At 40.5% G+C, this 140,775-nt stretch overlaps 10 protein-coding genes and 1 long non-coding RNA gene across 16 annotated transcripts in view; 4 read left to right on the forward strand and 7 right to left on the reverse strand.

Annotated features, from left to right (window-relative positions):
* Positions 1–4,728: 4,728 nt before the first annotated feature.
* On the reverse strand, positions 4,729–24,155 carry tmem74b (transmembrane protein 74B). 4 transcript variants are annotated; one of them, XR_013098717.1, is made up of 5 exons: positions 23,927–24,155; positions 21,411–21,501; positions 19,532–19,804; positions 17,579–18,445; positions 4,729–13,991 (listed from the first exon to the last, which is right to left on the reverse strand). XR_013098717.1 is itself a non-coding variant. In XM_004559050.3 (4 exons), the coding sequence occupies exons 3-4, from the start codon at positions 19,754–19,756 to the stop codon at positions 17,801–17,803; spliced, it is 870 nt and encodes a 289-aa protein (XP_004559107.1). In that variant the 5' UTR covers positions 19,757–19,804; positions 21,411–21,501; positions 23,927–24,155; the 3' UTR covers positions 4,729–17,800. The 4 variants fall into 4 exon arrangements, 2 of the variants coding, with proteins under 2 accessions (XP_004559107.1, XP_076740445.1); XR_013098718.1 differs by having other exon boundaries at positions 4,729–5,811; positions 13,903–18,445; XM_004559050.3 differs by having other exon boundaries at positions 4,729–18,445.
* A 3,050-nt stretch (positions 24,156–27,205) lies between these two features.
* Positions 27,206–44,575, reverse strand: rbl1 (retinoblastoma-like 1 (p107)). Its single transcript, XM_004559049.5, has 22 exons — positions 44,299–44,575; positions 42,044–42,177; positions 41,475–41,678; positions 40,691–40,755; positions 40,387–40,515; positions 39,752–39,915; positions 39,537–39,601; positions 39,288–39,447; positions 38,590–38,756; positions 37,317–37,429; positions 36,990–37,093; positions 36,435–36,572; positions 36,008–36,172; positions 35,156–35,306; positions 34,846–35,073; positions 34,281–34,471; positions 33,512–33,688; positions 32,847–32,918; positions 32,659–32,746; positions 31,358–31,509; positions 31,099–31,263; positions 27,206–30,114 (listed from the first exon to the last, which is right to left on the reverse strand). Exons 1-22 carry the CDS (start codon positions 44,458–44,460, stop codon positions 29,920–29,922), a joined length of 3,189 nt encoding a protein of 1,062 aa, XP_004559106.3. The 5' UTR covers positions 44,461–44,575; the 3' UTR covers positions 27,206–29,919.
* A 2,242-nt stretch (positions 44,576–46,817) lies between these two features.
* Positions 46,818–81,484, reverse strand: LOC101487185 (intermediate filament protein ON3-like). Of its 2 annotated transcripts, none has more exons than XM_004559047.3 (11): positions 81,130–81,484; positions 54,909–55,274; positions 51,247–51,455; positions 51,063–51,123; positions 50,502–50,597; positions 49,832–49,996; positions 49,114–49,239; positions 48,887–49,030; positions 48,683–48,759; positions 47,540–47,586; positions 46,818–47,382 (listed from the first exon to the last, which is right to left on the reverse strand). In XM_004559047.3, the coding sequence occupies exons 2-11, from the start codon at positions 55,218–55,220 to the stop codon at positions 47,264–47,266; spliced, it is 1,356 nt and encodes a 451-aa protein (XP_004559104.1). In that variant the 5' UTR covers positions 55,221–55,274; positions 81,130–81,484; the 3' UTR covers positions 46,818–47,263. The 2 variants fall into 2 exon arrangements, with proteins under 2 accessions (XP_004559104.1, XP_076740447.1); XM_076884332.1 differs by lacking the exon at positions 81,130–81,484 and adding an exon at positions 78,717–78,819.
* Positions 60,563–62,014, forward strand: LOC101486904 (mast cell protease 1A). Its single transcript, XM_004559046.3, has 5 exons — positions 60,563–60,745; positions 60,819–60,966; positions 61,046–61,181; positions 61,358–61,621; positions 61,710–62,014. The coding sequence occupies exons 1-5, from the start codon at positions 60,685–60,687 to the stop codon at positions 61,869–61,871; spliced, it is 771 nt and encodes a 256-aa protein (XP_004559103.3). The 5' UTR covers positions 60,563–60,684; the 3' UTR covers positions 61,872–62,014.
* LOC101472666 (granzyme B) lies at positions 77,664–79,233 on the forward strand. Its single transcript, XM_014411125.3, has 5 exons — positions 77,664–77,732; positions 77,811–77,958; positions 78,261–78,393; positions 78,597–78,869; positions 78,984–79,233. The coding sequence occupies exons 1-5, from the start codon at positions 77,675–77,677 to the stop codon at positions 79,161–79,163; spliced, it is 792 nt and encodes a 263-aa protein (XP_014266611.3). The 5' UTR covers positions 77,664–77,674; the 3' UTR covers positions 79,164–79,233.
* Positions 81,485–82,766: 1,282 nt separating the features above from the next.
* LOC101486631 (granzyme B) lies at positions 82,767–84,546 on the forward strand. The gene is made up of 5 exons (XM_004559045.3): positions 82,767–82,850; positions 82,938–83,085; positions 83,534–83,663; positions 83,884–84,156; positions 84,272–84,546. The coding sequence occupies exons 1-5, from the start codon at positions 82,793–82,795 to the stop codon at positions 84,473–84,475; spliced, it is 813 nt and encodes a 270-aa protein (XP_004559102.3). The 5' UTR covers positions 82,767–82,792; the 3' UTR covers positions 84,476–84,546.
* A 1-nt stretch (position 84,547) lies between these two features.
* On the reverse strand, positions 84,548–94,189 carry LOC101486342 (deoxyribonuclease-1). Of its 2 annotated transcripts, none has more exons than XM_076884333.1 (10): positions 94,074–94,189; positions 90,444–90,536; positions 90,260–90,354; positions 90,074–90,151; positions 89,845–89,957; positions 87,605–87,717; positions 86,431–86,585; positions 85,534–85,630; positions 85,295–85,421; positions 84,548–85,032 (listed from the first exon to the last, which is right to left on the reverse strand). In XM_076884333.1, the coding sequence occupies exons 2-10, from the start codon at positions 90,522–90,524 to the stop codon at positions 84,851–84,853; spliced, it is 1,041 nt and encodes a 346-aa protein (XP_076740448.1). In that variant the 5' UTR covers positions 90,525–90,536; positions 94,074–94,189; the 3' UTR covers positions 84,548–84,850. The 2 variants fall into 2 exon arrangements, with proteins under 2 accessions (XP_076740448.1, XP_024658352.2); XM_024802584.2 differs by having other exon boundaries at positions 84,551–85,032; positions 90,074–90,160.
* A 1,263-nt stretch (positions 94,190–95,452) lies between these two features.
* On the reverse strand, positions 95,453–104,588 carry LOC101472954 (deoxyribonuclease-1). Its single transcript, XM_023154053.2, has 10 exons — positions 104,475–104,588; positions 103,171–103,256; positions 102,674–102,768; positions 102,170–102,256; positions 101,674–101,777; positions 100,480–100,592; positions 98,193–98,344; positions 97,069–97,165; positions 96,866–96,961; positions 95,453–95,525 (listed from the first exon to the last, which is right to left on the reverse strand). The coding sequence occupies exons 2-9, from the start codon at positions 103,249–103,251 to the stop codon at positions 96,908–96,910; spliced, it is 783 nt and encodes a 260-aa protein (XP_023009821.2). The 5' UTR covers positions 103,252–103,256; positions 104,475–104,588; the 3' UTR covers positions 95,453–95,525; positions 96,866–96,907.
* Positions 104,589–106,599: 2,011 nt separating this feature from the next.
* Positions 106,600–110,998, reverse strand: LOC101485654 (deoxyribonuclease-1). Its single transcript, XM_076884331.1, has 9 exons — positions 110,923–110,998; positions 110,087–110,172; positions 109,690–109,785; positions 109,448–109,533; positions 108,441–108,559; positions 108,153–108,265; positions 107,547–107,701; positions 107,090–107,186; positions 106,600–106,991 (listed from the first exon to the last, which is right to left on the reverse strand). Exons 2-9 carry the CDS (start codon positions 110,165–110,167, stop codon positions 106,938–106,940), a joined length of 801 nt encoding a protein of 266 aa, XP_076740446.1. The 5' UTR covers positions 110,168–110,172; positions 110,923–110,998; the 3' UTR covers positions 106,600–106,937.
* Positions 110,999–123,939: 12,941 nt separating this feature from the next.
* Positions 123,940–125,706, forward strand: LOC143418677 (granzyme B-like). The gene is made up of 5 exons (XM_076884335.1): positions 123,940–124,019; positions 124,108–124,255; positions 124,578–124,710; positions 124,921–125,175; positions 125,290–125,706. Exons 1-5 carry the CDS (start codon positions 123,962–123,964, stop codon positions 125,467–125,469), a joined length of 774 nt encoding a protein of 257 aa, XP_076740450.1. The 5' UTR covers positions 123,940–123,961; the 3' UTR covers positions 125,470–125,706.
* Positions 125,707–140,676: 14,970 nt separating this feature from the next.
* Positions 140,677–140,775, reverse strand: part of LOC143418765 (uncharacterized) — a 3,209-nt gene continuing 3,110 nt past the window's right edge. Inside the window, exon 2 of the long non-coding RNA XR_013098781.1 lies at positions 140,677–140,775. This exon is cut by the window's right edge and continues 689 nt beyond it. This is a non-coding gene — a long non-coding RNA (uncharacterized LOC143418765).

Genomic DNA, 140,775 nt, shown 5'->3' on the forward strand with positions numbered 1-140,775 from the left:
CACAATCTGACTCATAGTGTAAAATTACTCACCAAAACTGGATCACAGGTACCTTGGACAGGCTGTAGTACAACTAACACAAATCATATTATTGGTAATAAAATGTTCTCAGAGGGCCAACAGCACAATCGGGATCTTAAGGTCGAGATCCATGTCTGTCGACTCGACCAAAGCAGCCATAGCCTAAATTTAAATGGTAAATGGCCTGTATTTATATAGCGCTTTACACATCCAGTCATTCACCCATTCACACACTGGTGATGGCAGCTACATTGTAGCCACAGCCACCCTGGGGCGCACTGACAGAGGCGAGGCTGCCGGACACTGGTGCCACCGGGCCCTCTGACCACCACCAGTAGGCAACGGGTGAAGTGTCTTGCCCAAGGACACAACGACCGAGACTGCTGGGCAACCTTCCGATTACAAGGCGAACTCCCAACTCTTGAGCCACGATCGCCCACAGTTTTAATAATTTTAATAATAACGAGTTCACATCTCAAAGTTTTTAAGAAGGTAAACCGCATTCATGGAGTCTAAAACAGTTTCAACGTCAGGCTGTAAAATAGTTTATTTTAGTTGTAAGGTTGGATACTTTCCACGTGGGAGACAGTGGATGCTGACTCACTGTTGGAAGCAGCCTCAAGTGGCCAGCAGAGGAACTGCAGTTGTGGCACTGACTTCCTCGGAGCTGTTAAACATCAGTATTAGCATACTGACATTAGCATTCAGTTTAACAGAGGCTCTGTCACCATGGTTGCAGACTGAGATGACGTTTCTCTTCAGCATCAGATCGTGGAGTTTAAACAGCTTGTTATAAACTCTGTGTTTTCAGGCCTTTTCTGTCTCACACTGTGTGCCTTTTTTTTTTAATCTTCTAACAAGCACCTGAGAGAGCGCTGCTGTGACCAGAGCATCAGTTTCCTGTGCTATATTTACCTCTCAGCACTCCCTGGGCAGAGGACTGGAGATGGCTGTTTGTCGCCTGCCTGCAGGGGAAATAACAGCTTGTTGAGCTGAAACTAATGAACAATACAGAGCTAAAGAGGAAGTTTGTGGACCAACTTTTTCTTACAGTGCTGGTTTCTTGAAGAGAAAAAAGGCCTGTAAAGAAAATGATTCATGGCAAACATGTAAGGTGAAAAGCTGATGAAGACCAGTGGCTCTAGAACCACACAAGGCTCATTTCTCATCACCCGTGGCTCCCTGTGTCTCTATGTGATAGTCAGGTCACCTGTGCATGGTGTACCCTGCCAGCCCTGGATGAACTGATTAATATTTTGGATATTTTTTTATTCTAAAGAACCCTGGCAGTAAGGAATATTTTTTATTCAATTCTGGAAACAAACACAGGGAGCAGAGAATCACAGTGATGTCACTCCTGGTTTTCCTTAAAATTCTTGTAGCAGTATTTTGAACTAACTAACTATCCAATGGTCGTGTTTTTTAAATAAATAAAGGCATGAATAAGCTTCCTGCTGGGATCGCACTGGATAAGTGGGAAATTTGTTTTGTTTTGTAACAGCAGAAAGTGGAAAGTGCAAAGTTATATAGAAAAATTAGAAGAAAAAACACTGGAATAAGATAAGAATAAGATACTGTACACAACTGTACACAATATAATGAAATAGAATACAAATGCTATATACAATTGAGTATCATACAACGATGCCAGAAAGAGTAAAATGACTTGATTACAGCCTTAGTATGGTCAGTGAAACTTTGATCACACTAACATTTATCACATGGATTCAGGCTGTAGATTCAAGTTGCAACTCTGCATCTTTGTTTTAAACATGTCTCTCTTTAATTGAAGCAAACTGTGTTGCATCCAGACTTCCAGTTTTTCAGGGCAGGATCAAAGTCGTTTGTGAGACAGCCAAATGAATCTGGGTGTTGTTAGCATAGCTATGATAAGTGACCTTGTATTCTTGAAGGATTTTCCTTTAAAGAAAGCATGTAAAGACAACAGAGGCTCAAGGACTGATCTTTGGGGGACTCCATACAGTATTAGGGTTTTCTCTTATTCATAAGTAGAGAACATAATAATCATTATGAGGCCCAAATATGTTTCTAGCTTCATGCAGATTTTTTGTGGACCAAAACTTGCTCAAATAAACTGCAGCTCCTCTAACGACCACGTGAGGCTGTCACTAAAAGTGAGTCATACCCATGTTTAAATATCCAAAATCACAGCAGCAGCCCTTTTTGTTGTTGTTGTTGTTGTTTACAGCCGCCAGCTACAAAAATAATTTTGAAATCAAATGATTGTTTCTCTCTTCAAAACAAATGTGAGGTGTATTATATTTTATTTAGATTTAAAATTAGGGGTCTGTGTGTCCTCACACTTGGAGTCCCTGAACTGGATTTCGTTTGATGTGTTTGTGCATTTGGGGCATTTTTAAAGAAATTCTCTGATGCTTTCTGAGGTAAATGTTCTCACACATCAAGAAGAAGTTTGTGCTCGAGTACTGATGAGTATTTGTGTGTGTGTTTGTGCAGCACTCATTCAGCACTAGTTAGCAGCTCTTGTGTGTGCATTGTATCTATGTTGTTTGTGGAAACAGCAAGCTAACCAAGCTAGCTAAGCACTCAACTGACTTGGAAAAGCCAACACAGGAATGGCTGCATGGTGTTCTTTTAAAATATAAAACTGAGTTTACCCATTTGAGCTCATTAGAGTTTGGACTGTGAGGTATGTTGCTCTGAGATGTTGTCAGCACACAGTTTCCTCCATGCTTTGACTTCCTCCTCTTTAAAATTCATAAAAAGAACAGTCTGTTTCCATTTATTTCAGGATATTTTAAAAGTTATAGTTTTAGTTTAACACCACATAAACAGCCTTTATGTTTTGCTTTGTTAGGATGTAAATGGCAGCCAGAAGAGGACAGTAAAAAAAGAGTGAGTGGGAGTGACAGGGACATAAATCAGTGTCTGAAAATCAAAACACAGCTCAGTCAGATTCATCTGATGTTTCTCCTATTAAATTTAATGAGAGGTTCTGTGTGAGGCATACTTACCTTTAGATCGTCAGGGGGTCTTTACTAATGCTCCTGTGTGGGTAGAAAGATAGGCAAGGTTCTCATTTTGTCTTGTGGAAAACAGTAATCTGTGACATTTATGAGTCATGCTGACTGGGGATCTATCTGACTCAAGAGCATAAATAAAAGGGACAAGAAACAAAAACAAGAGGAGACATAAAAAGACGTCATGCAGCTTTAAGAAAAAAGAACTCAGTTTAAAGACTGACAGTAATAACAATGAGACAGAGTCCTGGAGACAGACTAGAACATAGAATTTAATGCTAAAGAGCAAAGTCAGTTTTTAAAAATCTAAAAATAAGCCACAACCAGCTCAGCCGGGACACTCGGACACTTGAAGGGCGGAGTTTAAATATAAAATCCACTGCAGTGGTTAGATCTGCAGGCGTTTCAGTTAAGCTCCTATTGCTTACTTACCGTACAGTGTAGATGTTGATTGCATAGCTTTACAGCAATAACACAATTCAAGTTTATACTGGTTCCCTTAAGGCCTTCTATTTTGTTTTTTATATAGCCAGGGTTTATCTGCATGATGTCATATCCTTTTGTGAGATGAGTAACGATTAACAAAAAATATTTTTTGCAGCTTTTCCCAGAGAGCTGATATGAAGCCTCCACCATTTGTGATACTGTTTATACTATGATGATGATGATGATGATGATGATGTGTGGGTCTTTAAAAAGCTGCAACCTTCAAAGGTGTAAAGTTAAGCCAAGACAGAGAAACAGAAACTGCAGAGGAGGCCACTGGAGGCTGGCTGTAAAAGCAGGTCAGTCCCAGCAAACTCCCATATTAAAACATCGAACCCTACAGCAGAAATAATCAGGTTCATAAAAGTGCTTCAGTGTCTATAACTATTTTCTAACAACCTGACAACTGTATGAGTCACAATTATTTTATTTTGACATTCTTAACAAGTCAGCCACCCATTTGAATTTTATAAGGACTTGAACGTTTGCACTGCACATGCTCACACAGGCAGCTAGCTGATAGCTGTCTGCCAGGCTTCACCTCAGCTCATTCATCTCATACCTCAGTTTTAGTCAGTAAAATTTGGGGATTTTATTAATCCGTGACTATTAAACAGCATGCTGGTGCCTTGGCCACAGCTTCCAGGTTAGAAAAGTGAAGCTGGTGCATAGCTGCCTTAAACTGAGATTCTTTCTGATGGTCAGCAGGGGGCTTTTCAGATTTTCCTATCGTTTCTTCTGTCCTATCCTATTGAATGCAATCATGCAAATTTAGCAAATCATGGTCTTAAAGTAAAAAACGAGTAGAAAGCGGGGTTTACTCTTACTCAGGGACAGCTCAAGCCCTCATCAGGTCTGATTTCAGAACTATGTGATAGTAACTGACAAAACATCCAAGACAGGATTTCACAAACCGTGTGGATGCGTCATGGTGTCTTCATCCATCTTTCACATACAGTCTATATCTGATACTCACCAGTGTGTAAGGTTGTTGTTATGTTTGATTTAAATAAGTTGAATTGAAGTTGGAAAAAGTTTTCTAAGTTTAACCCGGAGACAGAGGAAGCCTCCCTCTGATTGTGCAGTAACACCAGGTTGCACTGCTGCCACAGCGTGGGAGCTTAATCTGCAGGATGTTTGTCTCACCTCTGAACCTGATGAAATGCAAATAAGGTCCAGCAGAAGTTGAACTGCTAAATAAACACAGAGAGCAGCAGCCTGCATTAAAAACAACAGCAATTTTATTGGTCACGTTAACAAAATCAGACTTAAAAACCAGCATCGTCGTTACATACAGGACATGGCTCTTCAGTATGTACAGGAACAAGGCATCGGACCTTTAGAGCGTCACACATTAATAACATGCAGATTCACTGGCCTCCTGAAGCGCACAACGCAGCGTCTTTTAAAACCAAGTGAAGAGCAAAAACAGGAGATGGCAGATATATTTGTAGTTATCGCTGGAGTGAGAATATATTTGCTGAAATCAGTTACATTTGAAACTGTTACATTCAAACGCATTCACAGAAAGTCGTGAATCAGGATTTCAGAATTTTTAAGATTTATAAAATGGTAATGAACAACTCTCACTAATAAACACTGGTCATGGTAGAGCTTTAACAACACAACTCGGTTTGAGACTGTACAAAATCCTCTGTGCTCTTCATTCAATACATCAGTGAGCAAAACAGGTGTCTGTGCCGCTCGAGCAATTTAGATTGTTCTTAGGCGGGACGATAATATCAGCAAATATGCAATCTAATATTTATTATTGGATGAAATTAAAAAAAAAAAACAAAGGTAAGAAAATCCTCTTCACTCTTTGTGGGACTGAGGTTTGGTTTCTTGTAAAAATCATACAAAGTCCTTAAAACTTCCTCTTTAGACAGAAAGAAGCTGATGTATATTTTAAAGAGCATCTGAATCCTCTACAGTAATTACCTGCAGTAACGATCCTTTGCAAGGATTCAAACTTGGAAAAACATACAACAGTTAGCAGCATTTTATGTAGGACTAAAGTTAAAAAGGAAACACTGAGAAACATTTGTGAGACACCAGGTTCACACAGAATACATCACATGAATGCTGTTACAAATAAAACCAGCCTTTAATTATCCTGATCTGGTTGAAGATGGTTGCTTTATCAGGAGCTCAGGCCTGTTTTGGGGGCAACTAAAGCATCATAACTACCCTGTAATTCGAATGGCTCCCTCTTAATGACCGCTGGTTGAAGTTAAAGGGAAAACAAGCATCATAAAAGGATGATTTCCTGCTGTTTCTGAATTTCCACAAACTGGAGAAACTAGAGAAAAGGAAAACAGCAAACAGATTCCTGAGCCACATTCATAAAAGTCTGTGACAAAATCTGTGTCTGTACACAGCTTATAAAGCTCTGTGCATGCACGGTCCCGCTCTCTAAAGTCTTAATTACTGTGAAATTTCATGCATGTACACAAGCATAATTTGCACTCTGGTCTTTAACTGTAGGCGCTTCCGTAATTCAACCTTTGCATTTAAATTCTCTGTAAATTCTCGAGTTATTTTGGCAGGTAAGTAAACACCAATGAAGAACAGCAATTTGTTGATCTCACTGAGAAACATCTAATGAAAACTGTAATGAGACCATCAACTCTGAAAGATAAGAGAAAAGAAATGGTGGTGCTGCAAAGTTTGCTCAATCCACAACAGTCTGATTGTGCAACTTTTATGCGTCTGGCCTTCTGATAAGTAAAGTTCACAGAAAATACAGGAGGAGCTACTGAGTCGAGTAATATCGAGATTTATTTGACCAGGTTTTCATGAAGACAGAGCTCTGTTCTTCTTTTGTAACAAGTAAACGACTTTAAGATGATTTTTACACAGATATTTGCAACTTAGCACCAAGAGTGAAGAGATAAATGTAGTTCTCTTAAATTCATGAATATAACAATAAATGTGACTATTTTATACTTGGAGTAATAAACCAGCATTATCTCACACACCGCCTGCTCTGTAACAGTCTCTGTAACCCTGGTTTTCGCTCAGGTTAAAGGGCTATGTCACCTTTCTCAAGTAATACAATCATTATAAGACTCAAATATCAACAGAGAGTTTATTTATTTTACTTTCTGCTATTTATAATAATCTGTAATCTATAAACGTTTCCATTAATTTATAATATAACATAACTAAAATTCCACCTTAAAATCAAAGTGATATATCCCTTTAAATTCTTTTTTTTTTTTTTTTTGCTATATTTTGTACTAAACTTTACTTTCATTGTCATATATTCATTGCAAAAGACTCACAGACAAACACAAAACTTCTTTCTCAGGCCACATAATATTTTTCATAGTTTTTGTACACTTCTTAGACCTTAATATGCATCCCTTCATTCTGCTTTCATAAAGCGATATTTCACTTGGACAGAAATGTTTATTTTTTTAATCTAAATTACTGAACAGTCAGCTGTAAACAGAGGCCGCCTCGGGGGCATCGCTCACTCTTTTATTTCTACTTTTTATGTAACGTCTGAAAATGTTGCTGCTGACACGATTCGAGGCAACGTGACCTCAGATGGTTTCCATGTTTACTTCTTTTAAAGCAGGAACGTCAAACTCATTTGAATGTAATAAACTCAGAGAAAAGTGCAGTGATAACTCAAAGAATCCCATCAGCATGTCCACTCAGGCTTTAATCCACACTATAAGAAATGGATCCATAAAATCACAAAAAAGTACTGACATTAGCCAGACTTTGTTTCCTGATTTAAGAAAAGAGAAATTTTCTGTTATATCACAGATAATTTCTGATTTCTCTTTAATGGAGACAAATGATATTTGATATGGTTCATCTATAAAGAAAAAACAAACTTTTCTGTTATTTAATGCTTTTTCTGTTACTTTTATTGGGATGTGGCAGCCTGAGGTTCAAGCCTTTGTCAGTAGGACCTCAGGCTCAGGAGACAATAACAGTTTGGAGTCTTGTGATTCTTACTTAATGAAAAGTTAAATTTGAGCCCTTCTTCTCTGCAAAGCACGCCGGGCTGGACCTTTGACGGGCCAGTTCTGGCTCTTGTTGTTTGGTACGTTTGACATCCCTGTTTTAAGGCTCCAAAATTAAACTCTCTTAAAACGTTTTTATTCTCATGGTTTGGTCATGATAGGAACTTTCTTTAGATTAAACATGACCATGCTGTGAGCATAAAGGCATTTCATTTGTTATTTAGAGGACAATGCCTTGGAGTTATCTGACTTTAAAGCCTATGTGTATATATCTCAATCAAAGACCCATCAAATCAGGCAAAAACAACATGAATCCTTTATCATTTCAGCTTCGTGGAAGCTGACTGACACTGAAGATCGTCCAAAAAACTTTCCACCGGTGTGAAATATCACTTTATCTAATCAAATATACATCTATTACCTCTGCATGTTTCAGAGAAGAAGAAAAAAAAAGTACTTTATACTGAAGTCATGTGACTGTTTACACCAAACTGGCTCGCGTGTGAACGACAGAGATCGTGAGATTGGGCGACTCTGCCGCGATGCACCAGCTCCAGCGTTACAGTATTAGTTTGTACATTCATTGAGTCTCAGAGTGAAATGCTACTGTTGTTTGTCACATTTGTACATAAAGGGAAACATCGAGCCGCAGCCTGCAGAAGGAAGGACCTTTCAGAACGCTTACATTTCTGTTTTAACCAGGAGCTTGTTGTCACAGCGACCTGCGGTGGATTTTTTCTGAGGCGCCGGGACGTGTTGTGATTAATGAGAATCAAATCAGGGTCACAACCCTGTGTGCTGCTGAAGTGTCCTTGAGCATCGTTCTGAATCCCAAACAGCTGTGAGAATGCTGTGCTGTGTCTGAACTTTGACCTCTGACCACTCAGTGTGGAGAAATGAGGGAGGGTGAGGACGTTTTTTTCTCTTTTTGTGCAACCAGATTGTTTTTGTTCGTTTTAGCTCTGATATTTCTGCTTTAAACTAGGAAGGAAGGAAAATAAAGATATGCACTAGATGAAGTGGGGGGTGCAGGTGCATGCAGATATTTTTAAAAACATAGAGCAGAGCGAAGTCAAATTGTGCCTGATAACTGTCCGCTAGCATTCACCTCGTCATATTTAAGCTGATACCAGGGCCGTTATCAAAGAGAAACACCCGGCACCAAAGACTCCTGAGCTCTCTGAGAGAACTCTGATGGTAGAAATTCAACTTCCAGGGAAAGTTTTAACCTGTTTTGTGTCCCATAGAGCACTGAAATTACACCTATTTTAGGAATTCCCCCAAAAATAAGTCCCGAAGCATTTCATGATGACTGCAGAGTGGCGACTTTAATTTGGAATTGATTTGAAGAGCAAATTAGCAAATCACAGAAAGGGCGGGTTGTTCAGGCTGCTTTAACCTTCCCATACCTGAAATGCTACTGTAAGCTGCTTTGCAACCCACCTCCTCCCACTTGTTTTTCTCTTTCTGACTTAATCGGTGTAAAACTCTACCGCCAATGATGCCTTCTCTGTTCTGTGTCTGTGTGGAACAGAGCCATGCTGATAAATATAGCGACTGACCCTGACTGAACAAGGTTCATTTACATTTCCTGATTCAAGCCTATAAAAGGTGAGATTAGAAAATACATTTAACACCTTGTTTTGGTTAAAAAACAAAGTGGGTCGATTGGCAGCGACTTCTAAAAACACACATGAATGTTTCTGTACATAATCACCTTGATTTCCAATCAAGCGGCTGAAAAATGAAACCAATGCAAATGTGTAAACAAACAAACAACCTGCCGTTCTTCTGAATGTCCATTTGAGGCTGACTATGAACGTGAGTCAGTCCCCACAGACTCTGTTAAAATCTCCGACTTTACAGCAGAAATAAAATGTTTACAGCCTGATGCTAAAATTGTTTTGGCCTCTGTGGACGTTTGTCTTCATTCATAATGTGGCTGCTTTGACTGACTCGCGTGCTTACACCTGCAGCTGTTAGCTGTGCTGGCTCCACCTTCTCAAATTCAAGTCACTGAACTGGACCTCAACGCCTTGTTGGAGCATTTTAGTGCAATTATCAGACAAATATTATGATGCAGGTTACAGGTCGTCCAACCTTTGCTTCGGAAAGATCAACATGGTGACGGCCAAAACGCTCACGCTCGATTTTCAAAACCTAAAATCCAGAAACAAGCTGGTAAACCCTTCTCTTCCATGAAATGAAATTAGGGTATCATTTCTACAGTGGCACGTTTATCCAGTACTTGTCTTTACATCAATGAGAACAAAGCAAAAAACTTAAAGCTCACAGGTTATTCTGCAAATATTTCTTGGTGCTGGTTTGCCAAGTTGCACTCAGTGAATCAGGGAAACATTAAACCTTCTGTTTATATCCCATAAAACCAGATAAAGAGACTTAATATCATCATATTTTCTCTGTTGTGCAAGGAGTATTACATTTTTATTCATTTTTTAGAATCTACTGAGTATGTCTCAGATGCCAATAAAAGGAAATTTAAGAAAGTCTAGCTGCTAATATTTTATTCATTCAGCCCAGCAGAGTTTTTTGTCGGTTTTATCCTCATGCATTTAAAGTTCTGACTACTCAGCTAAACTCTCCTCTTAGCCTGGAGTGAATTAACGCTCTGATTCTTGGAAAATGTGTAATTTATTTATTCCCACAAAGGCTGAGTGTGCATCTCGTCCTAGCCAGAGGTTTCAGGAGACTCTGAGACACTGTCTCCTCTATCATGTCCTCACAAGGACTTTTCATGACATCCGAGAGCTGCTCTACCAACAGTCCTTTGATATAAATAGACTATTTCCATGGCAACCGAGTCATGGCGGTGCCCGCGGAATAAAGATTGATTTTCTCTCGTGTCTTCGGTCAAAGTTCTTGACATTCAAGGATGTCACAGAGGAAGTGAAACACAGAAACATAGTTTCACACTTTTCAGACGCTAACATCCTCCATCTGTTTACATCTGCTTAATTATAAAATCCATTTGTGCATTTAACTGTGACCTCACTCTTCACCCTTTGTGAGTGCAGCGGCGCTGTAGTAATGCCGTCAGGGCAGGAGTGCAGCTAATAAATATATGCAGACCTATGAGTCACTTTAGCAAACGAAGACAGTGAGTGTTTCTCACTCGTGACTCTTCTTTCCTGATTCCATCTGCATATTCACAAACAGCTCACCTACGTCCTCATTGCAGACTTCATAATGCCCGCCTTCAGGTCTGAATAATGAAGCTGGTGTGGAAGAGCCTCAAAGCTGTATTCCTGCTAATGACCAGCAGGGGCAACGCCCTCTATACTTTGATTGCACCTGTGAGGAAAATGACCCTACTTCTCAATTGATCTTAAACCAGTGCAGACAGTTTCCTGATGAGCTCACAACTTTGGCTGTCAAAAGAAAGCGACAACAGCACAAACAAATTTAGCCAGCATTAAAGGATGTGAGGAGAAGCTCAAGCGTTCGTTTGGTTTCTACAAATCTGTTTTAAACTTGGCATTTTTCAAAGCTTCCAGCAGCTCAGATATTTATTTTTATTTGCAAAACCAAAATCTGGCAGAACAAAAATCCACAGCAGTCTTTTCTTTGTCTCATGTATGAAACATGTTATTTGGACTCTGAATTCTGTGCAACCTGCGACTGACATTACAAACACACTCAGAATGCAGCTCAGTGATGATTACATTTCTGAATTTCTGCTGGTTTTCTACCATTTTCACACATTTTCACATGTAGTTGATCAAATTCAAACCAATATGAGCTCTAAGACTGAAGTTTTGAAAAAATACTCTCATGCGTGCCCCCCTCCTCCCATCTGAATGAGCTTTTCGAAGTGTAATCCTCATTCTTTCTGTGTCCTCCTCACCTGACTGCATCCATCCACATAACTGAACTAAAGACCCTTTCAAGCCCTTTTCTTCCAGCTCTGTGCATCCAACCTGTGTGAAGTGACCGAGCACCAACAATCGTTCCTTCTGTGATGTTGTTTCTCCCCACTAACATGGACCTGCAGGGTCCACAGGCCTAATCTGTTTCTCCCCCAAAGAGAACCAGGTTCAGACTTGTTTTTTTCCAACCTTATTAAAACCTTAAGCCTTGTCTTTTTATTTCTGGCTGCCCAGAGGCCAGCGGGGAAACATCAATGTGTCATTCAAAGTATTCATGCAGAGTCACTCCTCGTCTTCCCCGCTAAGCTGAAAATCCGCCTCTTCAAGAATCACCTCACGTCACCCGGCGACTCGGCTGCATCCCACCGCCTCGCCCACATCTCCTCCCCTCCTTCACTCCTCTCTACTTCATCCACACATGAATAGGAAAGCTTCAGCCTGTTTCCAAAGCAACACGATGACAATGAAGTGACACTTTGACCTTTGCAATCCTCACTTCTACTAGCATGACGCTAAAGCATCTCAGCCTGAAACTTTATCTCCATGTTGGCGTTTCTACTGTTTCTGAATCCAGTGCAACAGGAAAGAGTCTGAAAACCTGGAACGACTTTGACATTTTTGCACTTCTGCTTCTTCTGTCTTTTTTTAAGGTTTTATTTTAAATTCATGTCTCTTGTTAATGTCGATGAGGCTAAACAGGATTCAGAACCTGTGGAAAGGAGTGCTGGGGATGCTGCAGCGCTCCGTGGATGATTGCAGAAGAACTTGAGAAGAAGTTTGATTTGTCATTTCATTTTCATGTTTTATTTTATTGCAGTAAGTAAGTGATCAAACTATCATGAACTTATATATCCCACAGAGCGTCTCCAATATTCCAAAACCTGCTTTTGGCTGAGGGAAAAGTTCAGGACTTCTGGAGTGTGATGTAAAAGTAGCAGATGCTGAAAATGTGCCCGAGAAAGGTGTTTCTGACTTTTACAGTTACTGGAACATATTTTTCAGCGCTATGTCAGCCTTTTGTGTGTCTTTGGTTGTGCTCGCAGCCAACATGTTTGCAGCTTGGGAAAGTGAGAAAATTACTGTTGAAGGAGAAGCTTTTTAATGGACTACTGCTCTCAACACCAGACAGCATCAGCTGTGTCGGTCGGATCAGTGCATCATGACTCAGATTTGTTCTGAACCTCCATCACAGCCAGCGTGACTAATCCAGCAGAGACACGTTTGGCTAAAAGCGTGCCTGTAAAGTTTGAGTGAACCTCCAGTTCTCCTCCTCTGTCACAGTGAGCTTGGTGTGATCACACACTGACTGCGGAGGTGAGAAGGAAGCAGGGCAGCTTTCAGCAGCAGCGAAGGACGACAGCTGCTGAAAACATGGGACTCGTTCCCTCACGTGTGTCCCGATGTTAGCCATGAAGCCCCCTCACATGAAGGCGGCAAAGATCTCAGGTTTTGTTTTACTCAAGGACACTTCAGCGGGGGGGGGGTGGGGGGGGGGGGGTGGCAAGGACCAAATCTGTGACCCTCTGTTTATAAATGTTAACCTGCAGCGAATGAGGTTACACGCTGCACACCGTTAGCCTGGTCTCTACCTGGATGCAGCTCCTGGTAAAATAACAATAACACTATAAATAAATAAAAACCTTTAACAGGTTTGAATATTTGTGTCATCAAACATTTGCTGTTTGTAATTAATAAATATAATAATTCATGTAAAGTTAAAATATTTCTTTATGTCTTTGTTTTACTTTTTAATCATTGCTTACACTATCAATGTTTATAATTACATTAGTGTTGATAGATTCAATATATTTGAAGCTCATGCTTTTGTATATTTATTGGCCTTTTTTTTCTTATGTTAAATGTTTTATTACTAAAATAATCAGAAGACTCATTGAAAGCAGAAATATTTTATCGTTAGTTAAATAACAATAAAGTTATGGTCATTGTTGATGTCCTCAAATTCTTTGTTTCCAAAGTGTGATCATAGTAGGGATATTTAAAAGTGATAAATATATGTCTAGAACATTTTTTTATTGTCAGTGGGAGAAAAAAAAATCAATTTTAGTTTTTTCTGACATTTTAAGGCTCAAACGACCTTCACACCAGCTGATCGGCCGTAAGACCGTTTGTCTGTGACGTTAAAGCCATCATCACTAATAATTACCCCTAAGTCTGTGCCATCAACAATGGGACTTTCACTTTAAAATCGTTCTCTGATATCTTCACAGTCGAATGAAAAGTTTAATAATTCTGCTAACACACTTTGCGAACTAGTCACATTTCCATTTCAATTTTATTTTTATCGCGACCAATCACAACAATAATTGCCTCAAGGCGCTTTATGTTATGAGACCTAACAATAACAGAGGACCCAAAAGTCATTTTTTCTGTTAGGATTCGACCAAACCTCTGATCCTGTGATGGTTTAGGCCTCGCAGGGTTACTCAGCAGTTTGTGTGATGTTTATGAAAGAAAGAACTTGGTTCGCTGTGACTCGTTGTTTTTTTTTATACTTTTGCATACCTGCGTCGTGTTTCTGGAGCAGAAGTTTCTGAAGGTCCTCCACATCCTGCATGTCTGCAGGTTATATTTACAGTATTTGTGAAAGAAAACTGTAAAACGTCAAAAAACAGCTGAGATTAGTATCAGTGTGTGCGCCACTGCAAGCTGGACTCAATAATGTGTGCATGTGTGTGTGTGTGTGTGTGTGTGTGTGTGGCTACATTACCCTTGGCTAACTGGCTCACTATACAGACCGTAATACGTTAGCATAATAATATCAGTGTATACACAATGTACAGTGCCGGTGTTTACTTGTTAAGGCATATCGTATCCTTACATGACATAAATAACATCAGTGTACATATTATACAAATAAGTGATGTCATTAAAGGTTCAATCCACTCAAAAACATCCACAAGTCACTTTAATGTTTCTTCTTTAAGATGAAATCAGCTTTTTACCCATTTTAGGCTTTTGACTCTTTCATAGACGTTCGGATTATAATCAGTGGTGGAGTGTAACTAAATACATAGGCTCCGGCTTCCCTGTGCCCCTGAATTGGATAAGGGGATGGATGGAAGTTGTGTAGGCACAAGTAATTAATTCTGGGAACCCACTGGGATGTCTGATAACTTAGCCACTGGGTATAATGGCTAATTTTGTGGTACCAGCCAGGCCACGATTTCCATTTGTAATTTTTTTATAATTAATAAAAAACTGTCATAAGATACTACACAATGGTTATCTAATATACTTTGACAAATGTAATCCTGCATTTCCTCTCTACATGAACTGTTTACCCGCATCTATCCAAAGCCTGGAGTACAAACAGAAACCAAAAGGCTTCCTGTCCCAAAAATGTCTTCATACTCATACAGAATCTGCTTTTTGGGATCATTATAAATTAAACACAAGTAGAGCTCAAACATTAAGTTATAGAAGTTAATTATTTTTGCCCCATGTTCTTTAAATTGTTTTATTAGCATTTTTTCTCCTACAGTTTTTACTCGATAAAGTAAACACTCACTCTCTTTAACACCAACATTACTCTCGGTTGTCTAAATGTCCAAATGAAACAATGGATCTGTGCTTTGTAATCAGCGTGAAGTTTGCAAAATGTGCACAATTACTATCAAGGGAGCCAATTCTGCTCACATCCTGCTTCATATTTTTGTTCTCTGCCAAAATAGCTTTGCATGATTTAAAGTTCAAAATAATCCTTACTTATTTTAAACTGGATGTTGCCTTGAAAATAGAATATATTTAAAGGCAGGTGGGCGGGGCTTCTGTGCTCTCTGAATGAAAAGACCATATGAAGGATTTCCTTTCTTTGTGACTTCATACAAACCAAAGCTGAGTATTGTGACTTTCCATCACTGTAACAGGATATATGACAGAAAATAAGGATTTACAACAGGTCCCCTTCGAGTTAACGCAGGACTTCTTTCTTGTGTTTAGTACTTTTTCTTAAGTAAAGATCTGAAGTGTTTGTCCACCACTGATCATAAAAACTGCTCAGTCGAAAAAAGTTCATGCGCACTTTCAAATGATACAAACCATAAAGTCTATGTAAGTCTAGCGTGTAGCACAGGGTAGTTTTATATAAATATGACTTCAAGTTCTGGAGAAGCAGCTGCTGCTTATAGATGAAGTTTCCCTCTCTGATGGAGTCTCTGCTGTGGAAGCTGATGCTCACAGAAAATGCTGATCAGTAACCATGAGGCAACAGTTTTGGATGATGCAGCACGAGACACCAGATATGTGACACAATACTTATTGTTGATGCTGCATTCACTGACACTTTTTATGTAAAACAGGCTTGTTGGAGAAGTCGATTTTTACACACTTTCTTTTTTGGTTCTGTCGCTTGCAAAAATGAATGTGACCCCTGTTAAATTACTCATTGTTGTGGCTTAAAATTTTGATTTTGAAATGCTTCTGTGATAAAACAAAACAAACAAAAACAAAACAACAACAAACAAACTGTGTTCTTCATCTAGTGTCTGCTGTGATAAAACAGCCGTGATTTCCAACCAAGATCTGCTCAGAAACTGTTTGTCAAAGAGAAAAATAAGAAAATAAAAGAAATCATTACAGACAACTATGCTCTTTGACGCCTGGAGCAATGCTTTCTGGGTAACGTGTATCACTTCTGCACCTGCCAGGCTAACACCTCTCATCGTTACCTCCTAGCTCTCGCTGCAGCCAGCCAAACGTTAAAGCTGCATTAAGCAATTTCTGACCACAAGGGGGCATAATCAGCTTTTAAGCTGGTGAGTTAAAGACAGACCATGCACAGAGGAGTATTTCTCACTGGGCTGCCATTTTCTGTACTTACAGTGAGAGAAAGCAGCAGCAGCATGTGCTGTGTGGTTATAGACAGATGGATTCTGGACGTTTGAGGCCAATAAGAGAATCAATATTTGATGGCTTAAAAGTTCCCCGTGGAGGTTTTTTCCTGCCTCTGCTAAAAATCTGCTGGCAGAATATCAACAAAGACACAAACAGCTGTGAGGAATCTGTGATTTTAAGAAAAACTTTCTTTTTATCATCTGAACATGAGCATTTCACCCGACACCTTTACAACAAATTAACTGAAAATTTAAGAAAGCTTGCAGCGTCAGATCCATTATTAGCTAAATCTGCAGCTCCTCTTAGATTTTCTGAGCTTTGTAAAAGATTTCTTCTTGTTTAGGTGTTTGTCAAAACCCTGATAGACAAAGCCAGAGGTGAGCTGGCGACCACAGGGCAGTGACGAGCAGCAAAAGAACAAGGTACTAAGATAAAGAGAGGGAATAATGGAGGAAAAAATAATCACAAACACAAGCAGAAATGAATCATAATGCTACTCTACAACTCTGATCAGCCCCAGCAGGCTGGCATTATAGAGAAAAAAAGGCAAACATCAAACGGGATGAAGTGGGAACACAGTGGAGCTTTTAGCAACTAAAAAAGATCAAAAACAAACTCCAACAAGGTCCCATTAATCATGTGGGCACAAAAATCAGCAATTATATGATAATAAATTTATATTACAAGTAAGCAAAGACAGTTTTACTACAAAAAAGTCACAGAAATATCAGATGGAACAAATTGAGACCTTTTCCAGCTTGAATCCACCTCCCAACATTAAACCACATCTGTCTGTGCGACCAGAAAAACAAAACAAGCAGCTAAAAGGAGCCAAGCGAGCTCTGTTCCATCTTTTTAATCAGTCACTTATTTTGCTTAATGCAGGTTTAAACTGAACATTTTAAGCTTTTTTTTAGGGTTTTCTGCAGTTAACCTTCTGCATTAATGGCTGGAGGTGAACGTCGCCAAGCTTTCAAAACTGTTGCCTCTGTTTTTTGTATGACTGCGAGTTGCTCTTTCTTTTACAGTAATTTACTGTGAAGTCTGTTATAGTGCTATTCACAGCAGCGTTGCAAGCCGAGTATTTAGTGTGAGTGTGTTAAGGTGAACCTGCTGGTTAGGGCTTAAAATATGGCTAGATTTAATTACCGAACTTCCTTTCAGCATCAGTAAAGAATTTTCACAATAAAATGTTAATCTTACTTTCTGCGGTGCTTTATATCATAATGTGCTTTATATTGTATGAATCTGATTAACATACTAGGATTCAAAATCTTCATTTTAATCTTTGATATGCATCCGTTCATGTCCACATGTGCTCTTATCCACATTGCCACAGGCTTACCTCTCGTCTTCCACCCAGTTGAGCCCTCTGTTGTAAAGTCATACATCCCTTGTGATTGGTCAGAATAAATATCCCTTAAGCTCAGTTCATCCCTACATGCCGGGTAACAGCTCCGGCAGGAAGTCTCTTGCTTAAGATGGGGTTCTCCCCTCGGCACAAACGGGCGACCTGCATCCCCATAATGCACCTGGGGGATCGCGCAGAGGAAGGCAGAGGGTGGAGCTAGTTGACTCCACGTGCAGCAGCAGCAGAAGAAGAAGCAGCAGGAAGAGAAGGAGGAGGGTTTTTGCTTGGTCCCGGTACTGATTTAGAGTCCCGGCTCGGCTCTGGCTGTACGTTATTCCGCGTCTCTGCGCATTCCACCAAAACCTCCTCGCCTCCATCCCCGCCCTCACCTAACCTTGCCTCTCCAGTCGCCAGCTGCTTCATCCTCAGGTTGATGGAGCCGTAAGTCCTCTTGGGTCGAACGAATGCCGCCCTGCGTCGGTACATCTCGCCCCGGCAGATGGACACCATGAGCAGCACGGACAGGAACATCCCTCCCAGGGTCAGCAGGCCCAGGCCCGCGATGATGCACTTATCCAGGTGGGAGCCAAGCTGGGCGTAGTACATCTCCAGCTTCTCCATCTGTCGAGCCGAAACTGAGTCAGGGTCGACTTTGGGCTCCCGTGGGATGGTGTAGGCGATTACCACAAGGACGATCCCACTCACGAGGAACACCAGCGCCAAGATGAAGCCATAGTCTGCCGAGTGGTCATCAACGGGGCGAAATTCAGTGAAGTCCTGACCGTCCTCCTGACCTCCACCTGCTCCACCCCCGCCTTCCTCCTCATCATACGACTGTGGTGAGATCTCCTGACGATGATGCTAGTGATAAAGGGAGGAAGGAAACAAGGAAAGAAGAGAATAGAGGAAAGAAAAATATAGAAATAAGAACAGAAAAAGGGGGGAATGAAGGGGTTAAGGAAAAGACAGAACAGATAAAATCATTAATAAAAGCACAAGGAAAGAAGGAGCGAATGAAGTGAAGAAACAGAGGGAAAGGGAAAGGGAGCAGGAACCGAAAGAAGGAAGGAATAAAGGGAGATAGGGAGAGGGAGGAAAGAAGGAAGGGAAAAAAGGAAGGTAGGAACAACAGACAGGTGAAGACAAAAAGAAAAATGAAAGAAGAAAGGGTCAAATAAAAAAGGAAGTAGGGAAAGGAGGAAACAATGGAAAGAGTAAAGAAAAGAAGGAATATGAAGATAAAAGAAAGTAAAGATGTGACACAAGAAAGAGAATTTGAGAAAGAAAGAAAAGAAGCAAGGAATGAAGTGGAGAGGGAGGAAAGAATTAGAAGAAGAAAACACAAGGAAAGAAAGAAAGAAGGATGAGATAAACAAGCCAGAGCACAGCGCTGAGGTCAGCGTTCACAGAAAGCAGTGAGATCACATCCAAAGAGGAGAAAATGCGTCGGCGCGACGACCTGTTACTGATGAATGTCGCCGACGTGTGTCAGTAAAAGCTGTACAGATACAGATGAGCTCCGTGGAGTCGTGACAGTCTAACAAACAGCACAAACAAAATAAAAGCCCGGGCGGGAGAGTGATGTCACCCCAAAGGCATCTAAACAGCAATCAGTACAAAGCCATTTTCCAATTAAGAAGGAAGCTTAAATCTGTTTGTTTCCTGAAGACAAACATGCCAGAAAACCCTGGACAAGTTCTTTTTCCAGGCCCGCAGCTGTACGCCAGCGTGTGTTTGTCTCTTCTCACAGGGTTCATCTTCCAAAGAGATGCCTGTGAAGCTGGATTTCTGGCTCAGGTTAGATTTGGAAGGTTACATCACTTTTGGCTACGGGGTTCGCTCTGTAACCCGAATCTGCCGAGGTCACATAAGGACTGTTTTAAGCGACTGCTTTAAAAACATCCAAAACAAATGTCTGCCACAACCACCAAACCCCACCGCGCTCACCTTACTGTTTCCTGATGTGGAAGGCGGATAACTCGTCGGCTGTTGCTCCTGCTGACGGAGGTCCTGCTCCTCATCCTGCTCGTAGGAGGCGTTCTCAAAGCCCCGGGCGGAGCAGCCCAGCGTTGCTGCTGTCCAGGGTGCTGAAGTCGGTGTCGGAGACGGGCCTCGCCGGGCTCCACTCCCTCGCAGCTCCCGGAGCTCTACGGTGTTGAAAGAGGACTCCATCGATATGTGCTCATGTCTTCATTGGACCTCCACTCGGCTTTATCCTCACTGAATAAATAGATTAAATATTATATGATTCATGACACATATGAAAGGAGTTATATAATCCAACGGAGCTCGACTTGACCTACAAAAAAAATCATTTTCTGTGTCTCTGGTTAAGACTGGATTGATCGTAGGCTCACATTAATAACATGTAGCCTTATAGTTTATTTATCAGTCATGGTCAGAAGTGGTTCTCAAGTTGTCAAAGGGTTACTTCAGATCCATCCCATTTTTTAGGAATCTTTGTAAAATTTCCATAAACGTACACATGAATTCATCGATGAACTGGTTAAACTTTTAACGTTCAAAGAAGAATCTGACTTCCTGTTTACCCTAATATTAAGCACACATCCTCTACTTTGTTCTACGATATGAACAAACGCACTGGGCCTCCAACACCTCACACCTACAGGAGCTGCTGTGTTGTGGAAACCCAGCAGTGCAGATTTTGTGCTGATGATGATGTCAGAGGAAGTTTGGTCAGTACGTACTGGCCAATCCCTGCTGTGGTTCCTGAATGCATCCACTTTGCAATAATACCACTTACAGCTGATTATGGAAACTCTATGAAGGAAGAAATTTCATGAACTGACTTTCTGCAACAGTGGTATCCTGTTAGAGTGCCACACTTGAATTGAGTGCACCCTTCAGAACGACCCATTCTTTCATAAATGTTTGTAAAGGCAGACTACATGGCTCAGCCTTCGCTCAGTGTTTATGCTCCTTTTTCTTGGTTCACCTCAGCGATCGGTAGTTTTCTTAAGGTTGAGCTCTTTTCAGATTGCACATGTAGAAATGCTTTTTATTCAACTGAATTTCTTCTGTCTTCAGAGATGATGGTTTAACTCTATCTTTCCAGGTTTTAATAACACATTGAACAGTTCTTAACCAGCTGTAGTTGCTTCAGTGTTTCTGTTTGGTTGTTTTCTTTGCTTGATGCAGGTCAATAATTTGATCCTCATGAAACAGAGTAACATGTTTTCCACTATGGGCTGTGTCTTCCTACGTGGTTGTTTAAGAAATGAGAAGCAGTTAGGATTGCATAACCTGCTGGCAGCTGAAACATATTAATAACTGCAGTAATTAAACACTGGATAATAACTGCTGACATTGTTTTTGACCAGGCAGTTTGTGTTACTGAGCTCTGTGCTGCAGACTCAAAATAAACACGTTAGTTAAAACTCATCCCTGACATTACTTCATTTTATTCTGAGGCAATGAGTTTGCATATTTTTAGGACATTTATAACAAGAAGTGACTGAGAACAAGTACAAATCAGCTCAAAATGAAAACTACACGTCTGTGTACTCATATATATATTAATAATCAAAACTAATTCCAGCAATTTATGATAATTTGATTACTTTTAATGGGTCTGTCTCACAAATGCATTAAAATAACATTTTTACTTTCAAATGCAAATTTTTACTCGACTGTTTTCACATTTGCTCAAGTGAAATAAACGTCTCGCTTCTTCTTCCGCCTCAGTGAAACCAGAAGAATCGTGCACTATTTGTCACACCTGAGAGGGGATTCATCCTGCAGGCCTGCTGTCTCCACACCACCTGCAGACAGGAATCCATCACACATTTAATCACACACGTCTCACCTTCATGGTTATTCATTCCCATTTCTTCTCCCTGTCATCACTGTCGCGCTGACACTTCTCCCGGTGATGGAGAGTTAAAACCAGCTAAATCCTAAAGTAAAGGAAGAGAGAGAGATGTTTGCAGCTGATTTCAATTCATTGTAAGCTCTTTAAACCAGGTCAAGGTGAAAACTGATATATGTGCACAGAGATGCGTTAACAGCAGGGAGCAATTTAAACAAAGTGAGACAATTGCTTTAACCTCCTAGGACCTGCCGTCCACATATGTGGACATCACATTTTTGGTTATTTAGACTAAAATACTCAATTTTGCTCTACATGCGCCTGATATCCACTTACGAGGACGTTATACTGCTACTGTTCTATCAAAACTTTAAACGAATATCCTCATATGTGGCTCTTATTTTTCTTAGAAACAAAAATAAGGTTAAAAAAATCTGGTAATTCTCTGTTTTTACATTCATCGGGCCCCAATGTGACCAAATATCAAAGAGAAATTAGAAATGCATGCTGTGAAAGAGTTCGGGTCTTAGGAGGTTAAAAATGCACTGAGTTATTTATTTTTGTTTCACAGAGAAGAAACTGTCTGCCTGTGCTGGTTAACACCTCAGAGCCCCGGGTGTGATCCTTATCAAGCACAAGCTGGTGTGAACATTAAAGAGGCTCGATAGCTCAAGTCTGAAGATCCAATGTGGGAGTATAAAAACACTTTTAGTTCATAGTCAAAATCAACCCAATTTGATAAACTGATCTCAAGTGGGCAGGAGAGTTAAAATGACTGGATAATAAAAGCTATTAAATAGTCTATTAAAGTCTTTGTTTTAATGAATTTTTAAAATTGAATGGCACAAAACAAGGCAGGGACCCTACAGGAAATCAGAGCGTTTGATTAAAAATAAAGTGTAGCGTAAAAAACATTACAGAAAAAATGGCCCCACAAGCATAGAAAACAATGTTTCATGTTAAGCAATGTTTAATAATGTTTTTCAAAGTGGTGAAAGAAGTTCTCCTTAAGTAAAAGCTATAATCAGCTGTTACAATCATACTGTGCAAGTCTTAAACCTTATTAGTCCCTTATTTCTTTAGATTTTGCTTCCAAGGATCCAGAATTTCTGAAAGTCTTTCAAAGTTTTTCTTTAGACCTTGGCTGCTTTAAAAAACTTTTTTTGCTCAGCCACTTAACACTGACCCATGAATCATTCAAGCATAAAATGGGACCAGTGTTGTGTCTCCAGGCAGCTCAGCAAAAAACCAGTGGTTTTGCCAAAACTGATGCAAAGGCATCTGATGGGCAACGGCATCATTTTCAACATCCCAAACACAATAATGTAATTTCCTCTACACAGCACTCAGTCCCTAACACAGAATAACACATTCATATTGATATTCTTAGATATGTAATATATGAAGTAATTAATGCTTTACAATAAATGGTATGAAGTAAAAAGCACTAAAATACTGACATCCAAAATACAGTGGAGTAAAAGTAGAAAGGAGCAACGTCCATTAAAATGATTCTTTAGTAAAGTACTTGAGTAAATGTACTAAGTTACAATCCACCACAGCTTGTATCCATTTCCTTCTAGTATAATTGTCCTGCTCTGGGCACGCCCCTGCTCTAAAGAAAATAAATGCAATGTAAACATGAAGTCTGACTGTTGTTCTTCTTACACGCGCAGGGATATTCACAGCGGCTCTTTAAAGGCAGAAAACATCTCCACGCGGAGTGTTTTGTAACCGAATGAGCAAAATATTACTTCTTTGTAGACCAGCAAAGCAACTTATTAACAATTATTCATCATTATGAATGACTTCCCAACAGCAGGCCACATGTTAGACAGGGCTGCTCTAACACAGCACAGCCTTTTCACCAAGCTGTGATTTCTGCTCCACAAAGCAGCGCATCACTCGTCTGTAATCTCCGGGGAGCTCCGGGCTAAAGTAGCCCACTGACACACTTCTCGTTTATCATCAGAGCCCGCCTCGATGGATCACATCTGGGAGCCCGAGTGCCCATGAGCAACCCGTCATTCCACCCTGTGGCTGTGCTCCAGCACCACCGTGACCTTGCGATGCGCCAAGCTGCCAAAACCTGAACCAGTGCACTCCGCCTGTGTGTGTGCGTGTGTGTGTGTGTGTGTGTGTGTGTGTGGAGATGATATCAGGATGAACCAGGGCAGATAAGCACCACACTGACTGACACGCTTTTCATTACCCCGAGCAGACGGCAGATAACACGGACCAAACGAGGAAGGAGAGTCCGAGTCTGCGATGATCGCATTCAGAGGTAAATTATGCAACCAGGCAGCGACTCAAGTGCGGATTTCTCTGGAGGGAAACACCGGGAAACGAGTCAGTATCCAGGCAGGCAGCATCCACCCCGCGCTGCATCCCAGAAACCCGAGAGAAAAAAAACAAAAAGAAAGGAAAAAAAGCCTCGATCACTTGCAGGGGCACCGATGAGAGGACCGGAGCACTGAGAGCGGGCAGTGATGGGGATGACAGCGGGGTCTTACCTGGTGCCCAGGGCGCGACCAGACAGGAATCCGACGGCTGTGGACATCCGGAGAGATGGATGCTGCTGGATGATGATGAGTGAAGAGGACGGAGAGCGAGAGAGGGAGAGAGAGAGGCGAAAAAATGACTGAGGTGAAACTGACCATGCGCAAAACCAGCTCGTGGCTTTCCCTGCTGGTGTCTGCTGAGCTGAGCTGGTGGTGGTGGAGTCACAGGAACCTCTCCACTCTGCGCCTTTTGACCTACATCACTTCACGACATTTTCCCTAATTTAATGAGGCAACAGCGCCCCCAAACCAAACTGCAGCCTGTTAATTGAGGCGTTTGTGATCTGACAGATCTGATTCTTCTCCAAAATCAGGAAATCAGGGAGTGATTTTACCTGAAACTGGCAGAAACCCTGAAAGAAAATATTCTTAGTTCATGAGTAATTTTAGTGTTAAAGAATTTTTTAACATTGGATATTTAAGTTTCTTCATTTTGGTGTCAAATTTACGTCTTTACCAAATCCCTTTATGGCAGAAATTTATTTATTTTTTTAAGTAAAGAAACGACAAAAATCTCGCATCAGTTGAACAAATATTGCTTTTTTTCTTTCTCATTTAGTATTATCTCTGCGGAGGCAACACACAACCTTCTACACATTCAAAAGATGTCACACATTTCTGTGTTTTGGGAGGATTTTTACCAGTCAAGCACATCTAAACTCTGTTATTGAGGCTGATGGAAAACAAGAAGAAAAGACAACATTATATGACAGTTAGTCACAAAACGAATGTTGGACTTCCTTCTGCATTTTCTCTGAATCCTTGTACGTCTGAGGATACGTGTGTTTACCACAAAAGACATATTGTCTAGGAAAATGTATTAAATTGTATAGAAAAAAGGGAAGCATGTCTATTATGTCATCCATTTCTACCAAAATGATGCTCAAAATTTCCAAAAGAAAAATTTGTCCAAAATGTAATTTTTGGTCTGCAGGCTGATAGAACCATTATTTACTGTAGACAATCTCTCAAGAGCCCCTTATGAAGCTGCAAGTTCAGAGTGGGAGTTCTTTGGTCACAAGCTGAATGTTTTTTCAACCTAAGAAACTAAGGGCACCACGCCCTGTTTCATCCTTCTTCTGTACACTAATGGAGACCTCAGAGTTTTAAAATCAGCACTGGGTCTTTCAGTAAGGCTTGAAAATTTCAGATGAGACCATTAATTCATCAGTAAAGGGCAGACATCAGGGGAGCAGTAGAGCTGTTTTCTCATAGAAGTCCATATGGTCAGAGCAGTCGGCCCCTGCTGGCCATTACAGAGAATGCAGGTTTAAGGCACTCCCACGATGAGTCTTTCACACCCATAAGCTGTGTCCATCTGATAAATACAGTCTGTGCCTTGTTTAACAGCGTTGTATACTGTAGACCTGACTTTTGGATCTTGGATAAATGGCTGCCAGCAGTGGAAGTGAACCTACAGCGGTGATTTAGATCAGGGCGTCATGACTGTGAAAAGAACCTCATAAAGGAACAGCAGTGGCAGGTAAAATGTTAAACATCACAGGTTTCCTCTAACAGATTCTGAGCCCCCTGCTCGGTCTCAGTGAAGAAACACTGGCTGCTGGTGTGAAGTCATCCATGAACAAAGAGCCGGCAGGGTGTGAGACGGTGAATAATCTCATGTCACGACGACCGGGATGCATTTCACTGCAGCCTCGGGCAAATTATCAGCACTCACCTTGTGGAGACGTAAGGTGGGGGGGACGTGTGGCCCGTCAGAGACGCTGCACAGACAAACCACAGAGAGGATGACTCTCAGGCAGCTTCACAGAGGTGGCCTAAATACTGAGCCGGGCTAATTTTAGATCAGGTCTTTGTGTTCAGTTTAACAGGATAAAAACGATTGCATTCATGAGGATGAGGAGAATTAAGATTTTCTTCTTTTCCTCACAGTGTTTGAGTTCTGAGAGACAAGCTGCAGTTTTCTCTGAATACCATTAGAGTAACTTTAATACAAAGCTGCCCTTTGTCAGAATTTCAAGGCACAGCCAAAGAGATCCAGTCACAGTCTTTATAGTTTCGCGTCTGTACACAATCACGGTGGATTTTAAATCAAACGATTAAGATGTGATTGAAGCGCAGACTTTTATCTCTTATTCAAAGAGTTTAGCTTAATATTTGCAAACAAAAACAAACTTGGCAACATTTAACCCAGTCAGGAATTTGAAGAGATGATAGATTTATGATTGTCAAGGTCTGTCAAAGAGAAACCACCATAAATGGAATTAAAAACAAGGCGCAAAGCACTGTTAACCTCAAGAACAAGAGCCTGAACGGCTATTTCAGCTGCTTTTCTGTTTGGTAGCCATCCTTTGATGAACTGGTTCATCTCATGGAAATATATACACTTTTTTCCCCCTTTGAGACTCAAAGTGAGTCACGTTGTTATATTCTCCTCTGCCCAAAAAAAGACCCCCACCAGCTTCACTCCATAAGAACTACATTCTCCCCCGTCTTTCCTTTTCTTTGCAGTAGTTTCTTCGATTTCTGCTGAAATCTGCACAGCGTGCGGTTTGGTGTTGACTCAAAATTTTCCCTGTTCAGAAAAGAGTGGGCAGCCAGCACTTAACCTGTGACGACAGTCTTCTCTGCTTTCACTGGCATTTGTAAAGTCTGGCTTTTACCTAAAGTGCCCGGCCTGCGGTGTTCACTTTAGAGCCGATCAAAATGTCAGACATTGTCTCAGCATGCGAGCCCGGAGGACAAAGAAGAAAAATATGCCGCATCTCAGCAAATCATCAGAAAATCACAATGAATATATGAAAACAGAAAAAGTGAACAAGTGATGTCTTGAGTTACAGAATAAAACTGAATCTACCAAATAACAGTTGAAGTGTGGTCACTTCCTGACCAGTGGAACCTCACCACAAGGGCCATTTAGTGGTTTTCAGGAGCCTCAACTTACATTATCCAGTCATCCATCACTCTTCTTCTACTTATTCAATTTAGGGTCACAGGAAGGCTGGAGCCTATCCCAGCTGTCCTCGGGCCAGTTAACCTAACATCAGGTCTGGACTGTGGGAGAAGCCGGAGAAAAACCACGGCGGTGCAGGGAGACTCCACCCAGAAAGGCCTCAGCAGCCCGGTGGCCACTCACCCAGGACCTTCATGGTACTGATCACCCCCCCAAGTGATGTGAAAAGTCAAGAATTCACTTTTAAATTATTTTTAAAAATATTTTCACCAAAGAAAATTAAAAAAATGAAATAAGGGGGACACATGAAAGCTAAATTTCACAATGAAGAGTTTTATTATACAAAACTTGACTATTTGTAGAAAATACAAATATCACTGAAGATGACGGGCGACGCCCATCGATCAGTGTTTTTAAGGCCTTCCATAAAACAACTCAACACCTTTTAAATGTTTATTTTACAAAACTTTTTTTTTTTTAGCAATTATGAAAAAGCCACGGTAGGTAGAAGCTGAGAGACTGATTTCTAACACATCATAGAATAAAGTCGAGTGTAGATACTACACACCTGCGTACAAAAATGCTGCTTCAGCCGAGCAGAACACCTGTAATTACAGCACAACATGGTTCAAACCACAAAATAAAAAGAAACATTAAAACTAATAAAAGACATTTTCTCCACAGAAATCAAGTCTCCAAACAAAGAGGAGACATCTGCAGGAAGTGTAGTGAAAGACATCATCTCAAGGAAACGATACACGGTTTAGACGTTCAACTATTTCAGACATCTGAAAAAGGTTTCAGATACTTCTGCGTTTCCTTTTCTCCACTTATTTTCCTTAATACTGTTATTTATTTGCATATGTACAAAAAAGGCACCAACACAGACAGGCTGAGAGGTCTGACCCTGAAAACTCATGTATAAAGACTCTCTGAATCAAAAAGTGTTCACATCAGATTTCTCTGAAAGAAGAGAAGGTGTTTATATTTTGTTTGTTTTGGAAATCATGTATGAGAGGTGTGGATGATTAGATACTCCAAATATCAAATATTCTTTGAGTCTGTTAAAACAAAGAAAGGTAATTCCTGCAGTATGAAAGAGAGTTTTAAAGTGCTGAGTCACAAACACGCAAACAGCTGTCGCCACACTGAAAAACAAAGTCTGCTACTACAGCTGCTTAAAGACCAACGTCTGACCCCAGACATGTCATCAAGCTGGCTGCATGTGATGCTCAGCTGGCGACTGTAATAAATGAGATGATCACCACCAGGCTCAGTTTACAGGCAGAGTCCACAGTTTGTCTGTTTTTAGGTGGGACTGCGACTGTGAACGACTCCATGGAGATGCCTCACGCTCGCCTGAGAATGACAAGTTACCGCTTGGCTTACAGAGTCCATTGACACAGACGCTACACCGATCGCTGTTACTGAGTGAAGCAATGCAAGAACAAGGCCGCCATATTGTTCAGGAGGCTCTGAGCTTCTAATGCTTTATGTCTGTGAAGGAAGAGGCCTATGCATAATTAAAAATCATCAGAATTTGCTGAAATTTCAACTGATTTTCAAGCAGTTACAAACGCTTGAATAGGTTTACCAAATTTTAGAATCATAGCTGATTATTTTCAGCTCTGTTTTGATGTTAAATATAAAAGTGGGACTTCTCCATCATTGAATCCAGTTTATCTTCCTGTCAAGTACTTTACATGAAAGTTGCAGACGAGGGATTCAGTCTGAAGAGCTGGAGTCCACGATAGTCTTCTGACTTTATCTTTTAGGAATCTGCACACAGATCAGCAGTTATGTGAACAACGCAGTGCAGGTTAACATATTTATATATCCAGCTACATATTTAACTTTTTAACGCTCGACCGGGTAATTTAGGATGACCACAGCTGACGAGCCAGTTAACATCCTTTATATGTCATAATAAGACTTGTAGCACAGCTTTCATAATAGTATTATAAAAGGTGTTTATCCTTCCTGACATAAGCCAACATTAGCTTATTATAATGCCAGGACATTGATTTAAACAAAAAGTCAGATTAGAGGAAGGATTACTTATTGTTATCTAATCAAACATGTTTCTCAAACAGTAAAATCTGTTAAAAAGAAAAAAAGAAAAAAAAAGAAATATATATAATTGGTGCTTTGATTTAGCATCTGTTTCTTTGGAACACCACAGAGCTGAAAAACAACTTTGCTGTTTAGTATAATAATGTGATCCAAAGTCAGTCAGACCTCCTGAATAAGACGGCGGCAGCAGGGATGCATCGTGTAAGCCCCGATTTGGGATCTACATGTATCTAAGGCACACACAGATTTTTCAGCTGCTAGGAACGATTTTAGAAACATTAATCCCTCCATCAACAAAATTTAAAACCAGAACAATTAAAACCGACCTCATTACACATCTTTTTTTTTTTTTTTTTTTCTCCAGAGGTTTGCGGGAAAGCAAAAACCCTTTCCCTGTGGAATTTCAGGTGCATTACTACAGGTGGCCACTAGGACAAACTGGCAGTAAGTCTGAGTGGAGGCAACTGAACAATTAAAAGCTCAAAGATCAAAAACGGGACCTCTGATTCAAGCGGATTGGTTGATTAAATTAAAGGGGCGGGATTAAAACTGAAAGGAACTGAACGTGAGTCACACCGAGGATTGAACACGAATATAACAAGCACCTCTGTGCAAAGACGTAACGCAACTCTCAGTGAGCGTTTCGCCTCTTGTGTGAGTTTTGTTTCGTGATGTGGATCAAACAATGTGATCGACAGACAGGAAGCAGAACTACAACTTGCTGTGGATAAAACAAGAAAAGCATCAATATCGCTGTGCGTTCGGTGTCTTGTGCCCTTGGATTAAAATCAAATGTGAGACATAAAACAGGCACCTTAGCTTTACGTTTCCTGAAATCAAACACGTCTCTGTGTGTCGCTGGATTTTTCTTTTTGAACCTGAGGAGCCGTTAATCTTAATGCTTCATTACTTTCCTGGCAGAGTTTCAGGTTTGAGTTTCTGTCCCTCTGTCGGCCCATCAGTGACTCTGCCGCTCCGACACGACATCCTGGAGGCGCTTCAGCAGCACATCTGGGCTGCTGCCGTTCTCCGGACACGCCCTCTTACTCGGGGAGTCGCATGCCGACGACATCATGACGTCCCCCTCCATGTTGAAGGCTCTCTTCCTGCTCACGCAGCCCTGCCGGATCATCCGGTTGATGTCTGACAGCTCCTGCAGAGAGGAAAGGACACACTGAAGAATTGCTTCCATTTTATTTTTATTATGAGTTTTAACTGCACTGTGCACTCTCACTAGCTAATACTGTATTATCTAACACTTTCAGATTAAACAAAAAAAAGAAAAAAAAAAGAAATTTCATGGTGTGATTCAGACAAATTCATATTTGTGGATGATATGAATGATAAATGTTTTTTTTTTAAAAATCTAATCTGTAGAGGATATTTTCCTGGAAGGATTTTTGTAAATCTGGATTTATGTCCCAGCTGTACATCAGAGCTCTTAACACCCTCCCAACACACAAACAGCTATTGATAACGACAACAAACTAGTACAAAACCTTTCATGTATCCTGAGCAGTGTTTAAAACACTTTTTTAATAAACTGTGAGGCTGTTTCTACAGACCATCAACACTTTTTAAGACTTTGTTCTAGATGATGACTGATTACACTGATGAGACCAAGGACCAAGATTTAAATGAGACTAAAATTATCAACAGAAAGTTTAGGAGTTACAGGACCTTACTCGGCTGAAACGGTTAAATACAACAGTCTTTTAGAAGCAAAACCCACCACTCTGCAGCCATCTTTGAAATGCTTCTGGGCACTTATTGTGAAAGGGGAGAGACCCCCAACTATAAATTCACAAGAATATTAGAAGCGCCTGCATATAATCATCACTACAATGTGAATCGAAAAAGATGACTAAAAAGTTTTGGGAAGTTAAACAACACTGAACAACAGACACTTCAGAGAAAAGTGTAAAACAACACATTTCTGTGTCCCAATCAGGCCGAGTGATACAACAGCTATGAAGCACAGAACTGTTTCATCCATTTGGCTCAGAGTCTTCGATGGATGTGCCGTCCTTTACAACCTTATAGAACTAACGGCACATTGTGTTTTATCGCAGATACAGCCCGGTCCTGTTACAGAGACTCTTTGGCGCCATGTGTGTGAGTGACAGTGTGTTCTTGCCTTAGACGGGCTGCTGTTTATCCTGTAGGTGTAGGAGTTCGGCGTGAGACAGCCTGCTGAGTTCTTGTGAGGGGAGACGTAGAGCGAGTGTCTCTGAGAGATCCGGCGAGGAGACAGAGGCTGAGCCCGGACCGACGGAAACGGAGAGAGAGGAGGAGCGTCCGCCTGGAGGAACCGACACAGCCACGTCAAACAAGAACAAACATTCACCCACGCAATAATATCGTTACCTTGGAGACAGGTAACGACAGGAGCGTACCCGGTTATCGCTGGTGGCGTATCGCAGAGCAAAGCTCTTCATCTTCAGGACGTACACAGTGTTGTAAAACTGGATGAGGTCACCACGCTCCTCCTCCCCTCCTGATTGGCTGCAGTTTAAGTTTCCCGAGTGCTGATTGGTTTTCTCTGCAGCTGAAGAGAAAAGCAAATTAACGTTTTTGAGTAATTTATCAAATATCGAGCTCCACTTTTTCCTTCCTCATATCATCAGCTTTTCAGCCAGCTGCTTAAAGTCCTGCTTTTCTATCACTTAACTACATCGTTAATTTCACTCCACTGTTTCCTCTTCCTGTCATATACCTAAATATCAATTTTTTACTTTGGGTGGCATAACACAAGCTCTAGTATCTCCTCCTTCGGTCTGATCATACTCGATGTCGTGTTTTTCCTCATGTATTAAAACAACTTTGTCATTTCTCTATTTCTTTCTTTATTGGGACGTTTTCGTGCATATTTTCAAAGCACTCGTGCCCCAGAATTAGACTGGTCAAATCCCCTCTGATGAGTCCTAATATGGGACCATAACTGAAATAATGTTAAAGCTAATTAGCATTTCTCTCAGTTAATCTAAGGCTGTAGGTTCTCAGCTGGAAAAGGGGGAACTGCCTGATCCAGGTGGGGAGGAAGGAGTAGGTGCTTTAGGTAGAGGAGATGAAGTCTAGCTGGGTGTTGTGCATGAGTGAGGGGAGAGTGAAGCCAGAGAACTTCAGCTGTGGGAAGTCACCAGTGCACTTCCTATGGACGGTGTCTGGAAGGAGGAGCTCAGTTGAGACAGTTTGAGAATCTGACTGAGACGTTTCCAGGTCTTAGTCAGATTTATCTACTGCAGTTAAAGCGTTTTATGTTTGTACAGCATGAGTGTCGGCTGCTGTGGGAGATGGAGGTGGTAGAATACACACAGATGGATGTTCTCAGCTAATACATGTATATTTTTTATTCCCCTGAAGATAACACTATAGACTATATGTCTGATGAAAAGCATAAAAAAAGATGGATAACGTGTCAGCCATCAGAGCGCCATCTGTAAAAAGTCACAAGTTTACCGGAAGCTTTCAGCGTGTACAAATACATAAATAAATAATAAAGAGAGAATCCCTGACTAACCTCAAACATCTTAAAAGGTTAAATTCAGATATCAAACTGCTGTGCAGAAGATGCTGCCAGTCTTTAAATGCAACAACTGATTAGAAATGTTCATGAAATACGGCTGCCAATAAACACTGCTGCTTTGATGCTACATTAAAGCAAGTCATTATGAAACATATGTCTGTGAGAGCTTACATTCTCCACCCGAAACAGGATCCACCTCCATGTTTTCATCAGCCACCTGCTCTCTGGGAGTGCGACGCAGTAAGACGCTGCGGTACACCTACATGTATAAACACAGAGTGTAAGAGTGGAGCCTCTACAAACATAACATTACTGATTAAGAGAATCAGTAATTAGCTTGTGTTAAAGGGGTTTCTCACGTGGCTGTTGGCCTGCGGCTGGCTGCGGTAACATTTCATGATGTCCTGGAAGGTGTGAGTGTCTTTGGTGATCTACAAGGAAGGAAGGAAGGAAGGAAGGAAGGAAGGAAGGAAGGAGTCAAGAGATGTACAAACAAAATTGATTTCTTAAACTAGACGCCCTGTTCCTTCTAGTAAGTTGTTCTGGAAAAATATCACGTTAATACACAGGTGATTCTAAACTCAGGTATCCTTACCTCTACTACAAGCACATGTTTCTTTTGTTCTAGTAGTTGAATTTCCAGCAGTGGAAAAGAAACTTGGGCTCAATTATGAAAAGAACAAATGAACAGGATACATACACACTACTGCGATGATGTGACACAGTTGATGCTGCTCAAACTTTCAGCTGGGCTTCATTTGCAAGGTTAGTAACAGCCTGCATGTATTAAATGTATTCTCCATCGGAGAAACTATACTGACAGCTAAGACAGCTAAAGGATAAAATGTTGTGAATAAACTGTCTGCTTTTCTCTGGCTGACTCAGCCTGGTTTTCCTGCAAAACAGTGCTAAAATGCCAGAAAGACATTTCCCAGCAAGCCAGCGCAGCAGCCTCAGGCGGTTTAAAAAACAGCTGCCATACGTTCTTCTTAATTAAATGTGAAGCTTTTCTCCAGGTTCTCACCTTGGAAATGATGTAAATGCTGCACAGCAGCAGCTGGTCGAGGTGCCGGTCCTTCATCAGATCGGTACAGTGGACCAGAGAGTGCTCGAAACAAGTCCAGATTTTCCCTCGCAGATCGGACGAGATGTCCAGCTTCACACACAAATCCCTCAGACGTACGCTAGCCAGGTGATACACCTGCAAGGGCAGAGGGACGAGATTTATATGTCCTGCAAATTTCATAATTCATCATTTCCAGCTGCTGTACAAGTAGAAAAATAAAATGTCAAAGATAAATGTATGGAGGGCAGTGGCTAATGCAGCTCATGTTACTCGAGTAAACATCTTAAAACTGAAAAGTATTTAGTTCTTACTTATTTTCATATTCAGAGAGAATGAAACTGTATTACTCTAACCACCAGTGTAATGCATGACATACAAAGTTCTGATCAAAGATCTGAAAGAGACATTTTATGTGAACAAAAATACAAATAAAAAAAGGGCTCTGTTTTTTTTTTGAGCGGGAAGGAGGAAAAAGAAATCAAGAGATTAAATCTGAATTGTTGGTTGTAGCTCTAGTGGGATGTTTATCATCTAAACTGGAACCTGTATTATGTTCTGCACATTTTAAGGTTTATTTATTAATGCGTTTCTTTCCCAGACAAAAAGAGTAGAGTGATCAGGTTATAGAAACATAAAAATATCAAATTCTAAATTCTTAAATTTATAACTAGAGATTTTTATGAAACCAGCCTGTCGTAAAATGTCACACTCCTTTCACAGTCTGTACCTTCCTGAAGAAGAGAGCGAGTGATCCTGTGCGTCTCGGTCGTCCATTTCCTGCTTGGGTATCAGAGGTCGTGGCAACGGCGGTGGGCCGGCTCGGGGAGGCGGTCAGCAGGAACTGAGCCGTGATGGGAGCAGAAGAATCACACGGCTGAACCGGGATCAGCGTGAAGGTGCGGTCAGTGTTATTTGTACCTGCAGATATTCCCACAAACAGATGTTTAGCAGGAAAAACCAACTGCCTGAACGTTTATGTGGACTTATTTTAGCAAAGAAAACTATCAGCATGTCAGGGATAGAGGCTTAAATCCATGTCCAGCATCAGAGCAAGGTACTAACACCGTCTCAGTTTGAGGGTTTGACCTTCTTCTGTATGGAGCCTGAATACTCTGTGTAAAGAAATGCAAATGCGAATGCTCCAAGTCTCTGTTTTTGGTGGCAGTTCAGCTTATTCAGTGCCAGGGAGGTTTAAAAAAATAAATAAATAAAAAATATGTAATTTTATCCTGTTTTGGCTGATGATGCAACCATGACAACAGTGAAACAGGAATGGTGTAAGGTGTAAGCACCTGGCAGTGGGATACTCAGGACGGTGGTTTGTGTCCCCTGTCCTGCGATCTTCAGGGTGCTGCTTGTGCCAAAGGTCAGCCTCTTTGCTGGAGAGGACATTGGGCTTAAGCCGGCGTTCAGGCCTGGTGACGGAGCTGGTGGGTCGTCACCGAAGAGACGCCGTTTCGCGCTGCCAGCTGCAGGAGAGCTGTACCTGTCATGTACGGACAGTGGAGAGGGAGGCACATCTGGAAGAGGTGAAGAGAAAACAAAAAATTTAACATTAAGTTACAAAAACAACCTGAAGACCCGCCCGGCTTAGAGACCCACCTTTACGGGCGCTGCCCAGGCCGGACCTGAACTCCCTGATGCGGGGATGGATGATGGGTGAGAGGGCCACCATGGGCAGGTGGGACTGCCCTCCACTGACAGAACAAGATCCAGAAGCAGAACCTGTGTCAAGACTGGAGGAAAAATTCACCTGCAGAAAGAGATGAGATTTAGTGTTTATTGAAGACTTCTCTAAACAGAGTTTTACATGTTTTTCTTTCCTACTCTTGGCTCTTCATATCAATTAGAGTGACACACAAGCCCCGCCCACCTGTTAGTTATGCGTTTCAACTGCACTGTGCACTCCCAACTTCCTGAATCTGATATGCTCTTATCTAATACTGTATTATCTAACACTTTCAGATAAAAAAAAAAAAAAAAAGAGAAATTTCATGTTGTGATTCAGACAAATTCATATTTGTGGATGATATGAATGGTAAATGTTTTTTCAACCTGAAAGTTGACAGTTACAGAAAAAGTAACATTTTCCCCCCATACAATTGATGATCTCAGGAGCTGCACCAAGTTCTCAACATGTGATTCATGCAAAGCTGCTCCAGTAGAGTCCAAAGATAAAATTATGAAGCTGGAAATTAGTCTAATAGCTCCCACTTCAGTGATTTCCTATGTAAATCTTCACTTGCCTCATAGTCTTTACCAGTATCGTGTTTATGGGACTGATCCTCTTTATGATGAAAAATTAGACTTGAGACATTTTATGTTTATTAAAATTTCTATTTGAGCCTTTAGAGACAAATTATGCAAAGCACATTGAGAGAGCTTGTATTTCTAGACAGTTTGGAGGTTTTTATCAATATTATAATTATTATGGATTATGTGTGTTCCTCTGACCTCCTCCACTGTGGGAACCTTGTTCCCTGCAGCCTGCAAGGCGCTCCACAGGGCAGAGTCTGTGGTCCACGCCCTGCACTCCAGAACCTGCTCCTCGATGGAGTTCAGATGTTTCACCATGTCTCTGGACAGGCCCTCCTCGGAGCGGATAAACACCTCGATCACCTGTGCACACAAACACACTAAATCAATCCAGAGTGGTGAAAAACCCCAAACTGCTTGGGGAGAGGACAGGTTTTATTTACTCATCAATCCGGAAACAGGAGCTGTTCATTTAAACATCTGTACTGCATCTGGTTTAATGACTTTAAGCAGATGCAACACAGATGGAAATTGATTTTAGTGGTCTAGATATTTTTTTTTTTAACCCTTTATTCAGCAAAGGTTGTGTGTGTGTGTGTGCGCGTGTGCTCTAAGCGTCTATTACCTTAAAGAAGTAGAAAGGAACCTGTTTGAAGACACTGATGATCCAAGGAAAGGTCCTCTGGGAGCTGTAGGCGAACAGCACCACCTCCAGACAGCACGCCATCAGGGAACAATGGAAGATATCCTGCTCCAGCAAAACCTGACAACACAAACACACCTTTAAACTTGAGCCAGAGACTCTACAGACATCTGTGTTAGCATTCTTCTGTGTTTTCACTACAGTCTGGCTTGCTGCCCGGGTTTTGGGGGTGCTCGATATAAATTAGCTGCGTCTTCGATCCGTGCATCTCATCCAGTAGTTGACAACTGCATAATCGTTTTTGTGACTGACATATGAGTGAGAAACACTGAGTCTGATGCTACTACGCAACATAAATTTATATTTAATTATACCCACAGGTATAATTAGAGATAGAGATACATACAGGCCTCATCAGATGAGGAATGATGTCAGTGTTGTGTGGAGAACAATCTACGTTGAGGTAGGATAGTAAAAATGACTTGTGGTGTGCGAGTGGCTCATTATTGTATGAAACACGCTCTGACTGCTGCTTACGCTCATGTCTCTGCCAGGCAGCCGTCTGGTCTCCTGGACCATGACGTTCTCCAGGATCTTGTAGTAGAGGATCTCAGCCAGCTTTAGACGGTTCTCTGCAAAGTCTGGAACAAAAGACACACATGCATTTATGCTTTACAGGGATTTTGGTGAGTCTGACAGCCAGCATAGTTTAATTAATACTATTTTAATTCATACTGCAGAAAAATGATTCAGTGATCGGAGTAGAAAAGTGCACAACAGTGAGATTCCATTAGTCATCACCAAAAACCTCTCGTCTGTTAAACACTGAAGACACCTCTCCTCAAACCACCGTCTGTGTTCTACCTATATGAGAGCCAGGCGTGTCCTCCAAGTCGTTGGTGTAATGTTCTTTGAAGGTTTGTCCCAGTGTCTTCACTCGGGTCAGTATGGACTCTGTGGGATCTCTGGAGCAGGACCTTCAATAAGAACAAAGGCAAAACAAATGTTTTTACATTATTGAGTATAGAAAACACCACAAAGGGACTGAGTGATACTGGTTTCAGGATCATGCGTCTTATGAAAAGCGCATTATTGTAACATTTGTTTCTGTAAACTCTTGTGTTATTCTTGGTTATGTCTCGTGCTTTCATCTACTGGAGGATGTAACTGTGACTCAAAAGAAATGTTCAAAGGATTTTTAATGATTCAGAAATATATGAAAATAGATCCATGGTAACTGAATGCTTACAGTCCATTTCACTAATATTCAAACTCTTATTGTTTTTTTCTTTCTCTTAAATGATACATGAATTGCCACTAAATATTAAATACTTAATAATAATAATAATATTACTACTACTACTACTACTACTACTACTAATAATAATAATAAATATTAGCCTTTTTTAAAAATCTGTCTGAGAATTCAAGCTTTTCAAGATGAGGATTTTCTCATCTTAGATTTCCCTACCTGCAGGCTAATCAGGGTGATGTTGTAGTTATCTACAGTATCATTCAGCTGAGTAATGACACCTTTCATTGTGTAGTACAATGGACCGCAGCTTCAGTGTCTTACACTGCAGCTGATAACAGATATCCTAATCGTCCTGGCACAATCACACCAAAACAAACCGGTTCATTTCCTGCTATACTGAGTTCATTAGCTAGCAACTGGAGTCCAAAATGGTAGAGTAGGAACAGGATGCTGGTGAAACTTACATATGGTAGCATTTCATAAACAATTTAAGAAACTCCTACTACATGCACATGCCCCACATTGCTCTGACCCCTCCCACCACAAGGTTCAAAGACTCTACAGACAAGAGGAGGTGGGGATCAAAGAGTCCTGCTCAAAACACCCTGACAGAAAAACTAAAAATGACTGAGTCAAACAATTTTACTCATAAAACCACAGACTAATGATCATGATTGAATCACTTTTTCTCCTTTTTCCTCTACTCTTTACTCACACTGTTAAATCTACAGTATACAGTCTTTCTCCTCTAATTTAAATGTATTCCTTTCACTATTTTCATGCTCAAGATAAGTACAGTACAGTACGAGTCTGAAGTTTGGACACCCTTTCACTGGTGCTGTAGTTCTGCAAAGACAAATAAAAAGAAGAAAAAAGACTGACTTGAAGATCTGCATCAGATGGTCACTGGGGGCCGTCCTTAAACCAGCCACCATGCTCTGCAGCCTGCTGACACTCTGTGTCGCCGAGGAGACGGGAGTGACGAGCAGGTCCTTCTCCTTCAGGTACACTCGTCCGGTCAGAGGGGTGGAGGGGGCGAGAGAGGCAGACTGCATAGAGAGAGGGAGAGAGTAAATTTCCTTGAAGTAACACCACAATGGTTTTTTCCATCTCTGTGACTTTTTATTGAGTTCGCTGATCCAGGTTTGAATCAAAGAAGGATCACACTTTTTGTAGTTGAGCTTTAGATTGCTGCTTCATATCAGATCTACTCCTTTGTTGGCTGCTTTTAAATCCGTGCTTAAAGACAAAATAGTTCATCCTGGGCTGGGCCCATTTATTCTTTATTTAAACTACATTAAAAGTAAAAGCAGTGGTTTTCCTGTTATTCCTTTTATTTTCTTAGTAATTTACTAACATTGGTCAATAATTGTTGCTTTAATACAAACTTTATCAAATGGATTTTGCATTCACTTCGCACTTTATTATGAAAACCTCGATTATTTAAATCGAAAATCACTTTTTCTTCTCAGTCTTATGTTTGATTTACTGGTGACCTGGTATTTTCTGGCAGGTGTTTCAAATCTTTTGTTGGTGACTATACCTTCAGTGTGTGTTGTTAATGGTGTGTGTGTGTTTACCTTCTCCACATGTTGCTGCAGCTGTTGGCTGGCAGGTGGCTCCTGAACGATCTTCCTTGGAGTTCCGATCTCCTCGTCGGCATCGGCTCCCAGAAACACTCGCTCATCGAAGTCTCCCACCGTCAGCACATACTCCTCATACTCCCTGTTTATGGCTTTACTGCAAACACACACATAAATGGATCTACATTTCTAAAACAGAAAGAAGAGGGAAGAGCACAAGCTGTTTTCTGTTCTCTTGTTGCTCACTTGTTATCGATGAAGTTCTGAGGATCCAAGAGTTCAGTCAAAAGCTCATCGTGACCTTTCAGGATCTGATTGGTGAGAAATGTGAGGTAGCAGCAGATTGGAGGGAAACAAAATTACTGCTTGAAAAAAATTAAAAATAAATAATGAAAAAAGCTGGAAAAGAACTGTAATGATTAAACACATGTATGCATGTGTTTAGGATAAATCGAATGCACCTGTTTCTGAAAGAGCTTCTGTATGTAAGGTTTGAAGTAGTGCTGCTTGATGCCTTTAGCCTCCACCACCAGCCCGTCGTGGAGCTCGCACAATCTCTCCAACACACATGGAGGAGGCTCATCAGAGGAAATATGTCCATCAGCACGGTACGCAGCAGGCAGACCTGCACACAGACACACAAATGAACCAATGTACTGTGAGGGTACTGGAGCAACAACAGCCTGTTCCAAAAAGCAGGTTTAGTGAAAACTCTGAGCTACTCGATCCTAAGATTACATTTTCTGCTTGATAAAATCTGATTTTAGATTTTGTGATCCTCAGCTGCTCAGAGTTTATTCCCCAAACTGAATTTCCCGAGAAGCAAATCAGTGTCTCACTGTACAAACGTAAAACACTGATCATATAAAAGGAATTTGTCATGTTGTGATTAATCGCCCTGATGTAACATTTCTGATCACAGCTGTAAAAGTGTAAACAATGATCAGCTGTTTAGGAAACAAAAACCTGAGGAGTTAATCAATGTAGAGCTTTCTGGGAATGCATTGTGGAAAAGATAACACATAACTGAAAGTTTTAAAAATCGGTCTTGCAATTAGTCTAAAAACGCTTTGAGACAACCACACAGGTCCCCCACCTCTGAACGTCGGGTTGATGAGGTCTTTCCTGTTGGCACAGAGCAGAGCATTTCCAAACACCAAGTCCAGACAGCAGAGAAGCAGGTGGTACGAGTTCACCAGGTCATCCCCAATCATACGGAAGTTCCCTTCACAAACAGAAACACACAGTTACATCATATATCACGGCTGTAATGAATAATAATTATTTTAGTAGCTGTATTTAAAGAAACTAAAACGGAGAAAAAAAATTTAGCACATAATTATTTGTGAAATCAGTTATTCGAAAATGTAAAGTGTCCTTTCAAGCTTAGTAGTGGGTACCTTTAGTGTAGACAAACAGAGTCCAGCAGAACTTGAACACATCACTGATGTGACAGGGCAGCCGCCTGCAGATCCAGAGAGAGGACACGGTCATGCTGTGTGTATTGACTAAATGTGACAACGAGAATAAAATCTCTGCGTTTCCAGACTGAAGGCTGGTGACTAAGTGTGTGGTCAGAGTAACTAACCAGAGGCAAAGATGGTATGAGACAAGATCACAAAAAACAAAACAAAAACGACCCTGTGTCCAAAATCAAATGTGTTCTATCTTTCTGGTATGAGCTGCTGTTGACAGGAGGAAAGCATACCTCTGATAAACAGGAGAGCTTTTAAGAGAATTTGTCCTCTGTGATGTTCATACGGCTACATGAATTAACCAGCATTAGTGAAATTTAGGACTAAAAGGACGTCCTGTCCTCTCTGGGCTTAAAGTCACCAATAAAGTGAATTTGTGAAATTTACAGAAGCTTCTGCTAAAGACAGCCCATGTTTAGCATGAAACTACGCATTTAAATAAAGTGAGAATCCCTTCATTATTATTGCTCAGGTGCTTTTTTTACATGAAGCTCTAAAATACATTCACTACAAAATTAAATCTATAGTAAGCAAATTTATAGCTAAGCAGTGTCGAAAACTGAATGTACTTTAATATAATTTGCACTGCAAAGTCAGGCATCAGAAGGATTTAAAGCAAACACCTTCAAACTTAAATCTTAATACTTTAGATATAGAACTTTACAAGAATGTTAACCAAGGGTTAGACCAGCAGCTCCGTGTGTGTTACCTGTGCTTCCTGCTGCGTGGTTGCCGTGGCGGGTCGGTTCCCTGCGGATTCTGAAACATGTCCATGAAGATGGGTTCAAACTTGCGGAAAATCACCGTGGAGACCTCAAAGTTGCGTTCCAGGCGCTCCATTCGGAGCCTGAAGTCCTGCGAGAGCTTGGACATGTCGGCCCACTTCCTCATCTTGGAGAAGAACTGGATCAGACTGAGGAAGGGACAGAACAAGCAGAAGTGTACATGTTCAAACACAAAACAATGGAGGATAGGCTCCCATTAAAACTTAACTGGAAATGTTGTAACACACTTTTTAAAGGATTTCAGTTTGTAAACATTCATCGTTTATGGTCACATTTTTCTACAGATAATACAGAAAAATCTTTCACTTTCTGTGTTATCTGTAAAGAAGACACTGAATCTGAGTCTTTTCTTTTCTTCACCATCAGTCATCTAAAACCAGGTAAGTTACCACCTCATAATTTATTCGGCACACTGATGTTTTCACTGCTTTATCAGTTGCTACATTTTTCTTAAACTGCACAGTCAGGTCGCGCAGAGCTGACAGAGATTCACCTGAGTTTCGAGGAGCGAAGAATCCTGGTCAGCGAGACACAGTTTCCCTCCATCAGCCCTTTGCCCACTGTGGGAGTGGACCCCTTCCTGCAGGCTGAATACAGCGAACATGCTAGCCAGTGTACAACATCTCCCTGCAGAGAAACAGCAACACAACATTTACACATCTGTCTTTGATACATAACATAAACAGAAAGCTTTGTGATCAAACAGCTGCGTGATGCACAATCATATTCATCTTTTTAGTCAAGAAACATCAAACTGATCAGAAAACATTTTGCTGTTACAGCTTCATAAATATGAATTAGGAATCAACATTATACTTATAAGAGTGTGTCTGTGTTTTTTAAAAATATCCTTTCCTGCTTTTATCCATGTTTAAATTTTTGGATTCTACTTAAGTTTTAATAATAATAAATTTTATTTAAAAGCACCTTTCAAAACACTCAAGGACACTTTACAGAACAAATAAGACAAGCATGAAAACAGGAAATGAACACAATAATGAAACAAAGTTTAAGAGCATGGAGTAGTTACACAGAGTAGGCTATCTTTGCATGACTCACGGTTTCAAATAATTCCCATTTATTGTTTTTCATTTTAATTTTCAATAAACAACATTGCCATGAATTTTATGCATTTAAATGAATAAAAAAAAATCTAAAATTTCATCAGTGGTGCATCCCTATACCACAAGCACTCTTTAAATTACTGCACAGCTTTACCCACCCACACTAGTACAGGGAGTGCAGAATTATTAGGCAAGTTGTATTTTTGAGGAATAATTTTATTATTGAACAACAACCATGTTCTCAATGAACCCAAAAAACTCATTAATATCAAAGCTGAATGTTTTTGGAAGTAGTTTTTAGTTTGTTTTTAGTTTTAGCTATTTTAGGGGGATATCTGTGTGTGCAGGTGACTATTACTGTGCATAATTATTAGGCAACTTAACAAAAAACAAATATATACCCATTTCAATTATTTATTTTTTACCAGTGAAACCAATATAACATCTCCACATTCACAAATATACATTTCTGACATTCAAAAACAAAACAAAAACAAATCAGCGACCAATATAGCCACCTTTCTTTGCAAGGACAAGGCAGCTCTGAAATATGGCCAAACTGGTGGCAAGTGGCATCTTGGCAGCTGCACGCTTGACTTTTCTCAGTTCATGGGCAGTTATTTTGCGCCTTGGTTTTTCCACACGCTTCTTGCAACCCTGTTGACTATTTTGAATGAAACGCTTGATTGTTCGATGATCACTCTTCAGAAGCTTTGCAATTTTGAGACTGCTGCATCCCTCTGCAAGATATCTCACTATTTTTGACTTTTCTGAGCCTGTCAAGTCCTTCTTTTCACCCATTTTGCCAAAGGAAAGGAAGTTGCCTAATAATTATGCACACCTGATATAGGGTGTTGATGTCATTAGACCACACCCCTTCTCATTACAGAGATGCACATCACCTAATATGCTTAATTGGTAGTAGGCTTTAGAGCCTATACAGCTTGGAGTAAGACAACATGCATGAAGAGGATGATGTGGACAAAATACTCATTTGCCTAATAATTCTGCACTCCCTGTATACAAGAACAGGCTTGACATAAACAAGTTAAGCGTCTTTATGTTTATAAAAAAAATTCATGACCAAGGTCAGTGGTAACAATACGTTTCCCCCTTTTTGTTATTCAGTCCAAACCCTGATATGACCAAAGACTGTGGTTCTGGACAGTAGTTACATTCAATAAATAAAACATTACGATTACTCTAGTGTCTACTTTATCAGAAACTCACGCCATCACAGCAACCCAAACAATAAACAACATATGACAACAACAGCTCAACAAAATAAATGCCAAATAAATCTATATACGCTGTCTTTAGTCTCATCTATTTTTAGTTTATTATATTGTATAAATTTAGCTTGATCCAGCTGATACCTGCTGTAGCACTAAAGCTTCCCTTGGACATTAAGTATTTTTGCATTACAGAGGCTGAAACCAGGGGTGACTCTGACACAGGAATAAATCAGCACGATCATTTTACTGGCAATATAATTAGTTCATAAACAGTGGCGATCGACTAACCGGTGCGACTCCAGCGTGGAAAGTAAAAACAGAGCCCTTTAACTGCTGTATTCGTGTCCGGGTCTAGCATTCACTACACATGAAAATTTATCTACAGTAATGAGCTTAGCAGGAGTCTGACTCAATAAACAGCTACTGACTATTTAGAGGACATTATTCACCTCCAGAGTATATGTATTCCATATGGCAGTAAAGTTGTCCATAGCTTCTGTGGCCGTCTGTTCGTCCATGTTCAGCTCCTGACACAACGTCTCCAAACTCCTCCGCACCGAGCTCTCCTCCATCCTGCTCGACTCCGAATCCGAAGACTCTTCGCCCCGCATCCGCGACAGGTATAATTTCAACCTGAGTTCAAATCTAAAAACCAAAACACAGCGCCCCTCTTTCCCACTGCCAAACAACACAGCCCACCAACTTGTTCAGGACACAACAACTTCCGTTATCAGTCCCCCACAATGCAGCGCGTTGGCGCGAAAACTTCACGACCCGGACCAATCAGAGGCGAGGGGAGCGTCGGTCCTGAGCTGTTCGCCCAACCCCCTGTCACAAGCTGAAAGCTCGTGCTCAGCAGACGCTCTGGCTCTTTGCTTTCAGCAAATTAATGTTCAGTTAATTTATTTTAAATTTTGATTATTGGTAGTGATGGGTAGATGAGGCCTCGTGAAGCGTTTCAGCACATTCCCCAAACTGTATCGATACTGTGTCGACACAGTGTTGCTGTTTTGCTCCATACTGTCACCTGCTGGACTTTAAGTATCATTGCAGGCAACTTACTTGAGACTCACAACAGGCACTGATTCAATGACCTAGTCATACTTGTATACACTGTGAGGTATTGCACTTTCCATGGAATCATTTTATATTTTTTACATTGCAAATATTGTAGACATCTTTAAAATATATTGTGAATGACATTAAGTGAAAATTAAAATAAAGGTATTGTGAATGTAACATTACCCATTTAAATGTATTTGACTCAGAGTTTATTATAAATTTCTATTCAGAAAAACAAGTTCATCCAATGTTTTTGCATTCAGTCCATTGCGTTTTTGGACACCATTTCCTCAGCTCATAGGGCTCAGATGGAGCTGGGGTACACAAAAACTGTAAACCCGGGTGGAAAAGGTTCGGATAAGATGTCTTCCTATTTCCCCAGTACGTTAAAGGATCCTCTGATCTTGGAATGTTTCTCTCCAACACTCTCCACAATACTAAGGGATTGTCTTTTATAAAAAAAATAAATAAAAAAATTCAGGACTGCCTGGTCAAAAACAGTCTTCCTAGATGCTTGATTTCAAAATAATAAAACATATATTTATGAAAAAAAAATGATGATAATGCTGCTCAATGTCTATATAGGCCTACCTGTGTTATTCTCGGTGTGTTTGTCTCCTCATTTTCATGTTTGGCTCTGTAATGCCTAAACATTGAGGAGGTGCTTTTGTTTGTGTAAGAAAGCTCCGCAGAACAGATGCGACATTTAACCTGCATAAAATGAAATAAATACTTTACACTGCAGGTCACATTGCTGTTTTTCCTATTCTGATAGATTACACTGAAACAAAGACAGACAGTTACCTTCTTTGCAGTTAAAAGATCGAAATGATCCCACACAGCAGAAACTTTTCTTTTTCTTTTGGGCTCCATTTTTTATGGAGAGATGTGTATTATCTGTTTCTTTGCGAGAGTAATTTTGTTTGTTTTTTGGTGGCGACTCATTCCGTTGACAGATGCAGATGTGGTACCTTTTAAACACAGTTTAGTGCGTTGGCAATGAGCGATACAGCAGCTGTATCGATCACGTGACTTTTTCTTAAAGCGACACACGCACCGATACAGGCTTCGCTCTGTGAGCTTGATACATGCGCTGGTGGGTCAGTGCTGCTGGACCCATCACTAATTTTTGGTATTTAATTGAACACGAGCAAAGCTATTAAATACGGAATAGAAAATAGAAAACGTTTTTGCGTCCCATTCCACGCCCCCGGAAGTTTAATGTAGGACTGAAAATATTGGAAAGATTGTAAAACAGTCAAAAACGTAGCCCTTGTAATAACCGGAAATTTTGACTTATGGGTGGCTTTTTTGTGATTCTAACTATGCATTTTTAATGTGTTGGATAACATTTATATTAAATTGAATGTAGTAATAAAATAGTGACGTCTACAGGCGTGTTTAAAATACGTATTGTGGCAGAACTTCCTTCTATTACTTTGAATCAAACTTTTAACTGCTAGAAGTAGCGACCCTAAACTGGATGAAGCTTGATGGATGGATTGAAAGGTATGTAGTTGTTTGTTTTACTTTGCCATGGGACAAACCTCTAACCTCAGCAGGGGCTCTGGTATTTTCAGATACTGTATATTGTTAACTCTGGGTATATTCATTTTAACTGCTAGTGCATGCTCATGCTGTGATATTGTTTGGTCTTTTGTAACAGTGATGCTTAATTACATTGAAAAAGGGGAAGATGGGGCTGACTGTATAAAAATAGCACATTTTTGTGGGTCCTCTGAAATGCTGAGTCTGTGTGTAGCAACGCGACAGAGACATCAATATAAATAAATCAAATGTGATGCATGATTAGCATGGTGTTTGTTATACTTTGAATTTTTTTTTTTTGCTTTTACAGAAGTTTCAGAAACAGGAAAGAATAAAAACTCACGAACATTTTTGTTTATGATCACTTTATTTTTAAAAGCAACGAAAGAGTAACTTAGCCCCTCAAACTAAACTACTTCTGTAAATAAAGAAAGTTAATGTTCTTTATAGTAGCATAAAAAAAATCTCTTTATAACCAGCTATCCTAAACTCTAAACTCCAATAGTCGTATGACCTTATGATCTCAGTAGATATTAGACAGTAAATAACACAGCACTCTACCACAGTGGTTATCAAAACCCCATATGATTAAAGCTAGACTACTCAGCACACTAAACTAAACACATTTAAATCCTTAACAGTATTAGAAACTAACAACAAACCCCAGCACTACTCCCACTCGGTTTTGTCATTTACATCATTTGTGTTTCCATTATTCTAAGTAAAGTAATGAAATGTCCCGTGGAGCCCCTCACACATTTAGAGACAGCTTTTAGAAATCAGAGCGGACCAGTGAGTGTGCTCTCAGTGAATGCTGTATCTGCTGTTATCTCTGGTCTCAATTGTCTTTATCAGCAGCTTCGGGGCAGGAGAGCTGGAGGCACTTTGGTAGCCATTAGTGCTTTTAGTACTTGAAGAGAAACCTGAAGAAAAACACATGAAGATGTGTAAAACAGAATTTCATAAAATACAAATTCTCTGTCTTTATTAATGTAACCTCTCAGTCCAGAGCATCAAGGGCTTAGTCATATAAAAACATTCGTATTCATACACTAAACTGCCTTAGTGTGTGACACTTACTGTAGTTGGAGATGGGCTGGATGTTGAGGATAGACTGTTGTCCAAGTCTGCAGAGGCAAAAAAGAAACAAAGAAAAGAAAAAGAGGTTATTTATATTTCTACTTTTGTGGACTCTTTAACTCTTCTGTTCCATCCTGGGCTGTAACCATGTGGTGTCAGATTCCCACCCGTAGAGGGCACTCTACCCTAACATTAACCTAAATTCTGTTTCATTTCATCCTGGTGTAGTTCTCACTGATGTCTCTATTATCGCTCTCTGTGGGGTATGATAGCCCCGTTGACCTTGAATTAGATACGCAGAAGAAAATGGGTGGATGAATAAATCATGATAAATCTCCGGCTTCATCTGGGAAACAAAGAGCTGCAAAATGGCTTATCAGCAAAAAGTATAAAAGTCATGAGCACCACAAAGGTTTATCTGGCATTAGCAGAAAGAGCTGAACCTTACAGCATTCACACAATAAAGACAAACAGGAACTAGTTGTTAGCAATACAAAAAACTTTCCATTGGAATCAGATCCTTGTCTGTTTCCACTGTTTCTAATTATTAATTTAAGATTTAAACTACATTATTATTATTGTGGCACACCGACAAATTAAAAAATGTTATTTATTGCAACATTTTCTTTGTATTCAGAGGTTTTCTGCGGGGAAATTTGGGCGCAGGAACAAAAACAGAGTATATAAAAAATCCAAAAAGAATTTAGCTCCACTGCTTCATTCACTCATCTACAGCGACGTCACATTTTTGTGAAGCTGTTTAATTTACAAAATTATCATATGAATATTTGTATCCATAATATCAATTTTTAATTTAATCACTCTTAGTCTCAGTGCCGGTATGTCGCTGCCAATCTCATTCCAGTAAATCAAGCATCGAACTAAAATTACCCTAATGATGGTCATAATGGTGAAAGTCAGGCTCAAGGATACACACATCCATGCATACTCCATCCATGAGTATGCATAAATAAAGAAATGGTTTATGAAGTAGTTTACATTTAGTCAGAGTCAGCAAACATAAGATTATGCAAGTAACATTGTACATAAGCCCCTTGCAATTTATTCTTATTGGATTGGAAGGATGTATATTCTGGTGAACTCTCTGCAGTGGTAGAGTCTGAATGGAATAACCATAACCACCTGTCCTCCTCTCCTTCCAGCAGCTTCCTGTAGGTGGCGATCTCAATGTCCAGAGCCAGTTTCAAGTTCATCAGGTCCTGCAGGTGAAGACAGAATCAGTTTCACTTCACATAATTTCATTTCACTTATGTTCTATGTTTTCTTGTCTATCCTTTGTTTCTACTTATAGTTTATATTTTCCATCCATGTCTTCTCCTGACTCACCTGATACTCCCGGAGCTGTCGAGCCATATCCTGTTTGGATCTCTGCAGAGCTTCCTCCAGGTCTCTGATCCGAGCTTTGGCTTCTTTCACAGCAAGCTCTCCACGCTCCTCCGCCTCAGCCAGCTGGTTCTCCAGACTGGCACGCTGAAGAGAGGAAGGGAACAAGAGATCATCCATGAGGGACCTGAAATGCATTTTTCTGAGTTTAATGTTGCTTCCATGTGTACCTGTGCTTTGACCGCTTCTATCTCGCTCTGCAGGCGGCTGATCAGTCGGTTGATCTCGGCGATGTCTCCCTTCACGATGCGAAGCTCGTCCCCAAACTGGCTGGCCTGGACTGACATTTGGTCAAACTGCAAATAGAATAGCTGTGAATGGTACGAGGACCGCAAAAGAAAATTATTTCATGTAAAGGAGGGAATCGTGGACGTGCAGTGTTAGCACTGAAGATTATGCCTGGGACCTTTCTGTGTGATGTTTGCCTGTTTTTCCTGTGCGTGTGTGGGTTCTGTCCAGGTACTGTGTCCAAAGACACAGGTGTGAATTGTCTCTTTTTTGTGTTAGCCCGCAATAGACTGATGACCTCTCTGGGTGTACCCCGCCTTTCCATCTTGAATTGGATACATGGTTTCAGACTATTTTCAACCATCGGTTCTGCAGGATGTCAGTGAGCTAATGCTACTGATGTTTTCATCTCAGACACAGAAGCTTTGTGTGGGGCAGCCAGTCAGGAGAAAATTGTCTTAAAGGGAGAAGAGCTAAAACAGTTACTTTGAGTCCTGGAAAAGCTACTTTTGTACAGTTCAAAATCTAGAACTGGAGCGTGACAGGACACATGTTTATGCAGGGGAACTCTGACAACCGCTTAAATAAGTGACTGTAAAGCGCTTGTGTTGTTAGCGTCACTCCTTTGGTCCAGGGATCATCCTGTTTTCTCTCCTTTACCTTATTCTTGTACCAGGCCTCTGCTTCCTCTCGACTGCGGGCTGCAATCTCCTCATACTGAGATTTGACCTCAGCTACGATCTGCTCCATGTTCAGACTGCGGCTGTTGTCCATCTGCACCACAACTGAAGTATCTTTAATGCTCGCCTGCAGCTCACGCAGCTCCTGGTCAAGTTGAGGGAAATCAAAGAGAAGCAGTCAGTATAAAAACCCGCAAGATCAACTATTGTCTCATGCATCTTCCTGCACTTGTGCCACCCCATGGGAAAAAAGATGATAAAAATATTTTACGTGTTGCTAATATGCTCAGCATATGGAATCACAATGTTAACACACAAACACACTGCATGTCTGGGCCTGTTTCAGTGATACTTCAGTGGTCTGAAAATCTCTCTGGTGACTTAGTGTGTTTTATTTTTATTAATTTAATTTAATTTATTATGAAGATCTCTAGAGAAGTCAGTTGACAACAACAAATGTTTCCGCAGGTTGGCATAAAAAGCATTTCAAAAGCAGACAGTGTTTTGAAGTTGACTCTCCAGTGAGTCATGATATAAAACAGAACAATGAACAAAGTGGAAATTGTAGCTTTATCCGAGAAACAACTGGAAACCAGAAAGGAAGAGTGTGCAAATCCAGGATTATGCCAAGCATGAGGACCTTTGTTTACCTCCTCATACGCGTTACGCAGGAAGTTTATTTCATCAGTCAAAGCTCCGACTTTATCCTCCAGATCAGCCTTGACCAAATAGGCTGAATCTACATCCTAAAACACACAGGGAAACACACAACTGATTAAAAGACACTGATTTTTGTGTTCAAAAATCCCCTGCACTTGGAGGAAATACTCCTGTTTGAGTCATCAGGAAGAACAATGAGCAGGATTTTGTTTATTCAGATTAAGAAAACTTTGAAGGTATGTGTGCAGACACCAAAATAATGTATTTTGGCTTCTTTTAAAGAGCAATTTGAGACCCAAAGTTGGAGCCAGAAAAATTGGGAAACTTATAGTATGAAGTCAGAAATCTTTGCTGAGATTACTGTAATGTCTAAGAAATGACACAAGATGCTGCTCGCACAGCTGCACAGGAAAGTTGCTAAATTATTTATGGATTCTGCGTGTGAGAATACAGGAGAGAAAATCTGGACAATGAGGAAGGACAATAGAGGGGCTTGTATTACTCGCCACACCTGTATGAATGAACATGAACGGATGTGTCTATATGCCAACCTTTTTTAAGATAACAAAGTCGTTCTCCAGGTTGTTTCTCTTGTTAATTTCATCTTCATATCTGTGACAGGGAGAGAACAGGGTATTTTATTACAATAAAACATACACCTGTGTATGTCTGTGTAGGTTCTCAGCCATGCAGGTCGTACACCTGAGCTGAAAACTCTAAAGTGTCATTTTTTACTTGTGCTTGTAGTCCTCTACCAGACCCTGCATGTTTCTCAGCTCCCCATCCAGCTTAGTTTTGTCATTGTTGACCAGGTCCATCTGGCGCCTCAGACCTGCCATGTAGGCCTCAAACAGGGGTTCCACATTGGATCGGCTGACCCCCTGACCCTGCAGCAGCTCCAGTTTTGTCTCAAGCATCTTATTCTGCTGCTCCAGATACCGTACCTGGTGAGGGAAGAAGACACAGATCATTTAGCATTTTCAAAGACACGGTGAAGGTTTGTCATAATGCACTTTTTGTTTCTGATCATCAGGATTGAAGGAACAGCTAGAAAACAAAAGTGACTCTATTATAAGATGTTTATCAACATAACAACTCTTGGAAAGTCTAGAGCTATGTCATTATGTCGTTTGGGTCGATTCAGTCAGGTCTTCCAGTGGGCATCTTATTAGTGGAGCTTTCATTACTCCAAGACGGGCACCAGCTATCCTCTAATTACAGTCTCTGAATTGGACCCATATGTCTGTGCCGTTGATTCCTTTTGGTTAAATAGACCAGTAGCACTCCACCCTCTCGACCAATTTGGGTCACTTCTGCCCCCCCCCCCCAAAAAAAAACAACAACAAATAAACAAATAAACAAAAAACAAAACAGCATGGCAGCAGCCAACAGTCCAGAAAGCATTGGTGGCTTCTCTTCCAAAATCCAACTTTTAGTCCAGTTAATTTTGGTGCAGTGGCCAAACTACAACTGCTACAACTTCTATGTTCATACGTAAGCCACCTTTCTTCATAGATGGCAGAACTCTGCACTGATCATTGAATTTAAACTCTTTTAAAGTCACTATTACCCCCAGTGTTTCTTAACATTTGGAAAATGGCTATTACAGCACATAGGTGGATTGTATGGCTCATTGCTCTTTTGTAATGTATTGCCTCATTGCTGTATTACGACACTGTTGTTTTTGCTGACAATTAATTTTTGTTTTTCTCCTTGTTTTTCACAATCTTCAGAAAAATGCTTTCAGTTAATAAATAGAGTTTTTGCTTTTTTCTTAAATAATTTCTGCTTCTACATTGAATCTCTTTAGATTTTCAACTAACTGCTTATTGTTATTAAGAAAATAACCATCTGTTTAACCATTAAAGACTGCAATCATCAGCAGCAGCTCCAGAATACGGCACAGAGGAATGCCATAACTCCAGCAGATAACCAGCTCGAGCTCAGTGTCAACACCTGAATATATTCCAGCCCTGTACTTGCCCGGCTCGTGTTTCTTACCTGCAGCCAGGTACATCCAGCACCTATTATACCTTCCAACACAAAGCCCGTGTTCTGTTCATGACAGAATAACCTCCCTCTGAGACACAACCATACCGTGTCTAGTCTGATCTATCAGGTTACAAATTGAACTCAATGGGACGGAAATGGGACAGATAGCTTGAATATCCAGCATCCCAGTGCCATACATTCATGCAGTAAATGACCATTTAATCTCAGATGTTTAACTCCAACTTTGATGTTCACTGACGTGCAGCTTTAACTGGAGTCATTGTCTTACAACAAGTGAGACGTTGTCTTCCTGATGCATTTCACTAATTACTTCTCTGCATGAGAGAAGCAGCTCACTAATGTTTAATTTAAACAGTTCCTCCTAAGTAGGATTGGATTATAGTTGTCACTGCAAGGTCTGTTTATTTATCAATTCACTCAACTTTGCATTTTAGTAATTGTCCTCATCTGTAAGGGGGTCATTTTACAACATCCAGATTTTAATCCCAGGTTAAGCAGAAATCCAATCTTGGATAAATGAACAAAGAGGGGAAAACTGGGCTAGACATCTTTTAAAAGCCAGGTTGACTCTCGTGAGCTTCTGCAACAGAAGGTCTCTAAGAACAAAGACTCTTTGTGTGGGGGAAGTCACATAAGCCATCTCATTTACAGAGACGAATGGACGGTGTTTCCAAATGTTTTCTATGAACATTCACAATATTTGGTCTTATTCGGTGGATAGACTGTCTGGTTTTATTTTACAGCTCTGCAGAACTGCACACACAAAATATCAAATAAACTCCAAAAGCATTTAAAATGAAGATGTTTTGGTGATCTTTTAGTTTTTTAGCTACAATTTACACACTTTTAGCTACTTCAAGAGGTATTAAATCATTACCTTAGATTTGTCATTGATGTCATTGTTATTGATGTCTTCACTGAACTGAATAAAAATTCTTATTATTAATATGTTTTATTCACTAATTGAATCTTCACAAAAATATTTGCATATTTTTGGGCATAAAGTTCTCTGTACATTTCTTTAAATGTGCACAAAAGTAATAGAGGTACAGGACATCAGAGAATATCAAAGATTGTTAACAACCTTTCTGATAAACATTCTCTTTGGGAAACTATGTCAACATTCACATAGCTCAAAAAAACAGGAGGTTTATTTTGCACATTTGGACAAACGGGCTTCCGTCCAGCTCAGCTCTCTGTTTCTGTACGCCTGAAGTGAATCTCCGCTGATGTGAGAAGCCAACAAAGCCTCTATTGTGAAAGTGTTACCTACTCCGTGAGAAAGCAGAGATGTTCCCTAAGTAGGGTATCGATGTCCAGTGTTATCACAGGGCCGATTGCTCCTTCTGTGGGAAATGTGTGCAGCCTGTGTCCTTCAGGAACTTCAACAAGGCATCTTCTCATTCACATTTACTCCCCTATTTGCTTTTTCATAACACTTAGAATAGAAACTTAGGGTCCTATATATGCTGCCCACGATAATGTTATTTCTACTTTCAATTAGCCAACAAGACTGCAGCTTTTTCATAACATGTCTAATAAATCCACAGACTCATAAATGCACAATCTTGATATCCTGGGCATGTCAAAGTTCATCTGCATTGTTCATAAACAAGAATTTTACAAATAGCTGCAAAAGCCACGATGATGCAACCTTAAAACAGCTTTTCCACAAATGTATTTTTAAAAAAAAAATGTGTAAGTGATTACTGCTGCCAGCCCAATAATGTTTAACCATCTCCTATAAATGTTCTCCTGTAAATTTGGACAAAACTAAACAGCAAGAAGAAGAGACTGATCTGAACTTTAGACTGAACACAATAAATAAGAAAAGGCTTAAAAAATTCTAATACTACAAATTAATGGAAATAAATGCACAATATTGGTGGTGAGAAAAGGGATGAGTCACAAATACACAAAATGAAAAATAAATGTCATTTAAAAACTTGAATGAAATATAAAATTGTAAAATATACGCAACTAATGCGGAACCTGGCTGAACACTTTATATCTTTATAACAGTTCTTTGAGCTAGACAGTGTTATGTTCCTCTGCTGCATGAAAAACAAGTGTAAACTGAACTTGCTGTAGATAATTAGTTTGAAATTGTAATAAAACATTAGCTTAATTTCCTTTTACATTGAGTCAGTTTTTCATTCAAACTGAAGAAGTTACAGCTGAAGCTGCTCGAGCTTTTTAGTCCTCGTAGTAGTACCACTCTGAAGTAATCTAAACATAAAGATGCATTTTTATACTTTACAGCTGTGTGATGTTTGGATAAGAGGAATGATAAAACTATGAAAACTATAATGTATATTTTCTTCATAAATTATCAAAATACTTAGTAATAATTTCTGAACCAGCCTCAGCAGAGGTCCCTTTACCTTATCTATGAAGGTTGCAAAGCGGTTGTTGAGGCTCTTGATCTGCTCCTTCTCGTGGGCTCGGCTCATGGACAGGTTTGGATCGATCTCCAGGTTAAGAGGAGCCAGCAGGCTCTTGTTGACGGACAGGGATGCCAGCGGAGCCCCCAGGCCGTGGTGATGCCCGTTGGTGCCCGCATACAGAGAGCTGCTGCTGAGGGAGATGCCACTGAAACCTCCCTGAACTGGACCGAAACCACTCAGCCTCCTGGAGCCGCTGCTGCTCCGAACTGAGTTACTGGAGCTGATTCGCTTGGTACGACTCAGACTCATGATGAAGCGAGATGGAGGATTAGATGAAAAACAGCTGATAAATGTTTGGATTGGCTGGAGATGACAGAGAGAGATGATGAAATTTGAATTGGACTGAGCAGAAAATGGACGACAAAAGCAGAAAGAGAAGTGAAACAGGTGAGTGCAGGATGTCTGAACACAGTAAGGTGTCTCAGGTGTCTCATGACCATTTAAACCTCCCCAGGGTGGAGCCAGAAGAGGAGGAGAGAAGCAGGGACGCAACAGAGCTGTGGTGTAATATATCCAGTGTTTACAATTTAAGGCCAAAAAACTACAGCATTTTAACAATCTAAAGAGGAGATGAGACTTTGGACAAATTGTGAACTTCCCCTTTTGCTGACGTGACACACTGAAAACAAAAGGTCAATCTTCTTGTTTTTGTGTCAGTTTTCCTACTTTTTTTTTCTCACTTTATTGCCTCGAGAAGGTTAACTGACCTGAGAACATGTTGGTGTTTCTATAGTTTCAGTGGCCCAAACATTGCTAATGCAGCAAGCCAGTTGTACGTGTTAAAGTGTTGATCTCTAATGTAGTTTTCTTCTTTGACTTACTACTTCAAATGAAATATATATATGCTGGAGCGGGGGGGCTAGGAGGAGTTGGCCGTCCGACTGCGGTCTGGAGTGTGGGGCCTCCCTGCTGCTGCGGAGTCGGGGTGGTCTGCCTCTCCCCACCGCAGGGAAAAGGGTAACACCACCTGGGTATGGGTGCAGTTCCCCCCTCCAGGGGCAAGGGTACCTAGACCCGGTTCGTAGAGTACGCTTGGGGAGTGTGATCGTGTGTACAGCGTCTCTTTATGTCTGTCTCCACGTTGGTTGAGTGTGGAGTAAGTGCATATGAGAGCATGAGGGTGGGAATGGATGTTTGTGTCTGTGTGTGCCTGTATGTCTGTGTCTATATGTCAGGTTGGGTATCAGACGCCACCTCTCTGGGGACATCTCAGGCCCTCCAAGGTTTGGAGGCCTATCTCCACCCACCACCACTTCCCCTGCCAGTGGCGGACTCCCTCAGGTGTCGGTGCGTTGGTGGTTCTTTGTGTCCGGGGATGGGCGTCCGGGTACACACCGGCTCACTCCTTGGCGGCCGCTTATCGGGGCCTGGAACCTGGGGCTCGCTCGAGCCACTTCGGAGGTGGGGTGCCCCCGGCCTCTCGGCCTGGGGCTCGGTCGCTCAGGCACGGCTGGCTGCCGGCGGAGCTCACGGGCGCGTCACTGCAACTCCCCCTGGCTTCTGCTCCGCGGCTGCTGAGTGAGCCCTCATCTGGGACTCTCCTCAGCTCTTTCTGGGACAGTGGCGCGGCTGCCCCTCTGTTGGTCTTCCTTGGTCTCTTGTGTTCTGGGGGCCTCTGGATGTCTGGAGTTTTGATCTCCTCCATACCTGCTTGATACCATAGAGGACAGGGCTGTGGCCCCCCCACACTCCCTAGCAGATCGTTACATGGAGAAACCTTTGGAATGCAAGCATGCTGATCCACACAGGTATGCACACAGGTGTACACACGGGTGTTCACAGACGCGGACTACAGCTTTCTTGGCTGCTGCCTCAAAGCACATTGTGCGCTGTCTATCTTGCGTGCTGCACAATATCGTTTATTATTTAGTATCTACTGATATCTACTGCTAGCTAGTTTATTGTGATGGTGCTTTTTTTTTATTTTTTATTATGTTGCTCTTTGTTGTTTGCTTTCTCTTCTGTTTTTTTTTCTCCATACAGGTGATCCAGGTGTTTTGTTTGTTTGTTTTTTCTTTCTTCCCCCCCTTCTCACCGTCTCTTCCCCCCTTTGGTTTTCTTTCTCTCCCTCTCTTTCTTTCATTCTTTCTCCCTGTCCTATCCCCCAGTCATGTCTGTCCCGTTTGTAGCAACTGAAAATAAAATAAATTCATAATTATAATAAAGGTCAATCAAATGGACCAATATGGCAAGGCCATGATGATCCACTTGGTAAAATAAATCCGCCTGGCATCTTTCTTGGCCTTAAGACAACAATTCTGATGGCTAAAGATCCAAACGGGACACAAAAAAAACAACAAAAAAAACAACAAAAAAACCCAAAAAAAAAACAAATGAAATATATAATTTAGGTCAATTATGAGATTTATTGAAAATAATTTAGACAGCTGTTTGTTCTAGTTTCATAACTGGTGGGAACGTTAACTCGGCTGTTCAAACTGTGGTGTCAGTGGTTTGTCAAGTCACATTTCAGACATAGAAAGAGGTCATCGGTTGGAACATAGAGCAACACTGAAGTACATTGCTGTGTTCTGTGGTCTTCTAAACCTGCTCAATATAAGCGACACGTGGTGACTTTTACAGAAAGACAAGCAGAAAGGATGGTAGCCTCATGCATCTTGCTGCACCGTGCATGAGCATCTTCACTTTGCTGCGATCCTTCCTGGCTGAGGACCTCTATAACATTATTACATCAGTACTTATCATCAAAGTATAAACTATTAGCAGACAGACAGGAGTGCTGGAGGGATATTTTTAGAACTGAACCTTTTGTGAAAGTAGAAATATCACATGAAGAAAACACCAAGGTTTGTAGTCAATATCTGAAAGTGAAATTAAAATATCAATTAACGTGGTGAGTTGGCAGAAAAACTGGGTAAAGTTTGTATGTTCGGTCAACCAAGTTTTCTCATAGATATTAACCTGAAAAAGTTGGAGCCTGGAATTCATTTCCATTCACTTTTATGTAGTACCACATCACAAAAACAGGATATTGGAACGTAAAAGCCCTGAACCTTTATAAGAAAAGACACCTAAACAATGAAACAATCTTCTGTCAGCACCTGGTGACAGTGGGAAGGAAAAACACTTTTAACAAGAAGAAACCTGCAGCAGATCCTGGATCAGGGAGGGCCAACCATTTGCTGTGAGCAGCTGAGAGATGAGAAGAGAAAAGGAAGCACAGGACGACTGGCTGACCTTTTCATATGCCACTCTAACTCCTCTGTGTCACACATTTTAGCCAAAGTGGTTGGTAAGAAAAACCTAATTTGTTAACATGATCACAGAAGTTACATAAGGTTACTTGGATACTTGCTTATGCTAGCTCTGTTTCCACAAATGCACAGATTTTAACTGATTTCAAAGCAGTGAGGCAGAACCAGCGGCATCTTGTTCAGCCCTCTGGCCTCACAGATAGAATAAATAAAACATTCTGTAAGCTAAACACAGGTTATTATGATCTAAGCAGCTTACAGGCTGGAAAAATAAAGTCCCATCGATTTTGCCGTTGCTGCTGACTTCCAGACGGTTGCCCCAACCCCCAACGATGCCGGCCTTCTGCCTGGCTAAAGGTAGGACTCCAGCTTTTGCTGGCCAACCCTGTCAGTTTGTGTGTCCAGAGTGACTCAGTCACTGTCACCACGGCTGGTGTCACATCCTGCCACCTGTTTTGTTCACCTCCAGCCTTGCCTCCAGAAGGTCACCATTACTGCTGATGCCAGCCCTCTGTCAAACCATTGTCTCCTCCCACTTCTTCGCCAGTCTCCAGAAGAGTCCTGTTTCTTCTCCCAACGCCAGCCTCCAGAGTTCCTCTATTTCAGTCACTGGCAAGCTGGTTGGCTTCCGGATTACTTGATCTCACTGTTGGCCTCTGCAGGTGAGCGTCTTGGATTGATTTTTGAGTTTCTAAGTAACAGCCATAAAGCTCAGTCCTTTAGTTAATGCCTTGGGTCCTCCTGTGCCTGCCACACAGATGTACCCGACACTTTCCTGTTTAGCTGATAGGCTCAGTCACTTCTTTGTGGTCACACTGAATAAAACATTAAGTTTATTTTCTAAATTTCATCATGCGATGTTTAAGAAAGGAGGATTGTCAGTGTTAAGCTCATTGGCTAATGACTTGTGACTGACAAGTTGAGCAGACCGAATTTTTTTTAATCTTGAAATGTCAAAACAAGATTTCAGAAAATTGTGGTGGTTACATCTGCTTTTAATGCTGTCTGTGTTTAGCACCATGGTTTCCTGACAGTTTTTCACGAGGCCAGAGGTGTATCCACAATGCACCTGTGCAAAAACCCTAAAAAACATGCTAGACTCTAAGTTTGACAAGCTCCAGGCTGTGTTGAGAGGATACAGGCAAGCTCACGACAAAACCCTTAACGCTACTGCTGGAAACTGTGGTTTAGATTCGGTTTAAGTGTTGCATCATGGCGCTCTGCACCAAAGAACATTTCTTTGTTCTGTTTTTTTTAAACATCCTTCACAGCCACCTTAAATTCATTTGATGTGGCTACATATCTGGTGGTATGCATGAAGAGAGAACACAAGAGAGAACAGTCAATAGCAAAACCTCTACATGCCCATCCCCTTTGACAAAGTTCTTATTTCCACAACCTCACTTATCAGAAAACACCAATCAGATTGTGATCTGATTATGATCATGCTGAGTCATTCTGTGTGGTTGTGTTTGCTCAGAGTTTCATTTTAAATGCTGCTCTCACCTTTTGTAATGTTTACAGTTACACCCTTATTAATTTAGCTTTTGTTTCCCATGTTTTGTCCAAAAAGCATGCAAAAAGGACAATGCAGATTTTTTCTTTTTTACATTGCTTTAAAAGACAAATGAGCTTATTGAACATGTAGATAGTTACACTGATTTAAAAAAAATCCCTATAAACATAAAAAATGTCCAAATCAGCATCTACATTTTTCACATTGATACTAGTACATAATAATAACAGACTGGTTAAGAATGTTTGACTGCAATTCTTTTGGTAAATGCTACTTTCATGCATCATATATTACTCTATTCCACAGTATTCCAACTTCCTTATGTGTTCTTATTATCTGAAAATTATTTACAAATACCCGACTTCATTTTCACATTTCATAAACAAGAAAGTCTTCGAACCAACAGCCAATAAGATCACTGCCTCATTGCCCTTTTCAACATGCAGATTACTTACTGAAATAAATAAGCATTGTTGTTTGTTTATATTGTTGACTGATTCAATGACTTTAAGCGTTTTATCAGAACAGAAGCTGTAAGAAACTGCAAGAGAGCAAAGAGTCAAACCTAAAGCTTGTGTGTGTGGCTTTTCTTACTCATCATCTACTCATCTAGCATTGGGTTTATCGTTGCCGTGATAGCAACCCACAAACAGGCTAAAGGTTTAAGTTTTTCAGTTTGAAAGCCTGGAGAGGCATTTAAACGAAAAACACTCAATAGATGCAGGAGGAAAAAAATGTCACAAGCGCCTCATAACATGCTCTTTCCAGGCAGCACAACCACAGGCGTTGTATTTACTGAAACATTAGTATGGTCTGTGATGCCTCACAGTTTGACTGACCGCACAGGCTCATCATAGCGATCCTTTTAAAGGTTGCACTCATGCAGAAACGATATAAGTAAGAAGTCAAGGGCAAGCAGATGAAAACCACAGTCTGAATATCAGGGTCTGACTCAACACCTCAAAGACGAAAGGCTGAAAAGATGATGCATGCTGTGCACGATCTTATGTTTCTCTATCTTCTAACATGTCTTGGACAAAATGGTAAGATTGCAAAATGTAATTACTTATCTATTGAAAAAATCCTACATTAACTTTTTTCCTCTTACTCTTGCAGGGCATGGAAGTGAAATCATAAATGGCAAAAATGTCCCACAGAACTCAATGCAGTATATGGCTTCTGTGCAGATCAATGGAAAACACGTATGTGGAGGATTTCTTGTCAGTGAAGACTTTGTGCTCACGGCTGCACATTGTTACAAAAAGTAAGTGAACAAGCTGTGAACTTTTATTTGTTTTTCTCCAAAAACCCAGCTAACACCTACTTAATATTCACTCGCTCAGTTCTCCTATGGAGGTTGTAATTGGAACCCACAACCTGAAGAAGGTTAATAACAACAAAATGAGATACAGTGTAAAGACATGCAAGCACCCACAATATGACAAAGCTGAGTCTGGTAATGACATCATGCTCCTCAAAGTAAGTAAATATCTTTGAATGTGAATCATTACAGTCACAATCAAAAACAGGTCAACTGCATCACTGCTTTCAACAACTCCACTTGGTACTTCACCAAAGACTTGATATAAGATCAGAAATGTACCGAGTTGGTTTCTATCAGTCCTTTTATTCTTTTCCTTTTTTGCTTCTTCTAGCTCTCGAGGAAACTTCAACTGGACAAGAAAGTGAAACCGATACAACTGGCAAGGAAGGGGATTAAAGCAAAAGACAATGTAAAGTGTCAGGTGGCTGGATGGGGTTTCACAGAAACCAATGGCAAAGCTGTTGATGTGCTGAGATGGGTAGATGTGCCTCTTATTGACCTTAATGTCTGTAAGAGAAAATTGAAAGCCAAAGTTACTCTTCCAAAAGGTGTTATCTGTGCAGGAGGATCTGACACAAAGAATGGATTCTGCCAGGTATGTCCTCTGTTCTTTTAAAGAAAGTATCACTTCACTTGTAGCGTTAAATAGAAGATAAATAAAACAAGTGTCTTCCTCCTTACAGGGTGATTCTGGTGGCCCTCTGGTGTGCAATGGAACAGCGGTCGGTGTTGTGTCTTTCAACATATACAGAAATTGTGAATACCCAAATTGGCCCAACGTCTATACAGATATATCAAAGCACCTTTCCTGGATCAAAAACATTCTGAAAAAAAAGCAATGCTAAGTATACACTGTAACAATGTGCAATCTGCAATATCTGGCATTATAATACTGTATGTGAACTGCAGGATAAATGTAAAATAGCTTCAGATATCTCTCCTGTATTGCAAAGATATTCCTGCTTGCTCTTAAATTAGAAATAAAAAATAATGACGCTACTTTCAAATCATGTGTCATTTTTTCAGTTAGTTTGGTTTCACTGATGTTTTTTAGCGATAAAAACTTGTTTTTGTAGCACATTCATATCTGATGTTTGGTTTGCACAGAAATTTCCTGTGAGCCGGTGCTGCAGTGGTTAACATTGTCATGTCACCGTGAGAATCTTTTGGGCCTTTTCTATGCTCAGTTTTATTTCACCTACTTTTAATTTTAAGACATGCACGTCGAGTAATTTGTGACTGTAAACTGGCAACTCTCATGTGGCTTGTAGTCTCCCTGTTTTACCTCTGTGAGAGTCTTTTCTTTGGTTACCAGTGCATCATTCAGTTCAGTTCAATTAAATTTTATTCATACAGCACCAAATTACAACAACAGTTGCCTCAAGATCCTTTATATTGTAAGTTACAGACCCTACACCATGTTTTGATGCACTGGCAGCCTGTTGAGGGTGTACCCTGCCTCTCACACAATATTATGTGAGAAATGTTTCAGGCTGCTGAGACCCTGCTTGCATACACAGTAAAGAAAATGGATGGATGGACTCGTCCTGTTAGACCATAAGTCTCTTTTTCATGTGTGGTGGACAGAAAATGACAAATGTCTGTTAAATCCTTGGCCATTTAATGTTTTAAATTAAGAAGAAAAAAAATAGTAAAGCATTTGTTTCAGTGTGACTGTGAGAACACTGGAAACTGTGGTTCCTGTGGTTTAACTATAGCCAGAGAGAGATCCAAAAAAGAAAATAAACAGTTCTTTTTAAAAAGCTTTGATCAAAAATAGTTTAGTTTTATATTTTCAATTTCAAATCTGATATAGTATTTGTCAAAAATGAGTGATACCACAAAATCCATCAGATGTGACAAATGTAACTCTGGGTTACAGCAGTGAGAGCCTTGTGTTGGTGCAGAGCAGCACTAATACATGGTGTTTTTTTTGGGGGTTTTTTTAATAATAGAGAGACATTCACCTGTATAAATTAGCTTTAAATTTGATTTCAAATGAGTTCAGAATAGCATGCTGATGAATCAAAGGTGGCACCAGAAAACTGTCACAGTGATCTAATGTGCGTCTAACCTGTGTAGTCTAGTTTTAACTTTTAGAGCTCTGCATGGAGAAAAAGCAGCTTACATCAGAGAAACTTCACATCCATCTGACCACAGCAGGTCCCCAAGGTCATGTGATCAGGGCCTGCCGGCTGAAAACTAAAGGATACAGAGACTCTGGAAGTCTCTGTCTCTGCGCCTGAGATCTGTGAAATTGGTGGTCTCTTTCAAAAAGCAGCTAAAAACGCCTCTTTTAAAACTTGCTTTTAGTAATTATTTGTTTGTATGTGAGAATCTTCATCTTCTTCTTTGTTAAGAAGCTAATATGAGTAAAAATCACAGATTACAAGTTAAAGACAAAGTTACTGCATTGCACCCTACAATTTTCTAAAGTATTTGGTAACTATGACCAATTTGACTTTCACCTAACATTCATTTGATTTATCTAAATATTATCTATCAGCAAAGAAAAGTAGATATTACTATCTACATATAGACTAAAGAAATGTACTAGAGAATGTGGTCACAGACCCTAGCACAGAAAGATAGACAAACCAGGAAGAGATTAAGAGTCAAGCAAATATCAACATGTCTAGGATGTGGTGATCTGGTGATAAGGCTGACGGATGTTGCTGCTTGTGGTCTACGAACGATGACTAAATTTAACAGGAAAACAATCTGACATCGCTTCTGAAAATTAGCGAAAGTCTGAAATTCAAACCAGAGTAAGTTAACATTACGCGTAACTTATTTTATATAATACTCAGCATAAAATTAATAGCTATTGAGCAAGCAAACTGTTTAAACAAGATTAAACTCACAGTGGCATGTTGCATCATATGAATGTGTTGCACAGGGCTGGACTGGGACCAAAAATCGGCCCGGGTATTTTGACTAGAGACCGGCCCACCAGGTATTACAGGAAAAGCCATAAAGACTTTGAATGAAAACAAACGCTGTTGTGACAGTGATGTACACTGTCTTGTTGGTATATGTATGATTTCTATACATGTTACATCAGATAAAAATTTTGGTTGTAAGATTCAGATAATTATTTATTAAAAGTGAGACATTTTAAATGAAAATAAGAAAGAAAAGTATTTCTTTGTGCTCCCCTTTCCCTGTTAATGCCCTCCCTGGCCCCCTGGCAACACTTTGCTAGACCCGCCCCTGCACAGTTACCAGCTGTCAGCTACAAAGGATCTTGGTGTTACTCAGAAACAGTTCATAACTTCCCTTCAACTCATTCATGTCACCTAAAAGGTAAACCTGTTTCTCCATCACCTGTTCAGCTCTGATGGTTCAGTAAGGACATCTCCTGGTTTCATCTTCATGTTTCCCTCTCACCACATATCCAAACCGATATCATGACTCCAGGCTCCAGCAAACATCAGCTGATACTAGAAATTAATATTAAATAAATTCTAACAACAGCTGATCAAACTTAAACGTGCTGCTGTTGTTTAGCGCGACATCCACTGTTTTCCTGTTTCTGGCGCAAAGTGAGAGAAAATGCGATCAGCTGATCATTGATCAGTTTCATGATAGAAGTAGCAACAGGAGAGGGAGGGGGGAGAATGAGAGAAGAAGAGACAGCTGTGCAGCGTAAAGACAGAATAACTCCAGCTTTGTGTCTTTTTCATTGTAGCTGAACTACGGGACAAACTGTGTTCCTTCTCAGCTCAACACGAAACTCGTAATATTTTCTCTGAATACGAGACGATTCCGTTTTTTACGGGACGGTTGGCAACTCTACTAACTAACCTTATGAATAAAATAAAGTTCACTATCAGTAACATCATAACACCCACCCAGCTGTATAGAAACTCCGTCATGCTAGCTAGTGCAGTACGAGTTATTGTAACTGACTATAAAAAGTCAGCACAACGAAAATGAACTCCACCTAAACTTGGTTTATATCTGACCCAGATAGACTGCAGGTCATAACTTCTTACCTGAAGTTCAGTTCACCTGATACTCGGACCGGCGGCCGCCTCGGGTCTCTCCTCCTCCTGCCTCCCCTTTCCCTCATCCACCGGCTGGCCTCTGTGGAAGCTCCGCCATAGCCACCACCAAACAACTAAGTTATTTTTACACATCGGCCAGCATCTGGCCAATCCACTACCTTTCACTGTTTATACCGTTACAAAAACAACAACAACAAAAAACATCGGCTGTAAAAACAAAAAATCACCATCGGCCACCCAGTATGCAAGATGGCCAGTCCAGCTATGGTGTTGCTCTAGCCATTTTTTTAAAATTTAGATCAGTGCAGAACAACTGTGATCATTATTGTGGAAGATTTATGGAGTGAAAGTTAAGTAATCATTAAGTAATCATGGGAAATCAGTTTTGAAATGTTTTTTTAACCATTTTAACACAAGACTGCTCAAAGGAGTCCTGCCATTAATTAATGCTTTAGTCTTAAATATGGTCAACCTATCTCTAATAATCGGCTATGTACCACAGGCCTTCAACAGGGTCCAGTAACCATCACCGTGGCAGATATCCAAGAAAGGGTCTCCAGTATGAAGAGTTGGACAGCACCAGGGCCCGACATGGTTCACGCCTACTGGCTAAAGAAGCTGACTGCACTCCACGAGCGTCTGGCAGCACAAATGAACCAGCTGCTAGTTAACGAGAGACACCCGGAATGGCTAACCGAAGGTCGAACGGTCCTGATCCCCAAGGACCCCAAGAAGGGACCGGTCCCATCCAACTATCCAACAAATAACCTGCCTCAGTACTACATGGAAGCTCCTGTCAGGCATCATATCGGCTAAGATGAACAGGCACATGGGTCAATACATGAGTGGGGCACAGAAAGGGATTGGCAAGAATACCAGAGGCGCGAAACACCAGCTACTGGTAGACAGAACAGTCAGCCGAGACTGCAAGACCAGACTGACCAACCTGTGCACTGCCTGGATTGATTACAAGAAGGCCTATGACTCAATGCCCCACAGCTGGATACTGGAATGCCTAGAATTGTACAAGATCAACAGGACCCTAAGAGCCTTCATCAGGAACTCAATGGGGATGTGGCGTACAACACTAGAGGCCAACTCCAAGCCCATAGCACAAGTTACCATCAAGTGCGGGATCTACCAAGGAGATGCTCTGTCCCCACTGCTGTTCTGCATAGGCCTGAACCCCCTCAGTGAGATCATTAACAAGACTGGCTACGGATACCGACTACGTAATGGAGCAGTTGTCAGCCACCTCCTGTACATGGATGACATCAAGCTGTATGCCAAGAGTGAACGAGACATCGATTCACTGATCCACACTACCAGGCAGCAATGATACTGGAATGTCGTTCGGACTGGAGAAGTGTAGTCGGATGGTAACAAAGAGAGGGAAGGTAGTCAGAACTGAGGGGATTGAACTACCAGAAGGCAACATTGCAGACATAGAGGACAGTTACAAGTACCTGGGGATCCCGCAGGCAAATGGGAACCATGAAGAGGCCGCTAGAAAGGCTGCAACCACCAAGTACCTGCAGAGGGTCAGGCAAGTCCTGAGGAGTCAGCTGAATGGTAAGAACAAGATCTGGGCCATCAACATCTACGCCCTGCCCGTGATCAGGTACCCTGCTGGGGTAATAGGCTGGCCAAAGGAGGAGATAGAAGCCACTGACATAAAGACAAGAAAGCTCCTTACCATGCATGGAGGGTTTCACCCCAAATCCAGCACCCTGAGGCTGTACGCTAAGCGGAAGGAAGGGGGCCGGGGACTGGTGAGTGTCAGCACCACAGTCCAGGATGAGACAAGGAACATCCAAGAATACATTGGGAAGATGGCCCCAACTGACCGAGTGCTCAGTGAATACCTCAGGCAGCAGAAACCCAAGAAAGAGGAGGGAGACGAGGAACCATCATGGAAGGACAGGCCCCTGCACGGTATGTACCACTGGCAGATAGAGGAGGTGGCTGATATCCAGAAATCCTACCAGTGGCTGGACAAAGCTGGACTGAAAGACAGCACAGAGGCACTAATCATGGCAGCACAACAACAAGCTCTGAGTACAAGATCCATAGAATCAGAATCAGAATCAGAATGGGGTTTATTGCCAAATGTTGAGCAGGTTTACAACATTAGGAAATTGCTGCGGTGCTTCAGTGCAAACATGCTGTCATAAATAGCACTTAAATAGACATGGAAAAAAATAAAAGTAGGGATAAGAATTAAAAGTGCTACGTGGAAAGATATGTGCATGAGATATACATGAGATATATACATGAGAATAAGAATTAAGAGTGCTACGTTGAAAGATATATACATGAGTGCAGGTGGTGATCAGTGCCAAACATAGAATGATGCAGTGACACAGCGTAGGGTCATGTGTTAGTGGCGGGGACAGTCATATGGTTATTGTTCATGTGTCCAACAGCAGAGGGGAAGAAACTGTTCTTATGGCGAGAGGTTCTGGTGCGAATGGACCGGAGCCTCCTGCCTGAGGGGAGCAGGTCAAACAGACAGGCTGGGGTCTATCACACCAGGCAAGACCCCAGGTGCAGGCTGTGTAAAGATGCCCCAGAGACAATCCAGCACATAACAGCAGGGTGCAAGATGCTAGCAGGCAAGGCATACATGGATCGCCATAACCAAGTGGCCGGCATAGTGTACAGGAACATCTGTGCCGAGTATAACCTGGAAGTCCCGAGGTCAAAATGGGAGATGCCCCCAAGGGTGGTGGAGAATGACCGAGCTAAGATCCTGTGGGACTTCCAGATACAGACGGACAAAATGGTGGTGGCTAACCAACCGGACATAGTGGTGGTAGACAAACAGAAGAAGACGGCCGTAGTGATCGATGTAGCGGTTCCGAATGACAGCAATATCAGGAAGAAGGAACACGAGAAGCTGGAGAAATACCAAGGGCTCAGAGAAGAGCTCGAGAGGATGTGGAGGGTGAAGGTAACGGTGGTCCCCGTGGTAATCGGAGCACTAGGTGCGGTAAATGGTAAATGGCCTGTATTTATATAGCGCTTTACTAGTCCCTAAGGACCCCAAAGCGCTTTACATATCCAGTCATCCACCCATTCACGCACACATTCACACACTGGTGATGGCAAGCTACATTGTAGCCACAGCCACCCTGGGGCGCACTGACAGAGGCGAGGCTGCCGGACACTGGCGCCACCGGGCCCTCTGACCACCACCAGTAGGCAACGGGTGAAGTGTCTTGCCCAAGGACACAACGACCAAGACTGTCCAAGCCGGGGCTCGAACCGGCAACCTTCCGATTACAAGGCGGTGACTCCCAAGCTAGGCGAGTGGCTCCAGCAGATCCCGGGAATAACATCGGAGATCTCTGTCCAGAAGAGCGCAGTCTTGGGAACAGCTAAGATACTGCGCAGGACCCTCAAGCTCCCAGGCCTCTGGTAGAGGACCCGAGCTTGAAGGATAATCCGCCCGCAGGGGCGTGCTGGGTGTTTTTTTTTAATTTATATATATATATATATATATATATATATATATATATATATATATGTTGTGGAGCAGGGAAATTATTTTACTGCTATTGTTAAATAATTGTCATCATTACCATTGCATTAATAATAAAATCTGGAGTTTATATTGCATTCAGGGGTTAAACAGTGTCTCTTTCAGAAAGACTGAGTTGCAGGCTGACAGGAAGTTGTATGCAGAAGTGAAAGCAGATAGTTATTTTGAGCCGCAGGCTAAGACGAGGCTTTAACAATGTAACAGATAGTTTTAAGAAGGCCTTAAGCAGTTATGACTATTTTATACACAATGCATATCTGTGCTTATTAAAGAGTTGGAGCTCGGTCAATTAATTGGGGGTCGGAAGCTTTGTTCGGCGCGATGTTCGGACAATCTATTGTGCAAGTGACTTGGAGCCATAGAAGGAATTGCAATACATGCTTACAAAACACTTATATATCAGATCATTTTATATTAAGGTTTTAGTAGAGGTTCTTGGTTAAAACATTTATTTAGTAGAAGACATACACATAGTCTCAGTGAGCTTCTGGTCTGGTAAAAGGTCAGAAGTGCAACAGGTGAATTGAGAAAGAGCATTTGAGGACGAGACACAGACAGTAGGTGAAGAGGTGACACAAAGAGCATGTGAGGTCGTGACACACACACATAGAGTTAAATTTATTCAGAGGAACCGTTTCTTGGTGTCTCGGCAAGAAAGAGGAACAATTCATTTTAAGATAAGAACGGAAAGTACCAAGCCATGAAAATAGAAGATGGTTTTCTGGGTGAAAAGTCATGATGATGTTGATCTGATCCATGTATAAAATGTACCGGTGACGCATGAAGGGGCGTCAGTAAATAAACCCTGATGCTATAAAATATCTGTTCATGCTTTGATTAAGTCGAAGACTACTTCCTGTCTGCGTACAGAGTTGTCTTCCCACACGTGTGTTCATTAAAATCATTGTTTGACCAAAGACCTTCTGGACCAAGAATTGTGTGTACTCTCCTTCCTCAACTTTGAATCTTAACATTTGGGGGCTTCGTCCGGTGGTTGAGGAGGGAGGATTGGAGGTTTAGATGGAGAAATTTGGTGGTCTCTGAGGTGGTCTGACGGGCAGACATGAATTCCAGTGGTCGAAGTGAGTGGGCATAAGCCGGCTTATCCAAAAGGTAAGGCACTACCTGTTGAATTATTTCCAAAGTGTGCCAAATTGGACATGATAAAATTTAAGTCTACTCACTAAAGTTACTGGTGGATGTCTGTTTTGATTTTGATGAAAAATCTCATGAGTTGAAGCAGTTAGAGTTCTGCTAAGAAGAATGAAGAAATGAAAGCAGTAAAGTCTGCTAAAGCAGTAAAGTCTGCTAAAGCAGTTAGAGTCTGCCAGGAAAAGTTTAAATACTGGGTTGAAGTCCCAAAGAAATTGAGTTAGAGTCTCAAGTAGTTTGGTAGGGTATTTGGTCATTTTGTGGGTTAAAGTCCCGGTTGGTCATTAGGTCAGACCTTGGTTGGTCATTTTGTGGGTTAGAGTCCCCATTGTCCATCAGGGTCGATCTGCCTCAGTTATACACTTGTTTCGGGTGTTGATTGTTGTTTCAAAGTATTATAAATTATTCTAGAACGGCAGTTCGAGTCTGCTAGGAAGCGCAGAGCCCGGAGGTTACGCTCCCTCCTTGTCGTGGACGCGCGACATTGACCTCTCGGCGAAGAGGGATAGTTCAGTGTGGTTTAACTGTGGGGTACAGGGCATCCTGGAATTAAACTAGGAGTTAGAGTCTCCTTACCGTTTGGAACGGTATCTGCGCTTTTTTGGGCAGCAAAGGTTGGACCTTGGGTGTTGGACACTTTTAAATTGAGTTAGGGATTTTAGAAATGAGGCCAGAAACAGTTAAAGTCTTGATACTGGTTAATTGGTCGCAAAAAACTCAGGGAGTTTATCCGCTGGGCGGTTATTTTAAATTTGTCTAAAATTGTGTAGGCGCTAAAGCTGACAGATCTGACAGTGGTTGTAAATATAAGACGTCGTTGTAATATAGAATAATAAAGGTGTGAGAGGTATTTCTTTGGTGATGTAAAGTAGGATGTTTTAAAGTTTGAAAGTGTTTTTAATTTAAGAGATGCATGAGTGATGTTATAAGAGTTTAGTTTATTTAAAAGGTGTGTGTGAGAGGATTATGAAATCATTGTGTGAATGATGCTACATTTTAGGTCAAAAGTTAGTAGAATTACAGAGGGTTTGTAGATTGTAAATACAAAATAAGTTTGATTAGCCTGGAGAAACAGCAAAGCAGCTTGAGCTGCTCAGAGCAGCTGCGTGCTGTGTGTATGTAACAGGAAATGGTGTGGGTGACAGGAAGTTTGCATGCCCATATAAGGTGACGAGTGAGCACCCAGAGAGAGAATCAGATGAGCTAAACTCTAGGCAGATTAAGTATGGAGGTTTTGAAAAAAGAAATGAAAAGGATATTAATTGTATGTTTTAGTGTGTTAACACAGATTACAGATAAATAAAGGTGGACTTCTCTCAACCTGGAATTTTGAGTACGGCGCCAAAACCACTAGAGTAGCATAATTGGGAGAAAACAGGCCAGATTTTGGCTTAAAATTTTACAGCTTGACCTCGCACTTGTCCCCATCCTGAGAAGAAGCTCAAAGGACAGTTAATCTCCTGATGAAGACCGACAGAACATCGTGGACTTGAGAAGAATTAATAGCAGGCAAAAGACAGTGCAACGGAAACCACACTGACGACACCAGCAGCAGCATGAAAGGAACCACGAGGTGGAAACATGTACTGTAAATTACAGGCTGGGCAGTTGAACAGTGGGATAATGAACGGTGGTAAAGCACTGGACACTGATTGTCAGATTTGCCATGCTTGGAGTAATCTTGAAAGAGATGACTGAGAGGATCAACAGGAAAGAAGAAACCACGTGATGAACCATGCACGATGGACAGCAGGCTGGTAAGAACAGTGTGACATGACTGTTTAAAGGCACTGAATGTGGTATTTTGCCAGGCTGGGACTTGATCCAAAAGGAAAATACTGAAGAGAAACAGAGAAGAAACAGACTGTGTTTGCTGGAATTCAAGACAACAAAAGGACACTGAGAGAAGAGGACAGTGACCAGTGAGAGGTGAAGCAGGACGAGTTCGACTGTGAGAATAGAGGGTGTAATTGGACTGAAAGTGAAGCTTGAACTCATGATGGTTTAGAGATGTCCACCGTCACAAACAAAGAGGTAAACAAGAATAGAAAACACACATACACAAAGTGTTACATGTGAAATTATTTCTGGAAAGAATCAGAAGTGAGATAGTTTTGAATTAAGAAATCAGGGAAAAGATGCATGAATTAAACCTGACTATAACATATAGAGGCAATGAAGAAAGCAGCTTACACTTACTGAACATTAACAAAATACATAGGAAAAGCAATGAAGACCTGCTTACACGTATATACATGACATAAGTTGGGATTTCTGACCAGAGAAAGGGAAACGGGTAGTTTAAGTACTTATGATAATAATGAAAATGTCTCAGTTGTGTTTCTATAGGGGCGAAACAGATCTGGATCAATTTTCCACGTGCGGCGGTCGGAAGAAACCTGTAGGTTAACTTGACTGGACATGCCAAGGCAAGTTTCTGGTTGAATTGTTTACAGCGCCATGTCTCCATAAACCTGACAAGTGGGCCCTAATTTCTGGCTGAGGAGCAGGGACGCTGTTAATAAGGTGGGAACTTAAAATTTGGGTTAGCAAATTTGGGAAAGAAACTGACGGCTTAAGTGGAGAATTGTGCAGGAGTCTGACACACTGCAAAAGCAACATAGGCAAATTCACATACACAAACAGAAAATGCATTAACCTTATAAAGACAAGACAAGCTCATGGAGTTTAATGCATAGGCACTGATTAAACCTGGCTAAGAACACAAACATATGCAATGAAGAACAGCTTGCTATTTTGTATGAATGATACAATGGTGTGAATGTTTAATAAAATGCATTTGAGTTTGTAATTGAGGAATAGAATAAGCCATATGATAAAGGGAGTTATGAAAACAAAAAGGGATTAAAGTAGTTTTAAAAAAGAGTGACTTAGGAGTGCTCTCGTACTGAGTGATCAACACTAGTGATCACTGTTGGAAGAAATAAAATGATTTAATGAGTTGGTGATGTTTAAACATATGTTTCTGTTGTTACAGCAACTCATTGAGAGATGACTCAGTATGCAAATTAGTTGGAGTGAGTGGTGACGTAGGAGCTTCCTGTATGTGTGTGACTGAGGAAGTGACTTTCAGACGAGGAAGCATGGCAGACAAGAGAAGTGCAGATTTGGGTAGGAAATAGTTTATAGTTTAGTGATTATACGTTGTCGTAAGGGGGTTTTATGCTGAATTGAAGTATGTTACAGAGCATAAGGGGGTGATTTTTGTGTGCAAATTGTGTGGTTTTAATGAGACTTTTGGTGTATTGAGGAGGTGAAATTATGTGGTGGCAAGACTTGTGTGTTTAAGGTTGTTGTGGTGATGGGTTGATTCTGTCAGTTAGGTTGTTGTTGTTATTTTTGTTTTTAATAGAGGGAGTTTTAGGAAACATAGACATGTCTGGGAGGGGCCCATTATTTTGTAACAGTGCACTTAAAGAAAACCTGTCAGGTGATTTTGTTTTGTTTTTATGAGCTAACAATCAGCTCTATTTTTCATTTCTGTTTTAAGCAGGCCTGCAACAGTGAATAACGGCGCTGAAAATTCTCGGGAAGAGCAAATATAAGGCGGCTTTCCAGATTACAATTGGCTGAGGAGAGCTACCTGTGGGGACTATTCAGGTCGTAAGTCCCTGTAAAAAGGATTTTATGCGAGTCAATCCAGTCCAAAAGCATAAAGAAATATTTTCCTATGGAAAATAAAAAATGACTGAGCTCATTTTGCTGAAGGTGGAGTATCTGATCGTGCGGGAAGCTCCACTATCAGCAAATACATGGTGTGACTGCATGTGAGTGAATGTGAGACTGCATGTGAGTGAGGATGAATTAATGTGGACAAACAATTTGTTTTTACCAGAGAAAATTTCTGTTTTGTTTTGTTGACTGGGGTTAGATTATGGGATTATAGTATATTGTTGGGAGAATGCCAAATGCTAAAGGGGAAATATTTTTTGATGTAACTCAGTTATCATTAATTGAAGAAACACATGACTGATAGCTGTTCTGTTTTAAGTTTATTTTTATGACATAGATTGGATCATGAGTGGGGAAACTGAGCATTTTTAAGTTTTGTATAGTATCTTGACACATGAAATGTATCAAGATAAAGGGGGGTTTAGGGTTTAATAATTTAATTGTTTAATAATTTAGGATCATTTTAGGACCTTTTGGGTTTTTGATCATTTGGATATGGTAAAACTGAAACTGTTATTTTAAGTTAAGGTTAAAGGATTAAAAGTGAACTTGTCACGGTTTGCGAGGCAAGCCGTGTGGAGTTGTAGAAAAGGACCCAAAAGGCGGCAGCTCTGGTGCAGGTGAATATTTATTTACAACGGTGGGCACAAAACAGCACTGGTGGAAAAACAACCTAAACTGGGTAAGCTAATAACACAAACCAGAAACGAGGATGCAGGGAGGTCCGGGGAAATACACACAGAGAACACAGGGAGATTACACACAGGTGGGGAACACAGGTGACACTGATAAACATAACGAGACAGGGCAGGAGTGAACACAACATTACGCATACTGACGAGAGACTGTCAAAGTAAAACAGGAAGTACACAGAGGTTCAGACAGGAGGAGAGAGAGCAAGGGGAGAACACAGACATAACAGGCTGGGGGAAACATGGAATAAACACAAAGAGAGACGAGAGCTCATAAATACACAGAGGGGCACAAGGGGGTAAGAGTCACAAAGGGAAAAAACACTTAGGGAACACCACAATAGGACACCTGAGAAAACCTGGCCTAAATAAGGAGCGAAAATACAAGGAACCAAGAATACTGGGCCAACATGGCCCAGGACCATGACAGAACTGAATCCTGTTTAGAAGAGACAATGCCGGTTTTTCAAAGCTGTGAATAAGTCTTAGAGGGAAAATTAGTGAGGGTTGAAGGAGTAGAACAGGTTTGATTTTTTGATCTTTAGAAGAAGTGGTTATAATGTAGGCGTACACATACAGATATTACATAGGTTTATTTTTAGGATAAAGGGGGAGCTTCTACGTAGAAATGATTTTTATACATATTGCATTTTGTGCTTTTAAAGGAGTTGTGGCTCAAATTTGTCTCTGGAGGGTCACGAGCCTTTGGCTAGCGCTATGATTAGCCAATCTACTGTGAGGATAATATGAGTTCATGAAGGATTGCACACGCTTACAGACACAGAGTTAAGAAACACACATGACAGTATTGATTCCAGGCAAAAGGCCTTAAATTCATTTAGCTTTTAACTGAACTTAAAGAAGGACCAAAGAGGAAGGAAAGCATATATTTTGGTTAAGTCTGATAAACTAGAATTAGGAGGTATTGTTACATTAAAAGGAGCAAATGAAATAAAAAGGCTATACCAAAAACAGGTGATAACATAGGAAATGTGAGGTTTTAAAATGAAGTTAGTGTTAACACATAGGAGTTGTTTCAAGGCAGCATTTAGCTATGATGAAATGTATACAGGAGTAATTGCTTATATGCTTAAACTTAATTGATTAAAGTGGTTGTTTTCTTTTGGAGTAGAGGAACTTGCAGCAGCGACAATTTGTGCACAGGATGTTGATGATCAGATAAGGGAAAATAGAGCGAGCAACTGGACGTGAAAGCAGGGCTTAAAGAGTTTAAAGTGATGAGGAACGTTGAAGAATATACATAAATACAAGTCAATAAGTTAAGAGCATAATTAGGATCATGCTTTTGATTAAAGAGTCCCAAAAAGGATAAGTTAGGGAGATGCAAGAAAAGGTGTTTTGTTTCCTTTGCAGAAGATCTCGGCGACCACAGGAGGGGCGAGGATCCTGGAGATCTCGAGGCCTGCTGAACCACAATGTATTGCGACCTCTGGTGTTCCAGAGGTCGTGAGAGGGAGTGTGGAGCAGGGAAATTATTTTACTGCTATTGTTAAATAATTGTCATCATTACCATTGCATTAATAATAAAATCTGGAGTTTATATTGCATTCAGGGGTTAAACAGTGTCTCTTTCAGAAAGACTGAGTTGCAGGCTGACAGGAAGTTGTATGCAGAAGTGAAAGCAGATAGTTATTTTGAGCCGCAGGCTAAGACGAGGCTTTAACAATGTAACAGATAGTTTTAAGAAGGCCTTAAGCAGTTATGACTATTTTATACACAATGCATATCTGTGCTTATTAAAGAGTTGGAGCTCGGTCAATTAATTGGGGGTCGGAAGCTTTGTTCGGCGCGATGTTCGGACAATCTATTGTGCAAGTGACTTGGAGCCATAGAAGGAATTGCAATACATGCTTACAAAACACTTATATATCAGATCATTTTATATTAAGGTTTTAGTAGAGGTTCTTGGTTAAAACATTTATTTAGTAGAAGACATACACATAGTCTCAGTGAGCTTCTGGTCTGGTAAAAGGTCAGAAGTGCAACAGGTGAATTGAGAAAGAGCATTTGAGGACGAGACACAGACAGTAGGTGAAGAGGTGACACAAAGAGCATGTGAGGTCGTGACACACACACATAGAGTTAAATTTATTCAGAGGAACCGTTTCTTGGTGTCTCGGCAAGAAAGAGGAACAATTCATTTTAAGATAAGAACGGAAAGTACCAAGCCATGAAAATAGAAGATGGTTTTCTGGGTGAAAAGTCATGATGATGTTGATCTGATCCATGTATAAAATGTACCGGTGACGCATGAAGGGGCGTCAGTAAATAAACCCTGATGCTATAAAATATCTGTTCATGCTTTGATTAAGTCGAAGACTACTTCCTGTCTGCGTACAGAGTTGTCTTCCCACACGTGTGTTCATTAAAATCATTGTTTGACCAAAGACCTTCTGGACCAAGAATTGTGTGTACTCTCCTTCCTCAACTTTGAATCTTAACAATGTGCAGGAGATGTACAGTTTTAAATATTAAGCTTGATTTTTTTTTCTAACATGAAACATACAAACCGGGAAACACTGCCCACAACCACCAAATGGGTGGACCTCTAAATACATCAAACAGGAAACCTGGCTTTAAAAAAAATTAACTGTCAGAGCTCAACCATGGTTTTGCTCATCTCTGATGGGAAAGCAGTAATAATACAATACTGAAAGTGTGTTAAAATGTTTGTTTAAGATGAAACATGAAAACAGGACAAAGCTACCCACAACCAAATAGGTGGTGCTCTGATTACAACAAACAGAAACCTGGTTTTAGAAAGAAAATACGCACACAAATAAGAAAGAGATGGTCATTTCAGCATTTGTAACTGAACCCAATCTGGAACCAAAGCATTTTTCTGCATATTTGTAATAACCTAAGACCCAAATTTACTATTTTCTATTTATAGTCAATTCAATAGCTGAGAAAAGATTAGTCAGTCCATGAAAGGACCAAATGTCACTGATATCAGTGGCAACAGGTCTGATGGAGTCATGAATCCAAATTTGAAATCTTTGGTTTAAATCATCCTCAATATAGACAGAGGAAGTCAGGAGGGAGGTAAAATAATGAGTGTCTACATCCATCCATAAGGAATGGTGGTACATTTCAGCCAGTGGGGTTTTTATTCATCTTGCACGACCATCTGGAAAGCATCTGATTCACTTTTTCTCCAAAATCACAGCATGACAACATGACTCTTGATAAAACAAAAAACAAATGTGAAAATCTTCAAGTATCTATATAAACCCTGCAGTTTGATTTTGGTTTTTCTAGTTCCAAGCTAAAGCATCTTGTCCATCCATAGGAAAAGACAGGGAGCATTTTTAAGTAAGCAGAAGATTTAACACTAGTTTGTTTGAAATTCAATATTGTTAATGAGAAATTGGTGCACATATAACAGATGGTGATCGATAGGAGTTGCTGTGGAAAATTTCAAAAACACATTACTCACAGGAAGTGGTCAAAAGTCAGATATTAGTCAGTACAAACTGCTTAAAAGGACTGACCCGTCAGTCTCAAGTTAACAGATCGAGCATTTTCCCAGCGAGATGTTTGCTCTGCAACAATTTGCAGTGATTCATGCGCTGACATTCCTCGGGCAAAATGGTAAGTTGCACCATGAATACTCTTCTCCAGCCTGCATGTGGAATATAAATTTTTTTTATTTCCTCCCAATGCCATTAGTTCTTGGAAGTAAAATTATCAATGGGACAATAGTCCCAGACAACGAAATGCTGTATATGGCATCAGTGCTGGATAACAGAGGCTACCATATTTGTGGAGGATTTCTTGTGTCTGAGAACTTTGTAATGACTGCTGCACACTGTGACGTGTAAGTAATCTTTCCTCCAAGGAAATTTCTAATTAGACCATTTTTTTTGTCCCAATTTCCTATATAAATATATATATAAATACATGTATATATATTTACTACTGTATAATTTAATGGTCATAATTTAAGTTACAGTTCTTCCTTTACAAACTGAAACCATAAGAATTTTTGTAAAACTTATGCTAAGATCTTGAAGTAAAATTGAATTTAACTATAAAGAAATGTATCCATATTTTATTCATCATGTTGTTTATGTAACTTCAGAAAATCTGCTGATGATCTCAGAATTATATTTTATTCAGATGTCCTACATACGTAGTCCTTGGTAACCACCATCTGAGGAGTGCTGATAAGCTCGTGATACAGATTGCAGAGAAATACAAACACCCATATTATCGGGATGTTAACCTTGGATACGACATCATGCTTTTAAAAGTAAGGTTTATCATTTTTGTTTTCTCACATCACACTGGAAGTTTTATATCTTTGAGTGTTTGCATTTACAATATGCTGATTGAAAAACACATTTCTAGTTGAGGTAAAAAGTGCTTACTTAAAAAAAAAGATAGATGTTCTGTATTGCTGTTACATGGTTTTCACGTATTTTTAATCTTTACTCTTTAATTCTGTGCCTCTAGCTGTCTACACCTGTCCGACCAAGCAAAACAATTCAATTCATTCGACTTCCCTTCCGTGAAATGACATTAAATGAAAATGAGAAGTGCCAAGTGGCTGGATGGGGTAAGATAAACACTTACGGTAGAAGTGTTGATGACCTGAGAGTGGTGGATGTGTCTGTCATCAGCCCACAAGTCTGCCAGAATGCTTGGGCTCAAAAGGTTCCCAGATACATTGTTCCGACCAGTGTGATCTGTGCAGGTGGATACAACACAAATAAAGGATTCTGTCAGGTACCTTTTCTGTCCTTCCCTTTTAAAATCTTGCTAACTGCTCTGTTGTTGAGGAATATATGAGCAGCCTGCATTAAGTATCATATGAACAAAATACATACTTCCTCCTTACAGGGTGATTCTGGTGGCCCTCTGGTCTGCAAGGGAATGGCTGTCGGTATTGTTTCTTTCAACAAACGGCTTCCTGGAACCGAGCTGGGAAATTGTAACTATCCGGACGTCCCCAATGTCTATACAGATATCTCAAAACACCTTCACTGGATCAGGAGGATTCTTGAGGGGAAAAAAAGTTAAATCTTACACAAAGCTTTGCGTCAGCACACTGTAAGTGTGGAAGCTGTGCCTCTGTCAGCGTTTGCTCTCAAAGAAGAATAAAGAAAATGTTTCAAATATTGTTTCTGTGCACGAATAATATTTTATTATCAATCAATCTTTTTTTTGTATGAAAAAAAAATGTAGCACAAAGTGCTTTACATGGTTAAAAGCAGCCCACCCCACCCTCCAACTCACTCCCCACACTCTCATTAACATAACCGATGTGAATACACGCATATCCCCCCCCCCTCCCCCCCCCCCTCCCCCCCCCCCCCCCCCCCCCCCCCCCACACACACACACACACTTAAAGAGTAAAATTGGGCTGGGTACGCATGAGCCAAGTGAGGAAACACTATCACAGGGAGCCGTCTGCACCGGGAGCCGGTCACAGACCGCAGCCTCCAGGCTGGGCACACAATAATGTCATGAAAGCATATTTTTAAAGAGGCTATGCAAACATGGGCAATAACTTTTCATTCTGATGATCTGCAGAATAATTTGGCTATAACCATTGGCTTCCTGTTAAATCCAGAATTGACTTCAAAATCCTGCTCCTCACATACAAGGTCTTAAATAATCAGGCCCCATCTTATCTTAATGACCCTGTAGTACCATATCACCCCATTAGAGCTCTTCGCTCTCGCTCTGCAGGCCTACTTGTTGTTCCTAGAGTATTTAAAAGTAGAATGGGAGGCAGAGCCTTCAGTTTTCAGGCCCCTCTTCTGTGGAACCAGCTTCCAGTTTGGATTCAGGAGACAGACACTATCTCTACTTTTAAGATTAGGCTTCAAACTTTCCTTTTTGCTAAAGCATATAGTTAGGGCTGGACCAGGTGACCCTGAATCCTCCCTTAGTTATGCTGCAATAGATGTAGGCTGCTGGGGGATTCCCATGATGCATTGAGTTTTTCTTTTCCAGTCACCTTCCTCACTCACTATGTGTTAACAGACCTCTCTGCACTGAATCATATCTGTTATTAACCTCTGTCTCTCTTCCACAGCATGTCTTTATCCTGTCTTCCTTCTCTCACCCCAACCGGTCGCAGCAGACGGCCCCGCCCCTCCCTGAGCCTGGTTCTGCCAGAGGTTTCTTCCTGTTAAAAGGGAGTTTTTCCTTCCCACTGTCGCCAAAGTGCTTGCTCATGGGGGGTCATATGATTGTTGGGTTTTTCTCTGTATCTATGAAGCGCCTTGAGGCGACTTTTGTTGTGATTTGGCGCTATATAAATAAAATTTAATTGAATAATTTGGGCACAAATCAAAATTTAATGTTCAAAAACTTGCGGACGTCACTATATACAGTTTAGACAGTTTGGAAAACCAAAAATCCATACCACTCAGTTGATGTCTTTCTGTCTAACAGCTCCTTTTCTAGACTTGTAAGAGTTTGATGTAATGTGGGGAGTGCTGGTCCTGAGCCTCAAAGACAGTAAGAAGCAAACAGAGGGAAAGAAAACCCTGAAAATTTTTTAGAACCTGTTTTGATCTTTAATGGCTGTGCAACTGTTATAACTAGGGTGGGTTTCAATTATCCATTTTCTGATTAAAATCTATTTCAGCTTGAATAACACAATATCGATTCATGAAATCCTGAATCAATTTTTAAATATAAATGTATTTCACCAGAAACGAAGGAATCTCAGGTTAAAGCTTTCATTTCGTCAACCACCAAAAAGCTAAAACAGTAAATGAGAGCAGGTAGACAAATTCCACACAAAGACGTAAACACAAAGCACAGACCCGATGCATCAGAATCTGTGAGGTGTCGGCTTTCTCACCCAACGGCACAAACATGGACACGCCTCTAGGGCTGAAAGCCGACAGCTCACAGATTCTGAAGCTGCAGATTTTGTCACTCTCCAACTGAAGTTTACTGAACCAGGAGCAAGAGAAGATCAAAAGTACGCTTCATATTTGTTAAACATCGTCATGAATTCTCCCTTACCGTTGCTGTTTTGCTTCCACCACAATAAAATCACTTCCTGCAAAGCTCTGTCTCTCTCAAGAACAGTTTCCCATCTCAAATTTCAGTTTTCTGCATTATTCGTGTCACGGGTTGCCGGGGCGAGCCGTATGAATATCCCAAGATGTGGATATGCAGTGAAGTGAGAGGGCTTTATTGACACAGAACCCGAGTGATAACAAACAAAAGGTGAGTGTGGCGAAAAACAGAACTTAGAAATAAACTACACTGGGAAAACTAAAACCTAAACAACAAATCTGAACACGAGAGAAAGCAATTTGCAGGGAGAGTTCACAGGATGACGGAGGGAGATTCACTGACAAGAAAACCCCAAATAACACAGACGAACCAGCAACTAACAGATGCAAACACGGGGTTTAAATACACAGAAGGATAACAAGGGAATGAGACACAAAAGGAGGGCACAGCTGGGAGTACTCAGGCATAACGAGACAGGGAAAAAGTAAACTGAACACACTGAGATCAGACACACACAGACTCAGAGACGCGAGCTAACACAGAGACCTTAATACACAAAAGGGGATACACAGGCAAAGATGACACCAAACAGAGGGAACACAAACTAAACCCAGGGAACCCAAAACACAACAGTCATAATACATAAAACTATCAAAAGTAAAAGTACAAAAACCAAAAACGCTGGGTCACCGACCCAGGACCATGACAATTCGCTTGCTTATTATGTGACAGTCTACCGTTGTGTACAGTGCTGTCAGATGATGGTTTTTTTTCAGTTCAACACTGAAGAAATGAAGAAGAAACTTTTGAAATTATGCCAAATTGCAATACGCAAATATTTGTGTCTCTAATAAAACCTCACTTCACTTCAGCAGCATCAGATTCATGATTCATGGTCTTCTTCCATTTTTGTTCTACTGCAGAATATTTTTAATGTTTATGGCCAGGAAAATCTCCTTCATGTTTTTCTGTGTTTTATCCTCAGTTACTTTGACTAAATGGCATCTGCTGTGATGCTCACACCGCTGACGAAGTATCACGAGTCTCAGTATTGATAACTGATCAGAATTATAATATTTCTGACTGTCTGAGGCAAAATTTCCCCAATTAAAATCTAATCTAATCACCGGTACCAGTCTGTGAGTCGTTTGGTACCGGGCCGCGAGAGTTGAGGCTCGGGTGTGAAATGTGTGGTTTTCAGGGTTTTTATTGGTTTTTAGCGTTATTTTGTTATTTTTATTGTTAACTCGGTTTTCCTGGGTCTTTTCACGTGTGTTATGAATAAATCTTTTTTTTTTTCGGTACCGGTACTAGTTTTATTTTGTTGTATTTATCCGCGACACCTTAAAGGCCGGTCCGTGAAAATATTGTTGGGCATAAACCGGTCTGTGGCGCAAAAAGGTTGGGGACCGCTGACTTAACAGGCCACTAATCTGGTTTATGCCTTTGGACTTTAGCTGTCTTTTGTTTGAAATTCATTACTGTTAGTGGGAAAGGGGTGCACATATAACAGATAGTAATAACGAAGTACTTACTGTAGAAAGTTTCAAAACCACACTTCCCTAGGAAGTGGTTAAAAGTCATGTGTTATAAATGTATAAACACATGACTCAAAAGGACTGACCCCTCGGTCTCAAGCTGACAGGTCAAGCCTTTCACCACCGAGATGTTTGCTCTGCAACAATTTGTGGTCGTTCATATGCTGACATTCCTCGGACAAAATGGTAAGTTGCACCATGAATACTCTTCTCCAGCCTGCATGTGGAATATTAATATTTTTAATTAAATTCTTTTCCTCCTACTTCCATTAGTCCTTGGAAGTAAAATTATAGATGGGAAAATAGCCCCAGACAATGAAATGCTGTATATGGCATCAGTGCAGGATCACGGAGGAAACCATGTTTGTGGAGGATTTCTTGTTTCTGAGGACTTTGTAATGACTGCTGCACACTGTGACCTGTAAGTAATCACCTCTTTGAGGAAATTCCTGATTAGGAAAACAAATGATTGCCTTAAAATGTCTATCTATCTATCTATCTATCTATCTATCTATCTATCTATCTATCTATCTATCTATCTATCTATCTATCTATCTATCTATCTATCTATCTATCTATCTATCTATCTATCTATCTATCTATCTATCTGTCTGTATATATGTATATATATATACTGTATGTGTGTGTTTGTGAGTATATGTATCTAATGATCATAATAATATAATAATTCTGATACCATCTGAATTATTGCAACAATCGTGCTAAGAACCTTGAAGTAACTGTTGTAGTGAATAAATAAAATTGAATTTAATAAAAAAGAAATTTATCATTTAGTTTTTGTTCATCTTGTTGTGCATGCAACTGCAGAAAATCTAATTCTGATGATCTCAGAATTATATCTTATTCAGGGATCTTAAACGTGTAGTTCTCGGTAACCACAACCTCAAGAAGGCTGATAAGAAAATGAAGATTGCCAAGAAATGCAAACACCCAGATTATAAGAATGTTGGCCATGGATATGACATCATGCTCCTAGAAGTAAGGCTTTTTGTCTTTTTTTGTCTTTTTTATTTTCTTAAATCACATAAGAATTTTTAAATTTTTGAGTGTTCTATTTTGCAAGCTGCTCATTTAAAACAAGGCATTTCTAGTTAAAGTATGAAGTACTTAAAAAAAAGATAAAAGATAAATGTTCTCTATTGCTGTTACATGGTTTTCACTCATTTATAATCTTTACTCTTTAATTCTGTGCCTCTAGCTGTCTACACCTGTCCGACCAAGCAAAAGAATTCAATTCATTCGACTTCCCTTACATGAAATGACATTAAAGGAAAATGAGAAGTGCCAAGTGGCTGGATGGGGTAAGATAAACACTTACGGTAGTGTTGTTGACGACCTGAGAGTGGTGAATGTGTCGGTCATCAGCCCACAAGTCTGCCAGAATGCTTGGGCTCAAAAGGTTCCTGGATACAATCTTCCTCCCAATATTATCTGTGCAGGTGGATACAACACAACAAAAGGATTCTGTCAGGTACCTTTTCTGTCCTTTCCTTGAAAAGTCATTGCTAACTGCTCTGTTGTTGAGAAATATATGAGCACTCTGCATTAAGTATCACATGAACAAAGTAAATACTTCCTCCTCACAGGGTGATTCTGGTGGCCCTCTGGTCTGCAAGGGAATGGCTGTCGGTATTGTTTCTTTCAACAAAAGCATTCCAAGAACTGAGCTGGGAAATTGTAACTATCCGGATGTCCCCAATGTCTATACGGACATCTCAAAATACCTTAACTGGATCACGAAGATTCTCAAGGGAAAAAATTACAAAAAGCTTTGTGTCAGCACACTGTAAGTGTTTACAGGAAGCTGTGCCTCTGTCAGCTTTTGCTCTCAATGCAGAATAAAGAAAATGTTTGAACAGTATTGTCTCTGTGCATGAAAAATATTTTATTATGACTTCAAAAACATGTCTATAAAACATTGATATCAGTTTGCCATGGAAAATGAATTCATGCAATACTAATATTTGTAAACAAATTTTTCATTGCTACAGTACATTCATCCTGATTTGTCGAGTACTATAAATACTAGAGACTAACAGAAGGTGTTTTGGTATCACAGAGAACCACCTGATGTGGTCTAATAAATCAAACAAACAGAAGCTTTGACATTTTAATACTATCTGCTCTAACTACAGTAACTCTACTTTTTAAAATTAATAGTAAGATCATGAACATTGAACATCCTGACGTCTTCTCTTGGTTGGCGTGTTGGATGCCCGCCCTCGCTTCCTTTTTGTTCTCACATTCTTCTTCTTCTGTTGTCTGTCTGGTTCATCTTTTTTCTTCTTCGGTGCTCCCGCTCGCTTGGGCGCCATCTTTGGTGACCCTGCTGGTTTGGTCTGTTTCACTGTTGTTTAATATTAGAAGAAGGAAATGTAAAATCTGCTCTCAGAAGCATCCAGGATACAACACTGCAGAACATGTTTGCTATAAATTTGTTACTATTAGTGTATTTCAGTTAAAATGAGATATGTCACATCACTTTGATTCCGAAACAAGCAGCAACTCTGCATAATTAATTAGAATGTAACTGAACTGAGATCAGCCCTGAGATTCATGAGGTATTTGCTCCTTTATAAAATTCATTTTTATTAAACCATCTCAGACACCTTTCTTCTGAGACTGTTCTTCCCCAGATGTCATCTCTGTCCCGTCAGGCACAGCCATCCTTTTCTGTCTTCCTGCTCTGGTCTTCAGCTCCACCTCCACGGGGTAATGGTCACTGATGCTGAGTGCCTTAGAGAGTAGATATAGTTAAACAACAACACTGATGCTGTCCTTTAAAATGATGTCAACTGTCAAATCATTTCTATCTTTCGGTTTAGACAAACACATAAGTGAGTCTCACCTCCTCATCAGTCAGCTTAAACTCTTGCTGGAAGTTGAAAGACTTGGCCGAGTTGGGGACGATGGCGTTCGACATGGTCTCTCCATACACAACAATTCTGTTTGAGGAAGAGGAGACACATAAAAAAATTAAGAACTTCTTTCTGTACACTTTTCAGTGTGAAGTTCCAATAATTATCCCTTTATTTTTCTCTCAGTTTGAAATTCCCTAATGTCCCTAACATTAGACGTTAGCTGTGAGAGGCACTCTGTTTAATAATAAAAAAAGGCCTGTCGGCCATGTTGCAGAGGCTTTGTTGTCGCTCAGCTCACAAAAATACACAAATAGTGCTTCCCCACAAAGTAAACTGTACAGATATCAATCAGTGATTCATGAATATTTTCCTATGTGAATTAGTTCGTCTGTTTCTTTCTCCTGGTTTTTGCTTCAGTGGTGCAGATTTCTCTCTTGAAAGAAAGTCGTCACTCCGTCCACTTTACCTCGACTTGTGTCCTTATATGGAGAAATGTGGAGTGATAGTGCAGATAGTATGAAGAGTAATATACTCACTAATTTTCATTAATATTATTTCTTGTAGAAGTATCTTCCTCTTTTTGAGCTTTCACATGTTCAAACTGCTGCTTTCAGGCAGATGTTACAGACGCTGTTTACTAAACATGCTGCCACCACAGAGACAGTTTCTTCCCCCCACGCTGTCACTCTGATGAACGCTGAAATAACCCGCTGCTTTTTATGTATGTGTGTGTTTGTGTGTGTACATATATAAACACACACATTTCTTTCACAGCATGAAGAGAGAAAAGTGAACCGGAGTCAAATTCCTTGTTTGTTTGCACAAACTTGGCCAAATAAAAATGAGTCTTTAGTTTCCTCCTATGTCATTATCATGTGTGTCACCTGTCGTAGGTGTTATCATTGTTGTTGCTAGCTGTGGTGTCGACATCGTCATCAATGAGCCAATCGTAGGACGGAGAGCAGATGCGGATCTTTTCCTTCTTCTTCTTGGAGAGATATCGTCCGTCTGCATTAAAGTCCCCCAAAATCATAATGTTCTACAAAAGAAATGAAAATGTCGACAGAGAGCAGAACTCACTTAATACAATGACAGATTCATTAAATAACAGCACCAAGGTTTATGTGGTGTCATATATTTATTATTATTGCATAATTCTGTGAGGAGCTGGCAGAACAATAACTGAATACCACTCTCTGTGGTTTACTGCAAATTACTTCACTGTAAGAGGCCAATTGAAAGGCACAGAAACAGGATACGATGAATCAGGAACTTTATGCATTTGTGTATTTAAAGCTGTTTTTTTTTTTTCAACTCCGCTGTTATCAGTTTGTTTACATGAAAGACAAAATCAAATAGTTAAAATATAATCTGATTCTGATTCACTATGTGATTAAAAAAAAGATAATATTAACATATAATATAATAATAAAAAGATATATTTTAAAAATTTGTCTTGCTCACTTTCAAACTCCAATGTTTCCTGCATAGCTTATCTTCAAGATGGTTTTTGGTCTGTGATGCTTTATCAAACCCAGACAGAATTTACATGTAATTAACATGCAAAACATCTATAAAGTGTAATACAGTAAATGCATGCATGAAGTTTAAGTTTTTATATATATATATGTAACCAAGCTAAGATCCTGTGGGACTTCCAGATACAGACGGACAAAATGGTGGTGGCTAACCAACCGGACATAGTGGTGGTAGACAAACAGAAGAAGACGGCCGTAGTGATCGATGTAGAGGTTCCCAATGACAGCAACATCAGAAAGAAGGAACACGAGAAGCTGGAGAAATACCAAGGGCTCAGAGAGGAGCTCGAGAAGATGTGGAGTGTGTGTGTTCACACACATCCACACAATTTTTATAATAAAATAATTTATTAATGTATGCATTTCAATATTTTGCTACCGCTGAAGGAAAAAATAATCTCATCTACAACTCAACAAATTACTATGATCAAACCACGAAGCAACCAAAATCTAAAGAAGGTGTCTCAGAGAGGAGAGAAACACAGGAACTAAACTCTTAGTGCTCTTGTCTCAAACTTACATCATTTTTCCATTTCTTCCTGATGTCTTCAACCACATCGTGCAGCTCGTCCAGCTCCTTCAGAGTGTCTTCTGGCTTTGTGTGCACAGGGATCAGGACCAGATCTTGTACAACTGAAAGAGTTCACAAGCAAAGAGGCCTCAATACAAAGTACACCTGAATAGAGTAAATATTACAAATTCACAGTGTCAGTTTAGTCTTTCCATAAACACGGTTCAGGGGTCTTGTTCAGTGGCTCAACTTAGCCCAGGTGAGGACAAGTGGCAGCAAGCCCTCGAACATCCTTCAGCAATTCAGGGCCAACCTCATCTACCCCAGGGGCCCTGCCACCAAGGAGTTGTTTAACTGCCACAGTCACCTCACCCCCCAGTGATGGACAAGTCGTCCCCCTCATCCCCACACTCTGCTTGGTTACAGAAGACGTGTCAGTGGGAATATGGAGATCCTCAGAGTGTTTCTGCCACAACCCGACAGTATCCTCAGTTGACGTTAGAGGCACTTCCCCACCAGAGAGGCGACATTCCATGTCCCAGTCGTTAGTCTCGGTGTCACGATCCTGGGTCTTATGACCCAGTGTTTTGAGCTTTAGTTCATTTTGATGTTGATAGTATGTTTAAGCTCTTTAGGTCTCCTATGTTCATTTGCTTATTAGTTCCCCCTTGTGTTTCCAACCCATGTTAAGTCTCCCCTGCTCTTCATGTGTTTCATGTCTGTGTCTTACGTTGTCAAGTTCTGGTTATCATGTCTGCGTCTCATTATGTTTCCTATTTTGTTTTGAAGAGATCTCGTGTTTTTATATTATGGTTTATGTTTTGAGTCCTTTGTTGTACTGTTTCTTGTTTCCCTAGGTCTCAGTTATGGTTATCATAGGTTTAGTTCTTTGGCTTTGTAATATGGCTTCCCTGTGTTCCATGTTGTGTCTACTGTGACGTTTTTGTACCATGTTTCAGGTCCCTATGTTCTGTCTCCCCAGTTGCTGTTAAGTTTACATGTCTAGAGTTCAGTCAGTGTGTTTCCTGTTTTACTTTGAAGGTCCGTGTCTCATGTCAGTGTTTCTAGTTTTGCTTCCCTTGTCTCGTCCAGCCTGATTACTCCCAGCTGTGCTCTCCTTCTGTGTCTTGTTCCCTCGTGTATTTGAGCCCTGTGTTTCTCCTTGTCAGTGTCGTAGTCTCCCTCATGGCTGTGTTTCCCTGTGTGTTAGTTATCCATGTCCCAGTTTAGTTTTCCATGCCATTCTGCAATAAAGCAGCTTTTTGAGTTTAATTTCGTTGTCGTGAGTTTTGCGTTTGGGTCCTTCTCCTGCCTGTACACAGCCGAAACATGACACTCGGTAGCTGGGGATTGATCTGCCAGGGTGCTTGTGCTCCTGGACTCAACACAGCACACACTGCATCCAACCCCTACAACTGCTGGTGGTGGACCAACAGGAGGGTGGGCTCATGTCCCCTGTTCGGGCTGTCCCCGGCTGTGCCCCATGAACTAAGGCCCAGCAGCCAGGCGCTCACCCTTAGGCCTGGTTCCAGGGAGGGACCCGGTAACTCTATCCTGGGCAAAATGAACTGTTTCCTATATTTTATACTCATAGGGGCTTTTAAATCACCCAAGACGAATTTGCCATCATAGAAAACCCACAACAACAGAGTCCTCAGGATCCCTGGGATACACAAACCCTCCACAGCGATTTGTTTTGCATTTCATTTTTCTGACAAAGACATTTCATTTAATTTCTGACATTATTTCCATGTAAGCTAGTTATTGAGAGATTTTCTGTAATTCCTAAAACTATAATTTCAATACTGTGAGAAGTCAGCTAAAGTGTCAGCTCAAATCAAAAAGATGCATATGTTCCAGCTTACAGTTCATGTTATGCACTACCTAAAATATGATTTCTGTAGAAATGTATGTGAAATATGTGTTAGTGTGCTACTGACTATATTCATGCAAAGAAAATGTGGATGAGGTGGTACTGTTTGTAACTGAAACTCAGTACAGATGACTGAAGACAAGAGCAGCATGCTGCTTCTTCATCTTGCCTCACAAACTCTCTATTTAAAGGCTCAACACTGATTAGTATGAATTATGAAACTGATAAAATAAAAGGATTTGTCATCAAAACTGGAGTACAAATAAGCAGTAGGGTTAAACAAAAGTTTTAAAATGTAGAACTGCAGTGTTTGGCACTTCCACTTGTTTTGTTTTGTAACTTAAAGCGTTACTCAAACACAGTAAAAAGCACAAACCTGTAGTTGGACAATCAAACCGCAGGATGAAGGGCTCTCTGGCAAAGGCATCTTCATCTCCAGCCTGATTATCTTCATACTGGTGTGAGTCCTTCAGCGTCACTTCATCTGGTCTGAGAGATAAACACAAATAGTCAGACATCAGTGTGTCTGGCCATGAATCTCACAAATTAAAGTCTGATTAATAACCACTGAGATGTTGTATTCGAGTGAACTTAGACTCACACACCTGTAGAAACAGACATACTGCTCCTTGTAGGTGTCTCGTCCCAGTTGTTTGCTGGCAGTTTTTTTGTAGGGGTGTTTTCTGTTAGTGCTGAGGAAAACAGAAGCAACTTAAACATGCAGTTTTCTACATAAAAATGTTGTAAATAAAAATAATTAAATACACACACTATCACTGCAGGGAACTCACTCGGTTTTGTTGAGTTCTTGAAGTAACGTTTCCATGGCTTTGCCGCTCTTATCCACCACCTCCAGCAGGACAATCACACTGTACCGAGATATGATCTGGAGGAAACACATCATTTAAGTGTTACACATTTTGTCATTGATGTTGGATTTAAAGCTTTCTGTTGTAAAGGTAAAATTATTATCACCTTGGTGAGGTGTTTGACGACAGACTTGTCATGGACTTTCTTATGTCCCAGGTTCTTGCCATTAAAGGCTGCTATCTTCATTCTGACTTGATTCTGCAAGAGATCAACTCTGTTTTAGACGACCAACACACAGTGTGTGACGTATTGTTCAAACGTCTGCTGAATCAAAACAGAGGAAGAAAATGGAGAAGCGTGGCAGAAAAAAGAAGAAACCAAAGCAAAGGGAAGAAAGAGAAACTAAAACTTAAACACTGAAAAAACTGTGGTTGGTTGTATTGCGACATGTATATTCTAAAACATGTCTCTGATCACTTTAAAGCTACAATTTCCCAGGTGAAGGCCTGAGAAATTGCAGCTTTTATTGAAAATGGAGAAGTTCCAGGGAGTCCAGTTCCTCTAATGCGGTTTATCATTGCAGTAACATTTGGCACATGAAAGGTTTTTTTGACCTTGGGTAAGAATTCCCAATAATAAGTTTATATTAAATGTATGTTTAATCCTAAATAAAGGTTTCAGAGAGCAGGGATAATTTATGTTTTAAATGTTACACTTGTCCTTTACCAGAGATGTGGAAGTGTGCCTTTGTACTCCCACCACTGAAAGGTGGTGATTCTTCAATGGTTAATAATAATTACAGTCCAATTTCCAAACTCTGTCTTAGCTAAGGTTGGTTAATAATCAACCTTTGTTATCGGGAGTAAAATAGTATTTTATCTCCTTTCCAATCTAGAGTTAGGAAACTGCACAGTTCTGTCATAGCTTCCCTAAAAATTCTCAATGACCCCCATGAAGCCTCGGACGCAAATAAGTACTGTGCAGCTCTTTTTATTGATCTATTCAAAGCTTTTAAACAGTTGACTATAGAATTTTACGTCAGAGATAACTGGAAATTGGACTTTCAAACAAAGCAGTTGCAGCTCAGTGGTCTCTCTTCCAGTTTTTTTTTTTTAAATGTCACTAATGGAGTCCCGTAGGGTTCTGTCCTGGGGCCTACATTATTTACATAGGAAATACTACTATTTACTATGTAAACAGTGTGAGACAAAATCTAGATGCCTGTTCATTTTTATGCACATGATACAATTACTTATTGTTGTGCTCTTTTAAATAAAGGGGGAAAAAAGTCAAGCTGTTCTCAAACAGAAAGAGGGTGCCGGCAGTACTTCCTTCTCTTGTATCTGCTCAAGGCATTTCTACTGAAACTGTGGCCTCATACAAATACCTAGGTATTGTGATTGATTGATTGATTGATTGATTGATTGATTGATTGATTGATTGATTGATTGATTGAATTGTGCCTGAGTCTCTCCTTTAAGCCACACATTGACGATCTTTTAAAGAAACTGAGGCTGCAGTTGGGGTTCGTTTTCAAAAACAGATCATGTTTCTTTTTCACAGCCACAAAAAGGCTTGCTGCCACTTTTTTACCCATCCTGGATTACAGTGATATAATTTATATGACTGTCTCTGCTCACTCTCTTCATCTGTTGGATTCTGTCTATCATGGGTCACTATTTTTTATAACTGTCTGTAAACCTTTAACGCAACACTGTACTTTATTGTCTGGTAGACTGGTCCTCATTGGTCTTATGCAGGATGGTTCATCAGTATCATTTTATCATTTTATTGGTATCAGAGTACATGTTATGCAAAAGGTTTAGTCATAGACTGCGGTCTCAGGCATCATTACAGAAAGCATTCTCCTTTTCTGCCCCGACTTCTTGGAATTCATTGCAGAAGGATTTGAAGCTCTCTCAATTGATTTGACTTGCAAAAGACGTACAAATGTTTTGGTGATATCGTCTCTGGGGACTTGTTCTTGTTTTGTACTTTAGACATATTTAGCCATTTTATTGTTTGTTTTATTATTTACTTATGTCTTTTTTATTGTTGTAACTGTATCTGTATCTGTAACATGCAACTTCTTTGGTGCTTTGCTACTGGAAACTGAATTTCCTGGAGGAACCCACCCGAGGGATTAATAAAGTTTCATCTAATCTAATCTAATTTTAATATGTTTGTCTGCAACAGGTCTCTCTTGTAAATGAGACATTGAGTCTCAATGGGACTACCTGTATGAATAAAGGTGAATAAAAAATAAAACTGATCAGTCAAAGTGCTTTTAACTACAAGTCACACACACACACACAGGTGAATGGAGAACATTCAAACCTCACACAGAAAAGCCACAGCTTGAATTTGAATTGCCACGGTACTGGATCACGGACCCAGTGCTTTGTATTTATTGGTGAACTGATAATTCTAAATATAATTATTATGATTTATGGTTTTCTGTTACATCTTTAGTCCTTGGATTGCGGTTTCTGTTTTGTATCATCTTTGTGCTTCAGGTTCCTATGTTCCCATGTCTTAGTGTCTAGTCTGTGTCTTGGTGCTTTGTCTTTGTTCCCTGTTTTACTTTGGTAGTCCTTGTCCCATGTTTATGGTTTCAGTTCTGCTCCCCTGTGTCTCGTCATGAGTGCATTTCCCTCCTGTCTCCCATTCCCTGATTACGCTAGTATGTGTTTAAGCCCTGTGTTTTTCCCTGCGTTGTCGCGTCCTCTGCGTTAGTTGTGTTTTCCTCAGTCGTCATGTTTTGTCAGGTTATGTCATGCCAAATCATGAACTCCCAGTTTAGATCATACTTCCTAGTTTGAATTTTGTTTTAGTGCTCATGTAAAGTTTGTTTTCTGCCAGTGAATAAATATTACCGCCTTGAGTTAAATATTCCATCTCTGAGTCCTGCGCGTGGGTCCAACCAGCCACACAGCTCAGCGTGACATGAACCAGGAAACCTCTTGCTGTGTGGTGACAATCGTAACCACTCCACCATCCTGTTCTAGTGTCTGGGTCATGGCAGCTTCTCTCTAGGCACGCTCTGACCTCGGTATGACCTCTGTATGATGTGTGCCATATATGACCACTCCTATGCTACTTTACTATAAAAATCTTTTGAGATTCCCAAATAATCCTGTCTCCATGGGAACCTAGACAAATATGGCGAGAACAAAGACAGCTCAAGTGACAGTGTCAAGATGGCATTAAGATCCCCAAAAACCACCATTTTCCTTGATTTGACCAATACTAAACTCCACCTGTCTAATTCATCAGCAGGTTTTAGCAGCAAAATTAGCTCAATGTAGCAAAAGTAATAGATTGAAGCTCAGAAATAGTTTATTAGTAATGAGGCATATTATTATATGTAGTATTCCAAACTAAGATAATGGCATGTTTGCTGTTTAAAACATTTTTATACGTGCAGAATAATTGATGTATATTTTTCTTAAAAATATAGAAATACAAGGAAGTTAAAAAAAACCCCTTATATTTAGTTCCTTGTTTTATTTCACTTGAATTAAAACTTTTTAAATAAGGGATTCTTTGAATGGCCACTAAGTAGAGATATAACTCTATAGATATAACAGCTCTTTGTTCATTCGCTGACATTGTAGGTTTTCAAACATTACAAATGAGCACAAACAGAAGTATTTGGGTTTCATTCTGACTCCCCTTATAATGAATGCAAAACATATTTTACTCATTTTTTTAAAGTGAGGAATTCTAACTAACGCAGATGACCATTTAGTTTTATAAAAGTAAGAAAACTAAAAATGTAAAAATAATACTCACGAGTGTGGGTAAAACAGCAGAATGAAAAATGAAAGAAGCGGCTAATCTGCCAGCAAACAGACTGAAGCTGACTTTTGCAGAAACAAACTGGACTAGGAAGTTCTCAACCACACACACACACACACTACATATACAGCATATGCAAAACCACACCACGCCTATCTGTGTCTGTTATCAGCAGCGGTGTTTCCTGTGTTTGCATACAGCTGAGGGGTTTATCATCAACCCGCAGCACTCTGCTGCAGTCATGGGAAAACGTTTACCTTCAGTTAACCTAAAATACCCGTTTCATGTTCACTGGCTGGTAGACACCAATAGAAGGCGCCCTGTAGTCATCAGAGATACAGGCCTCCAGCCCAAGGAGGAAAAGGGGAATCTTGTATTGTGCAGTGCCAAGAACTGTAGTTCTTTTTGAAGTTGGATTCAAGAGGAGGTCAAACACCAGACTTGAGTGTTTAAAAGAAACAATTTTTTTCCAGGCTGTAAGAAAAAAAAAAAAGCAAACATCCTGAATTAAACCAAAAAGGTTTAGTCTTTAAGGCTATTTAACCAAGTCATAACGTCATAACAGCTGTACAAGGGAAGAACCACAGTGGATTTTACTAAGGTTTAACTTTATGCACGTGGCTGCTTTGACTGACAGCTACCCTGACAGTAGCTCCTGCAGCCAGTCAATGTTTGTTGGCCTCACCTCCACTAATATGATTTACTGGATGTTACGCAGAGAGGTGTGGTGAGGAAAACATCAGACATCATTCTGCCTTAACTGAAGTATTTCTGTATGTGCAATCTTTTGCACATACAGACAGCAACTTCTCAAAATGGCCCCCTATCCATTCTTTCCAGCTTTGAATACTCTAGAGACCACGTCTTCTCAATCCAGACTGGCCTATAAAAGAGCTGCAACTGAGGCGGGCCTTCTCCTTACAAGGAAAACAAGATGGCCACCACAGAGGCAACCTGAGAACACCTTGCCACATTAGTGCTTCCCAACATTACCCACTACCCCTTATGGGTAATGTTTGTATTCATGCTTGTATTCAAAAGGTTCCTTCATGTAACGATCTGCTAGAGGGTGTGGGGAGTCATAGCCCCGTCCTCCAGGGTATGAAGCAGGTATGGAGGAGATCCAGGCTCCAGACATCCAGAGACCCTCAGAGCACAAAAGACCAAGGAAGACCAACAGAGGGGCAACCAGAGTGGACCGAGCCCCAGAGGCCAAGGGCACCCCAGCCCCGAAGGAGCCCGACCGAGCCACAGGTGCCAGGCCCTGACAAGCAGCCACCAGGAGTGAGCCGGTGCATACCTGAGCGTTGATGTCTTTTAGAGTTTTTTTTATTGTGGAAAAACAAAATGCAAAAATTAATAATCTTTCAAACCAGATTTAATTCTTTCAGATTAGTTTATTGCAGATAAAACAATAAAAACTCTGTGCAGCCTTCTTCTCTGAACCTGTTTGATGTAGAGTCACAAAAAGGTACAACGAAAACAACAGAAGCAGAAATAGAATTAATCTCATATAAGCATTCAAAGGTTTTATCAATGAAAGCTTATGTGTACAGCAACTTCCATGCAGGTTCAAAATACTTCAGTTAAAAGCGAATAATACGATGTGACAAAATGTGATAAAACAGAAAAAATTAATATGAACTGATTAACCACAAAAAATGAATTAAAACACCCAAACGTCACACAAATAGAACACACGTTAAACTACACTATAAGTAAAGTAAGAATATTTCAATAAAAAATAAGAGAAATTAAAAAAATATGAAATGATTTGTTTACATCTGATGTCGTGAGCAAGAATAAAAATCCAGCTGTGATAGTGACTTGATGTGCTCTCACCCTGATGACGTTAACATCTACACAAGGTTCATGTTTACACAGACTGATACCCTCCCCTTTGTGTATGAAAAATACTAATTTCAGGTCTGAGTTCATTTGAGTCACTCTATCTTCTGCTTCAAAAGTCTGACATTTTGCTGTGCCAGATCTGGACAGGCATCAGATGGATCACCTCCCAGTTTGTCTGAATTCAGTGTACGCCTATTTGGGGATCACAGAAGTTTTCATTGAGTGCTTTGATAGCATATCCTCCATAATGTCAAACTCTTTTGTTGTCCCACATAAACAGATGATTAACTGTGTCAGACATCAGAGCGCTCATCCAGAACCAAGGAGAAAAAGTCAAATTTTTTTACTTTTAACATTTTTTTAAACTGAAGCTTCAGATTTCCTACACTGTCCCCGATCCATCTTGTTATAGTTTTCACATTCTCTCATTCTAGCAAAGCAGGATCTACCAAACACCTTTTTTTCAGAGAATGTCATGTTTTTCGATTTTGTGTGAAAGTTGGATCCATAAAAAAGTCATTGGTGCTTTTGCCGTTTTTGCTAACAAATTTCCACTAATTTAACTAATGTCCATTCTCGCTCTGCATCACTTGAGTTCTTGTTTTTATTTGCATCATTAGTATCATAATCTGATTCAAATTGCATGAAAAAAATGCATGATATGCACTTATTTTGTATTGGATCCTAATTTCTCCTTGACCTCACACAGGAAGAGGATAATCGATTAGCCAGGTGTGATCCATGTGTGCTCGGGTCTGCGTTAGATATAAATGGAAGTGTATTTGTAGTTTTCTTTTCAGTGAGCAGAGTGGGCTTTTCTTATTTATTATGTTTTCTACAAAGGTCTCCTGAGGGGATTGCTATCGCTATTGTAAAGTTTAAATATTTCTGAGGTGACCCATTCACCTATATATTCCTCATAGGGTAAAAATTACCTTTCTTCTTTGCTGGAGGTTCAATGAGCTCATTTTCAAATGTTAATCCTCTTCAAGCTCCACCTCCACAGGGTAGTGATCACTGATGGATTGAGCCTGAATGTAAGCAAGTCAGAAATCCTTTTGAAGACAGCATGGTGGAGAATGCACAACATTATAATACGAGTGTTTGCATGTGAACACTTCCATGTGAAAAGTCTTACCATTTTCTTCCCTAATTTGTAGGCTTTCTGGAAGTTGAAAGGCTTCGCTGAGTTAGCAACAACAGCATCATACATCTCATCTCCATACACCACGATCCTGTTGGCAGAAAATACAGTCACCATTCTGTGCATTTTCATCGACACCATTGTGCGTTTATTTGAATTGAGAAAGATTTATATGTAATCAGATCATTCACACTTTTCTAGTGACAAGTAGCAATGCAGGGAATCCAGTTTATACAAATGTTTTCAGTGATACACCAAAGCTCAAGGCAACAGCTGTCCACTGTTCTTCAACAGCAGGCGGTTAAACAGATGTGTTTTACAAACCAGCAAGCTGGTCTGCAGGGCTGCTGAAATATTTTGTACTGTTCAACCAAAATTTTCTGTAATGTACTGGGTCAATAAATAGGTTATGATTGCACTTGTTCCTCGCTTCCAGTGGGTGCTTACTGCTCGTCTACATCTGGGGGCAGTAATGAGTCCGTTAACGCTCAGTGATTAAGAAAACTAGACTGAAATATTCAAGTTCATTTTTATTGTGCCAAATCACAACATGTTGGTTTATACTGCAGCATAAGGACCACACAGTATGTGGAAGACACATTAATTAGCGAGCAGTGATATATAAATACCTGAGAAGTAAAGAGAGACTTAGTAGAAAAGAAATGCTGTCCATCAGTGTGTCACAGGAAGTCACGCGGCGCTCTAAGACCATAGCAGCATAACCAAAGGAAGGTTCAGGGTCACCTGATACAACCCTAACTTTATTCTTCATCAAAAGGAAAGTTTTAGTCAACCTCCCAAATCAAACTGGGATCTGGTTCCACTGTAGAGAAGGCCCCGCCCCCCTGTCTACTTTTAACACTTGATAACTTGAATTATGACACAAAGATGAAATTTTGGATTAAATCTTATAAATGTAACTTGACCTTAAGTTTAATTCTTTATTGTCATACTATGTACAATTGTACAGCGTACTGTCCCATATTGCTGCTAAACGACCATAAATATATATACAAAATACAACACACACTATATCCAGAGATGAAGAATATGTGAAAAAAATACAGAGTCCCTGCAGACAGTGACAGTAGAATTAGAAATGGCAAATCTGAATAAACCTGTCATAGGTATGGTCATTAGCCCCAGTAGTGGTGTCAGCATCTTCATCTATCAGCCAATAATAAGGAGCAGAACTGATGCTTAGAGCTTCCCTAGTTTCATCATTCAGGTAACGTCCATCTGCATTGAAGTCGCCCAAAATCATGATGTTCTGCAGAAAAAAGCAAAATTAAAATTAGCATTGTAAATTATAACACATATTGATTACATCAGTGCTATTATCGATTTTCATTTTACGCTTTTTATTATTCTTTTTTAATTAAAAATGTCTTTTAAATTCACATTAGTATTTGGAAAGTGTCAATTAACATTATATAATAACTTTTGCAAGATCCACTAAATTATGGCTGGAACAATATAAACAATGTAACACCAGCCGAGGCTTTTTACAATCCTATTATGAAGCCTGTAAATACCCACATTAATCCATTTTTTATGCCCAAACACAGTTTGAGCCGATGTAAGTAGTTAGTTAATGTGGCCATTGGTGTTATGAATGAAGGAGAGTGTCACGGTCCCCGTGTCTCTCTGGTTGGCCCACGCTGGCTACAGGTTTTGTTGTTGTTAGTTTTGGTTTTTTGTCTCTCCTCCTCCTCTCTGCCTGGGTGGAGCTCATTACGGGCTCTCACTCTTGGCCCACGCACCCGTGTGATGGTGTCCACCTGCGGCTGATCTGGCTGATTTCCCCAGCTGCTATTTAAGGCAGTGGCACAGAGCAGCTCACCGCTGGAACGTTGAACCACCTGAGTTCGTGCTCGCGGCATATTCAAAGAAGAATCGCTTACATGTGTTTTTTGTTGTGGAACTAACCTTTGACCTTCTGTCTATAGATTCTGGACCGAATCACCGGACCTGTCCAAGTGGGGCAGTGTGTGGAGTGTTGGAGCGAGTGCGGCTGAAGAGGAGTGCGTGTGTGCGGAGGAGCGAGTGCGGCTGAAGAGGAGTGCGTGTGTGCGGAGGAGCGGTGGCGGTGACTGAGTGGAAGAGGAAGCGTGTGTGTGGATCCCCCCCCCCCCCTTCTCTCCCTGGAGCCCTGGACCCCCTCCCAACTCACAGTACATATATTTTGCACTAAGGTGATCCCTATTGTAAATAAATCCCCTTTTTGTTTCCTTGAAAGAACTGTCTGCGCGTGAGTCCGTTCAGTAGCCATGACAGAGAGGTTCAGACTTGAAGCTGCGCTCTCCCTGCCTAATGACTGAGATGTGACTGATAGGATGTTAGCATGTGAGCATATCATGGATTATTGTTTTTTTCAGACACTTCAAATGACTACAAGGCACAAAATGAAATTATCGTTTTATTGAATATGACTTAAATGAGTGACTGAGATAAAAGTCATCAAGAAAGTGTTTACTGGGATTAGGGCAGAGGTTTTTTTTTTGTTTTTTTACCTATTATAATGATCAATTATTATTTTTAGAAGTAACGGTATCTTTTATGCTGTCAGTTCAAAATTATTAAAAAAACAAACATGGTCCATAATACATGTAATGTCAGACAGGCTGGCTTTGAGCCAACAGTAAATTAAGTAATGGCACGAAGCTGAGATGTCATCTGATCTGATATTTGCTGTTTTCACTATGTGCATTTATTTGAAATGGTGTTTTTGCTTTAACATGTTTCATAATATTGCATTTAACTTTATACAAGGAATTCGTTTTTACTTTAATAATGGATCTGTTTGGTTACATTGTAAGTCGAATGCTCTACATAGCATTCTTGTCTCATATTTCTTACCTCCTGCACAAAGGGAGCCTCCTATCTATGGTTGTGAACAGACCGCCACACAGAGCACATATATTGGCATTAAAAAACTGGGATTTAAAAAACATTATATGATATAATTATTAAATATCTAATTATATAAATTATATAATTAAGAACACATGTATTTCTTCTCTATCCTACCTTTTATCAGCTGTATAACCCTGTGTACAAACCAGGTCAGTTTATATCAGTAGGATAAGTAATGATATTCAGGACAATAGCTCGGGCGCTTGAGTTTGAACCTTCAGTGTGGGCATTTCAGGTTTTTTCTTAACGATATTTTTATTAAGTTAGTTTTATTTTGATGTACCTTCATCCTGCTTACACCTTTTCAGTTCTGTGTCTTATTATCAGCTTGTCTAACATCAGCAGAGGTAATGAAGAATTTTAAACTGCACTAACTTGTATGAAATGTGCTATGAAATAAAATGTGATTGCGTGATAATCAAATAAAATATTTATTATTTTTGTACCATATTTAACATATCGATTATATGTTATTGATTTAAAGCTTACATCAGTTTCCAATGTTTCCCTTGCATCTTCAACCACATCATCCAGAGCTTCCAGCTCATTTTCAGCATCATCTGGATCAATGTGGACTGGGATCAGAACCAGATTCTTCACAACTAGAAGCACAAAGAGACGTTATAAACATACGATTTACTGATTTACTTTTGATGAGGTGGCACCAGTGACTTTAGTAAGTTGACTGTATTGGGTGGCACAGACTGAGCCTGAAATATGGTTTGCCCCAGTGCCCCTTGTCTATAATACTGTAAGTCTTACAGTGAAAAATCTGTTGCATTCAAGCATTTTCCTGAAGTACAGCTTTAATATTCTTGCACCTTATTTCTATGCTTTTTACTTTCTTCTTTATTTTGGATTCCAAAATACTGCACACCAAAACAATTGTTACTTTTAATATTTTGAAATATAAATCTACTAATAAAGGATATATTAAGATATGCCCAAAAAGATGATTCTGTTCACCTGGATGTAGCATTTTCCACTGAAAACGTTACAGAAACTTTTAGAGATTTTCTACCTGGATGATTGAGCATCAAGGCATCTATTGGCCACTTTATGATGGTTAAAGCTACAAAGTATATGAGTAATTCATATATGTTTGAGAAATTCAAAAAAATCCCCAGCTATAATATTAAAGTAATGTACACACTAATTTTGCAGTCATCTCTGGTATGAATCTACTGGCTGGCTGGGAGTTTCCTGTGTTTACGTGTCCTCGCTGTGACTGCATGACCTCTCTTCATGTACGCTGGCTTCCTCACACAGTCCAAAGACATGTATGCTATGTTAACTTGTGAATTTAGAGTGTGAGCATCAGCGGTTGTCTGTAGCCCTGTGATGGGCTGGTGACCTGTCCTGAATGTGCCATGCCTTTTGCCAAAGGGCTAATGAGATGGTACACACGGAACACCTGTGTCGCCAAATTAGATAAGTAGTTAAGAAGATGGATGGATGGTTAATATATGATCCTACATAATGACTTTATTTACTTTGGGCACTTAGAGTAGATTTTTATAGTAAAATTGTTGTACTTCTTCTGTTCTTGGTCATATCTGTGCCATTAATTTAACAATAATAAATAATATATTTAAATCATAGTAAATGGATTTAAGTGTTTATCCTGAAACGGGAGAACCAAGTCAGACTGATCTGAAGCAAAGATCATATACACATACATACCTGTATTTGGACATTCAAACATCACAATGAAGGGCTCTCGGGCAAGCACATCTTCGTTTTCTTCTTCATACTGGTAGTAATCTGTCACGTTTATTTCATCACGTCTGAGACACAAAGATAAACAGCTGTATTTTAATCTTTTCTGGGGATGATAGATTGACAATGATTAATTTCCTGGATGCTAAACAGAAACACTGAAATATGAAAAGGACTTACTTATTGCTATGAACAACAATTCCTGTACTTTTGTGTTATTATTTCATATTCATATTTATTTTTAGTTTTAAGATTAAAATTGAAGTTAATTTGTTAGTTTTTTCAAAAACTGGTTCAAAGATTTCAGTTTAACCTTTTAAAAAGTTAAAAGAAAAAAATAGTTTTCGGTACAAAATAACATTTATTCCCTTTATCTGTGATACACACACAAACAAATTGTAATGTTTTTAATCAGTAGGTGGTGCTACAGAAACACAACTGTGAACCTCGTGATGGATACCTGTAGAAGAAGACAAACCGCTCCTTGTGAGAGTTTCGTCCTATTGGGTCACTGCTCAGCATCTCAAATGGATGATATTTGTTTTTTCTGTTGAAAAACACAGCTCAGCTCGATTTAACTTTTATTCTTTATTGTGTGACTAAACGTGTCAGCGATTTAAATCCCAGTGAAAATGTGACGCACAGCTGCTGAAACTTTACAGCTGGTCTTCATTCTGTGGTTTCAGTAACAAACGATTTAACAGCTTTCAAGTATCAAACCTATTCCTTGAGCATAGAATCTGTATTGAACGTACATAAAACATGCTGTATATGAAAAAATCAGCAAAAACATGAAGGTTCCAGCCAGTTTTAAACCAAAACTCCTCCCACCCAGTTTAATAACTGGCTAACAGCGGTAGTCACATTGTTCTAAAACAACAACTCGCTAAGCCACAGTTGCTCCATCGTAAACCTCTCAGATGTTCTGTGATTGTTACAGGTTATATAATTTGAGATAAATCACCCATATTTATTGAGCTCCGTGAGAAACTTTTTCATCGCATTGCCAGTGGGGTCCTGAACTTCCTGCATCACCACCAAACTGTACCGGGACACAATCTACGAGAAACACATGAACACGGTAAAAAACACGTTTAAAGACTGTAGCATAAAAGAAAATATTAGAAGTAATTTGAAGAAGCTTCAAAGACAATTAAGCAAGCACCACAAATTTAAACAATGCATCAGCTTTCATGAGCCAGCGTGAACAACATCAGGAAAATGAAAGGAATAAATGGTCCTATAATCAGCTATGTGTTGTTAGCATTTAGATAATATACTTATTTTTGTGAGATATGAAAAAAAGGAACAGGGCACAGACTGTAGTGGTGGATTACTGTGTTTAAAAACAAACAAACAAATTTAACCTCATGTTGCATTCAATAGCACAAAACTAATAAACACAATCAAAACTCTAAGTAAGTCAAAAAGGTCACAGTGTGCTCCACGACTATGATTTACCTTGATAAGGTTTTTCAGTATATTGTCATTATTGACTTTTTTCATTCCGAGGTTCTTCACATTAAACGCTGCAATCTTCATGGTCACTGTAAAAACAAAATTAACAACAGAGACTTCAGCAACAATAACACAGTTTAGCAACTTATTAGCAACTCAGGGATAATGGAGTGTGCTGATGTTCTGCATGTTTGTCTAATACATTACAAATATTGGTAGTTCTACACCCAAAGTATTAGTTTAAACATTTTAAGATAAAAAATACATATTTAAACCAGAGCACAAGAACTCAGGCGATGATAAAAAGATGCAAAGCAGGGAGGAATTGGTCAAGAGCCTCTGTGAGAGGTGCAGAGCCAAATTTAGTCATTGGAAATAAACAAGGAGCAAATATCTTGATTAAATTTACACATTTATTGTTTGGGACTTGGCTTTACCGTGTGTAACCATGATCACAACCATACAGAAGTGTACAGAAAATAGGATTATTTAATTTATTATCATATGTGTTTTATTAGCATGGAAAGATTATATCATTTAGCCTTATCTTTAAATAAAATAGAGTGGAAAAAGTACAAGACAGTAGAAGAAAAAAGTGCAAAGCGTTTTTCTTAGTGTGATTTTATTCATTAATAGCCACAAGAGACATAAAGCAGACAGCAGTGTTGTTGACACATTACCAAGAAATACTGACACGAGAGGATGCACATGCTATTCATAAACACTGTTCATGAATAGAAATGAACTATTATTCATTCAGTCTATTTAAATTTGCAGGTGCAGATCCTCAACAGTTCACTCAATAGATGAATAATAAAGTGAGCAGGGAAGATAACTCTGCTTCACTAAAACTGGCACACTGTACGGTTTTCAGACAGGAAACTCTTTCATTTAAAACTGAAACAAATCTGAACTGTCAAAACCAGTCGTGTTCTTCTAACGTTCTTCGGGTTCTTCTAACAGTTCCTGAAATATGTATTTATTAACACCTTTTATTATGATGTATATGTTCTTATTTGACACCTCAAGACCTTTTTATAGTATTATAGTATTTTTATTATTATTATTACTATTATTATTACTTATTACTTTCTTTTTCTGCTTGGCTGACTTTAGCAGATAAATATCTCCCACCTGCAAAAAACTTCCCTTGACAAAATTCATATCATCTGAAAATCATTTTGGCAGCTTCACAGCAGTCGAGCTGGTTTCCCGCCAATTCTAACTTTGAATTACACAATGCAAATTTTGCAAGTCCAGTCAAATAAACAGCTGCTCAATTGCCTGCAATTATTTCTCAAACTTACCTTTTTCTGTAGAAAATGCAGAAAACTAAGAACAGGAATTCACCAATCTGGCTATGATGTCCTTTTGAATTGTCCTTGCTATCAATGGGACTGACTGACTGTTTCTGCAGGCAGAGAGACAGCCCACGCAGTATGAGCATGCTCATACATGCAGCAGACACTTCCCTGAGAGATGGCACAGACCAAATGCAGAGCTAACATGGCGAGTAATCAAATCATAAAATCATTGATTACAAGCAACATTTTCACAACTTTATATTTATCTGGTGCCTCCTGTCAGCACAAGACGAGAGGACGTTCTTTTGTGGAAATGATGTTAAAAAGGGCCTCAGGATAACACATAGATGTCTAAAGGGTCAGTGAGGTATGGCTGTGTGACATGTTTTTTATCCATGGCTGTGTTCATGACAATCCATTCATATACCAAATAGATAATATAGTTTCCTCTATCCTCAGAGATATATAAAGCTTCACTTGGTAATAAAAAAATCTTCTTTCCTCCACTGTGACTCAAGCTGTGCCTTTCATCTCTTCCTACACACAAATATTCCCGCTTCTTTCTTGCTTCCCGGTCATTTTAAAATACAGGATGCTTCCTGTTGATGTGCAAAAAAACAAAAAATGTCCTTCCACACCCACACCACTGAGACATCTTGTCTGGATGGTGCGGCTGTTTCACAAACGCTGTGGTAGCAGCTGTTTCCTTCCTGTTATGTTGCCTGTCTGAAACTGCATAATAACAATGGCAACAAAGTATTAACAGAACAAATGAGTCATGCTAGTTGGGTTCTTAATTCTTTGTTGGACAAAATACTAAATATAACCAAACAAAAGGTATAATGCTCACAGCTCCTTTGCATCAATATCATTAATAAAATGAAAAGATTAAAAAGTGATGTTAAAATGTTCTACAGTAGAACAAAATGTTTACAGCTTTCTTCTAAAGACATTTCTGTACAAATTCATACAGAGAATTTAAAACTTTAGTATAAATATAAACAGACATTTGTTTTTTTCAACTCAGCAACTTGGACTGTTTTACCTCAGAAAGTCAGGATGTCTGCTGTTCAACAAGTTTCTCTTCTAGTTTTGGTAAAATTAGAATACTTTATTAGTTTGTTACTTACAGTGTATGTAGAGCAGTTGTTATCTTAACACTACATGACATTGTCGCTTCTGTCTCAAATAAACAAAACAATACAGAAAGGCAGCAATTAAAACAGCCAATGTGTCCATGGGATACGTGAGAGGGGTGTACTTTTCTCACAGAAGAATATTACATCTATACAGTTAAGTTAAACTTGCGACCGGGGCGTTAAATTTCTGTCTGGTGTCACTTTTGTCTGCAAGGACTGCTTCAAAGATAACATTTATAGTTGCATTTGTAGCCCTGCCACTGTCTGGCACCCTGTCGAGACCTGTCCAGGGTGTAACCTGCTTCTTGCCCTGTGGCAGCTGGGCCAGGCTCCCTCCCCGGGTGGAAACATTAATGAGGTAACTGGATACATTTGCAAAATTCAATCCAAATCAAAAATACAATATATAAACAAAATGATTATTTAAAATGTAAAACTATATTATTAAATAAAACCTGTAAAATCACTTAGATAACCATATTTCATCTCATTCATGTCAGGGCTTCGTGTGTGGAGGAGAGGAAGAGATGACTCAAAACAGGCACGACTTGTGGTGAAAGCTGGTGTTTAGTGCAGATGGAGTGAATGAACAGAACAGGAGCAGGAAATGGCTGACGGACGGACAGACGGACGGACAGACGGACGGACAGACGGACGGACGGACTGAATGACTGAATGAGCAAAGCATACAGTGACAACCTAACATCAACAACAATGACACGACAATGAACTGATGAATCTGAGGGACTTCAATACACAGACTGAATGATTAGTGATTAGAGACCGGTGAGTGAATGGTTGAACATAATCTAACTAATGACACATAGAAGTAACAGGAACAGAACAACAGAAAATGAGAACGAGTGACAAAATAAACTGAACCTGAACAAGCTGAAAACACTGGGTTACTGACCCAGGAACCCTGACAATTCATGCTCCACTTGTCCAGTCATTGCATAAAATTGAACATGAAAGAAAAACAAAGCAAGTTGTGCGTGGATGTAAAGGTTTATTTGCCATTGTGTTGGTTGATTGAAACCCAGGGGATCAATTCAATCCTGTTTTTTTCTTTGAAGTTCCTCCAAAAACACAGTTGTTAATTTTACTAAAAGGCAGAGTGCCTCATTTACTCTTCTTTGACATAAAATTGCACATAATATGAAAAAAAGACAGCAAAAACTATTTTAACATGAACCGTTATATAACTACACATATAAGACACATACATGGTTCCTGATTAAAACTGGGGGTGAAATTTGTTTGCTATCTCACTTCAAGGCAGGTTCTCAATGTAAAAATAAAGCTTTTTTCTATAATTCTTCATACGTTAATTGTCCCGAAGCTCCACCTCCACGGGGTAGTGGTCACTGACGGATCGAGTCTACAAGTGGAAAAACATGGCAAACAGCGGTGAAGTGAGATGTTTGCACGTAAACATTGCCATGTTGAATTAAATGTTTTTAATATTAAATGTCTTACTGTGTCATAATTTAGGCGGTACGCTCTTTTGAAGTCGAAAGGCTTTGCAGAGCCAGGAACAACTGCGTCATTCATCCTCTTTCCAAACACAACAATCCTGTTGGCAGGAAATAGAGTCACAATCATGCATTCATTTGACTTTGCCTGTTGTTTAACATGCAGATGACAATTTGCCATCAAGAAGCATTTCACTTTCTTTGTTTTAAGACTGTAATGAAACAGAACTAGGGAGGTGTAGGCAGTGAAACCATTGTGAGGCAGGAGGGGCGGTGATTGTTTTTTCAGCATAGAAACAGATCTTGCCCACCCGGATTTCCTAATCTTAAAATAGGAAAGTATTTATATTTATAAATAATAACTATTTAGATATTCAAATATTTTCTAAGCTAAAAATAAAATCGTGTGACTCTGAGCAAGACAACAACAACATAAAGAAAAGTAGTAAATATGAAGATACCTGTCATATGTATGGTCATTAAGGTCACTAGTAGTGGTGTCAGCGTCTTCATCTATCAACCAAAAGTAGGGACGAGAGCTCATTCTGATGTTTGTCCTTTTAGTACTTGACAGGTAACGTCCATCCGCATTGAAGTCCCCCAAAATCATGATGCTCTGAAAGACAATATATATGAAAATACAAAGGTAAATATTTTATAACAATATCATTTAATATAATTTTGTTCTCCAGTCTTTAGGTTTGAGCACATTTCAGATTTTTCATTTTAGTTACGCTCATATGTCAAACATAATAACGGCACAGGTTTGGTTTTCAAAGAACAAATTAATTTAAATAACTTGAGAAGCAAATTATTTTGACTTCTTGTCAACAATAACTTTATCTTAACAAATAAAAATAGTTTACTGTTATAAAATTGTGCTTTTATAAAACTAATTTGTCCACAGCCTGCTGCTGTGAAGTGCTTGAAGTCTAGAATGACAATCAGACCAATGATTGTAACTATCAATCATTTCATGACCTTTTCTGCTCTAATGTTATTATTGTTATTTAGCATCATAAACAAATCCATTCTGTAAATTCGTCACTCTTTCATTTCCAGCCTACATTAGTGCCCCATCTCCTTCTTGCATCTTGGACCACATTATGAAGAGCACGCAGCTCATGTTCAGCATCCTTTGGTTTGGTGTGGACGGGAATCAGAACAAGCTTCTTCACAACTGGAAGCACAAACATAACCAGTTAGTTACAGGTGAACATGCACAGTAGTACTTGTTTATTTGTATACTTGTATGGACATTCATGGACAATTTATCCTGTATCCTGGAAGAAGGAGCAGCGTCACCAGTTTCAAACTGGTCCCTGTGAATGTAGAAGTAGAGGACAAAAGCTCACACTCATACATACGTCTGGCTGAACGGCGGCGAAACTGCACAATAAAGGGCTCTCTGGCAAGCACATCTTTGTTTTCTTCTTCATATTGGTAACGGTCAATCACACTCATTTCATCCTGTCTGAGACAGAAAATACACACACATCTGTTTCCCTCATGCTAACATATAGCCAAGGTCTCAGCCCAAACTGAGATGACTTATATCGTGAGAAGTTGCTTATTGTTGTGAATCTTGTGCTGTCTGAGGAAGTCTGAGGCCAGGAATAGGGTGGAGTCCCGACTCCAGGTTTTTGACTCTTAATGTGTCGGGGTGTTGGGGACAGACAGGCTGGTGTAGGGTTGGTGTATCATGTCTCTCTGCTGGCTGGGGAACGCCTCCGTGTCCTCCCAGAACAGCTGGAGTAGGTGAAGAAGAGGAGGTGATTTTTCTAAAAGCCATGTTCACCTATTCTCTTAAACATTCATAGAGTGCTTTTATTTCTTTTAAAGGAAAAAATATCTAATGCAATAAATGTTGAAGAGTCTCCCCTTAGACCAGAGGTGGGCAATTCCAGGCCGCGAGGGCCGGTGTCCTGCAGGTTTTAGATCTCACGCTGGGTCAACACACCTGAATCACACGATTAGTTCGTTACCAGGCCTCTGGAGAACTTCAGGACACGTTGAGGAGCTAATTTAGCCATTTAAATCAGCTGTGTTGGTTCAAGGACACATCTAAAACCTGCAGGGACACCGGCCCTCGAGACCTGCAGTTGCCCACCTCTGCCTTAGACTGTTGCTCCTGCATTCTGGACCCGGATAAGTGGCATAAAATGGACGGTGAATAAAAGTTAATATTTTGGTTTGAAGAATATCTGAAATCATTTCTGTGGATTATCTTAAACTTTTTAAAAAATGTTTTATTTTCCTTAAAATCTTCTCCTAAATGCAATGATCTGTCTTGACAGATTTGAGCTTTTAATTCCGGACATGTGAGACATCTATGAAACATATGAATGTCAGATGATTGTACCTGTAGAAGAAGACAAACTGCTCCCTGTAGGAATGTCGTCCTACTGGGGCACCGATCTCCATCCTGTATGGACGAGATCTGTTCCCCCTGTTCAAAAACAGACATAACTGTAGTTCAGTTTTATTTTTGGGAGGTTTTGTACATATTGTGTGTTTGGCATTACAGCAGGAATACTGTTGTTGTCAGTTAGTTCCAGTGGTCAGCAGGTGTAAATGCCTGTTAATGTGGTTTGTGATGACTTTCCTGTGTCTGTTGAGCTCTGTGAGAAATTTGCTCATTGCCCTGTCATTGGGATCCCGGACCTCCAGTAACACCACCACACTGTACCGAGACACAATCTAAGAGAAACACACAACCCACTTAGTAAAAATACATTTAAGAAATAAAAGTCTGGTGCAACAGTTCAGCAACCACTGGGAATCCAACACATCAACTTTTACAAGCCAGTGTGAACAAACTTAAATAACTCTGTATACTGCAAAAATGGCCTGACGTCACACACTTAAAAGTCAGCAACTCTTATTGTGGCAATACGTTCTATAATTAAATGTTTGAATATGTTGATGACACAAACACACTTCAACAATAAAACAGCATCATAATTTAATCAAATTAAGTTGTAAATGTCTCATGACTTACCTTGATTAGATTATTTCGTACAATATCTTTGTTGAGTTTTCTCACTCCAAGATTCTTGACATTGAAGGCTGCGATCTTCATTCTGACTGTAAAACCAAACTTTTGAGAATATCACAGCATTTACATAATTTCAGAGGTTTTAACATTAATGAGAATGCTAACCATACTTAGACACAGTGCTTTGTGTCTAAGCTCACACTTACCCAGAGCGACCTGTGAAAGGCTTCAGCCCTGACTTTAACCCTAATTCAGGTAAGCTACTAAGAACGTGATGGTGGTGGATGTATTAGACCAGGGGTGCCCAATCCCGGTCCTCGAGAGCTACCGTCCTGCAGCTTTTAGATGCATCCTTGTTCCCACACACCCGAATCAAATGAATGGCTTGTTATCAGGCCTTTGCCAAACATGATGGCATGCTGAAGAGGTAATCAAACCATTTGATTCAGCTGTGTTGGAGTAGGGATGCATCTAAAAGCTGCAGGATAGTAGCTCTTGAGGACTGGGATTGGGCAGCCCTGTATTAGACCTTTCCTTTCACTTTTTAGTTTGGTTTGGGCACCTGGCTGCCAAATTGATAATTGTTTGACTTAAAATAAACCATTTTACAATGTTAACTAGAAGTCAAACTTCAAAAGTAAAATTCTAATTCACAGAAAGAAAAATGAAAAGAACTGAATATAAGAGGCTGAGAGAAAATGTCTGTCTGGTTTCCCGCCAATTCTGACCTGGCATCACACAATCAAAAGTCCAGTAAAATGAAAAGAAGCTCAATCACCACTTTGAATACTGAAGCAATTCTTTTAAGAAACAAACAGAAAATAAAGAAAAGAACTCACCAATTAGGTTAAGATCAATAACCGCAAATGTCTGAAGACAGAGAGCTGAAAGAGGTCCTTCACTGTCAGTGGAAAAAGGACGACTGACTGAGAGTCTAAGCAGGAAAGGAAACGGCCGTGCTAAACCACACAGCCAATAAAACTGGCTCACGGACACAGTGAGAGAAAAGCTGGCACGCATCATTTAGCATTTGAAAAACTGGATATTTCCCTTTGGAGCGGTGGAGTCCAAAACCGAGCTAAAAGAGAAGTAAAAATCTTTAAATGGAAACAAAGAACTACACATTTCTTTGACTGGATGTGTAATTTTATGTGATAGAATAATACACATAGGCAAAGTGCACACATAACCCTGGGAGCCCTTTATGTATGTAATATACATGTATGCTTTATGTACATTACATAATTGTATACATGTACTTATGTGAACAATTATAACATAAAGTGTAAAGGTATAAAAAGTTTGTAAATGATTGAATCATGTTAAAATAATGAGAACTATTAATCAGATGTTAAATGTGTTCTGTGAATGTTTATGACACACCAGAGATAAATCTCATGTCAACAGTCGACATTTTCCTAAGAATATTTGATGCTTTCAGCATCTGCCAAAGAGAATATACTCTTTGTGTAAAAGTTCAGGATGTTTGAAATGAACTGAGGATTTCACTGAGACACCTGAAGGGCCTTTGATGGTCAGTGAAATGGAAGCGTCTGATAGTTTGACTTTAAACGTCTGATTGTATATTTTCTCTAAAAACTACAAGAAAAGTTTTTCACCGCTGTTTTATTTGGATTAAAGTGTGTGTGTGTGTGTGTGTGTGTGTGTGTGTGTGTGTGTGTGTGTGTGTGTGTGTGTGTGTGTGTGTGTGTGTGTGCGTGCGTGTGTGTGTGTTGTAGTACAAGCCATGCACAAGATGCAACATCTCTTATCCTGTTGTTCTTCCATCCCAGCTGCTGCTCATAGAGGATCTCTAACATTTCAGGGTTTTTATTTTACAGTACAAGTGAGTAATTGCCTTGAAATGGCCGGTTCCTCATTAGTTGTTAGAAACAGCTTCTTTCTGTCACCTCAAAATATCCACAATATTTACACAAACTTTCTGTTTGAAAGTATGAAGAATTTTAGAGTTGTTCTCTGAAACAATTGGTGCTGTTTTCAGTGGACTGTTTTTTGTGGTTGTTTTTTTTTATATACTTTTGTTTTCTTTCTTTTTCTTCAAACAGTAAAGTGGCCGTTGGTACTCCTCAAGCTGGCTCATTGATAATATCTGAAGAAACATTGTATATGAATCAGGGCAGATTTTTGTCAACTGCATAAATCTTTGGAAACTTAAAGCATCCCACCAGTGATGCGACTCGATCAGAGTGGTTGGCTGAATGAAATAAATAACTGGATAGTTAATATTCAACGTATCGACATCATTAACGTCATTAACCTTGGAACAGAACCTTTTGTATTTGTTCTAACGATGTAAACTTTAAATGTGTGTTTGCAGTTTCAGTTATAGATAAAAATGACAAATATATGGCCAGTTATCAAGATGGGGTACCGTTAGTTGGGCAAGACCTTTTTTTAGCAAACGCTGTAGCAAACTGATGTTTCCGTCTTGTCATATTTTCAAGGGGAAACTGTTTAGTAACAATGGTAACAAAGTGTTTACAACAAAGTCAGTCATGTCACTTGATTTCTTCCATGTTTCTGGGAAAAGCAAAATATAGAGCACTCATACAAAATGTTATATTGTGGTCTTTTAGTTCTCCCTGCTGACATCTTCAGGTTTTGTCTCGTCTCTTTCTCTCTGCTTCAGTTTCTGTCTCTCCTCTCTTCTATCTGTGATTTTTGTTGTTGTTCGTGCTCCCTGTTGGGCCTTATTTCAGGGTCTTGGCCTTTGCTCTACACACCTGAGGAAATCACCCACCTGTCTCACATGATCTTATCAGCTTAAGGTAGTGGCTGGCACCTGAAGTCATTTGCTGGCCTTTATGCTTTGAGGAAACTTACTGTGTGTTTTTCCCTGTGTACAGACTCCCTGTAGTGCGGCGAGCCTGCATGAGTTAAGAGTGTACTGACCCGAAGAGAGGTGGATGTTATGGATGCCTGTTCCCTTTAAGAACCCTAGATCCCCATTCCCCATTAGTTTTGGATTATATCTTAAAATCCTTTCCAAGGACTACTTTGAACCTTTTATAAAATGAGTCAGAGCTCAAATGAAGCTGTTTGGTATGACACACAAACCTGCAGAACTGTAATGGGTTTCCACCTTTAGGTGGTGCTGTAGAAACACCAGAGACAAGCAGATTAAACTGTTCAAACATACTTTTTTAAATCCTACAACATGTCATGCTCTACTGCTGTCCTCCGTGTATATTTCCCCAGTCACGTTTGTGTTTGATCCCCCACCCCCTCACAAGGACAGAGGAAGACCTTTGAAACCCCCTCCCCCTCCCCAGTGTCTACCTCAATCTATAGGTGCTGTTTTGTCTCCCTTTTCTGTTCCCATGTTCCTCTCCTTGTGTTTCATTCCATGTCTCCCCTTTCCTCTTATGAAAAGCCTTGCTCTAAATGAGCTTCTTTTTCATATGCCACTCTAACTCCCGTATGTCACACATGTTAGCCAAAGTGGTTAGTAAGAAAAAGCTACACTACAGAGGTTCCTTAAGGTTACTTGGTTACTTGCTAATGCGAGCTCTGTTTTAGCAAATGCACAGACTGTAACTGTTATAGACAGTGTTGTTGTTAATGTATGTTTGGGGGCGTTGCACCCCGGAACCTTCAGTGGTTTTTCAGGGTTCTCCCTGCCGGAATGTTATGTGTGGGACAGTTTCCTGTATGTGTGCGACTAGCTGTGGTTGTTTCTAAAAGTGGTCAGTAAACGTCCTAAAACTGGCACTTGAGTTTCCGAGTATTTTTATCCTGAGGTTATAACAATAACTAATTTCACAACCATTTCTTATTTGGCCCTCTGAGCTCACAGAGAGTATAAAAACATCTGTCGCAGCCTGTAAGCGAAACATAGCTTTTAAACGAAATTGTCACGGCTTGCTGGGGCAGACCGTGTGTGTGAGTGAGTGAGTGAGGACACGGAGGAGACAAAACTGAGTTTAAACGAAAAGCAAGCCTTTATTATGGCTGATGTCTCCAAGCATGACATCCCGGTGCATTTCAGACCCAGCAACACGCTCAGACAAAAACTGGTTCACCCGAAAGACAAAACGCCAAAACACAGACTTAACAATGTGGTGTATGCTGTACAGTGCAGCGAGGAATGCCCAGACCTCTACATTGGAGAGACCAAACAGCCACTTCACAAGCGCATGGCACAACACAGAAGAGCCACCTCCACAGGACAAGACTCAGCAGTCCATCTGCATCTTAAGGTCAAAGGTCACTCTTACGAGGATGCCAATGTTCACATTTTGGACAGAGAGGACAGATGGTTTGAAAGAGGAGTGAAAGAAGCCATCTATGTCCACTGTGAGCGACCATCTTTGAACAGAGGCGGTGGTTTACGACACCAACTCTCTGCCATCTATAATCCAGTTTTGAGTTCCCTCCCCAGACGCCTGAATGCCCACTCACATCCTGGGCCATCTGACCTCAGGAATTCGCATGATAAGGTGGGGCCAGGTTTCACAATGAACTCACCCGAAACTCTGGCTGATTGGGACCCACACCCAGTTTCACACCTTGGCTCAGGCGATTAGAGGATCATCAGGGGGTCCTTTTGTCCCTCTGTGGGGGGTTACTCCCACTAGGTTTATATCTGGGACTCTCCACCATTTGACCTTAGAACTGAAGAAGCTTCTCGGATGAGAGGTGAAACGTCTTCAAGTAACTTAAAGAAGTCCAGACGCTTTTCTTTGCAAGCTCCTTTGACTTTTCTTTGTACACATGACAATAAATGTGTTGAATCTTGAATCTTTAATGACTTGTAATTGGCAAATTTAGCAAGCAGTTTCCCTGTCAAACCCAAACCTCCTGATCACGACTATTTTTGTTTTGTTTTTTGCAACCATGGTGACAGTTTTGATGGTGACGGTGATAATGCTGAAATTTCAAAAGAAATGGGTTGGGGGTTTTTTTTTCTTTCTTTTTTTTTTTTTAGAAATCATTATGGTGACAGTTATTCTTGAAATTTAAAGAAAAAGAAAAAGATATGGGCTCATTTTTGTGGTCACATTAAATAAATCATGAAGTTTATTTCATAAAACTTTGTCATACAATGTGTAAGAAAGGAGGATTATCAGTGTTAAGCTCATTGGCCAATGACTTGCTCGACAAATCGAGCAAACAGTTTGACTGTCAGCTCGAGATCTCCTCATCAGGTCTGTTTTTTTTTTGTTCTTTTTGCAGCCAGGATGATGAAGGCGATAATCTTGAAACCTGTGATGGTTACATCAGCTTTTCATGGTGTCTTTGTTTAGCACAGTGGTTTCCTGTCAGTTTTTCATCAGGTGTGTCCACAATGCATCTTTGCAAAAACCCTAAAAAACCGTGTGACTTTTTTGGGGGGGGGGGGGGTAACAACAATAACATTAATCATATTTATATTTATAAAAAGGTGCAATAATGATAATAATGTTTAATAATAACAGTGTGCAATAAACATACACTTATTCTTCTTGTTATTACTTAAGTTAAGTTATTGTGTCTTGTCGTGTTGTGTTGTACGTAGTGCCAACGTGGGACAGTTTTCCAATTTCATTGTACTATTGTACTATGTATGACTGTGCAGTGACAATAAAGTTATCTTATATTATTTTAGGTGGAGGTATGCGAGAGGGCGAGGCAAGATCGTGGAGGTCTGGGCAAGTATGAGAATGATCCAGTCCAGAAAGAATGTGGTGAAGCAAGGAGGCAGGTAGGTGAGTGTGAGTGTAGAATCCATACCAGAGATGTTGCTGAGAAGGCAGCAGACGAGACCAGTGATCGAATGGTGAATAACTGTAGGTAGTTGGAGGGAATGATCTGTGGACTCGACAACAGACAAAGGGCAAAGGACTCGTGATCACCGGTTTAAACTGTGACACGCAGAAGGTCAGGTGAATACTTTAGTTTTCAGGCCCCTCTTCTGTGGAACCAGCTTCCACTTTGGATTCAGGAGACAGACACTATCTCTACTTTTAAGATTAGGCTTCAAACTTTCCTTTTTGCTAAAGGATATAGTTAGGGCTGGATTAGGTGAATCCTCCCTTAGTTATGCTGCAATACATGTAGGCTGTTGGGGGATTCCCATGATGCACTGAATATTTCTTTTTCAGTTACCGTTCTCACTAACTATGTGTTAATAGACCTCTCTGCATTGAATCGTGCCTGCTTTTAATCTCTGTCTCTCTTCCACAGCATGTCCTGTCTTCCTTCTCTCACCCCAACCGGCCGCAGCAGATGGCCCCACCCCTCCTTGAGCCTGGTTCTGCCGGAGGTTTCTTCCTGTTAAAAGAGAGTTTTTCCTTCATGCTTGCTTGCTCATAGGGAATCATCTGATTGAGTTTTTCTCTGTATGTATTACTGTAGGGTCTACCTTACAATATAAAGCGCCTTGAGGCGACTGTTGTTGTGATTTGGCACTGTATAAATGAAATTAAATGAAACTGAATTCAATTAAGTTCAATTGATAATTTTGTCCACCTCGAATTGCTCAATGTACTGAGGCGACGGCTTACGGGACTCAGTTCTGGGCAATATGGGAATATCCCTGGAAGCCAGCCATACCTTTTGTTCAGGAGCATACGTGGGTTTGGCTGAGCGGTGCTGGTTGGCATACTGGCGCTGGCAGCTGGCTGACCTGAGAAGCGCTCGCCATGTTCATGGGGTGGGGTGGTAAGGTGTCTTTAATGAATACCTCTGTGCATATAAGAGAGAGATCTGTGACGGATTCACTGGTGCTAGTAGATTTGACTGGCTCTGGGGGACACGCCAATACAAGGCAATTTGCATGACAAAAAAGGCTCCAGCTCGACACCCTTTGCCCCGCCCAATCTAGATGGGCATTTTATACTTTTAACCAAAGAAATCCTAAAATGAGACGGGTACTAGGGGACTGGTGTGTAAAAATCGCTAGTGTTTCTTTGTTATTTCCCAATGTAACTAGTTTGAGGGGTTCAGTTTGGTGCGTGATATGAGCAAGGATGCGATCATTTAATGCCTTGGCGGGAATGGTGGTGGATTGAGCTAGCATAGCGGAAGATTCAACTGTTGTGCAAGGCCAGAATCTATTAGATTTTGCTCAGCCCAAGAATCGACTAGGGCTTGGAACGAGTGGGTATCTTGTCCTACCAACTGAGAGACCGGAAGCTGAAGATGGGGTTTATGGTTACTGTGTGTACCCCCGAATCTGCCGGCAGGCAGATCCTTTTAGTTTTTTTGGATGCGAAGAAATTAAATGTTCAAGCTGTCCACAATAGAAGCGCTCTCTGTCTTCCAGGGATAACTGCATCAGCTCTGGGACTGAATCACTTCTTTTGTTTTTGTTTTTTGAGCGAGGCAAACTCCTCAAACGATGATGGCTTGTCGCATGAAGCGAGTTGATCTTCAAAACGTCATTTAGGGATTGTAAATAGACCCCCTGAAGTGCGTGATCGGAGCAGCCGATCAACTGTGCCTCAACTGGGGCAGTACGAAAATCTATGAGATGGTCCGCCATCCTGCATCTGCCCTGATGGAATCCTCACAGTGTAACAGGGTCATAAATCACATCTTGTTATAATTACACAAAATGTGTTCTAAACCCCCAAACTGTTCCTTTTATACCTGCTTTTAGGACCTCCAAACCTGTAGTTATGTTCATTATCAGTTAGCGCCCCTCCTCATTGTTCTTCTTCGTTGGTGCAACCCTATAAATACAGTGTACCCCTTTTGCCTCTCCCCTTTTCTACAATTCCCCTGTGGGAGAGGTTGGTGTCATTTCTTTCCAACACTGTAAAACACACATATAATTCATATTTAGCCACCCTGATGTTTCTGATTGCAATTTTAGTTCAATTATTGTCATCATTATGCCTGTTTTTTGTTAGATGCTTTAAATGTGTAGTACGTGTGTGCCACATATGTATTCTAGGAAACGTGAACGCTAGCATGAATAGATAATTCTTGCTAGCTTGGAAGTTGTGGTGGGTTGAGCTAACTCTCTTCCCCAATGTTTGTATTTGGTCATAGGAGCTGGAGTGGGCAAGCTATGGAGGTACTGAGATCCAGCAGGAAGCTCAGAGGGGACAGGGCCATCTCTATCGTGGCTCCTAAATTGTGGAATAATTTGCCCTTGAACGTTAGAGAGGCCCCTTCACTGTCCACTTTCAAATTGCGTTTTAAAACCCACTTTTATTCTTTGGCTTTTAATCTCAGTGAGACTTAGTATTCGCTTGTAATGAAATTATTTAATTAATTATTTTACTTTTTCTTTTATTTATATCTTATGTACTTGTCATGGTCCAGGTGAGTGCTGGGTTTTCCTGTGTGCTAGTAATCCATCACTGGGCAGTCACAACACCCCCCTCGTTTGTGGCACCTGTGTGTAATCAGCTGGCAGGCTCTTAAGATCAGCGTTCTCAAACATTCATCACCGGAACGTCAGCTAACCCACCTTTTCAGCGGGTTTTGAGTCTCGCTGTCATTAACCACTCTACTTCCTGTCACTGGTTTGTTTTCTGTACTCAGCGCTACTCGACTGCCTGCCTCCCTGCCCAGCACTTCACAGTGTGGTGGGCAAGGAGGCGAACTGTATGCGCACTGGTTTAGCCTCACCCGGACCTCTATTTTCCCCAAAGCCTCGCCTTCTACCCAGACAATGACTTTGAGAGTGTAACCCTGTAACCCTCTACCTTGTGTGCCTGCTCCGCACAATACCTAGTGTCGTGCTCAGGCTATTTTCCCCAGCCAGCTAAAGAGACTTTTTCCCTTTGGACTCTGCTGCCGCACACACGGTGTGATTCTTGTGTTCATGCTTGACTATTATTGTGGAGATTGTTCTAGCCCAGTCGAGTGCTTCATAGCTTTGTTTACTTTCTCAGCATCCCTCGCAGGAGTTTTGTCTTGTAGTTTTTGCCAGTCTCAGTGAGTATTTAGTTACAGGTACTTAGAGCCCATATATGAAGCTTGCGTTAGTTTATTAGGTTGATTTAATTCAGAGGTCAAGTGTTTTCCCTCTCGCCCTTTTTTCACCACTTTCACTGTGTGCCACTTTTGTGCCAAAATTGCTGCTGGTATGTTGGGGTTTCTCCCAGTGGACGAGAGGGTTGGTTCCCTTCGCCTTCGGGTCAGGGAATGGGTCCTGACAGTCGTCTGTGCTTATGTGCCGAGCGGCAGTTCAGAGTACCCAGTCTTCTTGGAGTCCCTGGGTAGGACACTGGAGGGTGCTCCCCCAAGGGAACTGTGTTGTTCTGCTGGGAGATTTCAATGCTCACGTGGGCAAAGACAGTGAGACCTGGAAGGGCGAGATTGGGAGGAACGGCCTCTCGGATCTGAACCCGAGTGCTGTTTTGTTATTGGACTTCTGTGCAAACAATAGTGGTGCAACGGATCACGGTTGATCCGTAATCCGAACCGATCCCACTCCACGGTTCGGCACGCAAGTGATCCGAAGATTCGAAAAAGAAGAAAAAAGTATGTGTATGGTGCGCGTGGTCAGTTTGTCCAGCGATAGTTATGGCCAGCACTGGAGGAGCAGAGGAGTTTGCGGTGTTTAAGCAGCCTTTTGCTGCCCTATCCGACTGGGCTAAAGCTATTGCAAAAGCTATTGGGGTGTTTAGCTGCAGACGGGAGGCCGTATTCTGTTGTGCAAAACAAGGGGTTTAAACTAGACAACGCGTTAGTTGACTCATTGATGCCGTGCAGCTGCGTTAATGCAGGTGGAGTCTGCTTCTACATTAATGAAGGTTGGTGTACTGATGTCACAGTGTTACAGAAACACTGCAGCCCACACTTGGAAAGTTTTTTCATCAACTGTAAACCTTTTTATTCACCGCGGGAGTTTTCTTCCTTCATGCTGGTCGGAGTTTACATCCCTCCACAGGCCAACGCGAACAATGCACTGTGCGAGCTGGCTGACCAGATTACTACCCTGGAGAGGAAATTCCCGGATTCCTTTACAATTATTCTTGGGGATTTTAACAGAGCAAACCTAAACTACGAACTCCCTAAATACAGACAGCATATAGACTGCCCCACCAGGGACAACATCATACTGGATCACTGCTACACCACTCTAAAAGATGCCTATCGCTCTGTGCCCTGGGCAGCTTTGGGACATTCTGATCACTGCATGGTCCATCTTATTCCAGTTTATAGGCAAAAACTCAAACGTGCCAAGCCTGTAGTCAAAACTGTGAAGAAGTGGACTAACGCAGCAAAGCAGGAACTGCAGGACTGTTTTGACTCCACTGATTGGACTGTTTTTGAAGCTGCATCTGAGAACCTAGACGAGCTCACGGACACTGTGACATCATACATCAGTTTCTGTGAAGACGTGTGTGTGTGCCAACAAAGACCTTTTGCACATACAACAACAATAAACCATGGTTCACTCCTAAACTCCAACATCTTCGTAAGGCCAAGGAGGACGCCTACAGAAGTGGTGACAGGGCCCTCTACAAGCAAGCCAGGAACACACTGACCAAGGAGATCAAAGCAGCTAAAAGGATCTACTCCCAGAAGCTGGAAGAACGGCTCTCAGCCAACGATCCTGCATCAGTGTGGAGGGGCCTGCAGGAAATCACCAGCTACAGACGCCCCCCACCCACTATTGAAGCAAACAAAGACCTGGCCAACGAGTTAAACACTTTCTATTGCAGGTTTGAGACGGACAGACTCCCACGCCCCACCCTCCCCTCCCCAGGGACATTGCTTCAGACATTGACCCCCAACACACCTTCCACCTCTCCCCCCTTCACCCTCCCCAATCCAGCCTCAACGACCACCCTCACCCTCCCCAATCCAGACCTAACGACCACCACCGCCCTCCCCAATCAAGACTCAACGACCACCCCCACCCTTCCCAATCCAGACTCAACGACCACCACCACCCTCTCCAATCCAGACTCAACGACCTCCACCACACCTCTCACCCCCCTTTCCTCCTCCCTGAAACTCAGAATACACACTCAGGATGTGAGCCGACTATTCCAGAAACAGAAGCCCAGGAAAGCCCCCGGACCAGACGGCGTCTCAAAACCTGTTCTGAACAGCTGGCTCCCATCTTTACTCGCATCTTCAACAGATCCCTGGAGGTGTGAAGTTCCCTCCTGCTTCAAACGCTCCACCATCATCCCTGTTCCCAAGAAACCCACCATCACAGGACTGAATGACTACAGACCTGTCGCCTTGACGTCTGTGGTCATGAAATCCTTCGAACGACTGGTGTTAGCCCATCTGAAAGACATTACAGGCCACCAGCTGGACCCTCTGCAGTTTGTCTACCGGGCAAACAGGTCGGTGGATGATGCAGTGAACATGGGGCTGCATTACATCCTGCAACACCTTGACCGCCCGGGAACTTATGCCAGGGTCCTGTATGTGGACTTTAGTTCGGCTTTTAACACCATTGTGCCTGAACTTCTTTCCTCCAAACTCTCCCAGCTCAGCGTGTCACCAGCTACCTGTCAGTGGATCACCAGCTTCCTGACAGACAGAAAGCAACAAGTGAGGCTGGGGGAGATCACCTCTGAAACCCGGTCCCTCAGTATTGGTGCCCCTCAAGGATATGTCCTCTCACCACTACTGTTCTCCCTCTACACTAACGACTGCACCTCCAAGAACTCGGCTGTCAAACTCCTAAAGTTTGCAGATGACACCACTGTCATTGGCCTCATTCAAGATGGTGATGAGTCTGCATACCGGCAGGAAGTTGAGCGGCTGGTACTCTGGTGCAGTCAGCACAATCTGGAGCTGAACACTCTTAAGACTGTAGAGATGACAGTGGACTTCAGGAGACATCCCTCAACTCTGCTCCCCCTCACCATATCAGACAGCCCTGTGTCAACTGTGAAGACCTTCAAGTTCCTGGGTACAACCATCTCCCAGGACCTGAAGTGGGAGACCAACATCAACTCCATCCTCAAAAAGACCCAGCAGAGGATGTACTTCCTGATACAACTGGGGAAGTACAGTCTTCCACAGGAGCTGCTGATCCAGTTCTACACTGCGGTCATTGAGTCTGTCCTGTGCTCCTCCATCACAGTCTGGTATGGAGCAGCCACAAAACAGGACAGGAGCAGACTGCAGCGGACTGTACGGGCAGCAGAAAGGATCATCGGCGCCCCCCTGCCCTCCATCCAGGATCTGTACCTCTCAAGAACCAGGAAATGGGCAGGGAAAATCATCACAGACCCCTCACACCCTGGACACAGACTTTTTGATCTGCTGCCCTCTGGGGGCAGCAGATTCTGATTCTGATTCTGGTTATGGCATTAACGTCATTTTAACGAGATTTACGCTGACAGCACTAGTTTAAACTATGATGAAGGTGCTTGAGCCACGCTATGACATCCCGTTGCGCGTCCACCTTAGTGACAAGATTGCTCCAAGCATGTATGAACAGGAAAAGTTTAAAGTTATGGCTGAGGCATCTTCTGTTGCCCTAACTACAAATGGGTGGACCTCCAGGACAACGGAAAGCTACGTGACCGTGACCGCTCATTATATCACAGCGGAGTGGTAGATAGAAAGCCCTGCACTGCTCTATATTACTTAATTTGTTTTTATATAATTGCGTGGAATGAGTCTTGAGTTGAATGATTTTAATAGGCAAAAAATACTTAAATAAGTAAATGGCAAGTTAAATTTTTGTCTTCTTTTTTTTTCTGCTGATCCAAAAATTGATTTGATCCGTGATGAAAAAACGTGATCCGATCCGAACCGTGAGACTTTTGATCCGTTGCACCACTGGCAAACAACAGTTTGGCCATAACGAACACCAGTTTTAAATATTAAACTGCACCATGCTTAACCATGCTGAAATTGGGTTGATTTTTTTTCTAACATGAAACATAAAAACCGGAAAACACTGCCCACAACCACCAAATGGGTGGACCTCTAAACAAACACAAACCTGGTTTTAGAAAGAAAATACGCACACAAATAAGAAAGAGATGGTCATTTCAGCATTTGTAACTGAACACAATCTGGAACCCAAGCCTTTTTCTGCATATTTGTAATAACCTAAGATCCAAATTTACTTATTTCTATTTATAGTCATTTCAATAAGCTGAGAGAAGATTAGTCAGTCCATGAAAGGATCAAATGTCACAGATATCAGTGGCAACAGGTCTGAATCATGAATCCAATATAGACAGAGGAAGTCAGGAAGGAGGTAAAATAATGAGTGTCTACATCCATCCATAAGAATGGATGTAGACAGGGATAGCTCAGTAGGTAGAGTGGTGGCCCCATGATCGGAAGGTCGGGGGTTCAACTCCACTGAACGGCTACCCTGAGGTACCCCTGAGCAAGGGACCGTCCCTACACACTGCTCCCCGGGCGCTGCATTGGTGGCTGCCCACTGCTTCACTGGGTGAATGGGTTAAATGCAGAGGAACTATTTCCCTATGGGGACTAACACATTACATTATTACATTACATTACAAGAAATGGTGGTACATTTCAGCCAGTGGAGTTTTTATTCATCTTGCACTACCATCTGGAAAGCATCTAATTTACTCTTTCTCCAAGATTGCAGCATGACAACATGACTCTTGTTAAAACAAAAAACAAATGTGAAAATCTTCAAGTATCTATTTGAGCCCTTCAGTTTGATTTTGGTTTTTCTAGTTCCAAGCTAAAGCATCTTGTCCACCCATAGAAAAAGAAAGAGAGTAAGCAGAACATTTAGCAGTACTTTGTTTGAAATTCAATACTGTTAATGAGAAATGGGTGCGCATATAACAGATGGTGATAGATAGGAGTAGTGAAGTATTTGCTGTGAAAATTTTCAAAACCACATTACTCACAGGAAGTCGTTAAAAGTCAGATATTAGTCAGTACAAACTGCTTAAAAGGACTGACCCGTCGGTCTCAAGTTAACAGATCGAGCATTTTACCAGCGAGATGTTTGCTCTGCAACAATTTGCGGTGATTCATGCGCTGACATTCCTCGGGCAAAATGGTAAGTTGCACCATGAATACTCTTCTCCAGCCTGCATGTGGAATATTTATGTTTTTATTTTCATTTTCTTTTCTCCTAATGCTATTAGCCCTGGGAAGTGAAATTATAAATGGGAAAATAGCCCCAGACAACAAAATGCTGTATATGGCATCAGTGCAGGATTACAGAGGCTACCATATTTGTGGAGGATTTCTCGTGTCTGAGAACTTTGTAATGACTGCTGCACACTGTGACCTGTAAGTAATCTTTGCTCGAGGGAAATTTCTAATTAGACCATTTTTTTTCCCAAAATGTCCCAATGTCCTATATAAATATATATATAAATATATATATAAATACATGTATATATATTTACTACTGTATAATGCAATGGTCATAATTTAAGTTACAGTTCTTCCTTTACAAACTGAAACCATAAGAATTTTTGTAAAACTTATGCTAAGATCTTGAAGTAAAACTGAATTTAACTATAAAGAAATGTATCCATATTTTATTCATCATGTTGTTTATGTAACTTCAGAAAATCTGCTGATGATCTCAGAATTATATTTTATTCAGGTATCCTACATACGTAGTCCTTGGTAACCACCATCTGAGGAGTGCTGATAAGCTCGTGATACGGATTGCAGAGAAATACAAACACCCATGTTATCGGAATGTTGGCCGTGGATACGACATCATGCTTTTAAAAGTAAGGTTTATTATTTTTGTTTTCTCACATCACACTGGAAGTTTTATATCTTTGAGTGTTTGCATTTACAATATGCTGATTGAAAAACACATTTCTAGTTGAGGTAAAAAGTGCTTACTTAAAAAAAAAGATAAATGATAGATGTTCTGTATTGCAGTTACATGGTTTTCACGTATTCTTAATCTTTACTCTTTAATTCTGTGCCTCTAGCTGTCTACACCTGTCCGACCAAGCAAAACAATTAAATTCATTCGACTTCCCTTCCGTGAAATGACATTAAATGAAATTGAGAAGTGTCGAGTGGCTGGATGGGGTAAGATAAACACTTACGGTAGAAGTGTTGATGACCTGAGAGTGGTGCGTGTGTCGGTCATCAGCCCACAAGTCTGCAGGGAAAGATGGGGTGGTCTTCCTCCCAATATTATCTGTGCAGGTGGATACAACACAACAAAAGGATTCTGTCAGGTACCTTTTCTGTCCTTCCCTTTTAAAATCTTGCTAACTGCTCTGTTGTTGAGGAATATATGAGCAGCCTGCATTAAGTATCATATGAACAAAATACATACTTCCTCCTTACAGGGTGATTCTGGTGGCCCTCTGGTCTGCAAGGGAATGGCTGTCGGTATTGTTTCTTTCAACAAACGGCTTCCTGGAACCGAGCTGGGAAATTGTAACTATCCGGACGTCCCCAATGTCTATACAGATATCTCAAAACACCTTCACTGGATCAGGAGGATTCTCCAGGGGGAAAAAAGTTAAATCTTACACAAAGCTTTGCGTCAGCACACTGTAAGTGTGCAAGCTATGCCTCTGTCAGTGTTTGCTCTCAATGCAGAATAAAGAAAATGTTTCAAATATTGTTTTCTTACACAAACCTTTGCATCAGCACACTGTAAGTGTGCAAGCTATGCCTCTGTCAGTGTTTGCTCTCAATGCAGAATAAAGAAAATGTTTCAAATATTGTTTTCTTACACAAACCTTTGCATCAGCACACTGTAAGTGTGCAAGCTATGCCTCTGTCAGTGTTTGCTCTCAATGCAGAATAAAGAAAATGTTTCAAATATTGTTTCTGTGCACGAACAATATTTATTATGACTTCAAATAACTACCTATCTAAGTAGTTTACCATGGAAAATTAATTCCATGCATTACTAATATCTCTAAACTCCTTTTCACTTCTACAGTGCATTAATCCTGATTTATCTAGTACAATGAATACAAAAGACTAACTGGGGGTATTTTAGTATCACAGTGAACCACCTGATGTGGTTTTCAGTTAAATCTCTAATAAGCCAAACAAATAGAAGCTTTGACGTTTTAATACAAGTACTACATCTAACTACAGTAACTCTTTTTAAAATTAATAGTAAGATCATGAATATTGAACATCCTGACGTCTTCTCTTGGTTGGCGTGTGGGTGCCTGCCCTCGCTTCCTTTTTGTTCCCACATTCTTCTTCTGTTGTCTGTCTGGCTCATCTTTTTTCTTCTTCTGTGCTCCCGCTGGCTTGGCCGCCATCTTTGGTGACCCTGCCGGTTTGGTCTTCTTCTGTTCCCCTGTTGTTTAATATTAGAAGGAGGAAATATAAAGTCTGCTCTCAGTAGCACCCAGAATACAACACTGCAGAACATGTTTGCTATAAATTTGTTACTGTTAGTGTATATATACACTAAACCAAATCCAAAGTGGAAGCTGGTTCCACAGAAGAGGGGCCTGAAAACTGAAGGGTCTGCCTCCCATTGTACTGTTAAATACTCTAGGAACAACAAGTAAGCCTGCAGTGTGAGAGTGAAGTGCTCTAATGGGGTGATATGGTACTACAAGGTCATTAAGATAAGATGGGGCCTGATTATTTAAAACCTTGTAAGTGAAGATCAGCCCCTCAGCGGTCAGGCTGAAGTTGCCTGCTTCCCTTAGGATTCACCCGACCTTCTGCGTGTCACAGTTGAAACCGGTGATCACGAGTCCTTTGCCCTTTGTCTGTAGTCGAGTCCACGGATCATTCCCTGATGATTTTTCTAATGTGAAATATTTGCCGTGGCTCATAAAAGGGAGGTTAACCTTACGAGATGTCTGGGTTAAAGGGAAAAAAGTGATTTTCTCATTGACATCAGTGCTATTGCAACTTATAGTGTTATTGTAAACTGTATGAGAGCATGATTGTGAGTGTTCTTAGTGAAACCATGCAAACTGTGTGAAAGAGTGATTAGAGTGTGACATGAGAAAGGACTAACTGTCCTGAAATTGCTCACAGCAGACTGTGGGTTTCTAACTGGAAGGAGATCCATGTACATGAATTATTTTTGAACTGCTTCAGGCAATAAATGAGTGAAAACCTGGACTGCGACTGAAACTCTCTTTTACCTTAAATAAAAATAACACGCAACAACTGCCTATTGAATAAACATTTCTTATACGGCATGAAGAGAGCAAAGTGAACTGGAGTCAGAGTCCTTGTTTGTGTGCATAAACCTGTCCAAATAAAGGTGATTCTGAACTCAGGGGAAATATCTGAGCAGAACTCAACTTAACTGTGAGAAGCCATTTGAAAGGCACAGAAACATGATGTGATCACTCAAGAACATTTTTTTAATACATCAGCTTTACAAGCCAGTGTGGACAAACTTGGAAGTGAAAGGCTTCAGCCCTGACTTTGACTCAGGTAAGCCACTAAGAAAGTGATGGTGGTGGATATATTAGACCTTTCCTTTCTCTTTGGTTTCATTTTGGTTTCGTTTCAGTTTGGGCACCTGGATGTGTAACTGTTATTGTTTGACTTAAAATAAACCCTTTTACAATGTCAACTTGAAGTCAAACTTCAAAAGTAAAAAAAACACCCTAGCAGGTTTCCTGCCAATTCTGACCTGGCATCAAACAATCCAGTAAAATGAAAAGCAGCTCTATCACCACTTTGAATACTAAAGCTATTTTTTAAGCAAGAAACAGAAAATAAAGAAAAGAACTCACCAATTAGGTTAAGATCAACAAACTCAAATGTCTGAAGACACAAAAAGCAGACAGAGATCCTTCACTGTCAGTGGATAGAGTACGACTGAGAGTCTAAGCTGTCGGAGAGAAAGGAAACTTCTGTGCTAAACCACACAGCCACAGAAATTCTCACAGACAGACTCACAGACACAGTGAGGGAAAAGTTGGTACGGTTCATATAGCATTTGAAAAACCAGGTATTTCTCTCAGGAGTGGTGGAGGGCAAAACAGAGCTAGAAGAAAACAAGTTACAATCTAATCGTTATGTGGAAATAAACAAATGAACTGCTTTGTTTTGTTTTTTACTTGATGTGTTAATGTGAAGCAGATACATCATAAACTGGTAATTTTAGCCCCAAGTGCGATAGGAGAAGGATTGTTGAGTGCGAGAGGAACTGACCTGAAAGATAGGATCATGGTAGTGATGGGTCCAGCAACACTGAGGCACCGGCGCATGTATCAAGCTCACAGAGCGAAGCCTGTATCGGTGCGTGTGTCGCTTTAAGAAAAAGTCACGTGATCGATACAGCTGCTGTATCGCTCATTGCCAACGCTCCAAACTGTGTTTAAAAGGTACCACATCTGCATCTGTCAACGGAATGAGTCACCACCAAAAAACAAAAACAAAATTACTCTCGCAAAGAAGCAGATAATACATATCTTTCCATAAAAATATGGAGCCCAAAAGAAAAAGAAAAGTTTCTGCTGTGTGGGATCATTTGACCTGCAGTGTAAAGTATTTATTTCATTTTATGCAGGTTAAATGTCGCATCTGTTCTGCGGAGCTTTCTTACACAAACAAAAGCACCTCCTCAATGTTTAGGCATTACAGAGCCAAACATGAAAATGAGGAGACAAACACACCGAGAATAACACAGGTAGGCCTATATAGACATTGAGCAGCATTATCATCATTTTTTTTTCATAAATATATGTTTTATTATTTTGAAATCAAGCATCTAGGAAGACTGTTTTTGACCAGGCAGTCCTGAATTTTTTTATTTATTTTTTTTATAAAAGACAATCCCTTAGTATTGTGGAGAGTGTTGGAGAGAAACATTCCAAGATCAGAGGATCCTTTAACGTACTGGGGAAATAGGAAGACATCTTATCCGAACCTTTTCCACCCGGGTTTACAGTTTTTGTGTACCCCAGCTCCATCTGAGCCCTATAAGCGTGTGTTTTCCAAAGCTGAGGAAATGGTGTCCAAATACGCAATGGACTGAATGCAAAAACATTGGATGAACTTGTTTTTCTGAATAGAAATTTATAATAAACTCTGAGTCAAATACATTTAAATGGGTAATGTTACATTCACAATACCTTCATTTTAATTTTCACTTAATGTCATTCACAATATATTTTAAAGATGTCTACAATATTTGCAATGTAAAAAATATAAAATGATTCCATGGAAAGTGCAATACCTTACAGTGTATACAAGTATGACTAGGTCATTGAATCAGTGCCTGTTGTGAGTCTCAAGTAAGTTGCCTGCAATGATACTTAAAGTCCAGCAGGTGACAGTATGGAGCAAAACAGCAACACTGTGTCGACTCAGTATCGATACAGTTTGGGGAATGTGCTGAAACGCTTCACGAGGCCTCATCTACCCATCACTAGATCATGGCCAAGCTTGAAACCTGGACCCCCCGTACCAAGACTACGTGAAGCCCCTCAGAAGGTCTGCTAGATACAGGCTACAGCCACCATTACCGAGACTAACAAGCCGATCTACAATATGGCAGCAGTGATCAGTGAGATGCTTGTCTACAAGTTGAACAGCCACAAGGGGCAGTACCCTCCATGGAGAAGGAGGCTAGAGGCTAAGAACAAGGTAGCACGGAGGGAGGTTAGCCAACTATCGGAGTTGCAGAAAGGTACGATGAAGAAGGTGCCTCTGAAGTACAGCAAGCTGTCCATACCTGAGGCCTTGAAAACTGCTAAGCAACGACTCGCAGCTTGAAGAGGTACACCAGAGAGATCGAAGGCAGGAGAATAAACCAGCTGTTCTCCACAGAAACAGCCAAGGTGTATACTCAGTAGCAGGGGAATATGAGAACAGCACCTCCAAGGCTGGAGACTGAGGAATACTGGAAAAGCATATGGGAGAAGGACGCAACCCATAACGGTAATGCTCAGTGGTTAGTGGATCTGGGGGCAGACCACAGCAACCACCCTGAACAGGGTCCAGTAACCATCACAGTGGCAGACATCCAAGAGAGGGTTTCCAGTATGGAGAGTTGGACAGCACCAGGCTCTGACATGGTTCACGCCTACTGGCTTAAGAAGCTGACTGCACTCCACGAGCGTCTGGCAGCACAAATAAACCAGCTGCTAGCTGACAAAAGACACCCAGATGGGACTCAATTAAAAATAATCTAATTAATTAGAGGCTTTGTAATTAATTAATTAATCTTGATTAATCACATTTAATGACACAAAGCACAAATGTTTTTTAACTTAAAAGGGTTTTATCAAATCAGTTTCGAATCAAATCCGTTTTATTTATATAGCACTTTTTAAAAAAACAGGTGTTGAACAAAGTACCGTAGGCCTACAATAAAATAAAATTCTACAAAACTTTTAAAAGAAAGTAAAATCAAAGATGAGAGAAAAATTAGAATAAAATAATGACAGACTCATACAGAATTAAAAGCCAAGGAGTAAAAATGGATCTTTAGAAAGAGTTTTAAAAGTATCTGATGTTGAAGAGGTCCTGATATGTAAAGGCAGTTTATTCCACAGTTTCGGAGCAGTTGCAGCAAAAGCCCAATCTCCTCTGTGTTTTAATCTAGACCCAAGGACAACTAGCAGCTTTTGGTCCACAGACCTCAAAGATCTCCCCAGAGTATACCAATTTAAAAGATCAGAAAGACAAATAGGAGCTAGTCCATGCAATGATTTAAAAACAAGTGTCAAAATCTTAAAATCAATTCGAAAACTGTCAACCAGTGTAGCGAGGCAAGTATAGGAGATATGTGCTCTCATTTGCGTGTGCCAGTCAGAAGCCTTGCCGCAGCGTTTTGAGCCACCTGTAGTCGGCCAATAGATGACAAGGTAACACCAGAGTAGAGGCTGTTGCAGAAGTCGAAGCGAGAGTGCATCGCATTGGGGCTCCGAAGACAGGAAGCAGGAGACCACGTCCTATTGTGGCCAAATTCGGCCACTTCAAGCAGAAGGAGCAGGTGAAGAGTCGTGGCAGAGAGCTGAAAGGAACGGATTTCAGCGTGAACGACCAGTTCCCCAAAGAGATCCTGGAACGTCCTGTTCCCAGTCTAATGTAGTTTTATCCAGAAAGGCTCCCGTCATCGCCGTGGACCGGCCCTACATAGACGGACAGATGTACTGCGACCCCGGCACCATTCCGTGGCTGTATTGACCGCACACTGCTACACTATTCTCTTTACTCACACTCTCTTGTATTAACATCTGTTTAACTTTGTAATATCAGTTTGCTAATTCAGTATACAGTCACTGTCACTCTCAGTCAATGCCTTAATTTGGATGTTTCCGTTTTTATTCCTTTTTTCCTCTCTCTCTTCCTCTTTTTCTTCTCTTTATTTACAAACAAATGATGTGTTTCCATTTTCCTCACCCGTCTAAGCGAGACACACAGCGTACATCATTCACCATACACACACAACTATGGTCGCACTAAGATTTGTCACATGGAATGTGCACGAAGCTGGCTCCAGAGAAAAAAGGTTAAAAAAAAAATTTAACCAACTTAAAAACCTGCAGGCAGACGTTGTTTTATTACAAGAGACTCACAGGCCTGTCACAGGTTTGAATGAACTTAAAAACCTGAGTTTCCTAATGTGTTTTCAGCCTGTATAATTCTAGACAAAGAGGAGTAGCAATTTTAATCCATAAAAATATTAATTTCACAACTGGGTCCAGAGGGCATCCTAGAACAGAGCTGGCCCTTCGGATCACCCTGTTCAGTCTCTTCCTGTCCCCGGCAGAGATGCTGCCACCCCAGCAGACCACACCATAAAAGATGGTTGAGGTCACCACAGAGTCATAGAAGGTCTTCAGGAGTGGGCCCTTCACTCCAAAAGACCTGAGTCTCTGCAGCAGCTACATTCCAGACCCCAGTCGGAAGGCCAACTGCTCCTCCTGGCCCCCCCGCTCCAGCAGGCCGCAGAGAACGGGGGTGTGTGAAGACTCCAAACCTCCCTCCGCCCGCTCATATGTAGTGTTGATGCATGTGTGTTCTAAGGTGCCTTTAAAACCCAGGAGGGCATGGAGCTACCTGCCAGAGAGCAGCAGGTAAGCGCATAGCCCCTCCTGATAGCCCTCAATGTCTACGTGTATTTAAAATTGAGAGGTGGGCAACGACGACACCCTGATGGTCTTTTGGATTCCGTGTAGCGTGCCCACCCCCAAGATCCTATATGTATGTGTTATGAGAGTGTGAGTAATGAGAATGTCTAAATTGTGAGATAAAATTGAGGCACAGGCAGCCAGATGGGGACAGAGGGGGGGGGGGGGGGGGGGGGGGGGATGCCTCCCCTGCACCCTGGTGACACATCTTTACCCCAAGGCCCTGCATGTGTGGGTGATTGTGGTGGAGCGGGAAGAGGGAGGCAGCTGGAGATGGGGAGGGAAGGAAGGGAGGGGCCCCTCCCTGTGGCCAGCTCCCCTGCTGACCCCAGTAGGCACCCCCATACTCTGCAACCCTCCAGGGAAAGGGGGCCCAGTGCAGCAGCGCCGCTCAGCCCCACAGAGCCCGGGACAGCCCACCTGACCCCACCTCAGAGAAAACTGCACCCACCCCATCTTCCACTCATCTTCCAGACCTTTTTCTCACTATCTGTTTATGCAGGTATGACCAGAGGGTGAGAGGTGGTTGCCACAGTGATGGGTGAGGTGGCGTCTCCACATAATGAGATGCCCCAAAAACTGCAGAAGAGGAAATGTGAGCTGAAGTGCTGGATCTCAGCCAAATAAGGAAACCGTGGCTTTCATCCAATTTTTTAACAATCACCTCAGTGTCCTGTTTATCACACATAATAAAAAGCATTTACAGTCTGGGTATGGTGCTCTTTATTCCTTTAGATCATCTACGGAGCAAAGAGATTTTTAATTCAAACCTTTGATAGTTTGAATAAAGGAAAGATAAAGTCATATTTAGAGTCTGTGTGGATCGTCTTCTTTCATAAAAGAACCAACACATGTCCTCTGTGTATATTTCCACAGTCATGTCTGTGTTTGGTCTTCCTCTGTGTCCATGATTGCTCTCTCCCCCTCAGTGTCTCTCACTCCCTCGTTCTCCAGGTCCTAATCATGTCCTTATGTTTTGTCTCCCTTTTCTGTTCACATGTTCCCCTCCTTGTGTTTCATTCCATGTCTCCGCTGTCTGTCATGTGCATTCTCCCCAGTCCATCATGCTTCTTGCCCTCTCTATCTCTTCTGTCTGTCTCATCCCTATGTCTGTTTCTTTCCTCCTGCCCTGTGTCAAGCCGAGCGTATAGTACTCATGGACATTACATTTTATTTATTCATCATATCTCTATTTATACTATAATGCAACCAACCTTCCTACCTCTGTAAACTGTATTTGTAATAACCATATTTATTATAGTAGCAACAGCACCCCCCACTCAATGTGGGATATCACTGATCACACGCTGCACCTCACAATGCACCTGCTCCTCAGATGGCATGCATGGGTCTGTATAAATATGTGTAAGTGTGTATGTGGAAATATGTGTGTGTATGTACGTACGCATGCGTATGCATGTATATATACTAGGGGTGCAACGATACACAAAATTCACGGTTCGGTTCGATATTTTTTCGATACAAAAAAATGTTCATGCCTTTTTAATTTGTCATTTATTAAAATTATAAATATATATTTTAACTCAAAAGTACAGTTTTTAAATTTAACCCTAACCCTTGTGCATGTTTTTTATTTTGACAGCGAATGCGCACCTGCGGACCACTTATGTGCAGCCCTGGTTATTTAGCTCGTCATATTGCAGCCACAGAAATTCTTTTGTCCATGAAACCATAAAGCTGCACTTTCTTTTTGCCTTATAGTCTGATTTGTCATAACTTCTCCGTTTTGTGGTAAGCTTTTCTTTGGCTGTCACTTCTTCACCCTGACCTGTCTTATTTGGCTCAGCAGAACTAAAATATATATCTGTCTGTGAAGGTTCTCAGTCATCCAGGTCATCGTAGTCAAATATAAATCCTGCTGCTTTTACACACTCACTCACATAAGCTCAGCGATTCTCTGCGATCAACCTCTCACATGTTTAAGCTGCGGGAGATTTCACTTGTCATGTTTGCACAGTAAGCTAACGATTAATAAGACGATGTCAGAGGAATTGGTGCACAAATTATCATCACTCACAGATCAGTGCTGTCGCTCTCTATACACAGTTCGCATGATTGCAAAGTGAAAGCAAAAAAACAAGCGCAAATTCAAACGCGATTTCAATATGTCACATATTGACAGTGGCTCACCGATGCCAATGACATAATTGCCCAGCTAAATTTCCGAAAGAATGCAAAAGCATTGACATATATTTTTCCTTCCTACAATAGCCCGACAGGCAGGGCAGAGATAGATTTTGGTAGCCCGACTGAAAAAATCGCTAGCTCCAGGACGTCGGGCTAGCGATATTGCAAGCCCTGTATCTGATTGAGGAATCACTCATCTTTGGAAAAGAGAGTTTATTACAGAGAAATGTCTCTTTCCAAAATAAAAGCTATACTATCCGCTTCTTCTGGGCTATATTCTCAGCAGCATATTAAACAGCTGTCTAAATGACTCGGCTAAAGTTAGTAGCATGCTTGCTTGTTTTTTTTCTGCTTCCACTTGTCTTTGCACTAGGATGATGTCGGCGTAAATGTGCAGTCATATTCGTTGTGTTCCCACTAGTGCTTTCAGGTTAATCTCGTTGAAATGACCTTAACGCCACAACACGGCAAATCTCCGTTAACGAGCTACCGCCGATCGCCCCGTGCATGGGGCTAGACGGCCAACACGTTAACGAGCTAACTGTGCTAACACACTAGTTCCCACCCATGTAATTGAGCATTGCATGGCACATCCAACATACTGTTTTACTTTAGTCCATGACTCGCTTACCTTCAGGGTCATACTTCACATGAAAACCAAAATAATTCCAAACGCCAGATCTGAATGAGGGTGGGGGAGGTGCCCTGCGCTCTTCCTTCTGACTATGCTGTCTGTGTTGAGCGCTCAGTGGATCTGTGCTCGACAGTGCAGCCTAGGCGGAGTAGTCGAACGCAGATTCACTGAGCGCTCAACACAGACAGCATCGTCAGAAGGAAAGTTGATAAAATAAATTACAAATGTTGTATTGTTCGATACATATGCGTACCGAACCGAAAGCACTGTATCGAACGGTTCAATATCGACACGAATATCGTTGCACCCCTAATATATACATATGTGTATGTATGTGTATGTATGTATGGGTGTATCTATATGTATGCAGGTGTATGACTAAGTTGTACATATCTTTCTTGTGTAAATGTAAATCTGTCTGTGTTATTATGTAAATACTTACTTAGGCTATTGTGTATTTCACACGGAGAGATGCCAAACTGACTTCCATTGTTCTTGTAACAGTGACAATAAAGAGCTATTCTATTCTATTCTAATTTCAAAGCATTTCTTGTTCAGTTCTCTGGGCTCACAGAGAGCATAAAAACATCTGTCACAGCCTGGAAGCAAAACATAGCTTATAAATGAACTAAATACCTTACAGGCTGGAAAAAATAAAGTCCCATCAACTTTGCTGTTGCTGCTGGCTTCCAGAATGTCGCCATCATCAACACTGTTGCTGACCTTCTGCGTGGCTACTGGTAGGACTCCAGCTTAGTTGCCGGCCTCCAACACAGATTTACCTGACACTTTCCTGCTGACTTGATGGGCTCAGTCATTTTTCTTTTCTTTTCTTTTTTTGTGGTCACATTGACTAAATGAAGTTTATTTCATACAGTCAAAGGAGCTTGCAAAGAAAAGAGTCTGGACTTCTTTAAGTTACTTGAAGACGTTTCACCTCTCATCCGAGAAGCTTCTTCAGTTCTAAGGTCAAATGGTGGGGAGTCCCAGATATAAACCTAGTGGGAGTGACCCCCCACAGAGGGACAAAAGGACCCCCTGATGATCCTCTAATTGCCTGAGCCAAGGTGTGAAACTGGGTGTGGGTCCCAATCAACCAGAGTTTCGGGTGAGTTCATTGTGAAACCTGGCCCCACCTTATCATGCGAATTCCTGAGATCAGATGGCCCAGGATGTGAGTGGGCGTTAAGGCGTCTGGGAAGGGATCTCAAAACTGGATTATAGATGGCAGAGAGTTGGTGTCGTAAGCCCCGCCTCTGTTCAAAGATGGTCGCTCACAGTGGACATAGATGGCTTCTTTCACTCCTCTTTCAAACCATCTGTCCTCTCTGTCCAAAATGTGAACATTGGCATCCTCGAAAGAGTGACCTTTGCCCTTAAGATGCAGATGGACTGCTGAGTCTTGTCCTGTGGACGTGGCTCTTCTATTTCATACAACTTTGTCATAAAACGTGTAAGAAAGCAGGATTATCAGTGTTAAGCTCATTTGCTAATCAACAAGTCAAGCTCGAGATCTTCTCATCAGGTCTGATTTTTTTGTTTTTTTTGCATCCAGGATGGTGAAGGTGATAATCTTGAAATTTCAAAAAAAGATTTCAGAAACTTGCGGTAGTTACATCGGCTTTCCTTGCTGTCTGTGTTCAGCACAATGGTTTCCTGTCAGTTTTTCATCAGACCAGAGATGTATTCACTATGCATCTGTGCAAAATCTCTCTAAAAACAAAGAAAAAAAAAGCTAGACTATAAACCTGACCAACTTCAACATCCTAACTTCTTTTACAGCCATCTTTAATTCCTTTCTTTAATTCAGCAACCCCCCATAAAGCTAGGACATCTTATTAATTATCACTGAAGAAAATAAGAACAACCCTAGGTTTCTCTTCAGCACTGTAGGCAGGCTGACAAAAAGTCAAAACACTGTTGAGCCAATCCTTTAACGTTAACTAGTAATGATAGATACTAGTAATAATGAAGGAAAAAAAATACTCATAATTGTGTCTCACAGACGTGACATTAAAGACAGCTATTTTCAGTACCATTGCAGTGGTTTTTATCATATCTATCTATTAGATTACAATTTGTTCATGCAAATGGAGAGTCTTCTTTACACTATAAATTTCTAATTATGGAGCGCCACAGGGTTCCAGTTCTACACCATTTTACATTATACATGCTTTCCTTAAGCAGTATCATTCAGAACACAAAGCATACATTTTCACTGCTATGCAGATTACACCCAACTTTATCAACCCATGAAGCCAGATAACACACACCAATAAGTTAAACTGCAGGAATGTTTTAAAGACATAAAGACCTGGATGACGTCTAACTTTCTGCTTCTTAATTAATAGACCTCTCTGCATTGAATCATACATCATTATTTCCACTGGCACGCTTCCACAGCATGTAAAGTAAGTAAGTAAGTAAGTAAGTAAAGTAAGTATGTCTTTTGCCCTGTCTTCCTCCTCTCACCCCAACTGGTCACAGGAGATGACCACCCCTCCCTGAGCCTGGTTGTGCTGGAGGTTTCTTCTATTAAAGGGAATTTTTCCTTCCAATTGTTTCCAAAGTGTTTGCTCACAGGGGGTCTTCTGATTGGTCAGTTTTGTTTGTATGTTGGGGGCGCCTTAGAAGTGCTTTGAGAAGACTGTTGTGATTTGACGCTAATTTAAATAAAATTTAAGTGAATTGAATTGAATCAGTGGTGTGTGGTGACTTTTACAGAAAGACAAGCAGAGAAGGTGGAGTCCTCGCGGATCTCCCTGCACTCTGCACGGACATCTTCACCTTTCTGCTCTCCTTCCTGCAGACCTGTCTAACATTATGTGAGTAGTAATCATCAAAGTAGTAACTATTAGCATACAGTAATAGGTGTTGGAGGAATGGTTTTTATAATTGTTTCTTTTTTTGTGAAAGCAGAAAAGCCACATTAAGAAAACATCTAAAATTCACAGAAAAAATTTATAATTGCACTTAATTGTATTTAAAGTAGGTTACAGTAACAGACATACTGCTAAACTGTCACGGTGCTGGGTCTGTGACCCAGGGTTTTATGTTTGTTGGTTAATTTATGTTCTTTGATTATTGTTACTTTCATTCTCTTTATTGTGTTCCGCTTGTGTTATTCTTAGTTCCTTAGGTTTCTGTTACTTTGCCTTCCCCGTGTTCCTCGTGTAGTCACTTGTCTGTGCCCTCTGTCCCCCCAGTCAGTTGTCTCAGTGTCAAGTCGGCGTCTTTGTGAATGTCTCTTGTTTCCTCTTTTTCTTTGATAGTCTGTGTCCTGTGTTTTAAGTGTTGCCCCTTTGTCTTGTCATGTTTGATTAGTCCGAGCTGTGCTCTCCTCCTGTTTCCCATCCCCTCGTTATTCCCTGGTATATTTAAGCCCTGTGTTTTCCCCACACCGTACCTCCTCATGTATTGTAAATCTGGCTGTCTTTCTGGTTTCCAAGTGGTTTAGTTTAATTTTCATGTTCAGGGTCTTAGTTTGTTTCTATGAATGATTCTCCCAACAATAAAGCTACCATTTTAAGTTCACTCTTTGTGTTCGAGTCCTGTGTATAATCATGAATTATATTCTAAAATGGTTGCTTTTTAGTGGCTTTCTCGTGAGCACCATATATCTTTAAAAAGTAGCTTTTATTGAATTCAGAAAAACAAGTCTATAAATATAATAACAAAAAGAACGATGAAAGCTGAATTAAAAGGTTAGAGCACATGGTTTGAAGTGAATCTTCAGGAGAATAAATATATTAATGGAAAAAATCAAGGTGGTGCTTGTAATTAATTTCCATTCACTTCTGTTTATGTTGTACCAAATCACAACAATAATGTATTGTAATTTAAAACCCCCAAAACCTTTTAAAAAATAGAACCTAATCAATAAACAATCCTTTGGTGACAGTGGGAAGGAAAAACTCCCGGTTAACACGAAGAAACCTCCAGCAGAGCCTGGATGAGGAAGAGCTAATTATTGCTGTGGGCAGCTGAGAGATAAGAAGAAAGTGAAAAGAAAGGGGGGGGAGCACAGGGGGATTGGATAATCTGTTTAGCTTACCTGTTTTATTAAAATGGACAAAGCAGGTTTTGACCCTTATTAAAGCTTTCCTCTAAATTTGTTTTTAGGTTTCTTCATTTGTCACTCTAACCCCTCTATGTCCCACATTGTGGTCAAAGTTGTTGGCCTCTAACCCTCCACCTGCCACACAGATGTACCTAACACTTTCCTGCTGAGTGGATGGACTCAGTCACTTTTTTGTGATCACATTGAAAAAAACATGAAGTTTATTTGATAAAACTTTGTCATAAAATGTATAAGAAAGGAGGATTATCAGTGTTGAGCTCATTGGCATGACTTGTAATTGACAAGTTGAGCAAACTGTTGTTTCCTTTTTTTTCTTTTTTTTTTTGCAACCAGTATGGTGACAGTGATCATGTTGAAATTTCAAAAGAAGATTTCAGAAAACTGTGGTAGTTACATCTGCTTTTTATGCCATCTGTTTTACCACAATGGTTCCATGTCAGTTTTTCATCAGGCCAGAGATGTATCCACAATGCATCTGTGCAAAAACCCTAAAAAAAATCCATTCTTAACATCCTTCACAAAAAAACCCCCAAAAACCCCATCCATTCTTAATGTCCTTCACACCCACCTTAAATCAATTTGATGTGGCTCCATGTATAGCAGTATGCATGAAAAAATTTGAACACAGAGAAAATTCACTAGCAAAAACTCTAAATGCCCATTCCCTTTTCCAGCAAAAGTCACTATTTCCACACCCCACTCAAAAAAATAATTCATTGGATGAACGTAATTTTATCTTGCCACTTATATTCCATCGAAACAAATCATGTTCTATTAATCCATCTTGAATGTGTTGTTTCAACACGATATGTTTGTAGGTTTAACATAATAGTAACATTAACATTCAATTAAGTTGACTTTTATTCAATCAACATGTTTGTACCAAGTTAGTCTAATTAAATTTATTTATTTTTTATTTTATATCACTTTGGCACATCAAAATTCAGTCTTGTTACATGACCTAGTAAAATATTTGTTTGTTACACCAACGATAATCTTCTTGAATGAACAAATGTAACTTACATCTGTAGTACATGTTGTATTCATATTACATAATGTTCAACAAAAATTCAACGGATTTACAGCAACTTCCAATCCACCCATCTTCTTATCTATCTGGGCTCCGGAAGTGATTTGGTAAGAGGGGCAGGTTACATCCTGGAGAGGTCAACAGCATGACCCACCATGGCATTGAGCTGTTAATACAGACAAAACCTATGATGCAGAATTTTCTTTATGTTTTTGTCCTTGACAAGTTAAACCATAATAAATAGTAACAGCATACACGTGGTGTGTGTGTGGTTGTCTTCCTGTGGTTTGAAATCTCGTGTGTTTTTGTGAATTTCATGAGTCCAGGCAACTAACCACTCTTCCTAGATTGTGTCATGTCATCTGAACAAGAAGAAAGTTGTTGAATTTCATGCAGATCCAACATGATTTAATTGTGTTCTCCATAGAAACACAAAATTATTTTGTTCAAATGACAAGTTAGACTTTTGTAAATGTAACAACCACCCAATTTCCTTTTTTTGAGTGCAGAAGATACCAGTGAGATCATGTGACCACAACTCCCATTGATCAGTTTGTTCACACTGTTATCATAATGTTTCATGCATCACTCTGTATCTGTGTATGTTTATTAAGTGTCACAGTTTGATGCTGATCTGATGCCCGTGTCGATGAGCTCTTGGACCGACATTTTGTCTCTACACTTGATTTAACCAAGGGTCACTGGCAGATTCCCAAGAGTCTTCTTCACAACGTGCAGTGTTTACGAATTTATCACACTTCTGTTCTTGTTCAGAGCACCAGCCACCTTTCAACGCCACATGGAATGGGTGCTGAATGTACACGTGGCATAATGTGCTGCTTTATTAGGAGGATG

The sequence above is a fragment of the Maylandia zebra genome, linkage group LG5 (genome assembly GCF_041146795.1).
Source record: "Maylandia zebra isolate NMK-2024a linkage group LG5, Mzebra_GT3a, whole genome shotgun sequence".
NCBI classification, from domain to species: domain Eukaryota; kingdom Metazoa; phylum Chordata; class Actinopteri; order Cichliformes; family Cichlidae; genus Maylandia; species Maylandia zebra.

Excerpts from the sequence above, each read along its gene's own strand:
- tmem74b (XM_004559050.3), bottom strand. The coding sequence starts at position 19,756 with ATGGAGTCCTCTTTCAACACCGTAGAGCTCCGGGAGCTGCGAGGGAGT. Across the intron at positions 18,446-19,531 it reads CCACATCAGGAAACAGTAAG|CATCATCGTCAGGAGATCTC; the intron begins GTGAGCGCGGTG and ends CTTTATCACTAG.
- rbl1 (XM_004559049.5), bottom strand. The coding sequence starts at position 44,460 with ATGCGGGGCGAAGAGTCTTCGGATTCGGAGTCGAGCAGGATGGAGGAG. Across the intron at positions 42,178-44,298 it reads GGAATACATATACTCTGGAG|GGAGATGTTGTACACTGGCT; the intron begins GTGAATAATGTC and ends GTTTCTCTGCAG. Across the intron at positions 40,516-40,690 it reads TCTGTTTGTCTACACTAAAG|GGAACTTCCGTATGATTGGG; the intron begins GTACCCACTACT and ends CTGTTTGTGAAG.
- LOC101487185 (XM_004559047.3), bottom strand. The coding sequence starts at position 55,220 with ATGAGTCTGAGTCGTACCAAGCGAATCAGCTCCAGTAACTCAGTTCGG. Across the intron at positions 51,456-54,908 it reads TTGCAACCTTCATAGATAAG|GTACGGTATCTGGAGCAGCA; the intron begins GTAAAGGGACCT and ends TTCCCTCACCAG. Across the intron at positions 49,240-49,831 it reads AGGCCTGGTACAAGAATAAG|TTTGACCAAATGTCAGTCCA; the intron begins GTAAAGGAGAGA and ends TTCTATTTGCAG.
- LOC101486904 (XM_004559046.3), top strand. The coding sequence starts at position 60,685 with ATGATGCATGCTGTGCACGATCTTATGTTTCTCTATCTTCTAACATGT. Across the intron at positions 61,182-61,357 it reads ATGACATCATGCTCCTCAAA|CTCTCGAGGAAACTTCAACT; the intron begins GTAAGTAAATAT and ends TGCTTCTTCTAG. Across the intron at positions 61,622-61,709 it reads CAAAGAATGGATTCTGCCAG|GGTGATTCTGGTGGCCCTCT; the intron begins GTATGTCCTCTG and ends TCCTCCTTACAG.
- LOC101472666 (XM_014411125.3), top strand. The coding sequence starts at position 77,675 with ATGTTTGCTCTGCAACAATTTGCAGTGATTCATGCGCTGACATTCCTC. Across the intron at positions 78,394-78,596 it reads ACGACATCATGCTTTTAAAA|CTGTCTACACCTGTCCGACC; the intron begins GTAAGGTTTATC and ends CTGTGCCTCTAG. Across the intron at positions 78,870-78,983 it reads CAAATAAAGGATTCTGTCAG|GGTGATTCTGGTGGCCCTCT; the intron begins GTACCTTTTCTG and ends TCCTCCTTACAG.
- LOC101486631 (XM_004559045.3), top strand. The coding sequence starts at position 82,793 with ATGTTTGCTCTGCAACAATTTGTGGTCGTTCATATGCTGACATTCCTC. Across the intron at positions 83,664-83,883 it reads ATGACATCATGCTCCTAGAA|CTGTCTACACCTGTCCGACC; the intron begins GTAAGGCTTTTT and ends CTGTGCCTCTAG. Across the intron at positions 84,157-84,271 it reads CAACAAAAGGATTCTGTCAG|GGTGATTCTGGTGGCCCTCT; the intron begins GTACCTTTTCTG and ends TCCTCCTCACAG.
- LOC101486342 (XM_024802584.2), bottom strand. The coding sequence starts at position 90,524 with ATGAAGATAGCAGCCTTTAATGGCAAGAACCTGGGACATAAGAAAGTC. Across the intron at positions 86,586-87,604 it reads GGAAGAAATGGAAAAATGAT|AACATTATGATTTTGGGGGA; the intron begins GTAAGTTTGAGA and ends TTTCTTTTGTAG. Across the intron at positions 85,631-86,430 it reads AATGATAACACCTACGACAG|AATTGTTGTGTATGGAGAGA; the intron begins GTGACACACATG and ends TTCCTCAAACAG.
- LOC101472954 (XM_023154053.2), bottom strand. The coding sequence starts at position 103,251 with ATGAAGATTGCAGCGTTTAATGTGAAGAACCTCGGAATGAAAAAAGTC. Across the intron at positions 102,769-103,170 it reads TACTGAAAAACCTTATCAAG|ATTGTGTCCCGGTACAGTTT; the intron begins GTAAATCATAGT and ends TGTTTCTCGTAG. Across the intron at positions 98,345-100,479 it reads GGGAAACATTGGAAACTGAT|AACATCATGATTTTGGGCGA; the intron begins GTAAGCTTTAAA and ends TTTTTTCTGCAG.
- LOC101485654 (XM_076884331.1), bottom strand. The coding sequence starts at position 110,167 with ATGAAGATCGCAGCCTTCAATGTCAAGAATCTTGGAGTGAGAAAACTC. Across the intron at positions 109,786-110,086 it reads TACGAAATAATCTAATCAAG|ATTGTGTCTCGGTACAGTGT; the intron begins GTAAGTCATGAG and ends TGTTTCTCTTAG. Across the intron at positions 109,534-109,689 it reads CAGAGCTCAACAGACACAGG|GGGAACAGATCTCGTCCATA; the intron begins AAAGTCATCACA and ends TTTTTGAACAGG.
- LOC143418677 (XM_076884335.1), top strand. The coding sequence starts at position 123,962 with ATGTTTGCTCTGCAACAATTTGCGGTGATTCATGCGCTGACATTCCTC. Across the intron at positions 124,020-124,107 it reads GACATTCCTCGGGCAAAATG|CCCTGGGAAGTGAAATTATA; the intron begins GTAAGTTGCACC and ends TAATGCTATTAG. Across the intron at positions 125,176-125,289 it reads CAACAAAAGGATTCTGTCAG|GGTGATTCTGGTGGCCCTCT; the intron begins GTACCTTTTCTG and ends TCCTCCTTACAG.